Consider the following 136,539-nt stretch of genomic DNA (forward strand, 5'->3'; position numbering starts at 1 on the left):
AACCTTGCAAAATGTCAAAATTTATAAAAATCTTTTCTATTGCATAAAATATTACTAGGGGTGTCAAAGTGCAATTTTATATTGAGATTTGACTTCCCAGGTGTTCCAAAGAGCCATGAGCAAATAAAAACTCCAACTATGTGGGTGGGACGCTATCTGGTATACAACATTGTAAAGTCTAAATGCAATCCATATAGGAGAATATCAAAAATTTTATAGAGTTATGTGCATCTATGTACAGGTGTAATTTGAGCAATTTGCAAAGGTTATAGTAAAGGACTCCAACTTTGCTAGAATGGGTATTTTCTTATATTAACTCTTTTAAATAGTGTATCAAATTATAAAATCTATGGAGAATAAAATATATAATTTTATATGTGTCAAGTGCAATTTTGTTATTGGGATTTGAGAAATTTTCAAAGGCTATAGTAAGGAAAAAACTCCAACTTTTTGGATAGACATATTTCATATATAACCTTGCAAAAAGTCTAAATTATAAAAAAAATTTCAATTGGAGAATAAAAATAAAAATTTCATAGGAGTGTCAAGTGCACCTTTTGTTATTGAGATTTGAGGAATTTTCAAAGGCTATAGTAAGGACTCTAATTTTTGAGTGGAAATATTTCATATATAACCTCGACAAAAGTCTAAATTACAATAATCTTTATTTTTAAAGAATAAAAATGAAAATTTTATAGGGTGTCAAGTGCAATTTTGTATTGAGATTTGACTATAGGAGGTCAAGTGCAATTTTGTTATTGGGATTTGAGGAATTTTCAAAGGTTATAATAAGGAAAAAAAAACTCTAACTTTTTAGATGGACATATTTCATATATAACCTTGCAAAAAGTCTAAATTATATAAATTTTTTTTTTTTAGGGTGTCAAGTGCAATTTTATTATTGATATTTAAGAAATTTTCAAAGGCTATAGTAAGGAAAAAACTCCAATTTTTTGTAGTGGATATATTTCATATATAACCTTACAAAAAGTCTAAATTACAAAAATATTTATTGTTAGTTAATAAAAATGAAAATTTTATAGAGTGTCAAGTGTAATTTCGTTATTGAGATTTGTGAAATTTTCAAAGGTTATAGTAAGGAAAAAAACTCCAACTTTTTTTGTGGACATATTTCATATTAACTCTTTAAATAGTATAAATTATAAAAATCTTTTTTCTTGTGGAGAATTAAAATAAAAATTTTATGGGATGTCAAGTGTAATTTTGTTATTGTGATTTGAGAAATTTTCAAAGGCTATAGTAAAGAAAAAACTCAAACTTTTTTTTGATATATTTCATATATAACCTTGCAAAAATTATGAATTACAAAAACTTTTTTTAGAATAAAAAAAAAATTATATAGGAATTATGTGTAATTTTTAAAGGTTATCATAAGGCAAAAACTCTTAACTTTGTGAAAGGGTATTTTCATATTAACTCTTTAAACAGTATAAATTTTAAAAATATTTTTTTTCAAAAAAAAATAATAAAAATTTCATAGGGTGTAAAGTTTAATTTTGTAATTGTGATTTATGCAATTTTTAAAGGCTATAATAAGGCAAGAGTTTCAATGTTTTAAATGGATGTTTTTTACATATAAATTTGTAAAATGTATAAATTACAAAAATCTCTATTTCCGAGAATAAAAATAAAAGTTGTATAAAGGTTAAGTGTGATTTTGTAATTAGATTAAGAAAAATTGTAAATATTATAGTAGGGAAAAAACTCTAATTTTAGAATGAATACTTTTTATATATAACCCTAAAAAAAAATATAAACTACAAAAGAAGTTTTATGTTGGAGAATAAAAATTTTATAGGGGTTATGTGTAATTTTGTAATTGGGACATTCACAATTTTTAAAGGTTATAATAAGTAAAAATTTTTGTTTTTTGAATTGATATTTCACAAATATAACCTTATAAAAATATAAATTGCAAAAATTAGAGAAAAAAAATTTTTATAGGGGGTTAAATGTAATTTTGTAATTGAGATTTTTGAAAAACTCAAAGGCTATAGTAAGCAAAAATCCCAACTTTTTGAATGAGCACTTTTCATATATAAACTTATAAAAAATATAAATTACAAAATTGCTACTACTCTTATTAATTTTCATAACTGCTGGGGACCGGAGTAAAACTTATATTTCTGCATGGTTTTCGGCTAGTAAAAAAAATACTCTATCTCGAGTTTATACTTTTATAAAGTTTTGAATATCGTTAAATTTAATTTTTGAAAAAGTTTCAAAGATCACTAAGAAAAAAAAAACTATATTTTATTCTTCAAATATACATATATAGGAATTAATAATAACACAAGATAATTAGCAGCTTCTTCACTTCTTCTCATTCAAAAGATCAATAAAGTTTATCCAATTCCATCAACATAAATGTAAACATGAAGACAAGATGATGATCAGAATTTATTCAAAAGATGATGATCAGAAGATTATTTATTTCATTATTAAGAGCATGCAATTAAACTTCATAGTTAACATTATTATGGCAGAGCATTAAGGTGTGGTGATGGTGATGATGATGGTGATGGTGGTGGAGATGAAGATGAGGATGAGGATGAAGGTGAAGTTGAATTAGCATCACAAAAGCCACGAAGTGCATCACCTTCTTCAGGTGTAAATCCTAAAGCAGTAAGCATGGCTTCAGCTGCCCAACAATGGTGTTCAATGACTCTGATAGCTTTGCAACAACTGGGTCCAAGATAAGTCTCACCATTGAGAAAGAAGAGGATGACTTCACCAGTGCAAGACTTCAATGCTAATAGAGATTCCCAACACTTTGCCATTCCTTCTGACCCAACTCTTTCTGCAAGGCTTTCATTATGGACATGCAACGCCCTTGCTTCACTCAATGAGAATCTCATCACCATCACTGCCACAATGCAGAGGAAAAGCTTCTTCATTTCAGCCATGGACTTTGTTATGCGGTGATTATAATAATTCAGATTTACATCTCATGCTGTTATTATATATATGTATGAATAAATAGACAATATTGCATTAATCATTTAATCATGCATTAATCATGTATGCATGCATTGATCAGGGAAGGTGAAGAGGTTCATGTTAATGTGTTACAAATGGATATCTCTTCAGTTTCAAAGAAGATGAAGAGATATAGTCAAAAGAAGAAGAAGAAGAAGAAGAAGGAGAAGAAAAAATAAAGTTTGTGTACGTATGTGCATAGATAATATATATACCTTGGTGACAGGCCATGTGAGTCATGGAAAGGTTGCTTGAATGGAAGAGACATGATAATTGCAAGCTTTGTACTCTTTCTTCAGGGAAGATTATGTTTAATGTGGATTCATTATATCAAAGTGTATGTACTTGAGAAAAAGCTCTGGTCAAATGGAGATCTCTACCAAATCAAGACCTTTCCATATTGTTATAAATTTTTACTGCACATACTGAACTTATATATATATATATGAATAGCAGAGGAATATATATTGTTGGTTGGTTCCAAACTCCAAAGTGTAAGTAACTTCATTCACATGTAGCTAGCAAGTTAATTAGCAACATCTATTTGGGTGGACAAATTAAGGAATGGAACAGTTAAATAATAAAAGAAGATGACATCAAAAAAATCAATAAAGGTATAGGTACACTACATCATGAAGAAGAAGTTTTCTGCAGATGAATTCATTTATTGCAGGAAGACTTTAGTTGAGTATTTATTTTGGTATGCATACCCCATTATTTAAAAGACAGTTGGGGATGTTGGCTCACTTGTTGTAGGTCCTTCACACTCACATGCAACTCTTTATCATGCTTTCATAGTACAAAGATGTAGGGAGGAAAAGATAGAATGGACTAGTTTTGTGCCTTTCTCTTCATCATTCTATGCTGCTGCTCACCATGCATGCTCAACACTCAACCTTCTTCAAATCATGCCCAACAAAGACAGTGGTCAGTGGACCCAAAAAAGCATAGTGTACAATATATTGTATGTATATATATATATATAATGTAAAATGAAGTGTTGATGAGAATTTTGTGTTTTTTATTTGTGTAGAGTATTAGAGATTTACAAACTATTTCTTAAGTCATTGGATCCCAAAGCTGGAATCCAACTTTTCCAGTGACAGGCAGAGATCGTACTAGTTTTATTTTTCACGTCCTTTTTCCATCAAACTTGTCTCCTCCTTTACTGACCTTGCCTATATTGTATCTCAATCTACATCTCTTTTCTCTCTCTCTCTGTTTCCAAAGCCATTTTGTCATTTCTAACATAGTTTTTCTAACTGTATGCTTTGGTGGAAAAGAGAAGAGTTAAATTCACTCTAAAGGAATGATTTTCTTAAATTAATCTCTTTGAGAAGTGAACCATATATATATATGAGATATGTAACTATACATACAATGGACAAGATCTCAGTGGGCAATCTATTCCAGTTCCACATGATATGGAGATATCTCAATCACTTGACAAGTGGAGATGTGACACCATGTAGTTATTATCATTATTATTATTATTATTAGAGAACTCTAATTATCACTAAAACCATGCTTTATTTGTTGTCACCTGTCTTTCCAGGTGTTGTTTGAGCCCATTCTAGTCACTTTGTGAGAATAGAATCCAAATGTCACTTCAAACATTCTTAATACAAGTAATTATTTTCAACAACATGTAAATTTGACTGACCATGCACATTGCACACACACACACACACACACACTCTCTCTCTCTCTCTCTCTCTCTCTTCTTCACTGTCTACAGCAGAAAAACAAGACCCAGTTGTGCTTTTGTGTGTTTCTTTGGTTCTGTGGTTTTAAGGAGAAGGTGGCAGCTGAAGACAAAAGGTCATGGCCAAAAACTTGACTGTTTCTTCACTGGAATGCAGAAGGGGTCACTCTCATAATTTCTCTGCTTTCCTATGGTCTTCTTAGTGGTATGCAAAACAAAGGGCCAATCTAATCACTTGAGCTCTTCTTCCACCCCTCTTGGTGTTAGTGGTTTTGGTACATATCCCAATATATGGACCTTTTATTTTATTTTTTATTTTTATTTTTTGATTTATTATTGCTATTTGTTTTTAGTCCTCTCTTTTTAATATATGTGTTTGATTTCTCTTACCAAAGGAAATAGTTTGTTTTTGTTGAGGCTTCCCCTTCTGGTTCACTTGGGAGGTCAGATCTTGTTCTTATGAAGAGATCTGCAATTGTAAGTAGTACTCATTTTAGTTCTTGCTTTCCTTTTTTTTCTATTTCCATTTTCCTTTCAATTTTGTGGTCTGATCCTTGATGTTCATATGTTTTTAATGGGGAATTGCTAAAAATATTCTGTTTTGTTTCTGGTTCTTGATTTTACTTTCCACATTGTTTTGATAACTCACAAATTTGTTTCTCTTCATTTCATTTGTTAAATGCCAAATGATCTGAAGAGTTGAATCCAATTAGATATCTGGATGGATCCTTAGAACCAATACTATTGATAATTGTCACTTCTTGTTGTTCTTGTTCAGTGATCAAAATGTTCCCTTTCTTTTTTTTTGTTTTGATGAAAATTAAGTTGTTACTGATTTCTACATTCACATTCTCTTGTATTAATTAATGCAATTAAATTTTCCTTACAGTTCTTGAAAGTGCTACTGATTGTTGTTGCACTAATCTGTGGGGAATCATGGGCAACCACAGAGCACTTGCATTGCAAGAGAACCAGAAAAATAGTAACTCGACCTCATAGTGTCACAATAACTGAGTTCGGTGCTGTCGGAGATGGTGTCACACTAAATACTAAAGCATTTCAGAATGCCATCTTTTATCTTCACTCTTTTGCTGATAAAGGAGGTGCTCAGCTATTTGTTCCTGCCGGCCGGTGGCTGACAGGGAGTTTTAGTCTCATCAGCCACCTAACATTGTCTTTGGACCAGGATGCTGTGATCATTGGTTCTACGGTGAGATGAGCAAAATTCTTTCTTGTCAGAAAACAAAATCATATCTTGAATGCATTGGCTCTGTCTCTTTGTTGCTTGATTTGTGTATCTTGTCTAAAATTTGTGATAGTTAATTGTCATTGTTTACTCTTGTTCGATGTATTATGAATTGCGTGATTGATAGCATGCTTAGCATAACCGAAAAATGTCGAGGTTTAGCAAGTTAGAAGAAGTAATCTAATTTGCAACATTTGTCAGAGTTCCTCTGATTGGCCGATCATCGAATCATTACCTTCATATGGACGAGGCCGGGAACTACCTGGTAGAAGGCATCAGAGTCTTATTAATGGATCCAATCTCACAGATGTGATTATAACTGGTTAGTAAATCTTAGCATCACTTTGTTTTATCATCATTGAATTATTTATCTGATGAATCTTTTGAGGTTTTTTAGGTGGCAATGGGACCCTCGACGGCCAAGGTGGTGTTTGGTGGGCAATGGTTTAATAATCATACACTGAACTATACACGTCCACATCTTGTAGAACTGATAAATTCAACTGGAGTGGTTATTTCCAATTTAACTTTTATGAACTCTCCATTTTGGGCAATTCACCCTGTTTATTGCAGGTTTGTTCTTCCCTCCATTTGATATATGTTAACCTGTTCATCTTGAGAATGTCTTGTTCTTGACGAACAGCGAAGTCCTGATTCACGATGTCACAATCCTCGCCCCTCTGGATTCACCTAACACAGACGGTATCGATCCAGGTATTCCAATTAGTAATAACTAAATTCAGTTTATTGAAATGCGTTGATCATCATGAACAATGTCAGTAATTACATGCTATGATCGAGGTAATAAGAAATTGGTATGTATACATATATAGACTCATCAAGCAATGTATGCATTGAGGATTGCTACATCAGCACTGGTGATGATGTGATTGTGATCAAGAGTGGCTGGGATGAGTACGGGATCGCCTTTGCGCACCCAAGCACAAACATCAGCATTAGTCGAATCACAGGACAAACAAGATCAGGTGCAGGCATTGCCTTCGGAAGTGAGATGTCCGGCGGTATATCTGAAGTTCAGGTAGCCAACATACATTTGTTCAACTCAAAACATGGTATCAGAATCAAAACATCTCCGGGCCGAGGCGGGTATGTGAAGAACATACACATCTCGGGTGTGATCATGGAGGATGTCAATATAGCCATCAGAATCCAAGGCAACTACGGCGAGCATCCGGATGACAACTTTGACCCCAATGCTCTTCCATTGATTAGCCGAATCACCATGAAGGACATTGTAGGAACTAACATCAGTCTTGCAGGGCTCTTGGCGGGTATTCCAGGGGACAATTTCAGCAGCATTTGTATGTCTAATATAATCTTCACTGGGACATCATCATCATCTTCATCAAGTCCTGCATGGAAATGTTCAGACATTGAGGGGTATTCTGACATGGTGTCCCCAGAGTCTTGTGAGCAACTTCATAAGGACATTCCTGAGGACCCTTCAAAAGTTTGTTATGGTCTATATGATTCTTTGCAGCAGGAGGAACACTATGATAGTGAATTAATGGCATCAAAACCAGACCAGTTGGCCCCAGAATGAAAGAGTGTGTGTGATCATTTTATAAGTTGTAATTGGGCTGAAGAGTGTGTGGATGTCTCTTTGTGATGATATTGATTCATGTCATTTTTTCTATATATATATATATATAGCACAGCTGTGGGATTTTATTACTATGGGATTTGATGTTTTATTTGATTGTGAGATTAATATTTATTTTATTTTATTTTATTTTTTGCTGTAATCTTGGCTATAAAAAATCATTGTATTATTACCCACCAACAATGACAATAATCAGTAAAAACAATTGATGCCCTAACGAGATATATAACAAACAAGAATGAATTAGCTGAACTAATTCCCAAAGAAGCTTTTTTGTAAAAAACTCAACATCAATCATCATATTTATGCCTGTAAAAAGTGAACTTAAACCCAGCTTGTTCAAACTTGGTTTAAACTCGAAACAAATGCATATAAGTTCCACCGCACCGTCTTCCGGTAGTTATCCTTGTTTATATAAATAACAATAACATTACAGGCCATTTGGTAACTCATTGGTCAGTTTCTAGTATTACAAAAATATATATATATATATACAAACTGCCGTGATTCAATAACAGATTGATCAGCTGATCAGCTGTAGTGTTACAAGATTGTATGGGTTAGATCTAGGCTGAAATGATGAAGAGCAAACATGAAACTAGGTTTGGGGAGGGACAACAAAAAAGAAGATATGAATGACTTATTTAGGTTTTTTAGCTTCAGGAAAAGTATCAGCTCCACCTCGGCAACGTTTTAGGTATGTGTCCAGTGTTCCTTGCTTTGCAGGGCTGCTGCTGGTTTCACTTTTGGATACCTCCAACGTGTTTTCCTCACCGTCCAGAAACTAATAAATGAAAAATAAGGTTGATGATTGATTCAGTGAGTACTTAAATTTGAAAGACCTAAATATGCATCAAATCTTTCTATATAAACATTCATATCAGAGATTCTCCCTGAATCATGGTGTGAAATGGAAAAGGAAAAATGGAAAATTTTTACAGAAAAACCATACGGAGAATGAAGAGCATAGTAATGCACAGATTTTGTTGCAGACTATTTTATTTCTAGAAAAGAGAGGAATGACATATGATAATAGACCAAAAGAGAGGGTAAACCTGGCCCAAATTTTCCAGCTTGCTCTGAACAACATCCCTGTGTAGCAAAAGTTGTCATAAACATTTCAAGAGTTTGAGATTACCTTCCAAACAGCAAACTAAAAGACTGAGGACTTACCAGATAATGTCGTCAACTGTATCATTAGCCAGAAGGTAGTATATATTCACTGATGAAACCTGGGAAAAAAAAAATGAGCATTGTCCAATTCCTAGCAACAATAGTCGAGAGCGAAATTGCATAAAATTGTCACCCTAAAATTCATAGTACTTTGCATCTGTTGATTATACAAAGTAGTTGACAATGCAACTGGTAGCTTGATAATATTAAATATTGAATTGAGATCTTCACACACACACACACACAAATCAGTTGAAAACGTCCTATATACAATAAATGTCTGTCATAAGGGGAAAAAACAAACCATTCACAAAACAGTTTAAAAGAAATTGATGTTAGTAAGATTGCTTATTGCAAACATGAAGCAACATACATGGTGACGTATTACCTGACCAATTCGATGAGCACGATCTTCTGCTTGAATGATGTCACCAGGAGTCCATGACAACTCAGCAAATATGACAGTAGTTGCTGCAGTCAGTGTTAATCCTACACCAGCTGCTTTAATAGAAAGCTGAAAAATGAGCAAAGGCACATAAATTGAACAGATCACTTGAGCAAAAACAGATATTCTTTCTAAAGATATGGAATTAAAATTGCAACAGTCCAACCAAAGACAAAGCAATTATTGGTATTAAAAAAATAAAAAAATAAAAAATATAAAAAAAAACATGAAAACATGTTTCACCACTGCTGCTCTGATGCTATCCTTCTCCTGGAAGTCAGTTACTAAAGCTTGCCTTAATGAAGATGGTGTCCTGCCATCAATTCTAATGCAGGCAACTTTCTTTTTCTGCAAATAATGGGCACTTGCAAATTAGAATCATCCTTATTGCAAGAGTAAGAAAAATCAGGCCATCTTACAATAAGGAATTGGTGTATTGAGTCAATCATGGGCTGATGATGAGCAAATATTAAAAACTTGCAACCTGCCTACAAAATGAGGATAAAGAATATGGTCAATACATACCGAACAAGAAGCAAAATGGGTTACTATAACTATACATAAGCATGCTAAAATTACATATGTGGAAGAAACTTGAACTTCAGCTCCAGAATAGGTGAGCATACTGAAGCATTATTAAGTTTCAAATGGCGAGGGATGTTACATATAAAATGTTATATTACATTGCCCTAACCACCATGTACTTTAATGAAATTTATCATTGGAATAATCGGAATGTACACCCTGGTTCCATCATTATGTTGACATAACTTCACAATATATGTACAAAGAAAAGGATTTATGGTTTATAAATCATTCCATACCAGAACAGAGGGCAGTTACCTCAATGACAGTACCCAAGTAATCATGAACAGCTGGAATTTTGGCATGTGCTGAGTCATTATATATCTGGATTTTAAGGAAAGGCAGTCAGTCATCTTCAATGCCAAGGATACACTAATGATTAAAGTGCAAAAAGAATTCTATAGAAACATAGAACTACTTGCATAAATAGAAAATTAACATGTAATTCATATGAACCGATCAAAAAACATGATCTAATCTGAACAAGATAAGAAAAACCCAAGAAATGCGAAATAAAGCCTCTTGACATAAATTGAATTTTCACCAGTTCATGAGGAACTCAAACACGTGAAAATTAAATTCCTCCCATGTAGGAAGCACAAAGGAGAATGCTGCTTTTAGCAAGTGTTTAGATGAGGAATAAAAGAAATATGATCAATGATCAAGTAGTCTTATTCATGGCCTTCATACCAGAATAAACTAATACCAATGTGGAGTACAACAAGCTTATTCTGCAATAAGGCCCCTTTTACTTTGGTTTTGTAACCAAACATCTCTGGAACGATGAGGAATAGGAACATACATTTCTTTGGCCCTTAGTCCTACAATAAGGGAGCTTATTCCAACCCTTTTATTCCCTATGCATGCACACACTATGTATTTCTAGGATAGTCATGTGTGCCCCATTGTGCCCATAGGTCAACACCAATACAAGTCATCACTATCGCCTATGTATTTCTTAAAGCACCAATCCTTTTCTAGGTCCAACCAAAGAAGCTCCAAGATCAAGCCCAATAGCCCATTACTCACCTTTTGTTCCACACCCCCATAGTGCATAAGTGATATATGTGGCATAACCACATGCCATAACCAACACCCATGACACCTTGAGGCTCCCACATCTTGGCTTTCTACATGCATCAATGCCTCAACAAATTGCCCACCCAACACCTTATGTAATATTAGCATGCCTTGTGCACCGAGCCGAACAATTGACCATTCCTCACTCACGGCTTGTTCATGTGTCTTGCATTGCCACCACACCCTGCTTTGCATGATGACTTCATGTGGACCACTGACCAAAAAAGAACCCTTCGTAATCAATTTATGTTTTTCCCAAGGCATTGCTGTTTGCCATTTTGTTCCCACATTGATCGTTCATAAATGCACATCTGCCTCTATAAAACCAGCTCACATGGATCCTTGCACATATTGCTATACCATGCTATGTCCGACTGCGATATTTAATAGTAGAAACTGTAAACCCATTGCACCTTCATCATAGAGTAACAAGACACCCAATTGTATTAGAACACATGCTTTAGTAATTTGTCTTTAACCCAACTTCATGCAAATCCACACGACACCATCTCAGTGCTTAGTGCCTCAATTTACTTTAGGCCTTTTATCCCAAGTTTTTACAACATGTCACCATTTTGATATGTCTTCACTATATCACATCTATCCAAATGTTTTGTTCCTCTTCCTTTGGCTTTATTCACCTTTGCGCTCCTTTGAGCATACACTCATCTATCTTGTTTTTATCCTTGACATTCCCTAACTTTCCATAATTCGCACATATGACCTCACTCATTTGAGATGTCCAATACCTTGACTTGTATTGTGGCTTTCATCATCGGTTTCCACTATCTCAACTTGCAATATGCACTTCTCCATGACCTAAACAATTCTAGTTTCTTGATGCTTTATCATCATATTCTTTCATCCTGGCTTTGTCTTCAATCACTATTTGAAAACCCGATCTTGGACTTTCCTCTACTTGTGCTCCAAAGTTCCTCACCATCTATACAATAATTAGAGTCCATAGCATTTCGAATTCATAAGTTAACATAGTGATCCTATTAAGGATCTTAAATTTAGGACATCCCAATAAAGGTTCATATGATAAATTTCTCACAGTGGCCACTTGCATCGATACCATTTGAGCAAGCATTAGGCTCTAGATCACCTAGAATTGAATGTACTTTTAAGTTTAAAAATCAAAATGCATAAATAAAAGCTTCTATTTATCATATTGTGGTCTTATGGATGGTAATTATAGATGTACATTCAGGTCAACTCTGTGTTCAGTGTGGCTTATCATTTAAATAATAAAATGTTATCCATCACAAAGCACAAGACCTTCCTAGACAAGAATGGTATGCAAAGCACAAATGTAAAAAAGAAATGCTAGCTGAAGTATGTCTTGAAGCTTAAACATTTAAATAAAAGAATAGCATGGTAAGGTCTGATAGAAAAGGGACATGGTAGACAAAGCATGTATTTTTCAAGCATGAACATTTAAATAAAAGATAACATGCTAATAAATTCTACCCCTAAGAAGATTTGCTAATAATTGGTTAAATATTTCAAGAAACTATTATATAGCTTTAGAGTATGCATACCTTGTTAATAAGAGTTCTCTGAGAAATTTTCAGAGACTCAACTTCTTCACTTGATTGGCTAGCTTGGATCTTGCTCTTTATTACCTCCAACTATGAAAACAAAGAAAAACATTAGGAGCAGCACAATGAAACATAACAGAATAAACCCAGTTAATGATCCCCAACAACATCACTCTCCTTACATCATTTACCAACAAGCAAATCGTATTCAGATTGTAATGAGTTCATCATTAGCAATATACAAAGGCTGATGTACATAACAGGTTTGTCATCATCTAAAGATGCACTCTAGAGGGAAATGAATGTAGCTGTGCATTTGAGTTTCTACTGAGAAATGAGAAGAAAAAAAAATATTAATAAAAAAAAGGCACCCAGTGTTAATAAAAGTGCAAATACTATGCTTCTATCACAAAAACATATTCACAAAGTACAATAATTCTTCGCAACAAGAGGAATTACCTCACGAAGAAGAAACCGGATTTGTTTGATGTCCTTCTCATCCAAGTCTAGGAAGACCTGAGAGATGCCAAAAGGAACTCACAAATACAAGTTCAATTCATAATACCTGCACAAGTTTTGCATGACTAAAACCAAAATAAAAGGTAAAGAAATCCTGATGCAATGTACCAGAAGTGGCCAAATTTAAATTAAACAAATATAAGTTCATTCACAATCATAAACATGTGTTTCCTGTCTTTCGCCATTATATGAGAGGGATGATTTTTGGATGACCAATGATGTAAGGTGTTTTTGCTCTTTTTCTTTTTGGATGAAATGTAGACAAGCCACAAACCCTCAACCATTGTGTTGGAAGGATTCAAACTCTCAACCTTTCAATTGGGAGGGAAATGAAATACAACTCCCCTGTTGCAGGGGTTGTACCAATGATGTAAGAGAAAAACAAACATAAAACATAAAGATTAGGCTTAAGTCTTTTATCAAAAGTCAATTTTGCCAAGACAATCTGAACTTTTTTGCTTATAATGTGAGTGAGGGGTGCTAAAAGTAGATTATTCTACTACAATACATAACAAGTAAATGTTCATCTAAGAGACTTTGAGAATAGAATAATGGATAAGTGTGAGCATAATTATAACAAAGAACAGACTTCATATAAAAGACTTATAAATATCATTCTATTTTGAGGTCATTCCATAGCCTGCATAAATTGATAATAAATCAATATCTTGTAATAAAATATAACCCAATACCAAAACAATACCTGCTGCCTACGTTTTACAGGAAGCTCTGATAGGACATCTTTCTTAAGCCTGCGTATCATTACAGTGGCTTTCATTAGATTATGAAGCTCTTCATGGTTGCTTGCCCCTTGATACAATCCAAAGACACCCTATAAGATAAAGCTTAAATTAATTCAGTAATATTACACAAGAATTTTTCATCAGATTATGAAGCTCTTCATGGTTGCATGTCCCCTGTACAATCCAAAGGCACCCTCGAACATTAAGCCCAAATTAATTCATAATTATTACACATAAATTTGTATAATTGAACTATCAATGAATACATACACCTTTGCAATATCGATTTCCATACTCATGAACATTCTTGTACACATCAGGATACAATGCTGCTAGCTGAAATTGGACAATTGGGAAAGAATTTGTAAACAGGACAAACAACATAAGATGCACTTTAGGCCACAAGTGGTAAATTGTCTGCCAAATAAATTACAGAAGTACCTGTTTGAATAATTCGATAGGACGGGATAAGGCAGGAGTTCCACTCAACAAAATTGTATATCGAGCTCGCTGTCATTATGAATTCATATTTAAATCTTATAAGAGTAATATCTGAAACAAGTTTATCAAAAGTTCATCCTGCTTTCGTCATTAATAAAACACCACTGATTGTATGGTAGCAAGGCAGAGAAAAACTAACATTATTTAAACAATCAACCATATGATAGCATAACAATGCCGAATAAAATGCCTGGCAACTATGAAAAACCTTATGGTAGGGTAGCTAAGATTTAACAAAAAAAAAAAAAACAGTTATATGGATCTGCAAAATATCTTTCACTTACTAAGTTGATGTGGCACAAACAAAACACATTCTAACTTAAACGAAGACATAACACATCACAATATTGCATAATTGTTTGCCAACTAAAGGGCTACTTTCTGCAATTGTAGACTTAACACATCACACTATTGCATAATTGTCTGCCAACTGAAGGGCTATTTTCTACAATTGACTAAATCTGTATGTATGCACATCAAAAAAAATTTATCGAGCCAATCTGAAATTAGCACAGACCAAAATATTATGTCCAACATTCTATTCAACCACATGTTTGTTTCACATTATGAGGAAAATGCTAGAATTATAAAAACAAGATGCATATATCAAATACAAACTACATAACTGTGAAAAGTAAAGTATCATAAGACCTTCATCTTTAACTTAATTAACTTAAAATGGAAATACTTACATTTTGATCATCACTAAGTCAAGATGAACAAAAGATGTGCACAGAAAGACAAGAGAAAACCGATTATGAAATGTCTAACCTGCAAAATTGGCACAGATGCACTTGTTCTTTTAGCTTGAGCATTCTTCAGGAAATGTGATTCATCTGCAATCACAATCTGAGTAGAGATCATTACAACTATAAAGAAGGTAGTTATTCAAAGCCAATACCAAAGTAAGATAACTATCAGTACATCATGTATGAAAGTATGAGATGATACCAAATGCCTGCAACAATTTAGCAACAGAATTACAAATGTATGAATTACAACCGTCTGGATTGCAAACATGAATTCTCATGATAACCATGACACCAAATTCAAGGCAATTAAGCAAGGCTAGCTGGACAACAGTTTATTCTGGATGTGTTAAACACACACACACACCCAAAAAAGTTAAACACCGCTCACTTCAGAAGTTGAACTTTTGGATACAAGTACTGTTTCCAAATAATAATGTCATATGAGGTTTAAATGCCACTATCATGCAAATACTAATAGATAAACACGAACTTTACATCTGACGCACAGCACATGATGGCATGATGCTTCATCCTGAGTTCTACAACATAGGAAGCTTGATTAAATCAGTCAACTACACATGGGACCATATTATCCTAGTTTACAATTATTTCCTAATTTTGTGGCAGTCACATTTTACAGGTTAAGTCCAAGATTATCAAGAGCATAAAACATGTAAAATTTTGGAAATGATGAAGTCCAATTTAAATTGGAACCTAACATGGACAGGCAGGAACAAGCAACTCACACAGATGAGATATTTTGATGAATCAAAAAAGTGTAAAGAAGAAGAATACCTTAAACTCTGAAGATAAAAGTATATTTTGTAACTTAGGAACTGCATCATAAGAAAGTATGTTGAATACACCATCTAAATTAGTTGTTCCTGTTTTGTTTAAGTACACTGTATAGAATCCTGCCTTGTTTGATCCTCCATATTGAGACAAAACAACCTGCGAATATAAACAAAGATATACCTACTTTAAAAAAGAGGAGAAAACAAATTCTGTTGAATGACAAAGCATAATCAGTAATCAATGATAAGCACAAGATTTGGGCAGAATGCCCAGGTGTGTTTTATGTCTTAACTATGAGAAACCAAAATTTAAACATCAGAATATTCAGACAAAGTATGTGTGGTAAAGCAATTTCATCAAACAGAAGTATAACAAAAATTTAGCTAAACTGATCAAAAGTATACATAGACCTCAATAATCATGCTATGGAAACAAAATAATGACAGCCAAAGATCAACTGTGCTACAAAATAACAAGGATTGATTATAGAAATGCCAGTTAACAAGTAAATCTTGCTACAATATCAAAAATCAGGAAAGCAAGGAAAATGGTTAACATACCAGTATATCTGCTGCAGGTATGTTAAGCCATTGCTGAACCATCTGCATAAGGTATTCAATATCAGAAAATATTTATATTAAGAAGGAATAAAGAACCGAACGTGGACTTCAGGAGGAATGAGTGAGAAAAAAAATCTATATTTAGATGCTCACAGAAGCCCAATGCAGACGCAAGGAGGAAGGAGTGAGAATAAGAACCGGCCAGGAATCACGAATACAAGCAGTGAAAGCAATTGCCTGCAAGCACCAAAAAAGCAATTAGCTCCTTGTTAAGGAAATTACAAGGTTAAAATACTAGAAGCATCGATTCTTATAATTAGCAAACTTTAAATATGAGAAAACTGGGCATTTGTACATTTCTTGTTATTGAGATACTAAGTGCTAACTTTAGAAATGTTGCATAAAACCATGCTGAAATTATGAACTAAGAGTAGTTAATTACGTTGCATGAACTTCAGAACTCCAAGTGCAGACATGCACAAAAGGGTATTGTGGACAGAAATTTTAACCACCTCATCACAAAATTTAAGAAAATTCAAAAGAGACCTCACCCATAGAATGAAATCATTTTTAAAATATGACTGCACTTTTTCATAAATCTATATTCAACATTATGAAAATCCTATTCAAGAGGATAAAATATGGCATTAGCAATTTATTGCCTGTAATGTCTTCCCAAGACCCATCTCATCTGCTAAAAGTGCCCTTCCACCATGCTGCAACATAAACCTATAAAATTATAAGAGAACATCAAGGATCATTAACCGCACAATAACACTGTTATCAAGGCTATAGATTATCATGGCAATTGCATCAGAATAACATAGTTTAATGAGTAAATTTGGCCTGTCATGCGGGTTGAATTTGCTCTTTTCCTCAAAAATTAGGTTTGGTTCCAGAGATTAGGAAGGCCACTTTCTGTCACAAGTTTATTCTAAATACTTCACCTTCCCATCCATGATAAATAACGTGCCATAAATGAAAAGTGAAGTTAGTTTTTTACATACCTTACTCCATCCTTCTGAAATGGAAGAAGCTTTGACTCAAGATAGCTTGGCATTGTATCATATAGACCTTCTCAAAAGATAACAATATAAGTGGCCAACAAAAGTAAGCCAGATCAACCACATAGCATGAACAACTGATATGCCTGAAAAATTGAAAGTAAAAAGCATGCGACTATGACCAATGCTCCCGAAGTTGAATATTAGTTTTCCATGATTTGCATTTCTAACTCATTCACAAGTACAATATAAGAATCAGGTTCAGAACATCAACAACATTGTATGGAACAACACTTTTTAACTTGATAATCAAATATCAAATGGCTACCTCTCATGTAATACTTGTTCAACTACAAGCCTTTCCCTTCTTATAAATATTGTCACAAGCCATTTTCACATGCTGAGTTATGAATGAGCATCAATGGAATAACAATTATAAGATGCAACTTTGAAGCACAGAGATATCCATTGGACAGAATACAGGGAAGTTTCACTAATTCAAGTTGTTTACAATCAAACTATGAAACTGAGACATTCTTCTAAGGAATAAAGTAGCAGTTAGACCTGATAATTTGAATAAAGTAGTCTTAAAACATGGAGAAATGTGCTCTCATTTCTTGAATTTAATATAGCTCCAAGCGCCAAACTCCCAAACTGATAACATAAAAACTAATAAATCAGAGATGGAAAGAAGAAAGAAACATCATATCTACCTTGAAGGTCAGGAACAGCACTAGCGGCAATAACAGCACGGTGAACTAAAGGGTCTAGTCCATGTACCTGGTCAGCGGATGTCAACATGTGAACTTATGAAAAAATTTCAAGACAACCAACCCTGTTGATTTTGTGAAAGTCATAATGACAACTTGCAAATTCTAATTCAAAACAGTAAATAAAGGAATTCAGATCCTGAGGATGATTTCTGGAACATCCACATGAATAACACCAAAAAAAATTTGGACCGAAGGCAATCATGCAAAAAAAAATAAAAAATGTTACCTCAACAACTGCATGAGGTATTCGACTAAAAACTTCTTTAGCTGCTGTTAAAGAAGAAATTGGAAACACCCATAACCTATGATGAGACGTACAGAAAGAAAACTTCACTTACAAGAATATTAACAATGTCGGAAAAACTACACAAAATCCAAAGGACAAACAAAGAAAAAAGAGTGCAACCTTTCTTTACCCAGCCAACTAGCTCTCGGGACCTTCCGAATAGCATCTACCAGTAACTGTGTGTTAAGGCAAACTATCATGATTAACTGAAAAAGTTGGGTTAGAAATACTAAATAAAATAATCACATGTACCGTGTTGTATGAGAACTTTGCTGCAATAACACCAGTATGATGAAGATAAAGTCTGACAGAAAGTTTTGCCAGATCCGATGTGTTTTTGCTCTCTTGATAACATAAATCAGCATGAAAAAGTATCAAAAGTACAAAACTATGGAAAAATGAGGGAAATGAGATTGAAACTTCCAGTTTGTGGACATGGGTAGAGAAAATACCAGCTCCTTTTAATGTATCCGATGAACTAACACCGGTTGAAGGAACTCCATCTGACTACAATTTTATATTTCCACAATCAGCAAATTTTATTCTAAGAACTCAAGGGAAGTGTGCATTTAGAGGATAATCAGCTATACTTATATAATGTCATTAGGAAGAAACTAACCAAATAAAAGATCAAATTTTCCCAAGAACAAAGGTAAAATGTAAATTATAAAAAAATCAAATCTTGAAGAGACTGCTGATGGAGCCAAAAACAAACAAAAGAAATGAGAAGATAGAAATCTAAACATGAATTGAATACAAAGAGAAAACCCCAAAGAAATAATTCTTATCATGAATCGACTACAAAGAGAAAAGAAAAAGAAAACAAAAACAAAACTCACATTTTAGAGAGAGAGAGAGAAAAAAAACAATCAAAGAACAAAAAGCAAAAAGATTTAAAAATTTAAAAAGACAAAGGAAACAAATATCAAATCTTGAAGAGACTAAACTGAGCCTCAATACTTAAAAAAATTTCGAAAAACCCTAGCACTGAAAATTCTAAAAACCCTAGGCATTACCTTGCTACATTTAACTGGATTGATGATGGATGCCTTCTTCTCGGAGATCTTCCTGATTGCATCTTCTTCCAAGAAATCAAGCTGCTCGGCGCTCAACCCCCAGTCATCATCCTCCATTCTCTCCGCCGGTCCCTCTCTCTCTCTCCCAAGCTCTCTGACAAAGCGAGTTATATATAGACCACGGTGACTGAGAAGAAGCCGTTACAGAGAATGAGAGAGAGAGGCTATAAAAAGAAAAGAGTATAACTTTTTCATTATTATTTTTTATTTATTATTTTTTCATTTGTTTTAAGAGTATAACTTTTTTTATTTTTTCATTTGTTTTAATCTGAATTTTAGATTTTAAAATAATGGAAATATATATATATATATTTATTAATTTTGGTAAATAGTTTCAGTTTTTTTTTTTGTTTGTAAAATTTTTTACATAATAATCAGTAGGTATTAAAATTATCCCAATGGCTTTCGCTAATACTATTTTAGAGTTGTTGAACATTGTTTTTAAAAAAATTGAATAAACAATAATTTTGTTAATGATAAAAAAAAATGTAGAAAATGAAAGAGAAAATACAAAGAAAAATAAGGAGATGAAATAACATGAAACTAATAAATTAAAAATAATATAACCTATATAAACTACTGAGAGTACTTTGTACATTATTTGTGAGTTACAGGGAAAGAATTTAGATTAAATGAAATCTTGTATATATATATAACTCTTAATTTATCATGATAGAGAAATTCAGCAACAGGATTTATCTAATAATATCTCAATCAATTCTAATTCATAATTTTAAGTAATTTTTTTTTAAATCATGATAATGAGATGAAAACTTGTATTTAACTATTTATCACCCTTTAAAGAGATGTTGGGCTGGGCCAGGGAGGCAAAGCTTGCGGCCCACAATCACCCAACTTTGCATCTCGTCCGTTCAATTTTAATCAGAAAAGCTCTATTCTTTCCGAATCTTAAGAATTGCGCTCGAATCCTCCTCCCCCAAAGGACGAGCCACCAAACTTCGAACCCTAGAATTTTTATCTCGATCTCGATCTCGCCGGAGAAAAAGGCGGGATCTTTCGATGCCTTCACTCGACGACGAGGAGCGTGCGGTCTTCCCCGAGGTCGACGACGAAGAAGATGAAAGCGATGAGGTCGACGACAGCGAAGACGATGAAGACGAAGACGAAGACGGCGAGATCGAACCCTCGTCGGCGCCGCTTCCTCCCTCTGTTCCCGTCACCGACTTAGCTACCATGGATCCAAACCCTGGAATGATCCCTAACCCTAACCCTATTGCTGTCCATGCTGCGGTCTCCGCAGCCGAGAATGGTTCCGTTCAAGTGCAGCCCGTCTTATCCGACGTCGCCACCGAAGACCTCACCACTCCGACCGCCGACGAACGCCGCCTCGTCCCCTGTCAGACAGGAAGCAGCTGTGACGACTCGAGGCGGCTTTTCCAGCGGCTCTGGACGGACGAGGATGAACTGGTGATCCTCAAAGGGTTTCTCGAATTCGTCTCTCAGCGCGGCACAATTGAAGCTTCCCATCAGCATGATACTGGTCTGTTCTACGAGAAGATCAAGACCCTGCTCCAGCTTGAATTCACAAAGAATCAGTTGATCGAGAAGCTTCGGTGGATGAAGAAGAAGTTTCGCAACGTCGTCAGCCGGATCGCCAACGCCGGCAAAGATTTCTCCTTTAAGACCCCACACGAGCAGGCCACCTTCGAGATCGCTCGCCAGATCTGGAGCTCAGCGCTCAAGCGTTCGCGTGAGATCAGCGACGATGAGATACTCAATGTCCCTGCTCTCGGAGGAGGATCTGAGATCAAGTTGGAAGGTGGCACAGGGGAAGTCTCGAGGTCTCGTCGTCGTCGGAGAAGACACTCCTCCACAGTGAACGCAGGGCATACAGTTGGGGTGCCAGTAGAGGCGGCGATGAGTCACACGCCATTGGCACTATCATCGACGGGTGTGCCGGTGATCCCGAGCATGATCGAGGAGACAGTGAGGAGCTGCCTGTCGCCGCTGTTCAAGGAGCTGATTGGGTCGGCAGCGGGTGGGGTGGGGATGAACCTGATGATGCCGATGAGTTTGTGGGGTGGTGGTGAGTGTGTGGCGGTGGCGGGGGTGGAGGCGCCGGAGGATGAGAGGTGGAGGAACCAGAGGATTCTAGAGCTGGAGGTGTACCTGAAAAGAGTGGAGCTTGTGCAGGACCAAATCAAGAAGACACTGGAGGACCTCCGTTCTATTGGTGGTAACTGATCATAATCATCATCTGCGCCAGTTCATTAGTTTTTCTTCTTTTTTTTTTAATTTGGATAATCTTAGTTTGGTGGGGTAAGATGTGTTTTTTTACTAATGCTTCTGGATTGAATTATCTAATTACTTGTGGTCTTGGTTATTTTATAAACGAATTAATGGAAAAGAAAATAGTTAGTGGTTTGTATATATACATCAATGTGTTATTGTCTTTAGATTATAATGTGTTATTGTCTTTGGATTATAATCATTGTAAGTAAATAAGCGGCCTATTGAATTGGATTATAATCTTTGTCTTCTCCTTCTCTTCTCCTTCTCCTTCACATCAGCTTGGAAACCTCCTCTACTGTATCCTTTTCCACAACTATGCTCCTCTTTCCAGATATCTGTGTATCTTCTACTCAGTTCCTTAATTCATTTAGTTATTAGTTTATTGTGTGATGTTTAATGTTTTTTCATGTATTGAATTGGAGCAGAGCTGAGTATGCATGCCCATGCCCACATGATGATCAGGAGGATGGGGATGAGGCTCACTAATCAAAGAAATATTTTCAGATAATGTCGGATTATGACAGGTTGATTAATGCCTGATTATATATTCCCTTCAAAATATCTAAATTCTATCTACTTTAGTTAATGTATTATTACAAGTAGTGACTTTTCTAACTCTGCTCTTGTATTAGTTAGGACTAGTTCCTGTTTCCAGGGGAAAAAATATACTGTTACTGTTACTGAAGTTACTATTGTACTAGTAAAGATGTTTTGTAGTGTCCTCGAACTCTCTCAAAGAAAAGAATGATTCTTATTCTTGAATATTAACAATTTATGAAAATTTTCGTCCTTCAGCTGCCCAGAAAGATGAGCTTATTCCGATGTAAATTTTCAGCCAAAAAGGTATGCATGTATTATTTTCATTCCATCCATTAATCAAGTACATAACATGCTTGGAGGAATCATTTGATTTTGCTCAGTCAATTTGTTTGCATGATATATTATTGCAGTATATTGTTTGAAATCACTTGGGACATCATAAATCCTCTGAGATTTTACCATATTAATCATGACTAATACAAACAAGCTTCCAATACTAGGACTTGATCAACATTATATTGATTATGTTAATCACACTGAGACATTGATCCCAAACATTTATAAAGAGATACTAGACTACAGTATCTGTGATGAGCAACGTGGTTTCTGGGTGAGATCAAGCGTCAGAGTATTTGGGAATGTAAGTGTTGAGGCAATGTTGGGTATTATTGAGTGGAATAAATTAAGGTTAGAATTAATGGATGGTTTGTTTGCAGTAGTGATGGAGCCGGAGAGGAGCATGGTGGCGGCAGCCGTGGTGGTGTTTGCCATAGAAATGGCTGCTTGAGGCAGTGAGTGGTTGTGTTTACCTTCATAAGTTGTTATCAATATGCTCTTGTCTTCTGCACATCTCTGCACCTGTTGCAACATAATGTATACTTGATTTAGTTTCAACCAGAAGATTAGCTTAGCATCTTAATCACTCATCAGCTCATTAAGAAGTAAAAAAGTCATACTAATCAAAATTCACATTAATTTGCTTGAACTAACCTGTTTTCTAACTGGGCAGGTAGATCCCACAGTGCACTTGTAATAAGCTTTAGGACAAGGATTACCCTTTGCCAACTTCTGTCCATACTTCCTCCATTGACATCCATCACCAATCTATACACAATCCAAACATGTAAAATCTAAGCATGAATAAGAAATCTAAACTGCAAACATACATGCAGCAAATATGTGTTGCAGATACTGTAAACAAGAATCAATTGTACCATTGCAGCTTCAGACCGAGCCCGGACAGCCACTCTTACTTTCCGGCATGCCACAGATGAAGCTTGTTTACTGTAATACTTTATGTTCTTGCTAGTTCCCCATGGTCTCTTTTTTGTAAAGGTTTGTTCTTCATCTTCATCACCAGATGGCACAGGACTTGTATCTTCATTCATGTCATCCTTTTTCAATGAATTATAAAAAGTTAATCAACAGAAATATATAAAATCCATGCAGCGATTAATTGATTTTTTAATTAAATACCTGGTAGTCATCATGTTCTTCAACTTGAGACTTTTGCTGCTTAACAAGAAGCAACTTGTTTTGTAGAGAACTGTAATTCTTCAAGACTACATCCAACATACTCCTCAACTTCATGTTCTGATTGCTCACTCTTTCTAGTTCAGCTTGAAGTGATATTAACTGCAGCTAATTAATTAAGTTCCATTAAAATTAACAGTAACTTTGCAAATTATTATAATTTCCATAAAAATCTGCACCTTGTTACTGTTTTTCTCCTTCTTTTCTATTTCTGCATGTTTACTGTCACATGAGTTCATGGTCAAGAGTTGCAGTTCAGTCTGCACATCAGATAAAAAAAACCAAACTAAACAAAAAAAAAATTCATAGATATAATATAATGCTTGTAACTCAAATCACTTACATTGATGTTTGAGTCCCCATGAGCCATTAATAACACATCATCAGCTTCATCTTTCTGCTGGCACTGTGAGAAGAAGTCTAGCATCTCAATCTCTTCAACATCCCCGGAGTGCAAGAGTGACATTGTTTTTACTTAGTCTCTCTACTAAGCTAAGAGGAGATGGAGGATGTGTAAAAGAGTGTTCAGGACTTGAAGAAGGGTTGGTTACTATGATGATATAAATGGAAATGAGGTGGTGTTTTCTCTTGACTAACTAATGATGACAGTATGATTGACTAAGAGATGAAACTTGATTCAAAGTGATGGTGAAATCCAAGACTTTGATAGAGTAGATATTGAACTTGCTGCTCATTAATACTTTTCCATGTATAGCATCATACATGTTTTTCATTTGGTGAAACAGAACACCGGACTAGACTCTCAAAAAGAAGAACAAAATCAGACAATTAACAACTACACTTGAAGGGCTGCTTAATGATTCCGTGTATTATACTCTACAGTAAAAAAACAGTGACTTGTGACACTGACAAACATTCATTCATTCATTTTTGAATTTTCTTTTCTTTATATTACTCTTTTGTATTCTTCTAAGATGTTCAAAGATAAGTATGCCAAATATAGCTTCTAGAAAAACAAGAAGTCATTTGTGTTTGAAATGTCTTAGACCATGAAGAAAGTCCTTTGCATCCCTTAATAAAGATAAATCTAGAAAAGATAATAAAAGGTTTAAGTAATCAAAGATTTTATCAAAAGAAAAAAGGCAAGTTGGATTGGAAATGGTTAGGTGATGAAAATGAAACATTGAAAAAGAGAACTACAAGACAAGATTCTTCCTGAACTTTACAATCAAACAAGTGATGGGATACCAGACCAAAGCAATCCCTTCGTTACTAGTCTTTCTCTTGTTCTTATCCTTTCAACCCTGTCTCAATCATTCTCAGAATCAGCAAGAAATCCTTAAGTTACACACCTGACTCAATCTTTCTCAAGTCTTCATTTTCATTCAGAGAAGCATAACATAATTGAGAAACAATCTGGAAGATATCAATATTAGTTTTTTGTGATTCTCAATGGAATGTTATGTAATGTACTGTACTGTACTTATTATTAACAAAAGGATTAGACGCGAATAGAGTAGTTCATACAGAGTTTGTATGTCTTAATTCGTAGATTAGTACATTCGGAACTTCTCCTTAGTCTTCTCGAAGACTTGTTCCGCGATGATGGCTCCATTCCCGTCGGCACGTTTGATCTCCATGTGAGCCTTCTGGTAGGTGCCAGTTCCTCTTAGTGCATCAGCAATGAAATCATCGAATCCGATAGCTATTGCTGCCTCTGCCTTGGCTCCATACACCAACCTCTGCATCGTATATTGGACAATTTATATGAAGAACAAAGAAAAACAAGGGTTGAATCTAGAATGCATGTGAATTCCATTGAGAGAAAGGTTAAGATATATGTCACCTTAATTCGTGAAAGATGAATTGCACCGAAGCACATTGGGCAAGGCTCACAGGATGCATAAATCTCACAATCAGACAGCTCGATTTTCTTGAGCTTTTTACATGCCTGCAAGTATCAATAGTAAGTAACTAGAAAGATAAAATAAGAAGGTTAATCATCTTTGCATTGTCAGCAAAACACCAAGCATGTCATTGAGTCAGCGAATTTCAACAATATGAATGAAAGAGAATTTTAAAGAAAATCTAGATAATGAATGACGTGGCAATGATTTTGTAACTAGGAAAGTGATTTATCTGAGGAACTTTTATTTCTTGTTCAAAATATTCCATGATCACAAGTCTGTGCCCTGCAGACATGCGACAGGGATTATTTGCTTAGGTTAAGCAATACCACTGAAGAGTTTCATTTTTAATACTCAATGAAATTGAAAACTTACAAGACACCAGAAAAAGATATAAATGTTAATTTCATAAAAAAGATCACAAGCAAAAACATCGTTTACTTCCTAATCCCACAGATTGTGTATGCAAATGACAAACAAGAAGACCATGAAGAAAACAGAACTGCGAATTAAATTTATCAAGCAGCATAATACAATGGATGCCATTTCAAATTTCAAGAAGAAAACTATGAGACGTTTGGAAGAAAAGAGGAGAAAGAAAGGACACAAGTGCCATAAAAAACTGGTAGGAAAACTAAATTACAATCAGACATATTCAACAAGAAGCATCTTTGTGGTTGACAGTGTATATTAACAGATAAACAGCAAAAAACTAAAAAAACAATGAAAGAGTTACCTCTCGGATAGCAGTAACTTCAGCATGAGCAGTAGGATCAGTGTTCTTCAAAACCATATTATGACAGCTCACCACGACTTCATCATTGCGGACAACAACTGCACCAAACGGACCACCATCGCCGCATTCAACACCATGATAAGCTTTTTCAACTGCCTTTGACAGAAATTTGTGGTCTCTATCTTGGACAGCTGAGTAAACCGAAAACACACAAGATGAGAGAATAGGTAAACATCTCATGAGCAACTAAGTTACCATGTGAGAGAATATCAGACAAGAATTTAAGTATCAGTATTCATTACCTTCATGGTGACCAGAAAATGCAGATGCGACAGAAATAGTTCCATCCTTGGACTCCACAACTATAATAGGAATAAGATAAAGGCGAATCACACTTTCAGGAGGGGAGGGGAATAATAGATATATCTTTTTCTTTTCAAAGGAATAATAGATATCAAATCAAGCATATATCTTGAAAACAAAAGCAAGATATTCAGATTATATAATCATTGATAAACAAAAATATAAATCATATTCACGCAAAATTAATCCACCATGCACCACATCTTGATTCCAGCTTACCATTTCTTAAAAAGTAAGTAAAACAGTGTTTCTGGGATGAATGTAGAAGTCAATGGTTAATGAACTTAAGCAAGTGTTCCTTAAGCATTGAAATTCCACATACAAACATGTACTTGTAAGAGTGGTAGATGATATTTAAACATAAAAAAGTCAATTTATACAATAGATTACTTGCAGATGATATTTCAAAAACACATGAAAGTGGCACCTGCAATTAAGTGAATAATATGACAGACAGATTTATAAACATCAAAATAAAACAACAAAATATGCGGAAAATGGATCTAATTTTGAGGTGGGATAAAGATGGGCCACAATCTCAATTTCATAGGGTGAAATTATACAGGTCAACATCAAAATGCAGTGCATAGTCAATATCAACATATTTGATCAAGTGACAAGGGCATAGATAAACCTAGATCTCACTCTAATTTCAACAATTTCGTTAATGAGATTTAAAGCATAACATCCTCATCGACAGCATGCAAGTAAATAGAGCTGAAAAAAATTTTACTCTGCAAAACAGATAACCAAAACACAGCATAATTTTATGGTACACTGAGAATCAGATGAACGGACTAATAGATTCAAATAGATCATAATACACCATTACAGAGTACGCATTAGAATTCCAAACTCGATCAATCTATGGATTCCAACAAGATCTCATCTAGAGCCAAAACTACATTCCAAATAACCAGAATATATGTATAAAAGACCTAACTTTATAATTCCAAGCACCACAAAAGACAAAAAGAAGAAGAAGAAGAAGAAGAAGAAGAAGAAAAACATAAAAATTAGATCAGCATCAGCATCAATATACTGATCTAGATCTGAATATACAGCACGAGAAAAACAATCCTCCGAATTGATACTAAAATAACTCAAAGATGATACCTTTCCAACAAATCCTCACAGACACGCTTCCAAATAGATCAAAAGAAGACAAAAGATCAAATTTTGGATAGAAACAATCAATGCATAAGAATACCATCCCAAAAACTTCAAATAAAAATAAACACCAAAAAGAAAAAAAAAGAAAAGAAAAGAAAGAAAGAAAGAAAGAACGCATACCTTGAGCCTCTTCCATGATGAATTCTCAAACCCAAAGCCTCTGAAACGTCAAACAAAGACAACAAAAAGGTACAGGTCTATCCCAACGGTGAGTCCTGAGTATTTATAGAGATTGGGACTTGAACAAGATTCTCAACACATCCCATGGATAGGAAGGGAAATAAATAAATATAAATTAATTAATAAATAATAATTAATAAATAAATAAAATGCAAAAAATGAAAAAAAAGAAAAAAGGAAAAAGAAAAAATGAAGACGCTGAGTGATAAGTGGCAGGTGAACAAGGACCGACGCGGTGACAGAACACGGCCACGGGGAAAAGCGTCGGATGATGCTTCGATAGTGAACATTAACCGTCTATTTTTTAGGTTGTCTTTTTCTGAGAAAACGAATCTCCAGTAAAAGATCCAACGGTCATTAAGATGACACGTGTGAATAATGTATACATTGATCCTTTCTCTTGGATGAGAAATTTTTGGGTTTATCCTTATATATTTTCTCTATGTGTGTATATATATATATATGAATTTATTTGTTTTTTAAAATTATCTCACTTAAATCGTCGAAGAAGAAAGGAGTTCACCGGATTATTTATTAAAAAAAAGTGAAAAAAAAATCTAATTGAAGTACTTTGTTATAATTATTGAGCTAAATTTCATTTTTGGGAGCTTGTCCAATGAACCTAGCCCTAGGACACGTTTTTAAAATGTTTAACATAGTAGACAATTTAAAATTTTCTTTTATTTTTATAATGAAAGACACTGAAATAGGCTTAACATGTTTTTGCATAAATAGGCTTTCTTCAAATTTTAATTATATTTATTTATCTCTGTATAACAATTTATTTATTTATTTATTAAGATGAAAAAGATATTGTTGTTCTATTTTTGCCCATCCTAATCCTCAATTTCTAGATAACCACTGTCCTTGACAATCTATTATATATATATATTATATAATCTCATGGACACTAACATGCTAATTATTTATCCAATGAAAGGAAAATAATAATAAATAATAAATGGGCTTTACTTCATGTGATGCAAAAAAAAGATAAGAAGTAGGAATACAATATAATAACAACAACAATAATACAAACAGGCAGAGTCATGTGCTTTGTTAATTGCTGTTTAAGCATTTAAACAAAGGAACCAAACAATGCAATCCTGTCATGAATTCCATTTTCCTGCTTTCCAAACAATGCTTGCTTGGAGACACGCAGGCATGAGTATGAAATCAATGTACATCCAATTAAATAAGAACAAGAACACAAACAAGAAATAGACCACACACAAAAACAAATGGAGGATGACAAAGAGGCCAATATATTTCAATTCACATTGTTGCGTGCGGGGAACCTACCAAAAAAAGTGATGATAGTCTTGGATTATTTAATTTACAAATAAAATGGGAACAATAAACACTTTCTGATTATAACTTATAAGATATGGATTGAAAATTTTGAGAAGCAATACCACCTTTTGACTCTCTTCTTGTTGACTGAATGGATAACCTTCTGCATATATCAAAAAAAGTGAACCTTTTGCTATTTAGATTGAATCAAGAAAAAACATGCACCTTTCACGTGGCAATTTCATCCATTTTATCACTAGATTTGTACAAGAGAAGATCATATCTAAGACAATCCATTTGGGTGGAGAAACAAACGAAGTCTTGACAAATGGCACCACAATTCAGGCGGTCATCCTAATCATAATTATCCACAAACATATTGCTTTCTATAATGATTTAATTAAAAAATCAGTGACATGGTCGGTACATAAGTATTGCCAACTTGCTACTTGAAAGCAACAACAAAATAAATTCAAGATAATACTGACATGAAACACAGAGCTTGCGCATCTAAAAACTGAACTGCTTAGTGACAACTTTCTATACAATGATGAAATCACCATCTACAAAAGCAAAGAAATGGAACCAAAGTTGAAACCGGGGATCTACATATTAGATAACAGCAGCTAGTAGAAAAATACAGAAGCTGGGCGGTTCTGCTACTAAAGACAGTCTCCCATATTCTCCATAAATATAATTCTACATGAACAGTAATCCGCCTGTTATTATTGCTTACTTGTTTAATGGGCACTGATTTACAGAGGTGAGAATGTTCAGTAGCAACTTGTGTAAAGCAAGGAGATTATCAGTAAAAGCGCAGACATGGCAAAAAAAAAGGTCCAAATGTGAGAAGGATTTACATACTAGATTGCGGGAAACTGAAAATATAGGGAAGCAGAACAGACCTGCTAATAAAGACCTGCCAATAAAGAAATCCTCCAATGCTATCCAGAATTCTATGCATCTCCTGACCTTCAAACATGCCCGAGGTCTCGTCAAGAATCTGTTAATCATGTCTGAAGTGTGTAAAAAAGCATTGATTTACAGAAATGGAAATCCTACACCTAACAATTATATTACACACTTAAGGTATAAAAAAATAGAATGAGAAAAAGATTCACAGACTTGAACATAGATCACAGGCAGTTATAATGCCCAAAATTAAATAAATAAATAAATAAATAAATAAATATATCAACAAGATGCATTTCACCTGTTATTGGCTAGTAAGGTTTGATAATATCATGATTGGTAAAGTGTATCACATATGATAAGTACATAACTATCCTTATTCAATAGCCAGACATTTAAATTTCCCAGAACTCAATGAAAATTCAGCAAGCTCTATTTGGCGAAAAAAGAAAAAAGCAAAAGCAGAATCATGTTTGTCAAGTCAAATAACAGAAATAAAAAAAATGAACAATTCAATAGCTCAATGGAGTCAATAAAAATATCTGATGAATGAAGCACATTAAAACTCCAGGTGCCAAATCAACGAAAACAATTTAATTTTCTTATGAGAAATCTAGCAATGCATATATAATGTAAGAGTGTCAATTACCATTTGGAAATCACAATGTAGAACACCCAAGTTGATGATGATCCATGGCAAACAGCTTGGCAGAGGAGAGATCTCTCTGTAATGAATTATGATTATGAAGCACTAATTCTAATGGACAAACAATCGATTACTTCAACAAAATATAAAATTAACAAATAGCAGGAATAGAAATTCACATTATGAAACCTAGAAGGCCAACTGAGTATTGAAAACATCCAATAATAAGCAAAATTTAACATCCCCCATACATAGTTAACAGAAAAAGCAAAAGCAAACATGAAACAAAACCTTGGATCATAAACTTAACAAAGCACTTAAAACGCCATGACAGCCTGCTCGAAATGCAGAGTAACCTTGCATTAAGAAGTTTTACCAGAAAGAGCACAAGGCCGCAAGATCCGGAGGTAAGCAAAAGTTACAGGAGCCCATCAGTGATTTAATTGGATAACAAACCATCTGCAATCTGCCTAGTCTTCTAGTGGTGTGCCTTCAGCATCTCGGTGCTTCTTTTTCTTCTTATCCTTCTTTTTCTCACTTTTAGCAGCCGCTTCATTTTCCTCTTCAATGGGCTCGGGTAATTCAGTAACTCCATCCTCACCTTCTTTGCTCTTCTTCTTTTTCTTCTTTTTCTCCTTTGCGACCTTCTCATCATCAGATCCCTAAATCACTCTTATCCTTGCTGCTCTTCTTTTCCTTCCCTCCTTTATCCAGATCATTATCTTCTGTTTCACTCTTCTCTTTGTGTTTCTTCTTTTTCTTCTTTTCACTCATTCCCTCTTCAACCACCTCCTCACCTTCTTTCACCTTCTTGGCTTTATGCTTCTTCTCCTTTGCACCATCCACAGCTCCATCCACTTCATCAACCTTAACTTTTTTAGCAGCCACAGAAATAGGGCTGCCCATAGCCTGTTCCAATTTCCTCTTCTTGCCTTCCACATCCTCCTTCCCATCCTTACTCCCCTTTTCTTCTCCCACCACACCTTCTTTGGCAATGACAGTCTCTTGCGCAGCAGCAATGCCAGCAATCATGGCATCACCACCAGAAGGAAGAGGCAAATTTCTAAGCCACTCCCCTGGTGTCTTCTCATTCGGTTTCCCATGCTTATCCAGCAAACCTTCTGCAACCATTTTCTTCTTCATCGAAGCCCTCGGACCCAAGCCCCACTTTCTTGGGTATGTATCCCTATCCATCACCACTCTTTTAATCCTTGCCACCACTCCATGATCACAAGTCGCCATTACTGCTGTTGTCATCTCAGCAATTCCAAGAGCAATCGCCTCACCTTTTGTTGTCATCAACACAACCTCCTCCCCATTCTCAATATCATTTTCAAACCTCAAAAGCCCGGGAATCATAAGCTTGGCGCCATAACAGATAGCATTGACGGCCGAGTCTTTAACCACCAATCTCTTATAGCTAGTCAACAAAACCTCCAGTGGCATCACAACCCGCCTCAAATAGCTCTCATCCTTATAATTATCATACACCCACTGTGCATCCATGACATCGTGCATAGTGACCATGTTATCTTTCTCGCCAAGAATCCCAGACCGGACTCTCCGAAGCTCCTGCATATGACCTCCAACACCAAGAATAAGACCAAGATGAACGCAAAGAGTTCTAACATAAGTACCAGCTTCGCAGGAGATCCAGAAGACAACAAGATGCTTATCGGCATCATATTCAAGGAGCTTGCTTTCGTATATGGTGCGAATACGAAGCTGGCGCTTGACGGCAGAAATCAGAGGCGGGCGCTGGAAGACAGCACCGGTGAGGGTTTCGAGAGCTCGAGCGACCTTCGAGGTCTCGGGGACCGCAGAGTGGAGACGGGCAACGCAGACATACTCCTTGCCAGCGCCCTGCTGCGACTTGACCAAGCGCGTGGCACGATCAACACAGACGATGAGGTTGCCCGTGACCTTCGGGTCCAGTGTTCCGGAATGGCCGGTCTTCTCGGTGCGGAGGAGGCGCTTGATCCAAGCGACGACCTCGTGGGACGAAGGGTTGGAGGGTTTGTCAAGGTTGATGATACCATACCGGAGATACTCAGCGATGGGGCGCTTTAAGGGAGAGTGGCCGGCGGGGAGGGGAGTGTAGTGTCCGGTGCGGACGTTGAGGCGATCGTAGTTCTTGAGGAGGATCGGCCACTGCGAGGTATCAGCAGGGGGAGTGAAAGACTGTGGTTTGATAAAGAAGTCAGTCTGGCTCTGGTCGAGATCGGGGACGGAATCCATGGTTGGGACGGCATCGTGATCGTTGGCATGCTTCTTGTTCTTCTTCTTTTTCTTCTCGGAGGAAGGGGATGGCGGCGAGGAAGCCATTGATGGGTGAGTGGAGGATTAGGGTTAGGGTTTTAGGAATGGGGGAAGTGGGAGTGATGGAGATGGCGGCGAGGGGTTTGGGGTTTTATGAGGGTTTTTACCCGGGGCACGGGAGGGGGACGAAGGAGATGGGCTTGATTTGAGAACACGAATCTCGATGTTGTGGGACCCACCACAAATAAGTGGCACGTTATTATTGGTTTTCAATTTGCCAGCTCAGCAGTTCGGGTTGTGGATTTGCCTCTTCTACTTTATAAAACATAATAAATATTATATATTATTATTAAGTCGTGATGTAAATATGAGTTCTAAATTAGTTAAAATAATTTTTGTCTTCAACTTCTTATAATTTTGATTAATCAATTAATTTTATTAAAATTTAATTAAAATTTAAACTTAAGATTAGTTCAATTTACAATTTCACTTCGTCCCATAAAGTAAAATTATAAATTAATGATTTTACTTCTAAACTCAAAACTAAGTCTCAATACCTTTAAGTGTGATTCTCTCCGCACTTAGCCAGGTCTGTGTACTTACATTGTAACTCAATCGAACATGAATGAATAAATCATTACAAGTCTTTCTGATTATAATTACTATATTTATATAAATCTTTTGTTTTTGTATCTCAATTGAGTGAGTGCCATGGAGATCATCAAACTCACTAAACTCAATTATGCACAAATAATCATAGTAGAATAAAATTATTAAATTACTTTTTAAGTCTCATACGATTAGTTTGACTACTTCATCAAGTTATTCTAATTTACCTACTCATGATCGCATAAAAAATCTACCCGTTTAATTTCCGATTATTTCTAAAAGAACGATTCATGCTTAATGATCACTTACAACTACTACTTAGCTAGCATAGCTATACTTTGAATTTAGGCTCTAGCCCTACCAAAAAATAAACAAACCTAACTACTAGAAATATATTAAAGGACATAAACACATTGTGATCATAATACTGCTAGATCTAAAGTTTACTTATGTGATTATAATCAACGATTCCAATAATTAACAGTTACAGAGTAAAACCCATATGATTCCATAACAAGTAAAATGTTTTACTTAATACATAAAACCTATAATATTTAAAAATTATTAAAATACCAATACAAGATTTATATAAACAAAATACATAATACAAATGAGATGCATTAATATAAATATCCTTGTTGGCTTTGTAAAGCATCCTATTAATAGATACAACAAAACAATGAACCATGTTGTGTATATAATCATTTCTCTTCATTCATCCAGTGTGTTAGCACAGTATAACATTATTTCTGCAAAATGTATTGTTTCTGATAGGGAACAGTGTTAAAAGAGTTCAAGACTTTAAAGCTTAGCACACTTCTTGACCATCTGTTCATAGGCTTTGGTATCATTGTTTGCTTGTTGACTGCACAACAATGTAACTCTTGAACTTGATACCAATGTTTTCTTCTCTGGAGTTGAAGGGATTAATCTTCCAGATTTCCACTTCCCATACCTAATCAACAGATAAACTGAATGTTAGCACTTATTATGTAAAGACCTTAACAACTCACTTGGGTTAGTTTTAATCAGTAAATAGTAAATACAGCAGTTAATTATGAAATGTTTCTTTGGTCCAACAGAGAAAAGAATCTTTAAATAGGTGGAGATTATTCATGGTTGCTTGACAAATTAACTTCTTTTGTCATCAAAGATGGTGTGAATTGTCAAAGAAAGCCAAAGGATTGGCAGTGACTTTTCTAGAAAAACTCATGCTTTGTTGGGACATTTATGTTCAACAACTTTGCACATGTTGCAATACATCATTTTCATTGTAGAAATTAACAGTGATAAAGTAGGTGAGACTTGACAATTTTGTGAACCAAGTCTGTCAAACACCAAAATTAGCATATTCCTCTACTAAATTTTTCTAAAGGAAATGAACCATAAAAGGATTGGTGATCCTATTTATACCATCACATGAAGAAAAACATGAGCAATAATGCATTATTATAGAACACAAGTTGTTTATCTTGCATTGAGAAGAAGGTGGAATGGCAGATGGCACTCATCCACCAAACACACAGTTGTCTGATCACATTTATTTATCTATATTTACAGAATCAATTCATAATTTAGACATTCATGTTTATGCAGTAACAAATTGATCAGAATTTAAAGTAAAAAATTTATCTATGTACATCTTGATAAGGGTATGTACCTGGATGGATCTGCCACGTTGGATAGGCCTGGCTTCAGCTTCCACAAGTTCACCAAGCAAAGTTGGCCTGAAATGGTTGATGGCAAGCTGAACACCAGCAACACGTTTATAACCGGAAGCTATATATGCTCCTAAACTTGCCATGGCCTCTGCCAGCAGAGCTGAAACTCCTCCACTCAACACATTGAATGGCTAAAACCAAAAAAAATTCCCATATAATTCAAGAATATCTTCATATATATATGGACAACAGGTAGAGATAATATATAGCTGTATATGTTTACCTGACAACAAGTCTCAGTGACCTTAAGCTTTCCGGTGACTTTCTCCGGCGAGAGGAACTCATAGTTAAAGCCAAGAGCATGGAGTGCCCTGTCTAGTTTTGCTGTATCAGGAGGTGTTTGAGCCATGTTTTCTTCTGAGGAGTTGGATTGGAGGAGGATGCCAGGATGGGATGGCTAGCCTTTCAGCCTTTGTTGATGTCTATCTTAAGAATTCTTTATAGGGAGGAGAGGCCAAGTTGAATTTTTTGGCAGCTATTGTTTGAATTCAATCTTCTTGACATCACACATGAAACTTTTTTCTTTATTTTATTTTATTTTATTCTATTCACCATCATGTGGGGTATGGTCATTATTATTATTATTAAAATTAATCAATTTATTGTGCGTGTCTCATCTCATGCCAGAATCTCAATCTTCTTGGTAATCTCTTGATATTAATAATCATTTAACAATAGTTAATGATAAAAGGAAAAGCTAATTCATGAGTTTATAAAACAAAGAAACCACGAGAATAAAACAAGATAAATGTGAAGACCGACAAGAACATAAACACTAAACAACTCTAATCCTAATCCTAATGCTAATTAATCCAGTTTATTGTTTAGACCCAATAAGGTGGATCTATGTTAAGGTTGGTGATGCTCATCATATAAGGTTGCATAGCCTCCTCTCCTCCATAATAAACATTAGGATCATTGACAGGGTTTATGACATCAGTAAACCATGTTTGCTGTTTCTGCATGGTTTCCATGGTTGCCAACTCCCACTGGTGGTTGTTGTTGTTGTTGTTGTTCTGCTGAACAACAATGGCACCATCATTGCTAGTCATTTGAACACTAATGAGTTCAATCCTGTCATGCACTGCCTTGAGCTTAGCCTCAACCATGATGGCCAAGTTTGTGAGCTCCTCCATGTTCATGTATTCAAGACTTTGTTCTCCAGATAGACACTTGTGCATGACTATGGCTGTTTCAAGCTCTTGGTTCTCACGTTCATGCTTTCTCAATTGGTCTTGAAGTTTCATGACTTGGTGGCGTGTGAACCCTTCTTGGTCCATCATCTTCTTGCTCTGTTCCATCACTGGCATGCTTTTGAATCTCTCTAAGACTCTTCTTGTCCCTGCCTTGCTTGGCCAAACCTCCGGTTGAGGCTCATCGGGACCGTAGATGATACCGCAAGCTTCGACGTCACAGAGGATGCTCAACTCTTCCAACTTCTTCATCAAACCTTTCCTTCTCTTCCTGAATGTGGCTCTTCTAGCAGAGTCATTTGGTATCCATGCTAGCTTCACCTTCTTCCTTGCCATAGTCTGTTTGTACACTTGTTGCTAAGGCTTTGTGAGAATACTACTATTTATAATAATGTATGTTCAATAGGGAGGAGGGGTAGAAGAGTTTTTGGTGTTTTTATGGTATGTTGAAATTATTGATTGGATTGATACTTGGTGTATATTTAGGAATGAAATCTTGATTACAGGGATCTTATTGCATGTAATATGGGATTCACTTTTGGCTAATTTTAGTAAGTGGGGAAATTTCTTGATTTTCCTTTTGATTCAGCAAATCTGCTGTTTCATGAATGAAAAATTTTGTGCTGTTTGCTAAAAAAGGAATACTCTCTCTCTCTCCCTAATGATATCCCAATTAACTTAATTTGGTTGCTTAACATAGCCTACTTGATTCAATGGAATTATATTTATACATATATAATAGAAACATTATTTTATAAATGGCACAAAAACCCAATTCATTTCTGAAAATTTGATGCATATATGGTTTCCAATTTCCATCATATGATATTACTGAAATTTCTCCTGTTGTTCTAATTAAATCATGTAATTAAAAGCAAAGTGCTATCTCTTCTTTTTAAGATCACATATTATAAAGAGAATGCTTGATTTTGGAAACATGAAAGCCAATATTAGAGAATTATATCATGTTTAGGAACTATGATTAGTTCATGGAAATGAAAAATACTTTATGGAAAATCAACTTGTTTCACTTAATAGCAGAGAAGATACTCAGCAGGTCTTATTAGCATGAACTCAAATTAAAAACCACAGCATGATGCAATGACTTGATCACCCACTAGAGTGATCATCAGATGGAGACTCAGTGTCCTCTTCAGAGGAAGACAGGTTACTATCTTCATCCGGAGAATCGTTCAGAAACTTCTCTCTTTCGATGATGGACATTCTCTCATTGACTTGCGCGATTTTTTTTTCAACCATAGAACTCAGTTTTTTAGCTGTTTCGAGAGATATATCGTCAAGATTTGCTTCTCCACGTAAGGCCTTACATAGCAACAACTTCAACTCGCTCTCACTGTTTTCAAGTTCGATCTTTTGGAATTGATCTTCAAGTTTTTTTATTTGGAGTTCGAGGAAGTCAGCTTGGTTGAGCATGTTTTCAGACTTTTCCGTCTCCGGCAGACTTATGAAATGCCGGAGTACTTGATGAGGATCAGGTGTTGAAGACCACATCTGTGGCTGAGCAAAATCATGGCAGAAGATGATAAGGAATGCCGGCACATCACACAAGATGGACAGTTCACGCAGCTTCTTGATCAACCCTTGCTTCCTCTGCTTGAACGCGGCTTTCCTCGCCGATGCTTTGGCAATGAATGAGGGATAGAGCTTGCCCTTCGTCATGGCTTCCAATGTCTTTCTTCTTCTTTGACTTTGTATGAATTTATAGGCAAGGCTATGCCGTCGCATTTACTTTGTAATAATTTTAGTAATTTATTCACCATAATGTCGAATTAATTGCTTCATAAAACCAGTTATTCATACTTGCCTGACCTGGATGATGCCTTCCTATTAGTAAAATCATTGGTTCATGCATTTTCACATGAGTAGTAATAGTAGTAATTTGAATTATTATCAATGGGCGGGAAATTTCTTTTTGTTTTTGTAGATGGTGAGACAATATATACTGATTTAGGATGGAGAGATCACAAACAAAATGGCTTCAAACTGAACAAAGAAGATCACTCATAGATAGATTAGAATGTGCAATTTGTGTGGCTTTATTTTGAATGGATTACTGCAGTTTTCCAAAGATGTGGTCTTAAGTTTGATGTATTTGTGACAATTATTTTTGTTTTCTATACATTTTGACAGGAAAGTTATCAATGTGTACATTAAGTTCATGATTGATTCTTCATCTAAATTTTGAGTTTCAAATTTTCACCACCTGAATGCTCTCAAAAGATTGCTAACCTGTGCTTCAAAAACAATTATAAATCACAATTAACTTGAAAAGTGATACCTTTGAATGTGATCAGGAGGTTTCAATTGTTAGCAGAAAACACATAGAAGTACTCATGAGAAAGAATACTAAGAATAATATATCATGAAACAAACCCTGAGACTTGACACCAATCTGAATTACATTATTAAGCTCCACACACAGAAAAATTCTTGGAAATCTACCTTGATGAACAGCAAAAACAACAGTACTTTCACTGTAAATTCAGTTTTAATTTAGAGTCACATATAAGAGTGATTAAAGCATACAAAAAGGGAATCAAAAGAAGATGTGCACATACCTTAGAATCACTTGAAGAGGCTATATGCAAGACATAGAAAGCATAAATCGCTCCAGGAAAATAGCCAAGCAATGTCAGAAACAAGCAGATCCAAAACTTCATCTACACAAGAAACATAAACTAGTCAAGAGTCTCTGTGACAAAGAAATTAATGAATCAATAAGATTTATAAGATTAGTAAACCACCCCAAGTTTGTGCTTCTTGAAAACTAACAGAGGCGGAAACTGGTATGCGAGTTTGACTGCCTGAAGAATTGAGATGCTGCTATCCCCATCATCTTGCAACTGCATGCAAGTATAGCATGCGCAAACTTGTCGCCAAGCTGACGGTTTACAACAAACAGAGCATGTTTTAATGCAGCAAGTGCTCATGCATTTACAGAGATACAAGCAACAACCCGCCATTTTACAACAAACAGAGCATGTTTTAATGCAGCAAGTGCTCATGCATTCGCAGAGATACAAGCAACAACCCACCATTTTACAACAAACAGAGCATGTTTTAATGCAGCAAGTGCTCATGCATTCGCAGAGAGACAAGCAACAACCCACCATTTTTGCACACATGGTGAATGGACATGCCAAGCAAGAACACAAACACTTGCAGCACATCTTGTTTCCCACTGGTATGATCTTGTTAAGATAAGACATGCATGACTCCTCTTTTCATAGAGTGATCCTGTGAAGAAACAACAGAAAAAGCAAGGGGTTCCTTCCTTAAGTCTCTGCATGGAGTTTAAGTATCACAAGTTTAGAATAGTGTTTGTTATAGACTTCACAAAGCTGTAAAGCTCCCCAAAGTTGGGAGGTTTTTCGTTAAAATCAGCGGCTCGCATACAACCACTATTTATACTCCTAGAAATGTATCTTCACTCATGATTCGAATTCTCATCATTTGTGAAGGGTTCTAATGAAAACCCGACTACCAATAGATCACTTGATCGGTCGTCTCGAAGTTGAGAGTTGGTTTAAAAGCTTTATCCTCCAATAGAAATATAGATAGATAGGAATATATAAAGTTATTGCAAATAAAGCAACTTGGTAACTTGATGCTCACATTCTTCTCAATAAGCCAACCCCATGAGGACCACAGTGCTTAGCAGAGCCATAAGCCAAACACAAGCAACCCAAATCCATGCCTACTTAACTACAACTAACCAGCTCCAAAACCCTCTCCTTCACACCCAACTCATCAACATCTACGCTCGTTGTGATCTCTTCTCTCAAGCTATTCTTGTATTCAAATCCATTAACGAACACTCAAACATCATCACATGGACTTCGCTCATAACTCATTTGTCTCATAACCATCAACCTTTGCATGCAATCCAACTCTTGATCAAATTATTTGGCTCTGAGTTCTCTCTTAGACCCAACCACTTCACTCTATCCGCAGTCTTCCCGGCCTGCGCACAAACCGGGTCGGTCGCGCATGGCGAGCAAGTGCACACGCTCGCGCGCAAGCTCGGTCTCGAGTGCGACGTCTTCGTCGCCAGCTCTTTGCTCGACATGTACGCCAAGTGCGGCGACATGGACTCGTCGCGGAAGGTGTTCGACGAAATGCCTCTGAGAAACCTTGTTTCGTGGAACTCGTTAATCGTGGGATTCACGCGGAATAAAAGCTGTGACATGGCGATGGAAACGTTCAAGGAGATGCATGCTGAGTGTTCCTCGGTTTGCTTTGGTGAAGTGAATGTTTCCAGTGTTCTCAGTGCCTGCGCCGGTGGAGGGTTGAGTTTTGGCCGAGGAGTGCATGGGAGTGTGGTTAAGGTTGGAATGGAGAGCTTGGTGTACGTGAACAACTCGCTCATTGATATGTATGGTAAATGTGGTTGCTTTCAGTATGCAGTTGAGGTGTTTGATAGAATGCGTGAACGAGATGTTGTGACTTGGAATGTGCTGATGATGGGTTTAGTTCATAGTGATCGAATGGAAGAGGCTTGCAAGTATTTTTGGGCAATGAGAAGAGATGGCATTGTCCCGGATGAGGCTTCGTTCTCCGCTGCTTTGCATGCTTGTGCAAACATGGCAGCATGGTGCTATGGCGCTGCAGTTCACAACCAAATAATCAAAGCTGGGTTTGAGAGTAATCAATGTGTTGCAAGCTCTCTGATCACAATGTACGCCAAATGTGGTTGCTTGATTGACGCCCATCGCGTGTTTGAGGAGTCCAGGGAGTATGTGAATGTGGTCTCTTGGACGGCAATCATTGCGGCATTCCAGCAACACGGGCAAGGTGATATTGTCATCAGGTTGTTTGATGAAATGCTTGAACGAGGGATTAAGCCGGATTACGTCACCTATGTTTGTGTTCTATCAGCTTGTAGCCACAATGGACTGATAGAACAAGGATTCAAGTACTTTCGATTCAATGTCCAGAGTTCATGGGATGGCACCAGGAAATGAACATTATGCTTGTATGGTGGATATGCTTGGCCGAGCAGGACGATTAGATGAAGCGAAGCAATTCATTGATAGAATGCCGGTAAAGCCAGATGTGTCGGTTTGGGGTGCTTTACTTGGTGCTTGTAGGAACTGCAGGGACTTGGAGATGGGGAGAGAAGTTGCGCAGAGGTTGTTTGAGATTGAACCTGATAATCCTGGTAACTATGTCTTGCTTGCAAACATGTATGCATTACATGGAAGGTCGGAGGAGGCCAAGGGCGTTCGGAGATTGATGAAGATCAAAGGGGTGAGGAAGGAGACAGGATGCAGCTGGATTGATATTAAGAACAAGTCTATTGTGTTCACTGCTCATGATCGATCGCATGACCAGACGAAAGAGATTTACAAGATGCTCGCAAAGTTGCAAGAACTTGTGAAGCAAAAGGGATATATTGCTGATACACGGTATGCAGTTAATGACGTGGGAGACAAATACAAGGAGCAAGGATTGTGGTACCACAGTGAGAGATTGGCACTTGCTTTCGGGCTTATAAGCTTGCCGGAGAATGCACCAATCAGGATTAAAAAGAACCTGAGGACTTGCGGAGATTGTCATGCAGTTATGAAGCTCGTTTCAGGGATCGTCCAGCGAGAGATTGTTTTGAGAGATACCAACCGGTTTCATCACTTCTTTGATGGGTCCTGTTCTTGTAGAGATTACTGGTGATCAAATGAATCCTAGTCATTTGGAAAATTCAAGCGGAACATTCATCTTGGATGATCAGTAACAACAACATGCAAACACTATGTATTAATAACTTCCTCGTAGTTCTTTATAAAGAGCATATTTGATCATACATATAGCAAACATCTTTGATCATACAAAACCTTAGCATGTTCTTGTTTGCCAATCAGCGGGAGTAAGGGAGTGTGGAAACTATCATCCTGATCATCAAGCTTTTTTTTCAAGCTGTGCAAGAATTTAAAATTCTCATTTTTTAGAATTCATAATTTGTCAACTTTATAACTGGTATAAAGAAAATGAACTCTAGACAGTGAGATCGGATAACCTTGTTTTATCTCCGAATTTTCTACTTATCATGTCATACACTTACCGTGCGGTTCGCTCTTCCCTTGCATCAAGAGCTTCTACTTCTTCATTTGACAAGAGATCAACAATTGGTTCATACAAGTACCACTCCTTTCTTTTCCTGATTCACAAAAACAAATGTCACTTATTGACAAAGAGTTACTTGAATCGACAAGGTTTCTAAAGGTACGAAATATCTGTACATCATCCCGAACAAAGTAAAATGATACTAAAACTATATAAACAATTGACCCTTAAATCGGTGAAAAATCTAGCAAATTATATTAGGCAGTAGTTAAAAGAAAAACATGACAAGTTTTCTTTCAAATGGTCCTGAGTTCATGCATCAGTATTTATGCGCAGCAAAAAGGCCATAAACTCAGATCTCATTCAACCAAGTGAAGCCCATAAAAACATGAATGAAACTTAGTATTTCTTTGAAAAATTTAGGCAAGATCTCCAGGAGGAGATTATTTATAAAGTAAACAGAGCAAGATAATCGTTACAAAGAGCAATCCCTAATCTACATAACTACCATGTAAAAGCATAAGTGACCCTTATCATGCTGACAAATATTAAAGATTTAGCAGGTTAAGAAATGGTGTTGCCAACAAAATAGAGCTTCAGAAGGGTAATGTTACCGTAGAACGGTTCCTTTGCTTCCAAAAACCTTCATCAAGTCTAATGCTCCATTCGCCACTTTACTGCAGAAAGCAAAACAAGTGTTTTAATAATTTCCTTCATAGAATGAAGGCACACAATTGGGGATCAAAGGTTCTGTTCTTAATAAATGAAATAAATGCATTGAGTTGTCTTGTTTTGTCACACAGAAATGAGAATGGTATACAAGCACTTGAAAACATACTTATTTGAAATACTTTCAACCCCACGTCGCCCCTTTTTCGCCAATCTGGATTCCCTTGCAGAGGAAACACTTTGTGTTGCAATCTAGAGCATCCAATAATTACTATTATCAGTTAACAACAAAATCTATGCTATAAAATGATTGTTCTCATCAGATCACAACAATATCTAGGATACAAAATCATTGTTTTCATCAGAATCTCAGATCATGACAAAATGGAAATTTAACAATTGTCATTCAACTATCTCAGATGAAATAAACGATTGCTGGATATTCTTTCTTATTTATTGGAAAAACATATTTCCATAAAGATACTTGGGATTGTAGAAAAAGGTTATAGATAAGGTTATAACTAAATAACAGTCATCAAACATAGTTGTCATGATAGTTGGTTTTCTTCAAAAGCTAGTATTTGCAAGTGACTATATGCTATATACTAATTATACTTCTCTACAATTATTCATATTCCCTTCAAATAAAATACAATGGTACATGATCTGAAATTTTTTGAATTAATTTTCTACTTTTCTTCAAAAGCTTGTATTTGAAAGCGACTATATCATATTTGAAAGTATTATACCAATTATACTTCTCTACGATCATTTATATTCCTTTCAAATAAAGTACAATGGTACAGCATCAGGATTTTTTTTTTTTCTTAGTAAGAATATAATTTTTAGTGCAAAATAATTTACATTCATCACATATGATATATAACAGCTGGTATAATAAGAAAACCAATGTTTTTATCATGAGTTCACAAGTTGTAAGATCCTCCTATAAAACAAAGCAAGGTCCAAGGCAACTCCTCGAGCTATGAACGAACACAAAAGCATGCCGAGGAAGTATGATATCATATATGACTTGAGAATTAACAATATTGATAGTCATCCTTGAGAAACAAAGTTTAAAGACTTCTAACCTCATATAGTTGCTCCCTGATAGCAACTGCTATTGCTGGCTGTATACACAATTCAAAAACATTACTTCAAGTTTGTGTAAGACAAATGAAATTAAATAGTACTGATGTTTCCAAGACAACTACTAGAAGCAAACTATGCATGGTTAATTAGATGCTTACTCCAACTTCTGGATCAATAATATCCAAATCAGCGCAAAGTGTTCTAGCAAATTCTTCAGGATCACTTTCAAAGTTGCTTACATCCTGAAACCATTGAAACATAAAAGCAATTCTCATGAGGGCTACACACAGCAAAATCTGGTCCAAGCTTATGACGCAAATTCAGAAATCAAATTACCCACAAAAATTGATCCCTTATTACTGTATTGTTCACTCGAAGGTCAAGCTGCAGCACAAGTAGAATGCAAGTAATAAATGAATGTGGAGAAACCAATAACAACACTAATTGGGGAACTTATAGGACACAAATTCAAAGTAAAAGATGAGAAACTTGATGAACCTTGAGAGGAACAATCTTCTCCTTAGTTTGCATTTCCTGCCCTTCGAAGGACCGAAATTCTGCCAGCTGAGTCTGGCAAGCAAATGGCAGAAAAAGGCAAGATATGTAAAGGGGTAAGCTTTCTCAATAAAAAAATAAAGGAAAGATCAGCATGCTAAAGGAAGCAAAACTTATATAGTCCCTACATATCATCAAGCAAGCCATGAGAGAACTTTTGATCAATCAACAATTAAAAGACGCAAAATATCCGAAGAGTACCTAAGTTTGAAAAGATAATTACCGTTTATACACCACTAGAAAAGCAAGCAAGCATACAATCACTTCCTTGAAAAGAGAAACAAAGAAACTGAACAACACTTTACCTGTAGAGACTGGGCAATCTGTGTCATGAATGAAGGAGGGAGTTTCAAATCCTTAACCGTCCTTCTCGCAAAATTGGCAATTTCAGAATCTGGATCTACTTTCAAAAGATGAGCCACATGTGAAAATTATTGAAGATGATTAAACACTGGATGTGAATGAAAACTACAGCTAGATTTTCCAAAGACATAAAAGAATGCTGACAATTATTGAAAAGTTCACTTTATAATTATGTTAAACTGCTCAGATATAAGCATCGGTAGGGTGTACTCTTAAAAAAATCATTTTGTAGAATGATTGGTGAGTATTTCAACTGATCAGCTCATCAGAATTACTACAAGAACAGCTAATTACTTATTGGATAAAGCAAAGAATTGAAAGATGAACAAATTCAAGTATCTTATAAAATACCATCAAGGTTCCATGTAAAAGCGTCTCTAAATCTTTGTCCATCAATCTCAATATCCAACCGAATAGGAACAAGATTTTCAGCAGTTGGCCTGCAACCAAGCAAAATAATAAACACCAGTGATTCAATCATGAACAACAAAAAAACAATCCACAGTTGTCCTGATACCAAATACATTCCTTGTGTCCTAAATTATGCCTGCAACCTTAAAATTAGAGCATGGCGTATCAAAGTTGAATGAAATATTCCTAATCTGATCAAAAGCCATCAACTTCCCAAATCTAGTTCAGAAAATATAGTAGATAGAAAACTATAAAATCACAAGAAATCAGTCAAAACAATCAACGACAACAGAAGGCGAAGCAAATCACTGCAAGACCAAAAAGAAACTCAACTTAAGAAGAACAATTCAGACATCCAATCGAAAGAAGAAAAAAAAAAATCCAATTTTTTCACCGTATAAGCATAAAAAAACTACACAATTCCCAAAAAAAAGCCAAATTGAGAGGAAAATAGCACGAGATCACAAGATTTATCCGACAAATCGAAAGAGAAAGAGGAGCTCTTACATCCTAAACTTCACGGGGCCTTTGGAAGCGCTTGGCGGGAGAGATTTCATGAATCTCTAATGATTCAAATTTCCCTTTTTTTTATTTTTTTTTTATTTTAAATTTTCTCCTCTTTTTCCCTCTTTTAAAAGTAACACACCCACCAAACCCTAAAACACACAGTCTTTCTCTCTCCGTTAAACATGATAACACTTTTTATAGTCTATTTTTCAAAGCCCAAATTATAAGCCCATGTTTCCCAGGCCTTTAACAAGCTCATACTTGCCCAAATTATAAGCCCAAATTAATATTATTTAAAATAAAAATTAAAAAAATATATTCTTCAAGTTAATTGATAAATTATTTGTTCAAAATTCTTCTTGACTACTATATATATTTTTCACTAAAACTAAAAATGCATGAACCGAAGTAAGGAATTTGTTCCTACTAGAATATATGCTCCATTGTAATTTTTTTTTTTTTAAACATACAAATCACTCTTATTTAAACATAGAAATTAATTTTTTTGGCAAAGTTAATACTTTGTTGAAGAATCAAGAACTCAAGAAAGTAAAACTCTTTTCCTTGCTTTGCATAGAGCATCAAAAGCAGGAGACAAGGAGAGTGACCATTATAGAAGTTTGATACCAATAGATAAAATGGGCTAAGAAAAGGATTGATTAATTAATAGCAACATGATTCTTAAATCTTGTAAACATCATAACATTCTCTCTTTTTTTCTTTTTTGAAGAGTATATGTATATGTATATGTATATGTATATATATATATAATATTAAGTTCAGAAGCACAAATTAAGCTTTTAATTAACTAATGTTGAATTGTCCCTTTTAATGTTGCTTGATTGTTCGAAGTCAACTTTATTCTCATTTCTGGAAATCCAAATCCCCAAGCAAAATCACTTTATTCTGCTGGTTGGTCAGAGAAAACAAAATTCTTACTCTTGACAATCTATTCAAAAAAGGTCGTAATCCTAATGCCATCGACACATGCATTCTTTGTCATAATGACTCGGAAACGATGGAACATCTTTTCTTGAATGCAAATATGCGGAGCGTATTTGGTCCTTCTTCAAACAAAACCTTGATATTGAGTCTTCCCCATCCTCGATGATCTCAATATTTGGACCATTTTGGATCCCCTCATTAATTTCCTCTCGTCCGAACACGGGGACCTCGCTACTGAGCCATAATCCTGGAATATTTGGGACGAACGAAAAGCAATCGCATTTTAACCTTACTTGCCTACCTATTATTTCAATTTTATACAAGTCTCGCTAATATCCTTTGCTTTCTTGGCTTTCAACGATTTAGAAAGCCTTCATCAGGATACCACGGAGCCACTCGGAGGATCAAGCGCTCTCTCCACTTCCGGCACTAGACCCACCGATTTCACTCGGCGATTCGATTGCACCCTAGCGATCGAGGGAGTAGTCCTCCTATCTCATCACTGTGAGGCGGGCACTGTGTCTCCAGACGGTTGACTTCGGCCGTCCCACTTTGTCTCATTTTATCTTTCTTCCCGTATTGATTTTTGCTTTTCACTGCTTTTTCCCTCATCCCCGGTGAGGATTTTCGAGTTTATTATTTTTATTTTTAGACTTTTCTCGTTCATGACCTTTTCTCTATCAGTCACTGCATTTCTAATAAATTAGTGGTTTTATCCACTTTATTCATGTTGTATGATTTTGGTCTACTAACATTTGGACATGTTGGTACACTCATTGGTTAAGTTTTAGAAGCACTTGTGCATCATCTAGTGATAAGCGAATGGTTCAAGGGCAGCAAAATCAAGATCCATGGCTGATGGCCCCCTCCACCATTCACTTAACAAAGTGAAGCATTTAATTTGGAGGACCACTTCCATTTCTTAAAGCAAAAGCATTATTTGAGCAAAAAAGGTGGCAGCATGAAAAGAGAACAATTATAAACAAGCTCCTTAATATTTCCCCCCACATTATTAAAATTTTTCACAAACTTCAACCTTAATGTCTACTAGCTAGTAGTACTCTAGCTCTCATCATCATCATCATTATAAACTATTATATATATATATATATATATATTAATATATCTGAAACTCATCATTCTCTATACATGCATTAATATTTACATATATGATCGATGTCTGTACATGCAACTGGTTTAATTAGTTCTATGCTATTTTAATTAACCATTAAGCTACAAAGCAAAACTCTCATGAACTAGCAGTTATCAGCTCTTGTGATCTTCACCCTCTTCACAGTCGCTAGAAACATCCTGACAAACAGAAAAAGCAAAAGAAAGCAAGTCAAAACTACATATATTGTATTATACATATATAGTTAAATTTAATACCAATAACATTAATGCTAATATAATTAATTATGATGTATATATTAAGCATAAGCATACTCCCAAGGGACATCTCCAACCATCATCCAGTCTCCTTCTTTGTCTTCATAAATAAGTACATGACTGTTCTTTGAAGGTACTTGTGCAAGATCAGGACCTGCACCAAGTTCACATGCATATTATAAATATACAGACATGCATGATGAATTATATGTAATTAATTATATAAAATGCAGATATATATATATATATATATATTTAGATAGTACTATATATATATATATATAATAAAGACATACGAAGAATGGAAGTTCTGAACATCTTGCTAAGAGTTTTGGTAAGGGCTTCATAGCTGTTAAGAGTGAACAAATCAAGCTTGCGGCCAATTGGAATGCCATCCATGTTAACCTTGACAAAGAAAGTGGTAGGATGGCGATGATGGCTTCTTTTATCTTCCAAAGTGCTCCTAAGAAGTTGTTTGATTGGTGGCCAATCAGATCCTTGATCCCTAATTATATATGAACAACACATCATATAAAATATATTTGCTACATTTGATGATCAATGAGACTTGCAAGTCTATCTCAAGCATGTATAAGACTATATATATATGTGAAATTAATTAAAGGTGGCAGCTGGAATTTAACTTGATGAAAAAAAACACACACACACACACACAAGCATGAAAATGCAAGTTTTCAGTTAATGGGCACAAGAAGAACAAAGTGCATATATATATATATGTATACCTTGCAATGGAAGAAGATGATGATATGCTGAGGCCTAGTCTTAAATCAGTGCTTAAGTCTCTGGCTGGTCTGGAGAAGGATGAAGCAGTGGAGAGAGCAGGGTGGCTACTGCTATCTGTTGAAGATGATGGAGAGCTACCTCTTTCTCCCATTAATTTGAGCTAGCTAGCTGATAGAATAGGAGATCAACTCTTAATTTCTAGCTTTCTCTCTCTCTCTCTCACTCTCTCTTTTTGTATAAATATAAAAACATATATAGATATATATATAAGTGTAGATATATATCTTAAAGAATTGAGAAAGAGAGAGAGAGAATAAGAGACTTTTTTCCTTTCAAGTTTCAACTACTAGTGCTTAATGCAAAATATATACTAATTAATTAACAAGGTGGTAGCTAGCTAGACATAATTAAGGAAGAGAAGACAAAACACCTAGTCATCATGAGGATCAGAAGCTTGGTTTGTTTAATTACTTACTTCTAAGGTAATTAACTAATTAATTAATTAATTAATTAATCATCTTGTAACCCCCACTCTTTTAATATATAAAAATAGAAAAAGGAGAATATGAGAAGCAGCACTTTGATGAACATGTTGGGTGGTTAGGGAGTGCTTAACTTGAGAAGGGAAGAGTTCAAGTAATTAATTAAAAATAATAATAATAATTATTATTATATATATATATATAGATAGATGATGATATTCACAAGAGCTTGCATGCATGGTCTTTAATTCTCTGTTATAATTATTTGTTGTGAATTGTGATAATTTGGCATGAAATCTGGTGATGATCATCTGGTGGTACATGCATGGCCTCCCAAACTAGGCACAGCAATAGCTCAAAAGGCCAAACATTGATAACATGCTTACCAACCAAGATGTAAGGGAAAAATAGCAAGTCACTGTTTTTATAGGCAGACAAACTCCCCACCTCCTTTGTTCTATGCCTCCTCCTTGCTACTTAAAATATAATTAATTAATTTGCATGACTTATTATTATTAGTCTTCTCAAGTCTTTATTTTAATTAACTAGACATACACTATTATTAATTTAAATAAACAAAACCTCCATTAATTATATATATATATATACCTTTCAATATCACGTGCTACTTTTAACAACTTGTGTGCATGCATGTTTCTTTCAGAATCATTTTAAAACTAAGCAAGATCTTTTAAGCATGAAACTTGATGTTAATTAATTAATTATGGGAATTAACCAATGAGATAGAGATGGCTTCTAGCTAATAAGTATATTATATATATATATATGTATATCTAAAAGAGAGACTGAGAAAAGGAGAGGGATATATATATATATATATATATATATATTAGAGAGGAGAGACAAGGTGGGGGATGGGGTTTGAAGTACATAATTAAAAAAAAGGAAGAAGGTTTAGAAAGGAGTTTGATATATATATATTGTGGAAGGTTGGAAGGTTTTAAGTAATGGAGGACCCTTAAAAAGGAAGACATGAAGGCGACTCCAAGGAGACATGCAATCAACTATATCCCCACACACTTCAAAAGTGAAGGCAACCAACTTCTATCTATGACCAACCTTAACTCCTATTATTTCATTCTATATATGTATATATATATATATACATATAAACAAAGAAAAGCACACCTATATGTACTCTTGTCCAAGCTTGAACAAGGATTAGAAACTCATGCTGTATAGCTAGTTAATAATTACTTGTATAAATTAAATAATAATTAAAAAAAAAAAGTGTGAAAGTTGGAGAGGGATGTTGACTGAGTTTGGTAAAGAGATCATGAAGAAAGATATATGGTCAATCTTGTTCCTAAAGAAAAGGGAAAATGAAGGGAAGGAGTAGTAACAAGGCAAAGAAACAGTGGAAGTTTGTTCCCCCAATGTTGCTTCATTTGCTGCCCTTTCTCTCGGACCTATGTTCCCTTCCTTTAGTGCATGCATATATATGCATGAACAACTCCAAGGACACGTTACAATATTGCTCCTAGGATCTCTACAAATTAACTTTTTTTTTTAATTAATCTTTACTGCTTGTAAGACATGCTTGACAGAGAACACTAATCCCCATGTCTTACAACTCATCACAATGCCTCTATTGTCCCCTCCATACATTACTCTTTTTACCATGCCTTTGTTATTGATTTCATCATGTTGTCTAATGTAATCTCTTTTTTATTTTTTATTATTATTATTTTTTTTAAGGCTTTGGCTTTTGAGCTGCCTGGACAATTAAGCATGTCTCCTATGAGAAGGGTGGTCCTTGAAAGGCAGAATGAATACTATTTCATGGCATCTGCTTTTGTGGACTTTGCTCAGCATATCTCCTCCTTTAAGAATGTCTGGTGTGTTTTTTTGTTCATGCGCCAGAGCTACTACACTCATCTTTTATGATTGAATGTTTGATTGTATTTATGACATAATGCTTTTTTAAATATGTTTTCAGATCTAAAACTATATAATGAATGACAAGTTAATTTCACTAAATAATAATAATAATAATAAAAGTGGAGCTTGCAGCTGAAGATAAAGGTAAATGGAAAGTGGAAGGCAAGCATGATAAGGGAATAATAAGTTGGGGACTCTGCCCCTATCTTGATAGTGTAACATCCTGGACCATTTTTTTTTGTACCTTTATCATTGCAACAAATTAAGGGATATAAACTGCACAAAAGAGAATTTCTCATATTATGTTGGCCGGTGGTTTAGAAAGATAATAAAACACAAGAACAATCTACAGATTGAGATGCTGTTCAAAAAGATCTGGTCCCAAGAAGTAGAGCATTTGCTCCGGAACAATACTACAAGGGGTCACCTAAATACAAATTGATGACTTTAATTTTATTTGTAAGCATACTTGGCTAGAAAATCAGATACCACTGATGCACTTTCATAAGCTCCTTCCACACACCTACCCAATGCAACACCGGCTACGTAATTGCCTCCGAGAAATAGTCCCTCGTAACCGGCTTTGCTAAGGGCAGTTTTTGCAGATTCTAGGTGGTCAAGATGTCCGATCAGGAACTGGGGTATGGCTTGTGGCCAGACTCTCACACCAAGTGGTAGAGGGTCTTCAGCCTTTGGATTGATAAGCATCTTCCTCAGGTCACGGTCGACCGCTTCCACAAGTTCATCCTCAGTCTGCAAAGTCATTTTGTAATGTCATAGTAAGAGAATTGGCCAAATGATCAAATCATTAACCTGGATATGATAAGTAATAATCAGTATTCACCAAAATGAAATACCTTGGATACAATTCCAGTGTTGGTAGCACCTCCTATGTAGTTAAGAAGCAGTACTCTTCCCGAGGGAGCTCGATTTGGAAATAGCGATGAGCTATAAATTGTTCCTGGTAGCAATTTAAGGTGGTTAACAACTTGGATAATATCTTCTTCTAAAAAAGATGTTAGATATAGCACAGCTCATGTGGTTCTGCATCCATGCATGTATAAAATATATGGAAAGTGATATGTCATTGTGCATCACAAAAGTTGAATACAGTGGCAGTGTAACATGTCAAATAAGAAAAGAAAGAGTAATAGCAGTTCGTCGATTATGACATTGCATAGTTAAAACAGTAACAGAAGATATTAAAAGGGGGAAGATGAGAATGCTAAACTCAACACGTGAAACAATATAATGAAAAAAATAGTGCAGTAGACAGATGGAAGCCAATAGGCTTCCAGAGAATATAAATTGATGGCATTGAAATGAAACAAGCCCATGCAAAACAAAAGACTAAAATTCTCTGCATTTAACAAGCATAGAAGTTCATTAGATTGGTATGTGCAGAAGGTCAATTGGTTGGGAAGAAGCAAATCCACATAGAAACTGGATAGAAACTGTAAAGCAAATAGAAATTATGGAAAACGTAATCCCTTTACAAGATTTGTTAAGTTGATGAATTTATTAACCATCAGGAGTATGTGTGCAACAAATAAGAAGCATATCAAGCCACAAAATTTAACAATGCAGTATCCCAATTACACACATGGAAGATTTAGAATCATGAAGGAAAAACAGTCACCTAAAGTTTCCACCCCTTGACTTCGTGGATGTAATTGGCCAAAACCCTTAAGCTCACCATCAATTAAACATTCCTTCCGGATTGCTTCTTTAGGGTATGAAATAGTAACAGCAGCAACTGGTGGGTAATAGAACTTTGACAAAGCATCTGCAGCATCAACCTGAATGGGAAAAAAACACAATCTCACAATTTCCGATAGTATTCCACACTGGAAAAGAATTATACAATAATATTAAATTTACAAGTAGATGAAGGGGCATGTGAGATTAGTCTCCTGATTTTGCTGTCATGCAACTTCTGAACATCATCAGACTAGCGAGAATATAAGCATGGCTCACCCGCTTGGATTCCTTTTTGCCTTTGCTGAACATATGATATTTGTCGCTAACCTCAACAATCCAATAGCAACAATTATGACTACACAGGAAAAATGGAAAAGGAAGCCTCATTTCATTAGCAATTTAGCATTGTTTGTCTTGTCATTTGTATTACAAAGCTGTGAACTGTCACAATGACTTGAGAGGGGTGGGTTCACCAACAGGAAAGTGTACAGTAGAGCTTTCTTCCCCAAGAAAACAATATAGCATGGCATGTTAATTGAAGTATAATAGTTCCACTCAACATTCAAGCCATCAATGTGGATTCTACCCTTAAAATTTGACACATTTTTATTACACATAAGGTGCATGATGTCCTAGTAAAGCAGAAGAGAGATTGCATCTTAAATCAGCAAAAGAGTATATTTGCAGAAATTTCATTCAAAATCTACTTGGAAAGCCTTGGCACTATAGCATACCGAAAGAGGATGTAACAAACTTGCAGCAACATAGGATGGAATGGTCATGACAACACTTCGGGTTTGGACAGACATTAGCCCTTCTGGTGTTTCATATGTTAATGTATACCCTTGACTGTCCATTTTTTTAATGCTGGTCAGTTTCCATGATAGTTTAATTCTGCTGCCCAACCTGCCAATTTAAGAGAAGAAAATTGAGGGGCAAACTTGGTTATTACAGATAAAGCACAAAACTAAACACCAAATTTAATGGGTGTACATAAGCAGTAACTAGACTGTCAAAACTTATTTTAACAAGGTTTATTATATATTTGGTACAAACAAGGTTTGAAATGAGTACATACCTTGAACAAATTGCCTCAGGTAGCATGCCAAGTCCTTTCCTAAAGGATCCCACTGTCTGTCCCTTGGGTTTAGGCAACCGCCTGCATTTTACACGATTTGGGAAATGGGAAAAGGATGAAGAGTAAGAAAACCAGTAACAAAAAAATCAGAGGATATGAATTGCTATACGGATCTCTGGGTGTCTTAGGACTTTTGCTCTTCTCCCGAATTGCTTTGAATGTCCCACCAATAATACTTCCACCATTCTGTTCCAATTTCCACACTCTTCCAAAGGCAGCTTTCATGCTAAGCTTAGCAGGATCACCAGCATAAACACCTGTATTACTGCAAAATTAAACATCCATGGAACTAAAAAAATTTAAAAAGGCATATGCCCTTCCTAAAAGACTTATAGTCACTAGAAATCAGGTTTAATCATAGATAAAAGCTGGCACTCCAATCGGTTGACTCCACTGGACAAAGGTGGTGAAATGAAAAGTTTGGTAACTTCATTATGAGTACAAAAAGGCTAGAGAATTTCTAAGCCTCACCAAACAGCACTGAATAAATTAACAAACTTACAACATGCACAGACAAAGAAAACACAATAAAGATGCAGACAACCTGAACAGAATGGCTCTATCAATCGCTCGAAAACCTCATCTCCAAGATTTCGCCTCACAAACTCCTCAACCGTCTCCTCATGCCCCTAAAACCTTGTCCACAAGAACAAGTCCATTAAAATAATCACCAACAATTACTCAAGGGAGAACACAAAGACAAAAATGGAAGAACAAAATCGGATTTTTCCGTGACATACTGGGGGAGGAGGGCGGATACCAATGGCACCGAATCCAGCCCTGATTTTACCTCCAAGACTCATCAAGTCAAAGAAGGGCAAATCTGTGGGCTTTCCCGGCACCGGCCTCAGCTTTCCATCCCACAAAACGAAACGCGGAGCTTCAGGATCCCCGAGAACCAAATCATCCTTCAATCCACTGTCCACCTGCGCACAATTCCCATCATTTCTGACAACAAAATCAAACAAATGCGCGAACCTAAAACCAGAGGACAATGGAAGCATACCGCCATGGAGAGCACGGGGTCGGATGGCTGAAAACTATTGGGACCCTCTTCCCACAAATACCCATCCCTCTCCACGGTAGTGATATTCCCGCCAACACGACCCCGTGCCTCAGTGACGAGGACCTCCCCCACAGCGCTGGAGTGTCTAGTGATCAGCGCCTGGGCAGTGCACAGCCCGCTAATCCCTCCACCAACCACGACACAATCCACTGAAATTCTCCCCGCCGGTTCACCGGCGCCTTGGGAGGGGGAAATCGTCGACTCGCTCGCTATAGAACACCGGATCCACCTCCGGCGCGTCATCGAGCGGCTCCGGGCATTGCTGAATGGCTTCAGGGAGAAGGACGCTGTGGAGATCGACGTCGCCGAGGCCGCCATCGTAGCGAGAAGCGAGAGAGCGCAGCGAGCGACGTCCCTCACTGTCGATAAATCTGATCCTTTTCGGAGATCCAAAATACCTAAAACACCCCTACATTTCTTAAATAATAAAGAAAAATATTAAAAGCACTAACCTTTCTTTGTTACAGACAGTGATGATGAATTGATGATGAGTAACAAACCATACAACAATTGCTTAAAATTTCTTCTTAGTTTCATTACAAACACACTCCCAAAATTATTATATCATCTTGGTTTGGTTTCCAAGCAAATCACTTGACATACAATAAATACATAAGACTGACAAAATTTGCAGAGGCTAATTGTGCATCTTTAAACAAAAACATTTCTTTATAAATAATTTAAGAGAAAAATTGTTACCAAAGACACTATACAAAAAAAATCACCGTGTGACACAAACATTGTAATGTTGTCTACATTTTTACATGAACAACAAACTAGACACCTTCATCCACGCATGATAGTGCAATCAATCCAATAGCGTTCATCGATCCAGGGATCGGCGTTAATGCCATTGACGAAATATGACTTGATACAACACCACACCCATGGTGGATCTCTTGTGGAATCCGAAGGCCCTGCTTCATCATTGTCCCTGGTTCCAAGTAGCTTTTTCAGTTTTGAAGATATAATCTCAGCATTTTGGCAATGTCCAAAAAACTTCTCCTGCCATTAATATAATGTAAATCGCAAGCATAATATGGTCAGATTCAAAGATTCAAAGACATTCGCGAGCATAATATTATCAGCTAGTATTACCTTTCTTCATTAATTTCCAATTTCATCAGTTTGGTTGGTTTTCACAGATATTCTCACGGCATTGCGAAATTAATAATCCTGTTATCTTCACCGGTTTGTAATTTTATTTGTATAATTTCTGATGATACTCATATCATATTCATCAATTATACTGCTGATGGATAAGATCATGCATGTTAAGAGTAACAAAAATGCCAAAAATCGAATGTTTTTCAAAGATCTGCATAACACATGCATAAGATAATGCACGACATTGAAGAATATTCTTGTCTCAAAATAAGAGGGAAATAATCATCTTTTAAAAGCGTTTCTTAAAGTTCACATTAGACAACACGACATCAACTAGAATATCTAGATTTCAATTGAATGGCTTTATAGTTCAACCAACAGGAAATCTAAATATAACTCAGAGAAAGAAATTGAACATTTTACCGCATCTTTAACATATGCACGTATTCTTGCAGTAGGATCTTCTAGGGTCAAACTAATTTGACAACAATCTTGATCAAGTTGCAGTTCATGCGTTCTCCAAGGATGTGCAGCTAGTACTCGAACAATTGATTTGAATCTTTGAGATCTCTGTGCCCAAAAGAACAGAAGAGAAAAGCCTTTATTTATCCCAAAAAAGATAGACAAGAAATTGTTCTTTTAGTTGCTATAAGGATAGTGCAATTTCTAACCAGAATTTGTTTTGAAACATAATACTATAGAAATTGTAATAAATGTGTAATCCAAAAATAACTTTTATAAATGACTGCAATTAAACTCTACATATGTCCTAAAAAAATGTAATAAAGATATAAAAAAAAAATATATCCAACCTAGCTTCTAAAATAAAAATTAACGAAGTATGTTCTCGAAGTATAAAAGTAAATAGACCTCTGAACATAGAAGAGACTCTCTCAATGAAAAATATGGCACATCATCATAATCCTCAAAATCAAGCTCTGCAAAATAACAAAATATAAAGGACAAAGCAAATATTTTGAATTACAACCAACGAATTTAATTTAATAATACTTTTACACATTTATTCAAACTTAAACTCAATTCATCACCTGTAATATTAGAAGGCTGATGAGAGCATGCCAAAGGTTGTCGCACTCGGGACGTAACTCGATTTTCATACTCACTAATTCAATACAAAAATTGATAATATAAAATATAAAGCAAAAAATTAAAACAATTCACAAAAAAAGTCCAATGAAAAGCAAAGAAGGATTCACACCGTATGTTCAATTTAACATTTGCATCCGCTTCTCCCAGAAAACGAATCTTACAAATGTTCTGCAGCAATCCTTTCCAAAATCCACACTCTGTTATAAAAGTCATGTTGCATAATTTTATCCACTGACTACCACTTTGTAGCTGAACAACCTCCTTAAAATGTTTGCCAACAACAACTCTGAGAATAGATCCAACAGGAGGTATGGTCATATTATATGGCATGATTTCAAAATGTAATGGTAATGGGCTTTCTCCTTCTGCATCCAATCTGTTAGATAAGAACATATATCATTCAGTAAATTCAGAACCTATAAAAGCAATCAACACTGGGGATTTATATTTTTCATAAATGTAAACAAGCTGTAAAATTGTTCTAAATTTCCTTATTATCAATATTTTGAATCTTATACTCATCCTTAGTAATGATGAATATTGAGTAAAATCACCAAACCAAAATCTAATAGATTAGACCATCAATCATGTTGATCTACATGCAAGGATCAACTAAATGATACCCAAAATTACATTGTTTTATGTGGTACCAATTTAATTTCAATTCATGCTTTTATTAATAAACCCATATACTAGTCTAACCAACAATGAACTATTTTTTTCCACCAAGATGCATCCTACATTTTAGACTGCTCCCATAATGAGTATCAAGTAAAACATTGAACCCAATCGCCACCAAGTTAGAATATACATACTCTTGAGTAAAAGTCACAGGAGGAGCGTCTGTTCCATCCCACACAAACAGCATCCATTCATTGGTAGATAGCTCAACAACATAGAGAACCTTCATCAACACAAGAATAATTTTTCACCAGTTACTAGTAAACATATATTTAAACAAAAAGGTGACTTACCTTACAAACTAAATCAATCTCAACGCCAATCTTGATGTCCTTCATCCGACACAAACAAGACACCGTAGCTACGGATTAAATTAATAAAATAAAATATTATTAGAGCTAGAAGAATTTAAACAAAGTAACCAAAGAATGTTGTCAACTTGTGCTGGTAAGTTGATCATAAGAGGCGCTAGACATCAAGGTTGTAGAATAATAATTTCTGATAGAACATATATTAATCACAACTAGTAATTATTAAAAATATTATGATATGATAAAAAAATCATAACATAACATTTGCTCAAAAACTTTAACATTGAGTATTCTATAAACAAAAAATGAAAAAAAAAAAATGTTTCAACATAAAAAATAAGAAATGTCTACCAAAAAATAAAAGTTTAAAACTAAAATGTTGCATGCATGAATAAACGTTGTTTAGTACATGAGAAGATTATAAAACAAATAAGTACTATATATATATATATAAACATATATGATTAATGGTGCTTGATAGTAGAATATTACATGTGTGTGAAGGATCCAACAACCAACTCCTGAGTTGTTGTAAAAGATTTTTGCCCTGACTTGAGAGAACATAATCAGCAGAAGCTTGATAAGGATGAGCATCACCCCCATTTTTCCCTTCAAATAATCCAAATGAAGAGCGGCGCTTTTTGATATTGGATATAGTAATCACCTTTATAAATTTTCATCTATTCAAAAGATATTTGAGTTTCAAAGTTTAGTATATGAGACTCAAGTAAAATATCACACTGAATTTTATTTTAATTTCAAATATTTTAGCATGAAGGAATAAAAACTGACAATTGTTGTTCATGAATATCACATAAGTTCAAAATCAACAAAGAAAAATGAAGAAATTTTACTAGCAAAACTAAATCATACAAGTTGATGTGTATTAAGCAATCACTTGTTACAGTACACAGTTGCAGTACATGTTAGGCTATCCAAACCACGCAAATTTTCAAAACCTAACATATGAATAAATAAAAAGAAAAAATGAAGATCATAATAAGATCAATGAAAGCACTTGCGTAATATTCGAGTTTCAACAGGAGATCAAAGTTTGGGAAATAATCATAATAATTATATTATTATACACACACACACACGCACACACACACACACACACACACACACACAAGTCATAGAACAAATGTATATCCAAAAGACATGATGATATATGCATATAAAAAAATAGTCCAAACAAATTTAATTTATAATCAATAAATACAGCAATTACCTTAACGCATTGCAGACAAATAATGTCTTCATGAGACTTAACCTGCGGAAATTTCGTTGGATCCAGTGAAAAAAAATTGACTGAAAGCGCAGGAGAGGATTGATCCATTATCTTTAGATTGAGATAATAATCTGAAGAGCAAGTAAAAGTTCATTAAAAAAAAATGTATCCTCAAAGTAAGTTTCTCCATCAAATGCTACATAAAATGTAGAACAATTGTACATAGTATCAAAATTCTTCATACTCAGATGTTGAGAAAAACCTAACCTCACTCTGGCCAAACTCCCTGTTTGTAAAGATTAAAGAGCATATGTTAGGGGCTAGAGTAACACTCAATCTTCTAATTAAGGTAGAATAAACTAAAAGAACTTCAAATTCTCTCTGCCTTTCATTAGCTAAGGAAATCAGGTCTGTTGCACTCTTTCAATGAGATAGGTCTCTGGCCCTGCAGTTATAACTGACTTTTTTTTTATGAACCAAAAAGTTCATAAAATTATCCTCTTTAAAGGCCCAATCTGTTGAGCAACACCTAAATCATACTACAGCCTACTGAAAACCATAAACAACAAAAAGGAATGAAATTTAACATCACAATCGTAACAATCAAAGAAACCCTAAATGATGAACAGAAAACCAGCAAGAAAATATTGAAGAGAAATGCATGAAGAGAGTGAAACAGACGGAAATTAAAAGGTTTTTCAGGAAAGGAATGCAAACCAGATCCCCGGCTCTTTTTAGGGCTTCCAATTTCAGTGATCACCGCCAATAGATTGATGTTGATATCAATGGCTTTCTTGGCATCAAGAAGTGAAAGATATTCATAGTTGGTCGACGACGACGACGAAGTTGCCATTGATAGCGCTCCGGTGCTCGCTCTCTCTCTCTCTCTCTCTCAATCCTCACTCTGTTTCCTCACTCTGTTTTGAAGTTCACTTTCCGAATTCCAAATTTCCAATTGAAGTTATCAAAAACGAGGAAACAATGATGACAAAGAGATGTAGGTGGAGGCTATATAGGTTTCCCGGGTCCCAAGGTTAGGGTTTACCTAAATATTTATTTACTTTTTATAAATACTTGGACAATTTCTATATTTCTATTTCTATGTTGTATAATGTAAGAATTTGATGCTTGCGTAAATTTATTTGTTTTTTTTTTAACGTGGAAATATGTAAGTATAACTCTACATTACATGAAAAATAAAATAATCAAATTCTTGTAGTTAATACAGGAAAATAAATTTATGACAATAAAAACTAACTAAAAATAAATAAATAAATCACTTATTTATTAAAAAAAAAGAAAATCACAGCCAACAGAAACATTGAAAAAAATACAAATAAATACTAAAATAAATAAGCTCACGGAGAGAGACAAGGAAAGAACACAAACTAACTAAAAAGCGGGAAGATGAGAAAGCAAGAAAAAAATAAAATAAAAATACCAACTTTTTATTATATAAGTAACTATAAATATGGTTGTAATTGAGCTGAGCGAAGTTAAGTTTTGCTATATTCAAACTTAGCTAAACATAATTTTAAGTCGATCCCAACCTCAAATTAAACCTATTTTAAACTTCATTTATCAGAGGGCTTGGCTAATTAAGAAAATATAGAGTTCGCAAATAGCACAATTTTAATTGGGCCCAAGCTCAAGTTTTTTTTTATAAATCTACCTTAACCTTTATTTATCATGCTTGAGCTTGCTTCGTTAAAAAATTATAGAACTCTAGCGTAGCTTATTTGACTATAGGATTTGTTCCTGCACTATACCTCTATAATAGATAATGAGATCTTTAAATTATTATAATAACCAATGTATTACACGAGTTGTTCACAAACCTTAAAGTTCAAGTTGGGCTTATTTCTGTTACAAGCTTAGAAATTAGATTCAAGAATCACTTGTTTAGTTTACCAAACAAAGCCAAGCCTCCAAATTTTTAATAAACACATTGATTGGTTCGTTTATCTCCCTAGCTATAAATCTAATGTTTTTTTAAAAAAATTTATCATCATTAAATTACACATATAAATGAAAAGAGAAGTATGTAATATGTTATATTGTGATTGTCAATTGTCTTGATTTTTTTCCCAAGTTCTTGTTCTCAATGTATTTTCTTAATTAGCTATACTTTTCCATTTCATTTTCAAAATAATAATAATAATAATATTAACTTAACAATTTTTTTTTTTTTGATAAAAGTGGATAAACCACTACTTTATTGAAAAAGAAAAGCAGAAGCTCGAAAGTACAACTCACAAGGTAAACAAAGTAAAGAGTTCTCACCAGCAGTGAAGAACTCAGAAAAGAAAATACAAGTAAACAAATAAGGCAGCTGGGAAAGCGAAGAGATCCGTCTGGAGTCACAGGACAGTCCGAGCTGCAGGAAGGAGTAGATTACTCCTGAATCAATGGAGTGTCAAGATTGCCGGTGTTATCTGCGGTCCGTGCGCTCAGAAAGTCGAGGGAGCGCTTTATCTTCTTGGAGGCTTCATTCAGCGTTTGCTGGTGGGGTAAAGAAGCTGTAGAAAACCAAGCAAGCAACATATTAATGATTTTGAATAATACTTTAGGAAAAGGTAATGCAGTGTTTTGAAAGATGCGGTTGTTCCGTTCCAGCCAAATATTCCAGATAATTGCTCTAGAGAGTAAGTCCCACAACAATCTAATGGTTGAATGTAATGAAGGTAACCATAAGGTCCAGATGCTTGAAAACTGTGGGAGGTAGAGATTGAAGATCAAGAGTGTTGGAGAAGTAGGACCAAAAACGGGAAGAATAGACACAGTCTAAAAAGAGATGATCCACAGTTTCAGAATTCTTGTGGCAAAGAGTGCAAGTATCTGTGGCGTTTGGGTTACATCCCTTCTTAAAGAGATTAGTGAGTGTGTGAATTTTATTATCCCAAACAAGGCAGCAAAAAAGAATAATTTTACTTGGACAATGAGTTTTCCAAAAATTAGAATATAGTGGACTGCGCATTCCACCATCAATTAAAAAATTATAGAATGATTTAACAGTGAAAATACCATTCTTTTCCAAGGTCCAAGTAATGGAATCATCCTGATCATGAGAACAAACTGGAATTAAGTTTAAGATAGTAGACAAATCATCACGTGTTGCGGAATGAAAAACTTTCATAGAGTTGCTAAGGAGCGAGAATTGTCTAAAGGGAAATCCATGGTTGGGAACAGTCATTGAATAGTGTTGGCCAGAGATCCTTAAGTACTTGTCCCCCCGTCCATCGATCATGCCAAAGAAGAGTATCCTTTCCATTTCTAACAGTTTTGGAAATACATGATCTAAAAAGATATTAGGGTAGTGATGACACGGCCCAAAAAAATGATTTGTTTCTAGGGAGGGTGTGAAACAAAGTTCCAGGTAAAATGATGGAGTAGTTGGATCTGATGATTTTAGCCCAACACAAGTTAGGGTTAGAAATAAACTTCCACCACCATTTTCCAAGGAGAGCTTTGTTGAATTTGGCAAGATTAAGAATTCCCCAACCTCCCAAGAGGCGAGGCCGCAGATTCGATTCCAAGCGACCCGGTCCTAGCTTCTTTAGAGTTCAAGTCGGTCCTTTCCAAAGGAAGTCCCTACGAGTCTTATCAATTTCCTTAATTACCCAAGCGGGTAGTTTGAAGACGTCATCCACGTAAACATGTGTTGTGGATAAGGCGAATTGATAAGGGTTAGACGACCACCAATGGAGAGATAAGTAGATTTCCAAGTGGGGAGTCTCGCTCGGACAGTCTGGATAAGTTTGGTCCAATCTCGTCTCTGGGTCGATCTACGCGAAAGAAGTACTCCCAAGTAGGTAATAGGGAGGCGGTTTCTATTGCAATTGAGAATTGCTGCAGATGAAAAGTTTGGTTGGAAACCAAAGTTTGTTGAGTATAAACAGTTTTTGGAAAAATTGATTGATAACCCAGAAGAGCCTTGAAAAGGTAAAGAATAAGTTTGATGATGTGAAGGTCTTCATGTCCACTGTAGCGGAGAGATGATAAGATCATCCGCATATTGAAGATGACAGATTCGTTCATCTTGAGAGATTTGAACTCCAATTAAGATTTTGGAACTGAGGGCGTGGTGGAACATAGCACTAAGAGCGTCGGACTAAGGCGAAAAAGGAGGGAGAGGCGGGTCTCCTTGTCGAGACCTTTTGCGTCGGATGTAACCATGGGTGGTGCCATTGATTAGGATCCGGGCCTTGGCAGGGTCTTTTAGGATGGTATGAATCCACGATAACCATTTGTTACCGAAGCCTCTAGCAGTAAGGATTTCAAGAAGGAAGTCCCAGTCTAAAGAGTCAAAAGCCTTAGCGAAGTCTACTTTGAAAGCGTAACCAAGAGATTTCCCTTTTTGGAGATGGAAAATTGGTTCTTGGGCGCAATGATGTTATCGATGATACATGCGCTTTGATAAATCCAGATTGAGATTCATCGACCAAGTCGCTGATCACCAAACTTAGTCTAGTAGCAAGAATCTTGGGGATAATTTTGCAAGTGGAATTGATTAGACTAATAGGTCGAAAGTCAGATACATCAGTCGGGGCCTTCTTTTTGCGATAAGTGCTATATATGAACCCAATTAATCTTTTCAATGTTAATTGAGCCATCATAGAAGTCTTAGCAAAGGTTGACAACTGAATCTTGTAGTAAGGTCCAATGATTTTGAAAGAAGAAAATTGGGAAACCATCTGGCCCGGGGGCTTTGTCGGTGTTCAGATCAAAAACAGCATTTTTGATCTCATCCAAGGTAAACGGTCGTTCAAGGGAAGATAGTTCAACATGCGTCTTGTAGTTGAAAAGGCTTTGCCAATCAAGAAGGAATCTTTGATTGGAAGGTGTTCCCAAAAGAAGTTGAAAGTGTTTGGAAAATAACTTCCCAATTTCACGATCCCCTTCCACCCAATGTCCATTATTACAAATTCGGGGTATGAAGTTCTTGTTACATCTTCCGTTAGCAATATTATGGAAGAATTTGGTATTTGAATCTCCTTCCTTAAGCCAAGTAATTCTAGATCTCTGCTTCCAATAAATTTCCTCTTGTTTTTGTAAAGTGTGTAGTTCAAGGCGAATCTGAGAAAGATGGGTGGTTTCAACTTCTGTAAGAGGTCTAAGTTCACTTATGGAATCAAGTGAGGCTAAAATAGAGATAAGATTTTTCTTGTGAAGATTAGTCACGCCAAAGTTTAACTTAGCCCAGTTTCTAAGTTTAGCTTTCAAAAAGGCTAATTTTTTGGAGATGATGAAGGCTCCGCAACCATCGAAATTAGTTTCGGTCCACCAGTCTTTAATTAGGTTATTAAGTTGGTCATTGGTATACCACGCTTTTTCCAACCTAAAAATTCTGGGGCGAGGGCATGTGTCCCAAAATCAAGACAAATAGGAGAGTGATCTGATCCAATTCTAGGTAAAGCAAACTGGATGGAACGAGGAAAAACAATAAATTGGGATTATGATTATTGATTATTGCACTTGGATCATCCATTTATTTACAAGTATAAATTGTTTGATGACATAGTAAATGCTAAAATAAATAAATAAATAAAGTTAATAAAATATAAAATCAAATTTAAAAATTTATTAAAATAAATTAAATATAAAAATCTCTCTTGTACTTTTTCTTATTTTAATAAATTTATGGTTTGTTTATTTTATTAAAAAAAATTAAACATAAAACAAAATGACTAATTATAAACATAAAAAAAAATACATTTAAAGAACAAGAAACCATAAACATTCAAGAATCATCACCAAGCTTCTTCATGCGCAACAAAGCACCACCAACCAATACCAGCGTTGTGGAGAGGTGCTCAGGAATGGAGCTTTTGAAATTTATCAATGGCAATGGCGATGGCGATGGTGAGAAACTGCTCTGAATATACTTTGATTTATTCTTTGTTGTTATGATTTCAATCAAGTCTATGAGGATTCATTCTCAATTGAAAATTTTCTGTAAAAATTTGCTCTTTTTTCATGAAATCGAGAAGACCTAATCCAATTAATGTTTGTCTTAGATTTGCTTACTCATGAATTGGCTCTCAGAAACAAAATTAGACATTTAGAGATGTGTTGCCAAGAGATAGGAAAGATATGGCACAATTAGTTGTTGAAGTTGAGATTGGGCCTATCAAATTAAAACAAGCAATGGACTTAGAAGACCAAATCCATGGATTGGAAATCAATCACAGTTCCGATAGATGAAGGACATTCTACTAAGATTTTCTTATCTTTGATTTCCACAAGATAACTAATTGCCTTCTATTTCTATAATTATATGCTCATCTTCTTTAACTACATGAATATGATGATGAATCTCAGGCATTTTTGTCATGTCTTATTTCTATACAAAAATCGAGTTCACACTAGTGCTTGTCGATCTAAGTGCGGTGAAGAATGGAAGAGTTAATTACCTACACCAGCTAAACAATGAAAGGCTGAAGGCTGTGAAAATGGAGTTTGAAGGAGGGCCTGCTATAGACATCACACATGCATGATAAGTAGGAAAATTTAAAGCCAACAGACAAGTCTAGCTACAAATTTTAGATTTTTAAGGAGGCCACTGACCACACAAAACCAGCCATTGCCCACATGAATGAGACAGAACTTGATTGGCCTAATCAGTTAGCAATAACCATGGAACTCTTAATTAGTGACAGGTGACAAGAACCCGGCCTTAGCAGTACCACATATTCCTGATTATCTCAATTTCCAATTTCATCAGTGTCCACAATATTCACAATTTTCCTACTCCACAATCTGAATTAGCAGGCCATTAATTATGATTGCTATAGCATGGTGGACTTCTTAAAGCATTCTATGATTTGAAGTTTATCGTGATCAATCAACCAGGTAAAAATAAGCACTTCTGATGTTTGACAACCAAGTATTCAAGTGTATAACATATAATTCTAGTTAATAATCAGGACATTTTACTTTCACTTATAATGTTGGGAGAATTATATTGTGCATATTATTTAAGAGTGAAATCTTCTTTTCCTTAAAAGACCTTCAAACATTACAAGCTTCCAGAAATTCTAGTCACCCCTTTGGTTATAGGTTGAAGCTTTATTTGTATATTTTCTGATAAATACATCTCCTCTCATCATTTATGATGCTGGTATATCATATGTGGCGTATCTCTTACACTGATCTGCTGACATATGTTGAAGTTGGTAGAATGCAGAAAATGGAATGCTTCTCAGTTATCTATGTAAAACATAAACAAGATAATATTTGACATCAAGACAAATGGCTCCTTGTTTGCTTTTTTGTCAAAAGTAGTAAAGCTCATCTTCTCAGGAGCTTATATTGAAGGTTCATGTTATTTGAAAGCCATTTCAGCAGTAAATTCTAGATTTCAAGTGATTGACTTTATATGTTTGGGTGTTTCACACTTCTAAGTCTGAATAGGAATCTTTATAATTAAAAGAAAATCATTGGTAAAGCTTAACTACATAGCAACTCAAACGAATTACTTAGATAAAGTTTGCTTAATTTTCTAAAATGGCTTAGCTTTTCTGTAGAAGCTAATAATATCTAAAATTATTATTGCTAAATCAAATGCTGTTTGTACCTTAAGGCTAGAACACTGCATGTTATTTTCATATGTACATGATGCTGTTATGTCGGTTTTTCTTCATTTGCCAATAAGAGTTTGTGGAAAGTTAATCATTCAGATGCATTCATTCTGATGTTAAATGGTTGGCAATGAGGATCCCCGGTAACATAAAAAATGTTTCTCCGTAAGCAACCAAATCATCACTGTTTGAGATTGATATTCTATTGCCAGTTGTCAACATAAAAAATGCATCTCCTTTCAATATATTGGCTTGTTAAATATTAAATAACTCCATGATGCTCATGTGTTTGCCATTTAGCAATTTAAAATTCTGATGCTCTGCACCACCTGCTGATTGTTGTCTCAAGATAACATAAGAGTTCAATCATGGTTGTCATTGCTGCAATTTTCATGTCCTTTAACAGATTGATGGGCTCATGAATTCTGGCTCCCATGAGGAGATAAAAGCAGCTGTTCTTATTTTAATGCTATTTTTGTACTTGTGCTTTAAAACTTCCAAATTTGTGGGGTTACATTTCATGGATTTCTAGTTGAAAGTAAAATTTGACATATATCAGACTGCCATTTGCAGTACCACGTGCTGCCTTGCAGATGAGCAGTAATCTTAATCAGATACTGGAACTCCTGTAATAATATGTTGGTTCTCTTCAAAAACAAACTCATTACTTTTCTCTTGTTATCAACCGACAACCAGACTAAATCATGTTCTACTACTATTGCTTGACAGGGTCACAACAAATTATAGTCACATGGAGATTCAGATGTGGACCTAGAGAGAGGCTGCAGGTTGTGTTTATCCATTTAGCCTTGGTAAATTGAATTTGATTGGCATTCTTCAGTTCTTTCAGTTTCAGCTGATAGCTGATGTAGTGATAATCCTGAAGATTCAAAGCTAAGATAAAGTCATATACAAACAATAAAAGCGCTGGCATACCCATATCTGATTCCCACAATGTACAGCTGCATCTCCAGGATGTGAAAGCCTGACAGTATTGCACAACTCAATCAATGTCTCTATAACTTTCAGCTATAACTGGTTTAACAGTACACCATACAGCCACCTTAAATCATGGTTCTGGTCAAGCAAGTGAAGATGAGTTTTATAGTTTGGAATTTACGATTATTTGTTTATCTGAAGCCAGTGATATGTTGTTTGGAGTTTATTTTCTTGATTAGACGTTGGACAAGGATGGGCCAACAGTCTTGCAGAGTTAAAGATTGTCTAAATGTACAGGAAGGCTTGGATGTTGTTGATGGCTTGAGCCTTAGAAATCATCACAAGTAGGGACAGGATTATGGATCCACTGTGCATGGGTGCTGCTCCATAACTGTACCACTTATGGCATGTTCCAAGCCTTGTATGGGAACATAGAGCAAGGGTAGATAGCCAAATATCTATAATGAGAACTGGGAAGTATTCGTAGACTAAGAAGGAAGGAACTTATTATAATCTTATGGGAGAAAAAGAAAAAGAAAGAGAGGCCAGGGGCTGATGAGTGCCAGTAGTGGTCCTTTGCATTTATGAGAATATTGAGGTTTGGATTTTGGTTTCCAGTCAGGAGGCGCCCTGTCCTTGAGGACTAAACTTTGCTGAGGTTGTTCATGAATGCATGCATGTCTTAAAAATTCTCCATGGGAGTGAAATTAAAGAATTACAAACTGTCTCCATATGTGCCGCTGCAACGTCTTGGTTGATTGGATGGTTTGAGTAATTGATTCATCCTTAGTCCCTCGTCTTTCTGAGAACAAAAGTGACATATTTCTGCATGAACAAAAGGAAATGCTGGGCAGCCCAGTTTTTTGGCAACATTGTGGGGCTTGTTTTGATTGAACTTTTGACCTCACTCATCCGGCATCTAATTGCATCTTTCATTTGTTTGAAGATTCATAAGCTCTGGTGTCTGGCACTCAACAAACTTACTTTAGTACTGAAATCCTCAAAGTACTTACTTAATCATGCATACGTGCTACCTTTCTGTCACGTAACCTCAGAAACAACTCGTATTTTAGAGCAGATAGAGAGAGAAAGAGAGAGACATTGACCGGAAGCTTCTGCAAGTTGAAATATTAGCTTTTGAGTGGTGCCAGAATAAGCATGAAAGGAATCATCGACACAAGTAGCTCCGGTATATTATTAATGGAGAATCCAAGCTAAGAGTAGCCATCAGCAAGTCTTGAAGATGATGCCTTCCATCTTTTGCCATCTTTTTAGATAATTCAGTTGGATAGGCATCAATGTCATGCACCATAACTTTAAATGATACCCAATGACATTTACATGCTGATTTGATGAATCCCTTAATGCAGGCATGTGCTGTTTGGCACCACTAAGAGGTAGAAGACTAGCACGAGATTTACGATCTGTGCTGCAATTTTCAAGGTCCTATGGGTGGGAAGGTATCACTTTCAATGTAACCATTGGTTTAATTGTCCCTTCTCCACTCTCCCGGTGCACCATTGAGGCCACTATTGAAGAGGACAAATCAATAAAAGAGTGGTCAATTTTTATGTGAGCCCATTCTACAGTACCTAGGTCCACTTGTCACTGTGCAGTGGACCACCTGTACTACCATCAATCCCAATTCACCATTGGCTCTTGTTGGTAAAGCTTTGCAAAACATGAGAGGATGATGATGATAGCGGTGCTGTTTCAATTGGCTACGGACCTCCTTTCTCTTAGTTACTTCAAACTTACAAGTAAGTAAAACTGCCTCCTTAGATTTAACTTGAATTTTTTTACCAAAAGACATGTTTAGCAGACGCAATCTTTCAGTTATATGGTACCCAGATATTATTTTTTAAGGCATGTCTGTGGATTACAACCCATCTGCAATCCAATGCAGTGTGGCTGGCAATGTTCTCATGGAGCCAAAACAAACATAAGTTAGCTCCACATTCATCCTCTTGATCAAAAGAATATGCCAATCACATCATTGATTAGAGAAAACCCCCAAACAATGGACCCTGACCACCCTTTGACTCCCTGGACATGTCCTTAAGACAGGCTCCATATGACCACCCACCTGACCTACCTCTCTGCCTTTGTTTTTCATAATAAACTTATGTGGCGGTAGAAACCATTAATAACTTCTTCGTTCTTAGAATAATATATATGAACAGAAGGATCACCTTTGTCAATCAATATAATTATTTAGATTAGTGAAGACAAACATTCCATGAGATGCATATTTTATCTCAAACAACGACTAGTTGCCGCAGATCCTTCTATTCTACTTTTTTTTTTCACTAGTGCGGCACTGTCATGTGTGAGTTGATTAATAAATAATATGTTTGTTTAAGTCCCATAAAAAAAATATTGCTTTTATGAAGGGGATTAGGAGGGACTGGGAGGGTTTAAATATTGCTTTATTTAAATGAGAGTCAAATATTTTAATAATGGCTAAATTATATGGGGATTAGCTAATCTCCACCACATACTTCACAGCTCAAAAAGTGGGATCCAGATTGAGAATCAAAGAGAACAAGAAAAATCATCTTTTTAGGATAGACTTCTCATATATGGCTGTTATAAAGAGTATCAAAGAGAATATGGACACTGTACCTTTTTTCCATTTACTCTACAAACTTGGAGGCTGTTGCAGCAACAGCAGCTGAAAATCCTGGCCATTGGATAGCAACCTTTGGTTGGCTAGCCACAAAGTCATTTCTGGCAAGTCATGAGTGGGTAATAAGCTTGGGATCTTTTTAACCATGGCTGCTGCTGCTTCAGGCTTTACTGAGATTTTATATGGATGGCCTTTCTCTGCTTTTCTGTTTCACTGGCTCCTTGGAGATAGGTACTGAAAGGCTTAAAGATCAAGCCTTTGAGGGGAAGTTTGAAGTTTTTTCTGCTTTGAGTGCAGAGGCAGCACTTGAGTTTTAAGATCAAAATGGGATTTTGACTTTTTTTAATTGATTTAGTGACGTGTTTTAGAGAAAACTGAAAGGATAGCTAGATTAGATGTTTTCTCGGCGCCTTTTTTTGGTGAAGTGTGAGTTTTGAGGGAGAGAAGGTTGGATTGTTGCTGGAAACCCTCGGTTCAGGTTCAAATCCTTGTGGGCAGCTTTAAGGAGGAAGGTTTGGTGGTCCAAGACCTGGGTTTTTCGCTGATCTGTCAAAGAGGATAGGGATTCGATTGATTTCTTGATGATTTATTGGTTTCTTGGTTTTCAAGTGAAGGAAAAGTTGGCACCTTTTTTACTTCCACCTATTTGATTCTCCCTCAAAGCTTCATGCTGGTTTTGATTTGGTGGTGCTGGAACTGGAAATGATTCTCTGGTGGTTATATGCAAGCTCTAATCATTTTTTTGGCCTTTATTTTGTTCTTTTCGTGATGAGAATGAGGAAAAGGAGGCACGTTGCTTTTAGTAGTAGCATCCCCAAGGTTCAATCTTGCAGTGCCATCACTTCAAGTCCCTGCAATGTGGTGCTCTCCTGATGGAAAATTAATTTGAGGAGTGAGTTGTGTGTGTGTTTTCGTGGCAGCCGAGAATCCAATCCATTCCATACGACTATTTGCTCAAGTTTTTGATTCTTCTCATTGAGAGCTACAGTCACTTTTGTGTCTCCCTATCTTTTACGCCACTGTCCAAAGCACATAAAACAGCAAGCAAGGGGAAACTCAAAAGCACTCAATCCAAGATGACTAATTACTCTTCAGATCTATTTTCATTCATGTAAGTGTGTTCATTTTGTCAAGTTTGTCAATTTCCATCCTTGTTCATTGAACTGAATGCTTTTGTTTATCATGTTCTTGTTTTTGACTTTGTGTTGAAAAAAAGGCCTGATAATGAATTCGTTGAGCTACTATGGGAGAATGGGCAGATAGTATTGCAAGGCCAGTCCAATAGACATAGGAAGAGCTTGTTCGCCAACACTGCATCCACCCAATTGAGCAAAGCTCAGGAGAAGGATGGCAGTCCGAGAGTTGGGAGGTTTGAAGCTTTCGATTCAGTGGTTAATGACTTATCTCCCTGCCGTGCCGTCAGGCAATGGGCTGAATGTGCAAGATGATGACATGACCCCATGGATGAACTACGCCCTTGAGGATTCATTCCAGAATGATTACTGTGCAGAATTCTTATCTGAATTCTCAGGGGTTGATTTGAATTCTTTGAATGCTAATAACACTGGTATGCCTGCTGATAGGAGAAGCGGCTTTGGCCTTGGTAGGGATTTTCAGCATGTTGATCACGCACCTGTTTCAAGAGGGCTTGCAGGAGGAGTTTTGGAGCCCGGCAAGATCAGGACCAGCCAGTCACTTCATTCACCACAACAATGTCAGAGTTCAGTTCCAGTTAGCAAGTCGAGAGTTGCTGAATTCAGTGATTTTGGTAGCACCAGTACACAACAGGGCCACTGCAGTGATGTCTTGCGTACAAGGCCTCAAAAGCAAGATTTCTCAAGCTCAGAACCACCAAGAGTTAACAGTGGTTTGATGAATTTTTCCCATTTTCTCAAGACCGGTTTCAATCTTGAAGCCGAATATCCATAGTGCGGATAGATTGAGGAGCAATGAGAAGGCATCAACTGCTGGTGGCAGTGGTCCTGTGGAATCCACTCTGATCAACTCTAGTAGTGGTCTAAGGAATGTTTCTGTGACTCGAGGGAAATCTGCTGCTACTTCACATGATGTGTGTTTAAGGTCCTCCAAAAAAGCTTCCCATGAAGATGGGGCCTCTGTTCAACAATCCATAGGCAACCACCAGGAAGAGGCACTGGAGAATAACAAGGATAATACCAATCCTAGCAATATTGACAGACCACTTGATCACAATAGTCACCGATCAACAAGCACGGCCTTGGGCAAGCATGCAACTGAGAAGTTCCCTGAAGTAGTTGTTGCATCTTCTGTGTGTTCGGGCAACAGTGCAGGTGCTCTATCCAATGACCACAAGCATGGAGCAAAGAGGAAAAGCCGAGAAGGAGAAGAAACTGAGTACCAGAGCGATGTAAGTATGGTAAAAGCTTGTGTGGGCTTTTCTAGGCTTCCAGATCCTTGGTTGTGCATGCCTGTGGTTTTCTTTCTTTCTTTCTTTTCTCTTGCTAGGTATTAGCATACTCATGTTATATTCAGGATGTTGAAGATGAATCAGTCAGCTTAAAGAAACCTCCTCCTGCACGTGGCTCTAGTGCAAAGAGAAGTCGAGCTGCAGAAGTGCATAATCTGTCTGAAAGAGTAAGTATTGGAACCGATTTGTGAGCTTTTGATTGTTTCATTTATTTAGTCCAGTAAGTTCAAAAGAAAGTACTTAACTTTGCACTGATCAACAGAGGCGAAGAGATAGGATCAATGAGAGAATGCGTACGCTGCAAGAACTTATACCCAATTGTAACAAGGTACGTGTTGATATCATTCTCAGTTCATTGGATGTAACCAAACATTTGGCTTAATTTGAGATCATTCTCTTTCAAGGTGGACAAAGCATCAATGCTTGATGAGGCCATTGAGTATCTTAAAACTCTTCAGCTTCAAGTGCAGGTGAAAACTTTGCACCTCAGTAATCTTTATTGATTGTGCTTCTCATTAGTTTCAATTCTTTATAGAGTCTTATTCCTGGTCTTGCATCAGATAATGTCTATGGGAAATGGATTTTGTATGCCTCCAATGATGTTACCTCCTGGAATGCAACACATTCGTGCACCTCCCATGGGTCCTTACTCAACAATGGGCTTAGGAATGGGGATGGGAATGGGTTACGGGATGGGAATGCTCGACATGAATGGTTCCCCCCTAATTCCACAATTTCCTTGCCCTTCACTTCCTGGAGCTCCAGGATTGCATGGGATGCCTGGATCTGCCGCTCTTCAGATGTTTGGAATTCCTGGACAGGGTTTCCCTGTGCCAATGCCACGACCGGCACAATCTTCATCTTTCTCGATGCTTCCTACAAAACCAAACTCAGTGCCTGAAGGATCAGAAGCAGACATAAATCCAGTACCACAATCAGCTGCAGAGACAGTTCCATCTTCAAGTTCAAAGGATCAGCATCACCAGAGTATAAACTCAGAGCTGCCACCAAAAACAAGTGTTCACAACTCACAGATTCAGGCATCGATGAAGGTTATAAGCTTTATCCCTGAACTGTATTTTCTCTTCCAATCACATATTTTTGGGCATGTGACAACTCATCATGTTTTCACGTGCACCATTTTTGTGTGCTGCACCAAATTAGGTGATGCTTCCTGTTTGTTTGTCTCGTGCTTTTGATTCATCCATCCTTGTATTCCAGGCAAATAATGAATGTGCAGAACACTCTACCTTAGTGCAAATGAGTGATCAAAATGTGCGTATAGGTGGAAATGGCTCCATCAATTGTCAGAGGAAAAATGGTATATATCCTTCGTGAGTAATTAGTAAGTAAAGTTCAATCAAATTTTGGTCTGTAATGTATGATCTCTTCCCTGATACAACTTTGTTTCCTGCAGGATAGATAATTCATGAGAAATTAAGTTATTGGCTGATCGAGGTCGGTGGTGCACAGAGACTTCTACCCTGCCACAACTGGATTATAGACAGACATCCACTTTGTGAAAGTCATGCTAGACATCATATGATACAGAAACAACTGTCTGCATTCTAGCTGGGTGAGTATAAGAATATGCAGAAAGTCATCAGAAGGAAGTTTGGATGGGAATCTACTCAATTGTACATTAGAAGGGATACAGATTCAGAGTAGTGGAATCAATGCAGTTAATGTGAATGTCAGAGAGGATGAGTTTTGACATTGTAGCTGAAGATAAGATTGGGTTACACCTTTCTTGCATTTATTTTCATTAATGGGACTATATTTTTCTATTAGTTTGATTATCTACTGGGATTTTGCCAGATTGTATGATTGTAGAAATCACTGGTTACTGTGCAGATGTATGTACTATATCATACTGCAACTAACAATTGTATTCTAATTGAACTAAACTGTTGCAGAAATTGTTTTGAACTCTTACTGCTGATGAATAATAGCATTAGTTTCTATTACTCGAATCACGATAACGAAACGACAGGGCATCATGTGTTTAATTTTGAATCAGAATCTTAGTATCACTATACATCAGTTTGTATCAGTCTAAATTGTTCCTCACTGTGATAATTTGGATAATTTTTTATACAATTTACAAAATTATTTCAAATGAAATATTATACTTATAATACAAGAGTTGGTGTTTATATTTGTTTTTCACTCAAAGCTCGAGGGTTTCATTTGTGACTTACCAATATTTCTTAAAAAGAGGGGAAAAAAAAAAGAAAAAAAGAAGAAAAAAGACAGATGTATATATACAGCATGACAAAACAAGAAACGAATTTTTTTCAAAAAAAAAAAAAAAAATCAGCATCTTACAAATAATTTATATTTTGCATGTTATGAAAGACTCTTGAACCTGCAGCCTATTGCATTGCTGCACCATGAACAACTCCCAATAGCAATGCATACAATAAAACGTTACTGTGATCTTCCATCAAGACCAACTCATTCACTTCCAGACAATAACCTTCAGGCTCAAGTTTCATCACCCAGGCAAGAAACAAGACAGTATAAGGGCTTCTCTTTAGCTTCTCCTCCCCTTGCTATGGCAAGTGGGGGGCTCCCCCACTCTTCTCAACCTTCCTGGGCGGATGTCGCTGGGAAGACTCGTGCTTTTCTCTCACCTCTGCAGGACCAATCCGTGTTGAACAAGCTCAAAGCCAATTCTAATGATTTTATTCATTTGGATAGTGATACTATGACCAAAGCTTGTCGTCGTTTCCAAAACTCGTTGTTTGGAAAAATTTTTGGAAAGCCTCCGGCCTTCGATCAAGTCAAGAAGATACTGCTGAATATGTGGAGTAACTTGGGTGAAACTATGATTTCTGATCTACCGAATGGCTACCTTCTAATTAGGTGTGCCTCCCATGAGTCTATGCAGAAGATACTATTTGAGGGTCCATGGGCTGTGAATGGTATTGTCTTACAGCTTGCTCAGTGGCAACCTTTCTTTGAGCCGGCCTTCACCAAGCTTACTACTGCTGCTGTCTGGGTGCAACTCCACAACTTACATGTGGAGTTTTTGGGATGGCGAAACCCCTCGAAACTATACCTTCTTGTTTAGGGTCGGTTGCTTAAAAATTGACGAGTTTACTTGTTCTCTTTCTAGGTCAAATTTTTGCGCGGGTGTGTGTGGAAATTGATCTGGCCAAGCCACTCAAACAAGGTTTTTTTGGATTGGAGATGATAGCCATCAGGGTGTTTGTGGTTGTCCTCTATGAAAGATTGCCAACATTTTGTTACTCGTGTGATGTCATAGGTCATGGAACTAACACCTGCAGCCGCCGGAACTTGGAAAAACCAGAGCTTGTCATCTCCACCCCTTTGTCCCGACCCGGTGTCGGACAAAGGATGGCGGTTATGGAAGCTCAAGGTTTACAAGGCACTGGCATGGAGGTAGGTGCTGGATCTAAATCGATTGACCTAGAATTGGCTCCGAAAAAGCAGGATAATTTTTATTGATTCTGATTATGGTCCGTGGATGCTCGGTAACTCGACGACGGGGTCGCGGTGGTGGGCGCGGTGGTGCCGGTGGCTCCAGGCCCGGAGTCACATGAGCAGCGATGCGAGATCACGTGCCCCGGTTAGCGAGATTACCAAGGCAGCTACCGCTCGCTCTGATGCGTGCAGGGGCGCCTCGTGGTGGTCTCGCTCGGAGGGAGAGGTGGGCACGCTTTCGCTCTAGGGCCTCGGATCTCTCTTGAACAGTGCTCTATTGCCCCACTTGTAGCTTCCGAATCAAATCAGCGATTCTGCTCAAGCTCCTCTTTCAACGGTCCTGCCTCCCACTGAAGCTTTGGAAACAGATAGGGGGTGATATGATCGCTCCTTTCTCTAGTCCCAAGGGTTCACTCGGGTCTCAAAGGCAAAAGGGAAAACTGGTAATTATGATGTCAATATTTCTCCGCTTCTAAGATCTTCTTTAGATCCGGGTATGGGGTTGGAGTCCCGGTGAGCCCTCCGATAATCATATTATGGTTGTTGATCGTCTCGCCGACATTCTTCAACCCTCGGCTCCCTCTCAAGATAACACTTACGTTGAGATGAATGACTCGAAGATTCTTCGGGCTCGGAATCGACTATGAGGAAGACGATGATGAGAACGATGCAATGTCGGATGATGTAGAAAAATGATGAACCCTGATGACAATATGACTCGGATCAATTCCGAATGGTATTCGAAAAGAAAAATCTTGTCCGACGGGCTTCTCTTGAGGCTCCGCCTTCTCTCAAGAAAGGGCGGCTTGACATGGGTGTTGAGGATGCTTGATTTGTATCCTTTTCTTCTTCTTGCGTTAGACTCTTCGCTTGTTAGTTTACAAATATTTTGTTCTTGGTGTTCTTATTATCATGTCTTATTATATGATGACCCGAAATTACTAATATTGTTTGTTGGAATTGTAGAGGTGTGTCGGGCCGGGACACTACTTCGTGATTTTTGCAAAATGGTCGGGAAGATAAGCCCTTTGATTTTTCTCGCTTGGTTGAAACCAGAGCGGATTCGTCCCCGCTTTGGAGAGATTCTGTCAAATTCTTGGTACTAGTTGGCACTGGGCTGCGCTTCTTTCGCAAGGCTATTCCGGTGGTATTATCGTTTCTCGGAGGATTAACATTGGTTCCGTGACTCAGCTGGCCAAATCACGGTTTGCTCTTCATCTTGTTATTACCATCGCTCAACAACACTCTTGGGTTCTCTCCATCATTTATAACTCTAATCATATTCATGGCCAACGTATTTTGTGGAAAGAACTCTCCGATATTGCTTCAGCTAACTTACCTTGGCTTGGTATAGGGATTTTTAATGCAGCTTTGTACTCGTGAAGAGATAAGAGGGGATCTTTCAGAACTATCGCCGCTAAAGCGCGTGAGTTTTCCAATTTTATCACTATTAATAATCTATTGGATGTTAGATATCATCGGTTCCGATTATACTTGGTGCAATAACCAATTAGGGTTAGCTAGGCGATGGGCCCGTCTCGGATCGTTGTCCGGGTTAACACTAATTGGGTCGCTCACTTTAATAATTATGTCATCAAGCACCTTCCTAGAACCTGCTCGGATCATGCCCCTCTTCTCTTGACCATTATTCCCGGATCTAACTATTACTACAAGAAAACTTTTTTAAATTTGAGAATTTCGGTTAGATTATTTGGGTTGTCACTCTGCAGTTAGAGAGCCTTGGCGATTTTGGCCCCATTCTAATCCTTTACATGCATTTTCTCATCTTTTTAGCTCGTACTGCATATCTAATTTGTTGAGATGGAAAAAGACAGTATTAACTCATCTGGATTTTGAAATCAAAAAAAGACCGAACAAGAGATTGTCTGAGGTGGAGGTAATTGAGGATCTCAATAGCTTTTTATACTTTTACTCATAGCAATTTAAATGCTCTTTATAATAAGTTTCATCGCTTCTTCAGAGACAAAAACTCTTTGAAATGGGCCCAATGGGCTAGACTTCTTTTGGGTTCAAAGTGGTGATTATAATACTTCCTTCTTTCATAATTCGCTCAGTATTAGAAATCATGTTAATTCTATTATGCATATTGTTGATTATAATGATAACTGCTTTCACCGATCGGGTTTGGGATTGAGAGTACTTTTATCAATTTCTTTTCTGAATTATGGAAGGATCCTAATGATATGTCTTTTAATGATGTCCTTCTTGCTCTTCCTAATGATTTACCTTTTGTTGAATCCATAGACGGAGATATGCTTATCAAAGAGGTTACTAAACGTGAAGTATTTCAAGCTTTGAAATCACTTCCTTCGGTAAAAGCCCTCGGACCCGATGGTATGAATGCTGAATTTTATCTTTTTTTCTCGGGATGACATTGGTGATTCTTTATTTATGGCTATTAAATATTTTTTGAGAATGCTTTTTTTGCCTATGTCTTGGGGCTGGACTTATATTGTCTTAATCCCTAAAAAAGCCAATCCTAAGTAAGTTTCTGATTATCGTCCAATTTCTTTATGTAATGTGTGCTATAAGGACATCTCTAAAATTCTCGCCAATCGTCTTAAAAGCATTTTACCTAGTTTAATTGGCATTGAGCAAAGTGGCTTTGTTTTTGGTCGCAGTCCCTTCGATAATATCATTGCTCTGCAAGAGGTAGTGCATTCGATGGATAATGACAATTCCTCCCTCCCTAGGATGATTATTAAATTGGACATTGAAAAAGCCTATGACACTTTGAGTTGGAATGCAATTCTTGCCACTCTTCACCGAATGAAGTTTCCTAGTATTTGGATTTCTTGGATCAATGCTTGTCTTAGATCCACTACTTACTCTCTTCTAATTAATAAGCATCCTTCTAGGTGGATTAATGCTTCTAGGGGCCTTCGACAGGGAGATCCTATCTCTCCTTACCTCTTCATTTTGACTGCTCAAAATTTGACGGCAATCCTTAATTTTGCTTTGCAACATAACATGGTTCCTGGTTTTAGCCATTCCCTCTCAAAAAACTTTAACCACCTTATGTATGCTCGATGATTTAATTGTTGTTACCCAGGGCTTCTAGGAAGTCAGCCCGTAATATCAAGCTTTTGTCTTTCTTTTTATCAATGTCTTACGGGTCAACGGGCTAATAGTATTAAATCGAAAATTTACTTTTCCCACTAGATTCAATAAGAGGTTGCAAAAAGAGTATTTCTGCTATTCTTCAATTTAAAATTGCAACTTTTCCTTTAAAATATCTTGGTATCTTAGTTGCCCCTAAAAGACTAGCTTTAAGTCATTTTAACAACATGTTAGACAAAATTAAAAGGACTATTGCGTTATGGAATCATTCTAAACTCTCTGCAGCTGGTAAAACTATTTTGATTAATTCCTCTTTATTATCTACTCCTCTTTACTATCTCTCTGCTCTATCCTGCTCTCGATACTATCTTAGATGGCATTGCTAAGTATGCTAGATTCTTCTTTTGGTCTAAGAGTGGCAATCGAAAGGGCATGAACTCGGTAAGTTGGACTCGATACTATGCTTGATAAAAGTCGAGGGGGTTATCCATCCCGGAACTTGCACTTTTCTAAAAATCTCTTTGATGGCCGTAAATGTTTTTCAGCTATTTGAATAAACAAAAATGCTATTTGGGTTGATCTACTTTACCTTAAGTATGGGTCTTTTAATCCATGGACTGATGCTATTAAATCCAACTGTTCCTGGTTTTTTCGTGGGTTATGCCGCATCGCCAAGATTATCAAACCCTAACTGCTGGCTCCTTTATGTGAATCCTTTGCGGGCTTCTTTTCTTTTAGATCCATGGTACTTTGAGATTCCGCTTGCTTTTAAACCTACCTATCTCAACATGGAGGCTAATTTTCGACAATCTTCAAATTTCGATTTTTCTTGTGGATACTCATTGGAACCTTCATGCTTTTACATAATGTTGGAGAAAGAGCTCAGAGAGCTGAATTTATTGAATAAAAAGGAAAAACAAAGCGCTTTAGGGATTACAAAACCAAGAAGCAAAACAAGACAAACAAACACACTAACAAACCCAGAAGTAAGACAATACAAATAATCAAAAACAGAGAAAAAAATAGAAATAAAAACCAAAATCTGAAAATAATTTCATGATCCAACGGGGCAGGTCTCGGCCAGAGAGGAAAAGGCAGAGAAGATGATTGTTGCTGCCATGAGAAGCAAGACCAGCTGCAGGAGCATTCCAGGAGGGAGGGATGAAGACCAATGGAGGATTTCCAGCAAGGTGAAGAAAATGGTTGAGGACAAAGATATCATGATCAACACGCCAACCAGCAGGATTCCGGCCAAGCAGCAGTGAGCTGGAGAGAGCAGGACAACAATGTAAGATGCGCTTGATGTCAAATTGCCGGTGAAGAGAAGATCTGATGGCAAGTTGGAGAGCTTTGATGGTTGCTTCAAGGCAGGATTCAGCAGAGAAAGTGCAACAACCTGCACAAAAAATGGAATAAGTATAGTTGGAGACGAAGAAGCCCAACCTACCTGTTTTGGAGTTGGCTGCCCAACTGAAAGCAAAGAAGTAAATAAGTCCATTGATGTGAGAGAAGTTATTTAGGAGGAGCTTCCGGCCAATGTGAGAAGAATTCTCCTGAGAAAACTCTTGAACATGGGCAGCAGCTTTAGAAGCAATAAGATTAAAGCTTGGAGTCACATTGCTAAAAATAGCATCACAACGAACTTTCCAAATAAGCCAAATACAAGCCGCAATGACAGACTTAGTATAGATAGAATAATTATACTCAGTAAGCCAACATGACAGTAAATAGGATCCGGGAATGATATATGAGTACAATGGTGTTGATTAAGCATATTCCACACAACTGGGTCCAACGACAATCAAGGAAAATATGATCAATAGATTCATACTCGATTTTTGCAAAAACACACACGTAGTTCTAGGGCCGATATTGATGTTGTTCAGGAAATCGAGAGTAGAGATTTTACCATGCAACATGAGCCAAATAAAATGTTTCACCCTTGGAGCAACACTTAGCTTCCAAAAGTTTTTGTCCAACCATACCACCTCGGAGGTTCCAAAGTAGAATGAAGGTTCAAGTGATGGTAGATAGTAGAAGAGAGATTCACATTAGATGACCGAGGAAACCGGACCCAAAAAAATTATCACTAGAATAATCGGGGTACAAGAAGTTGGGATCAAAGGACCGAGGAGATCACCAAAGATTAAAAGCAAGAAGACTTTTGATTCCAATGGTCATTAACAATAAGCTCAGTAAACCCAACATCATTAGATACAATGTCCATATTCAAGAAAGTAGGTTTGGAAGCTAGAGGAACATCAAATAACCAAGGATCAAGCATAAATGAAGTTTGGATTGGATTAAAAATTTTAATCCAAAGGTTATGTTTCGTAATCATGGCCGCATCTGACAGATGCCACGAAAAGATCCAGGAGCAAGCTATTAGGAATAGCATCACCCGTAGATTCAAGCAACCATACTTATGTCGGACAATGTTAACCCAAAAAAAATGCTATCCGAATTAAGATACTTGAAAACATTTTTTTCGCCATAAGAGAAGTCTTAGCATGAATGAGGTTGCGAAGACCCTAAGCCCCTCGATTTATTATCGCTGATACAACTCCAATTCACAAAGATGGATGCCCCTTTCCATTGCCCCTTTGAACCAAAAAAATCCCCGATGCTTTAGTGATTTCGTGAAGGATCGAATCAGGAACAGAATAGGCAGAAAGAATATAGTTTGGGATTGAAAGAATAGTGGAATTAATAAGAATGGATTTGGCAGCAGAGGATAATTTATAAGTTTTCCAACGAGAGCATAGAGTCTTGATTTTATCAATCAAAGGTTTGTAAGAAAGGACACTAATCTTCTTAGGAGAAATGAGAAAACCTAAATAAGAGAAGGGAAAGTGGGCTTGAGAGAAGCCAGTAATGGAACAAATACTACACACAACCCTTTTATTAAACCAAGAAGGAAGATAGATATGAGTTTTGGAATTGTTGGGACGTTGGCCAGTTAATCGGTTGTAAATAGAAAGGCAAAGATTGATATTACGAGCTACGCACCTAGTAGCTCGAAAGTAACCAATATGATATCATCTCGCGAACATCAAATGGTTGAAATTGGGGTGAAGATTCCGTCAAAAACCGTAGATCAAGTTGATAGAAAGGGCACGATTCAAAAATAGCAGTAGAAATTTTTGGGCAACTAGAATAAAAAAAGATAAGAAGATAGGGGATCTCCTTGACGAATTCCCCCTAGAAGAGGAAAACCAAGGAGAGGGAGTTCCATTCACAAGAATAGAGAAAGAAGAAGAAGTAAAAAGTATCTCGAATCCAAGAAATCCAATCGATCGTGGAAATTCATTTTTAGTGAGGGTAGCAAGAATTGCACTCCAGCTTAATAGTATCATAGGCTTTTTTTCGATATCAAGTTTAACTATCATCCTAGGGGGACTAGAAAGGTCGGGCCTCAAGAGAATGAACCACCTCCCCGGACAGCTTTATAGCATTATCAAAGGCACCTCTCGTCCGAGATAAACCCAGACTTTGCTCTCTACTTATAAGCATAGGGAGAACAGAGCTTGAGTCTATTCGAGAGGACCTTTGAAATGATTTTTATAACAAACATTGCAAAGCGAGATGGGACGATAATCCCGAAACCGACCTAGGATTGGAGTGTTTAGGGACAAGAGTGATATAGGTTCTACCCCAAGAGGGAGGGAGACTGAAGTATGGAAAAAAAGTGTTTGATAGCATCAACGATGTAATCACCCACATCATCCCAAAAAAACCGAAAAAATTCAATATTGAAACCATCAGGACCAGGGGACTTACCTGAGGGGAGATCGAGAAGAGCGAGAAAGATTTCTTCTTTAGATACTTCCCGAATAAGGTGAATACCAGCCCTCGATAGAAACCGAAGGGAGATCATCAGCAAAGCATGGATGATATTATGTAAATTGTCATTGGTGCATGAATCGCTGCATCCCAAAGGTTAGAATAAAAAGTCACAAAGGCTCGCTCAATACTCGAATGGTCAGAATAAACGTTACCAGAAGAGTCCATAATCTGAGAGATATAGTTGTGGTGAGAGTGAATGCGGCGCAGCTATGGAAAAAAAGTGCGTATTTTTTTATCACCATCGCTAACCCGTAGAAGACGAGCACGCTGGGCCCACTTAATAGACATTTGGCGCTGAATCGCTGCAAGTCTAGCATACTAGCTTGACGAATGAGATTGGGAAACAAGATTGTCATCCAAGCTTTCTAAAATGGAAATATTAGTCTCAGTCTGATGGAGATCCTGCTCAAGAGAATTAACGCCAGTTTTCTTCCAAATATTAAGTTTAAATCTGATACAGGATAAAAGATGTGTCAGAACATGGAGGGGGTTACCATGAGAAGGAGATAGAAGGGCATCGCTGAATGCATTTATGGCGACCCAACAAAAATCCAAACCAATAGTTTTCAAATCTGAATAAATAGCGTTTAGAAGAGTCATGAGAAGAAATAGATAAGGCAAGAGGAGAATGATCCGAAAAACTGCGAGAAAGATGACGAAGAGAATAGTTTTTAAAATAGGAAATCCAATCGAGGTTAACAATGCAACGATCAAGTCGTGCCCACCGACGAGGCGAGACCTTGCCGATTGTTACACCAAGTAAAAAGGGGATCCGGAGCTATTGAGATCGAATAAATTATTATTATTGATAAAAACCACGAAAAAAAGAAGCTTTTACGAGAATAATAATGGAAACGATCGCCTTTTATGCTCACACGGGAGCAAAAATAGTGTTGAAAATCTCCAATAATAAGCCAAGGGAGACGAAGAGAAGAGATTTTAGAAAGCTCATACCAAACGGAGCACTGGGAAGACGCCCGGTTAGAATTATAAACAACTGAGATAATAACATTAGATAAAAAAAGTTGGAGGATATCACCGGATGAAGGACTCGACGAGAATAGGCGATAGGAGTAACTAGACTCCAAACCTTTTTCCGAAAGAAACAACTATACCACCAGAGAACCCTTCAGAGAGGATGGCGGCCCACTCCCAAGATTTGGAGAGTCTAGAGCAAAACTTACCAACACGAACAGAGTTTGCTCTGGTTTCCACAAGACAAAGGATAGCTAGGTCATTTTGACGAAGAAATCTAAAAGTGTGGGCGAGGGTTTCCCGGGAAGAGAGACCCCTCGCAATTCCAAAGAAAGTATTTTTTTAGTACTCATCAAAAAAACTAGGAAATAGAAGACAACTTCCTGAAGGAAAGGATAAGAGGAAATCAATGGATACCGGAACCACCCAGGGCCCAAATGCCCCTTTCTTTTGGGATTCTAGATCAAGGAGAGGGCCCTTGCGAACAAGAGCAACACGTCGGGCTTCTTCCTGGTACTGGTCCAAGGTCATGTGGTCGTCAGGCTCATCTTCTTCCGACATCTGGTCATCAGAAGCATCAGAAGACACAAAGATCCCTGCTCGTAGTCTTCATCCATAGAACCGCCATCAAGAGCAACAAACCGAGAAACTAGTTTCGAGTGCTCTGGATTAGGACTAGGAGGGTTGATGGAAGGGTTTGCAGAGGAAGAGGTCAAAAGAACAGGGGGAGGAGAGGGATGCCGACGAGTCAACATCTCTTTAGCAGTGTGAGTGGGAGTTCTTGGTAGAGTGTCATGGGGTGGGTTCTCCAAAGTGGAATGTGAGATGACAGGAGAGGGCAGCACAGTGGAAGTAGAAGGGTCCCGAGGAGCCTCGGGATGGAGCGTGTTAGGGTCCCAAGGCGTAATTGATAAAGCAACGGAGGGATCAACGATGTCAGGGGTGTAAGGGTTGGCAGAGAGAACAGTGTTCTGCAGACTTGGGGAGTCGTGCAACGTGGGGCGGGTAGAGGGACGCCGCCCACTCAAACCGCCTCGCAAGCCGCCACGTGTACCACGAACAGGAACTCCTCGGGACGAGCGGTCATCGTTACTCGGAGCGGCTGCCGTTCCAACGTTCGCGTTAGGGGTGCAAGCACCACTGCCACGGGAACGGGGTTGGCCTCGCCGGCGAGAAACGAGAAGCCAAGGACCAAAGTCAGAATCACTCACAGAATTATCAGGAACAAACAAAGCACCGTCACTGCTAACCGAAGAAGGGGGGATAGGATCTCGGACGGAAGTTCCAGCATCCATGGGAAGGGGATCAAGACTAACCTCCTTCTCTCGAAGATTTCGAGAGGGCTGAGAGACTTTGGCCTTCCCGGTTACTGGATTCCGACTGCAGGAGCTAGAGCCATGGCCAATCACTCCACAGGAGTAGCAAAAGGTTGGAAGACGCTCATATTGAACCACAACAAAGACACGATGGATATCATCTCCAAGCCAAAAACCCTTGCTGAGTGGTTTGGAAAGATCCAGTTCAAGGCAAATTCTAGCGTATTTGGTTCGGGTAAGAGAGAGAGTGAGTTCATCGATTTTCAGAAGCCTTCCAAGATGACTGGAAACGGTTTCAAGGGTATCACCACTCCAGAATTCAATTGGAAGATTATGAAGTTGGATCCAGATTGCTGCAGTAGTCAGCTTGGTGAAAGAAGGTTCGAAGTAAGGGCGCCAAGGAGATAGCTGCAAGATAATACCATTGATGGTCCAGGGACCTTCAGAGAGAAGGCGCTGTAAGACATTATCATTAGCACAACGAATAAGGATGAAGCCATTGGGTAAATCCGAGATCAGAACTTCCCTAATGTTCTCCCATTTCTTCAAAAGAAAGGTCTTCACTTGTTCAAACAGAGGAGGTTTACCAAAAAACTTGCCAAAGAGTGAGTGTTGGAAACGAAGGCGAGCTCGATTCAAGGTATCATTGTCCAGTTTAATGAAATCTGAAGTAGATTCTTTGAGTTTGTTGAGAATCGCAGGATTGTGCAGGGGAGAGGTTTCTTGGGTGGAGGTAACCTTGGAGGCAATTTGAGCCCAAGATGGAGGGGAGGGATGGGATGGAGGAGGCTGGGGATTATGGCCCCCGCTTGCCATGGCAAGAGGGGAAACAAAGAACCAGGGAGAAACTCAGAGAAGCTCAGAGAAGCTCAGAGATCCCTTGGAGGCCGGGCAGCACATTATAAATTCTGATACTCTCAGTCTTGGCAAAATCAGCTTTGACTTTGACAATTGCTTAGTGTGGTTTCCTAAAACTAAGAAATTCAAACTTGCTTCCATTATTTACTCTCATCTTAACAACTCTCATGTTCAGCAGGATTTTTGGGATGGGTGGGGTAACATTTGGAAGCTTCGTGTGGCCCCTAGAACTAAACATTTCATCTGGCTTGTGTTTCATAACGGGGTCAAAACATATGATTATCTTTATCGTCTCAATCTGGGACCTCAAAACTCTTGTGTCTTTTGCAGATTGGAGAATGTAAACATTGAACACCTTTTATGTCTTTGCCCCAAAGCTTTGCTTATTTGGTCCTATATTAAGCTTCTTACTGGTAAATCTTTCTCTTTTGAGGGAGGTTTCATGTCTGGGAATTGGCTTAGCCCCTCTGTGGCTGGCAACGACTCATTCATTCGTTCTACAATTGCTACAACCGCTTGGTATATTTGGAAAGCGAGGTGCAACATGATCTTTAAAAATGTAAATTTGGATTGCTGGTTATTGGCATCTAAGGCTGTTGCTCACACAAGTGAATATTTTTCTGTGCCTGATACTTTAACAGGGAGGAACCTTTTCTTGAACAATTTCACTGTTCTTGACAGTCCTTTTCTTGTAATTTCTGCTGTTTGGAACAATGAGACTTCTTGTTCGGGGGCTGGTTTCTATATATGTGATTATAATGCAAAAATTTCTATTGCAAGTTGCTTTGGTCTACATGCTGACTCTTTATTTGAAGCCGAGGCTGTGGCGTTGAAATCAGTTCTTCAATATCTATATCAAAACAAGTTGAAGCCTAAGCAATTGTTCATCACCCATGAGGAGTTAGCAAGAACTATTAAGTATGGGGTGCTTCTTCCATGTTGGAGAACCACAACTTTGATGGAGAATATTGGTGCCATGATGACTATTCTGGGAGACATTCAGCTGCATACCATTCCAAAATGCTGGGCCAAGGCTTCTTCTGGTTTAGCTGTTCTTGGCCGTAATTTACATGAGTTGACTCTTTTTCATCATGGCCATGAGCTACCAAATTGGATCATGAAGATATTTCAAAATTTGGGTCTTCACTACATTTAGTTTCTAGTCTCTTTTGTGTCTAGTTTTTTGTGATTAGCCTGTTTCTCTTCTCTAATTCCTTCTCTTGTAGCTTTTGTTTGTTTAGATCTTTGCTTTCAGTTTTTTGTTGGTTTGTTTTTCTTTGCTATGTTGTTTTCTCTGTTCTTTTAGTTTTCTGCTAATAAAAAGCTTTTGAGCTCCTTCTTATCAAAACTCCCAATACTGGCATTAATAATAAAGAGCTTATATGACTCATATTATACGGTAAAAATGAAAAAGTCAATTACGTTCACATATTATCAAGTATGCCACACAGAGGGGTATATCAACAGGGACTAGGTAGCCTCAAGACTGAGATTTGACATGGCTTTGCTCAATGATGTAGGTGATTCTTGTGATTTCACTTCCTTCGGCACACCGTCTTCTACTGGTTCGGCATTTTGAAGATGTGGTGTTTGAGATTTAGGGGTGTCTCCTGCAAGCTCTTCTTCCAATTTCTTGAACTCCTCTTCAACATCTTCATCTTCAATATCTACATATTGAAGTGTAGCTGATGCTACCAGAGCCAAGATTGAACAATGGTGAAAAGCATGTCGCAATTAATTGAAAGAGCACATTACCACATACAGCGTTGTGCACACACGCAATGCATGAATGATAGACCTCGATGATAAGCTAATATTACATTTCAATAATGCGATCGATACCTTTTGAAGCTTGCTCAGGATGGTTAAATATCATGTTTGAAAGAAGTTGATGGAAAGAAAAAAGTAACAACATACCTAGAGCATCATCAACTTGCTTCTGTGAAGCAACATTCTCCTCAAGATCTTGTAGATGGGTGTAAACTTCCTCGACAGTAACGTTGTTCTCCTTGATTGCTTGAGCACCAATTTGGATGGCTTCAGAAACCTTGGGCATTAGAATCATGCAAATGAAAAATAAGAAGAGGAAAATTATACTGGTGATGCTTCTATGAAGTGATGGAAAAGAGTTATGCTAAGAACTCTAACTATGAAATCATTGGTAAAAACATTTTATCCAAAAGACGGACCTTCTTTGTAGATTCAGCATTAGCAATTAAACCGAGAACTTCTTCCACTCTCTCCAAAAATGAGATGCATTTAGCCCTGCTTTCTGAGAACAACTTTACCTGCCTGATGTATCTGTAAGCAACTTGTTTATTACCAGATTTATGGGATGACAGTGCCATTTTTCTTGAACTGTCAAACAAGGAGACTGACATGAGCATGTTCATCATTTTCAAGAATTACTTTGAAGATGAAAATCACTTCAAGCATAGTCATAAAGTAAAGCTTATAATAAAAAATTTGAAATCACGCAGCCTACCATCTACCAGCAGCTGTTAAATAAGTACCTCTCCCATCTTTTGTCAATCACATCAAGTTGTTGTTGCAACTTCTCTGTTGTGCAAATAAGGTGCAAAACATCACAGTCAAGACTTGAGATATTGAGGACTGAAGCTGAAACAAGAGAAACTTTCACACCCTGAAGACATCAACCAAACTGAGCACTTCGATGAAATAGCCAATAACAATATGCAGTAGACATCATAATCAGCTGTATTACAAAGCAAAAGTCAGCATGTTATACCTCAATGAAGTCTTTCTTTTTTATGGAAAAGTATCGTGCTTTTCCACATTCACATAAATGGCTCAAAATTGCAAAAGCTTCATCAGGGGACTTACAAATGCTCTGGAAGCTCCCCATTGTAACGATGCAAGTTGAAGTCCAGTGGCTCTCAGCCAATATTTTAATGACATCGGCACATCTTTCCTGCAGATAGAAAAAACAGCTAAAAAATTGTCAAAATCAACTTAAAGTTCCATAGAGTATGAATGTAAATAATCTTTCAAGGCTGTCACAGGTAGTTTACCTGAAGACGTGTCTTCAAAATTAGATGATTTTGAAGGTTACCTTGTAAATCCCATGATTTTGAAATGCCTATAAGGTGTCCTACTCTTCTAAGCACCATATATAACCGCCCACTGGTTGGATCTAGTAGATCCTCTTTTAACAGAATATCACCATCTGTGTGCATTTCCCGCTGAGATGAGAAACACAAGTCAAACAGATCACAATGAAGGCTATATCTGGAAGCTATAGTCTCAGGTTAACAACTTTATAATAGTCTTAGATACCTAAGTTCACCAAAATTTTACATGATGCTTTAACTAAACTTTAAAGGAAGCAAGTAAAGGTTCAGGCCAAAATCTAAGATAACCCTCAAAGGGCAGCAGAACAAACTAGACTACTTAAATACATCTACAGTTTGGCAGTAACACTTGTACATGATGCAAAAAGTTTCTGACATAAATATTATTTATTATAGTGATCTTCAATGGTAAACTGATAGTTAAGTAAAAAGTGGAGGCATCAAGAGAAGCATTGGTCAACCAATAAAAAAATATATATATATATTTGCCAGCATAAAATGTGATGATAATCAAGGCTGCAGCAACTTTCACATGCAGTTATCTATAATTAGCAACACGAAAAATACAAAGCATACCAACCAGTACATGATCGATGCACAAAGGAGTTAAGCCTCCACGAGAAAACCAAACATTTTTCACCTAAAAGATAAAAAGGTCAGTATTAGATGTCATACAATGATATAACAGTATCAATAGAAGAAGGAAAATGAAAGAAGGCAAATTGATTTGTTCATGAAACACTCAACTCCTATCAAACTGTCACTTGACTGAAAAATCATTGTTCATTTAGTCTTCAGTAATTTATTCACATAGCAAATGGTCAAGCACTTAAAAAGATGCTATCACAAATGAACACTCAACTTGGAAAAAGGATTAAATATGATATGTAAGAGTAACTAAAAAAAAAACATCAAAGCAATGCCTATAATACTGTTCTACAATTATTGAAACTCAGAAAGCACATATTGCAGCACCTCTATATCCCTAAGTCACAAACTAAAGAGTGAATATTCTCACGCCAAAGATCAAAACATGCCAAAGTTATATCCTTGTACAAACGTGGAAGCAAACTCGTTCTGTATCATGTTTTTTTCGCGCCATAAATGAGTGTCACAGTAGATTAAATGACAAATTAAAACTAAGAATTTTTTTTTTCGTTTTTTTGAAAAAACCAAAAAAGGATAAGGTGATAACCTACATGTAATTAACAAATTAAAAGTTAGAACTTAAATCAACTACGAAACTCACCAAAACTCCATGAATTAACTACCGAAAGGCACTCAGATGATTCCAAATCCGCAACTCAAATAACACAGCAATAAACATAAATGAAAGGGAGAACAAAATCAAATTCCAGAACACCTCTATTCTTTTGAATTGCAAATGAAAACCATAATTTGATAAGAAAAAAAACCTCAAATAGGGAACTTGCACATATTCAAAAGAAATGTTCATTTTTTAAAATATATTTTCACTGATTGCACTGCCTAAACACAGGGAAAAAAAAACACAAAGAAACAGAAAAGAGAACGAAATGGCGAGGAATATGAAAGGTAAAGACCTCGGAGGCGTCAATGATGCAGACTCCGAGATGCCGAGCGATCTTAATGATGAGATCCCTCCAAAATAAGAAACTCGGTTCCCAATCCGATCTTTGCCCGCTGAACGCCTTGAACCGCGCGTTGCACACCACCTCGTCATCCCAATCGGCCACTTCTCTCCTCACCAGCTCCTCCACCGACGACGAGGCCGCCGCTGGAAAAGAAGAATCCATCGAAGAAGAAGAAGAAACACGAGACTCTTGACACTCTGAAACTCTGAGTATGCAAACGGGTCGGTTAACACCGAAAGGGATCCGAAAACAAAAGATCCGGCCCACTTCCTTTTTGGATCGGGCCATCATGTGTTGGAGAGAGACAAGGCCCAAGGGTTGTCTGATTCCTAAAGAGTATTTGGCCCAAATCCAGTTCTGAGCATCAGTGACCCACAAATGGTGAAACTAGACATGAGACCTAATGATCTCAATGCTAGCTCTATTTATCTTGGGTTTTTCACCATTGACATGCTTGGGACATTAATTAAATTGGTGTGACTGTTTTAGCAATAATTTTCCTTCCATAGTCACTATAAATGTATTATCTGTGATAAGTCTGTATTTTTAGCAATAATTACCTGAAAATGATTATTCTGGAAGCACTGAGCCTGTACAATCCTGTAAACATGCTGCTGTGAAAAACTAACAAAGAGATGGAGTGATTTTGCAGTGGCCATCATTCTCTTTGTCACCAAATTACAAGCATGCATGCTCTTTTTTTATATATTAAAAAAAGACGACAAACACTGTCTTTTACATGGGCGTGAATTAATTGCGACATTCACCCGTGAGTTAATTCCTCCAACGAGAATTCGAACCCTCACCATTTTACACACCGTATTACTAACCATTTGAACCAAGTGATTTCGGCAATTTCCTCTTGGTCCCCTGTTTGGCCTCTCTGTTCAGCTGCTCTGGTTAAACCATTGCAAGATAGCCCATTTGTTGTTGGATACAATGAATAGTAAAGTGATAGTGATGCAAATGAGAAGTAGTAAGTACAAAATTAATACAAAGAATGAAGAAGGCGTGGCGTGTGTTACTATTTAAGAAAGTGACTGGAAATCTCAAGTTACATATGATTAATTAATTATAAAAAATTTACAGTTACGTGAATCATAAAAAGCTTAATAAATTATGAGTTTTGAAGGCGTGAGATTGAAAGAAGGCTTCAACATCAGGAGATTGGAAGAAGTGCTTGGCTGCAGCTGTGGTGGCAGGGTAGTGGTCTTTCCTCTGTTTCCTTGGTGGTGGTGGTGGTGCTGTGGCTTGTGGGATTCTGTTCTCATCTCGCTTTGGTGTGTGGCACGTCTCATTCTCATCTTCTTCATTGGCAATAATGGCCACCTGATCTCTCCCCATCAATGGATGAATTAAGTATATAGTTGAAATGAAAAGAGAGACACTGTGACAGATAAGAGAGGAAGAATGAGGGGAATAAAAAGAGGAGATGAATAACAAGCACGGCAGGCATGAAGGGGAATTTCGGTTGGGTTTCTTTGTTTGCCGGGTCTTGTTTATTGTTGTTGAATTTGACTTTGGCTTGATGTGTTTACTTTGACTAGCTTTTGTATTGTGATAGCCAATGGGATGCAAGAGACAGAGACGTGTTTCTTTGACTTGTTGACTCCATTGGAGATGGGTTGACTGAACTGCCTCACAATGTAATTTGTTTATTTATTTATTTTTGGAAAAAATAGATTAAACTAGAAGAGAAACAAGATAAGTATAAGAGAGTACAATAACAAAATGAATATCTGACAATGGAAGTAGAAACAAAATAGAAAACAACAATTTGAGCAACACAGAGGACCAATAGCCCTGTCTTACATTCTCATCAAACCCATTACTCTTTATTTATTTATTTATTTATTTTATTATTTTTAAAAAATATTTAAACCATTTCAATTAAAACAAGGTAAGTACGCAATAACCCTCCACTAACCAAGAGTGAAGAAAACAAACGGTAAACAAAGAATAAAACGTTAGACTACCAAATGTGATACCACACTTAGAGTCCAAAACAAACAACAAATAATAAAAACCAAACACGAGAAACACACATGCTACCACAAAATCCCAACATCAAAAACTTCATCGTGATTTGGTCCTACACCTCCTCACCTATTGTAGTACCACTAATCTCCTTCGAGCGATGGCCTAAAAACTTTAAACTATGTCTAATGGTAGAAATGGATTCTTTAAACTTCGCTCTAAAACCCTTTGCAACTACTGAGAATCAAAAAATAAAATAAAATAAAATATCATGCAAAATATTATTATTAAAAATACCACCATTTCTAACAAGTATAATATTCCAAACAAAAGTTTTCACAATTAATTCCCCCACCCATTACTATTTTATGTTTTTAACTAAATGGTTTAAATAACAAGAAAATCAAAAGGAGTTTGTTGAAATAGTAAAGGCTTGGATCATTATGGTTTTAAGCTTTGAATTCTTACGTATATTAAAAAAAACCCTACTAAGGTCAACTCATAAGACTCCTAGAGCCTTGGGTCAATCACTCGAAAAGAAATAAAAATGAAAAAAATAAAATAAAATTTGTTTATAAAAAAATGAATACCTAATGTCTAATTAATTATAGATTTTGGACATTTTTATATGATTTTTGTCAGTATTTTATATTTAATTAATTATTTAATTTATGACAGATTAATTGATGATATTTTATTTTCATTTATATTTTGACAAAGTATCATAGCATAATTAAGTATCGTTCACTCATTACTTTTTATATCTGATCATGCATCATACTCTTTTGTTGCACTAGTCTAGTGTTTCATTACAATCTTGCATTAGCGTTTCTTATATCCATAGCGGATAAGAAAATGGTTAGAAAAGATAGTATTTACAGTGTTCACACATCATCATATTAAAAGTTTTTCTTTACGATGGAATTCAAGATATTTTTGACTTTTATTTATATTTTAATACTATTATTGAGAGGAATATTAGTGAGCAATGGGTCCAATTTTGTTTGTCTCTAAATAGTGCTTGTTCGTTGTGTTGATTGACGCCATAATGCCTGAATGTCTCTTCATCTTTTCCATGGTTTGCTGTGCTTTAATTGACATCTCTATTATCATCAACACAATGTAGAGTCTTCAAGAATGTCAAAGAAGGTATATCTTGCAATACTAGTTGTTATATACTAGTATTATATATGTTGCTCAAAATGTCATAGACTAATTGATTTTCATTTCTGTTATAATGAAATCTAATCATAAACATACACAATTAATATACAAGAAGTTTTCACTGTTGGGAAATAGTTCATTCTTTATTCATTCAAAAGATGTATATATATACATGTATGCCATATGGATTATTAAATTTTCCCATGACCATGAAACATATCTATATAACTGTGGCTTATTAATTAAGAGTGAATTAAGGCTGCCTAATTAATCAGGCTGAGATTGATGGCACACAGAGAGTGATTGTGATATGGGTTTGTTCATAAGATTGGCATGCTGGCTCTCTATCAATTCAAACATCAAAGGCTCCCAACTGTCCTAGAGCACAAATGAAGCATTCTTTGACTCTGGGACCCATCAAATGTCTTATCTCTCAACATCTATCTCCTTATATATATATATATATATACATACATAGCTGATAAATTAATAGTGTTGAGAATTATATAGGAGATAACAATAGTACTAAATAAGCATAATTAATTAGCGGTTGTGAATTAAGTTTTGATTAGAATGATGCTTAACTTGATCTGCTTTTGATAGTGATTAGACGTGTATGGTAGCTTTAGCAAAAAAATAATGATCAAGCATGAGTGATTGTCATTTTGATTGGAATCACTTAATTAATTGGGTGAGAAAGAGGAGGAACATGCAATGGAATCTTTTCTTTCTTTCTTTCTTTCTTTTTTTCCATCCTTAACTTTTAAGTATTGCAATATTGCATGTACTAATTTATATAGCCAAATCTAGTGATGTAAGCTGTGATGGAAGATGAATGTCATCTTCCACTACACTAATCAAGTAACTTAGTAGAACTTTCAATTTGAGGTGGCGTGGGGGACAAACACACACTTTTACCCAGACAATACTCTATGATTGATGTCTTAAAGGTTCTTTCCTTTTTTTGATCTGAATCTTTCTTTCTTCCTCTTCTTCTTGGAGTCCATTGCATGCCATTGATTCCTATCTATGGATATTTTAATTTTATGCAGAAAACACAAGAATAATAAACTATAGTCTATATATATATATATATGACACTAATTATTTAATAGAGAAGTAGAACATGATGCATGAGAAGATGACATTATAATATATAAAGCTGTAGATTAGATGATAAAGCTGCCGACATTGATTAGAGAACTTTTACTTACTCTCTTGTCTGTTGTTATGCTTAATCAATGAAGATTTTTCCGTATATTACTTGTCTGAAGGAGAGAAATTAAGTTATATGACTGATTAAATTAGATTAAATTAAATTAAATTAAGACTTCAGAGAACATCATCATCATTAATAGTAAGTAGATGCATGGTTGATATTTCTTGTCAAATGGTGGTCGTTGTTTTCCTAAATGCAAACTAAAGAAAAATCGGAAAAACCAATTAGATTAACAAAGAGAACAGCGCTGACTTTTTACAGCGGTGAGTTTTCTAGATCATTATTTTTGGAGTTTCACGGCGGCGACCGACAAAGATCACATGAGATGTGGGGTCCACCAAAGGACGTTTAGATGGGCCTAGTGGACCCCACTAAGAAGGGTATTGTAAGCACACGTGTTGGGCCGTGGGTAATGTCGCTATCCGAGGCCCAGAAGTCGCCCGTAAAAGCCGAGGGGCCGGGTTGGGAAAAAGAAACCATCCAATGATTAAAGGCCGTTAGCAGCCTCTTGGACTAGACCCCACTCTATCCTGGCCCACAACCCATTATTTATTTATTTATTTATTTTTAATAATAATTATTATTATTATGTTTTGGAAAATTTCAGAGAGACAAACAGATTAGGCAACACTGTTTTCAATTATTTGTATCCTTTATTGTGTCTTTTATGTTTTAGCACTTGATTGGTTTCCTCTGTGATGCTTGTTGATTAGTTTTTAGTTGAGTGGTCAGTAAAGTAGCTATAGTTAATAAAAGTGGATATATATGAAGAATTAGATGCATGCATTGCATTCGGTCTAATTATGCTACAGAGAAAACAGCGCTAGCTAGTGTTCCATGTGGCAGCTTGTTAATTAAGGAGTGAGTGAGTATTCACGTAGCTAGAGTTAATGACTAAGCATTTGTTTTCCCACAGTACCCTGGGTCTATTCATATGAAAGGTTCATCTTATAAATGTTAAGAATGCCCCTAGCTAGCTAGCTTCATATATATATACCATATGATATGATCCCTCATGTACTTTGATTAGATTGGTGACATAACATAAGAGTGATGAACTAATGAGGTCATCCTTCATTTTCTTCTCTCTTTATCATTCTCTTTTAATTAAGGTAATGTAATACGTACATATATATATATCATTTATGCATGCTTTAGTTTTCACCACGTAGCTGTAGTAGCTAGCAGTGATTATATATATATATATATATAATGATATTGGTTCAAATGGACTTGTTGGCATGGGCTGTTAATTAGTAGCTAGCGTAAGCAAGTAAGCTAATTACATTGGCGACATATATAATATCTCAGAGGGCCCTTGTGGGTGATTGCGTTCAAGGACAGAGAACCTAGACGTTTAATTTATATGCTTTTCTGATTCAACTTTGGCCCGCCCATGCATGCACACACATATATACGTGCATGCATGCATGCCTATTGTCTGACTTCATTTTTCAAGCTATGATCATCAAGGAATAATCAACCCTTTGTCATCATGCCAAATTATTGCCTTTAAAAATTTTAAATTTAAGTATATATATGTATACGTGAGAGCTATATATACTGATAGATTAATCTAGAGTACTTCCTGATATGACTTAAATTTATGGATGAACTTTATATGGTTGACATGGAGGGCATACCATGTGCCTACCTAATGGACGGACCAATGAATGGAGACTGTGCGGAATACTTTTCAATTAGGTTCTTTAAAACTTTATTATCATCTGTGTGTTCATCAAGAATTAATTAAGAACAGTGCTAAAGTCATGAGATGCTGGTCCTTTAAAAGTTCTGTTGCAAAGAGACAAATCAGGATTAATTAAAAGTATGAATGGAATTTAAAATCACACACACACACACACACACATATATATATATATAAGACTTGTTTTGGCTCATAAAGCAAGATGCTTTGAAGGACAATGATCTTTAATGCAACTTGCATGTTAAATAACAATCAAAGGACACGTTAAAGTCTTGCTTGACTTGATTAAATAAGTAATGCAATTAATATACAATGTGTTATATATCTCGTCGTCTCCACAACCTCAATAATTAAATTACTCTTTAATTAATTTCGTCTTTGAGGAAAATAGCAAGCATGTAGCAGTATTAAAAAGATCAAACAAGGGACAATAACAATATTAAAAAAAAAAAAACCGAAATAAGTGTTTCATTCCATGTGTGCCTCCAATATATATGGAGCAATTTTTTTATTTATTATTATTATTATTATTATTTATAAAAATGAAGAAACCACAATTTATTAAAAAAGAAAACAACACAAAAGTAACACAGAAAGAAGATAACAAAATATCAGTCTAAAACTAAAAAAAGACAACAAAACAGATAAGAAGACTACACATCCACCAATAACAGATGACTATATATTGGTGGATGAGGAGACTGTAAAAATCACTGAGAAGCATTAAGTGGCGGAATCAGTCACATCGCTTTATGAGATGCTAAAATATGCTAAAATTATCTGTAGCAGCTACCAAGGATTTCACGAAATTGAGGCTTCTTTGAAAAGTTACTAAAATAATGCATGCCGCACTCTGCAAAGTTGCTATCATCCCACATATGGAAAGTTTTGGTGCCACCATCCTTATCCTGTGATACACTTGAATGGAAAATGACATTGTCTTCAATGGTTACTGTTTTTGCATTGGAGCTAGATGGAAATCTTAAAGAGCATAGTACAATGATTTAAAAACAATATCAACCTTGAATGATGTTGTTTCTTTTATGTTTGTGTATGAATATATATATAAATATATATATAGATATTGTGTTTGTGTGTGAGTGTGTGTGTGTGTGTGTGTGTGTGAGTGTGTGTATCAAATGATGAATGGTTTGATTCCATAGAACTAATTAATTAGCTTATGGCAAAACTATAAGGACTACAAATGAAATGATGGTTTTCTTTGAAAGTCCTTCATTTATAATTAACAAGGAAAGGGACATGCATGGTGATTAATCGCATTAAGTTAGTGGGGACTTTTGATTTCCTCTTTGTTCTTTGTCGGTGGAGAAGTACCAGGAAAAAAAAACAGAATATAATATTCCAGCAGTTACCAAGGGCCATCTTTTGTAAGTTGTAATGTTGAGACTTAAAAATTAATCTTCACTGCAAGTGCAACACCTTCTAAATTAATATATACACATGCATATTTAATTACTTCAATCAATTTCATCGATCGTATGTCATTGTATAAGTATTAATTCTTCATTTGTGACAGCTTTTAAACAATAACATACACCCCATGCAAGATGAACGTAACAGATATTTTGATATATCTGTTAATCTATATATGTGTGTGTATATGCATGTATATTTCAAGTTAGTCCAAAAAAAATGATTAGCTTTCATAATAATTGGTCCTTTTAATTTCATGACTAAGTTTTGACGTCAACCTAGCTATATATATATATATATGTATATATATACTGGCTCATATATAAACCATGCTAGTTAAAGCTTTGAATGAATACGGAGAAATAGAGTGGTTTTATCAAAAATAAATAAATAAATAAAACAAAATAAAACTCTTTTTGTATATCATGAGCTATCTTACAAAAAGTTTAATTTTTTTTTCTTTTGTTATGTCCCATGGAGCCAAAAAGGCAAAGGGACCAATCTGATCTAAACTAAAAGATAATATTGACAAAAGGAATTTCTGACAAAAAAAATACAAATTTATATTTAATTAATTACTTATATAATTTGCTTTGGAAGTGGTTCTTTTCTCAAAGGTAGCAGCGCATACTTGAAAAAAAAAATGTATACCTTTGTTGGATAGTTTTTTGTAATCAATAATTGATTTGGTGGTTTATGGTGAAATTAAGAACTTAATTAGAAATTTTGTCATGGTTTAGGGACAATGAATGAAGAGTTGAAAAGGGGCCCTCCTCAAAGCTGGAAACAGCATGGATTTGAGGTGCTTTTAGAAATCAAGTATTGTTTATGAGCATATATAGACTACTACTCTTATTATTTGGTTTCACACTTTTGATTTAATCTAAAATTAATCAGGATCACATGAACTCAATCAAGCTTTTGTATAAATATATATACCCCTCCAATCATTCATTCATCTAAATGGAATTAACTACTATTTGATTTTTTTTATAATTCATATGTATATCATTGTTATTTATATAAAATTGGATAAATTATGTTTACCCAAAAAAACAAGCTTCTTGATTTATATCAATCATTCATCTAAGTGGAATCAACTACTATTTGATTATTTTATAATGCACATGTATATTGTTGTTAATTATATAAAAAAAAAAACAAGTTTCATGATTTATATTATTACCTAAAAAGCAAGCTTCAAACCTAATTCTTCCTCTGAAGAATGGTTGTTCTCATAGTTTATATAATAAAAATTCTTTTGATAGTTTGGATAATAACACAATTTTTTCGGATCATAAAAAAAATTATTTGAAAAACTTAAAATCTTACTTTAGATATCACATTTGTTTTAACATAACTATAAACTTTTTTGCGATTTGATGCATGTTATAAAGAACAACAATAAGGATGATAAACAACATGTATATTATGTTACCTATCATTATATTTATTAAGACCATATTCAAGCTACTATTTTTAAGATTCATTAAAATAAAATAGCAAGTAAAGAAGTAACATATTAGTAGAAATGATAACAATATAAGAGAAAATATCTAAATATCCACTATTAACAGAGGAAGACTGACACCGTAGTGACATCAAAAATTTGTCAAAAATGAACCATATCTTGTTTTTATCCACTGTTTAAAATATTTTAAGAAAAAAAAACACAAGATTTCCCACAACAATCAAGCTTCCTTAAAAAAAAATAAAAATGAAATTAAAAAATAAAGTGAAAGAGTAACTGTCCCAACAGACATTAATTCCCCCAAAGTGAGAGAGAGCATGGTGAAGAAAAGGCACATGCAAGAGAAACCAAAGATATATATATATATATATATATTATATTTAATAAACTACTGCCCCCCCTTGAACTCCAATCAGAATTCACACCTACTAGACTTTTGATTGATGGTTTGAGGCCCCCTCCCTTCCTTCCCATCCCTTTATCTGCTGCTTTTTGTAGCTCATCCCTCATCTTCATTCTCCATGCTCCATTCCCTCAGCTGAGTGTGCTCTTCTCACACCATCCTCAGCAATTGTTTCACTGCTCTGCTCTATTTCCTGATCATCTGTCTTCCTCCACTAATCCACTGTACTACTACTGCCCAATCTTTTTCTCCTACATTCTCTATTATCTTGTCCAAAGCCTAGTATTAAGACTAATTAATACTAGCTAGCTAGTTAAAATAACTAATTAGGCCCACTTCTTCTTATTTGTTATATAACATCTTCTTCTTATCTTCTTCTTCTTCTTCTTCTTCTTCTTTTCTTGGGAGCAGTACTATTATTGAAATGGGAAGACACTCCTGCTGTTACAAGCAAAAGCTAAGGAAAGGACTTTGGTCTCCAGAAGAGGATGAGAAGCTCTTGAGGCATATATCCAAATATGGTCATGGCTGCTGGAGCTCTGTTCCCAAACTAGCTGGTACACCTATCTCTCTTTACACTTAGTCTACAACAACAACAACAACAACAACAACAATAATGCTAATAATTGCTTAAAAATATTCACATGAAAACTATTTCTTATTTTTAATTTGCAGGTCTTCAGCGTTGTGGGAAGAGCTGCAGATTGAGGTGGATAAACTACTTGAGACCTGATTTGAAAAGAGGTGCATTCTCACAGCAGGAGGAGAACCTCATTATCGAACTCCATGCAGTCTTGGGCAACAGGTATCATTAAATTTATATATAACAATTCTGATTCACCCCAAACTTCTCTGCTGATAATAAACCTCTTTTTTTTTAAAAAAAAATATATATATATATTTTTATTGTCTTTCAATTCACAGGTGGTCTCAGATTGCTGCACAGTTGCCAGGAAGAACTGACAACGAAATAAAAAACTTATGGAACTCATGCATAAAGAAAAAATTGAGGCAGAGAGGCATTGATCCCAATACACATAAACCACTCACTGAGGTGCATGAGGCTGGAGAAGATAAGGCCCCCCCTGACAACGTTGACCACCTTTCACCCAAGACAGCAGTTGAATCAGCTTCTAGTTTGATGCCAGTTATGAACTCAACAAGTACTTCAATGGGATATATTCCCATTGCTGCTGATTGTGGAAGCAGCAGCAATAGCAGCAGCAACAACAACAACAACAACAGTCAGACACTTATCTGGTTCAACCCAGAGTTGAACAGCAACTGCAACACAATGCTCTCCTCTACTTCCATGGGTCTGAAGCCAATCATTGACCTCCATCTAGAGAACACTAGCAGCAGTGGCAGCACCCTTCCTTACTGGGAGGCTGGTAATCCAAGTAACAGCAGTGGAAGTACAGTAACTAATACAAATGGAATTGAGTTGCAGAGCAATGGGAATGGTTCCTTCTTTGACAACAGTTTCTGCCAGTGGGCTGACTTAGCACCTGCTAAACAAGTTCAGATCCAAATTGAAGCTGAACCCGAGGACCTCAAATGGTCAGAGTACCTCCAAGGTTCCTTTTCAGTACCAGGAGCAACCATTCATCGCCAACAACCACCTTTGTACAGTGACATTAAGTCTGAGAACCACCAGCTTTGAGATTGATGGCTTCAATACTTGGCACCAAAACCAGCTTTTGAACAGATTCAGACATATTTAGATACATCAACTCTTGATTGAACATATCTTCTCTGATTCTTGAAGGTGTGATGTGTCATAGAATTTTATTTTATTTTTTCTCTCTTTTCTTTACTATGTTGTTGTTATTATTATTATTATGATGTAAATAGGATTCTTATGCACTGTTGAAGCTCCATCAACCTTTTACTTATCTTCTTGAGAATTGAAGGGATGAGAAGCGCAGAATAAAGCTTGTTTACAATATCATCATGTTGGATTATTACCATTACGAGTACAACACCTTTATTTTCTGAAGGCATATGCATGAATGAAGTCTGTCCATTTTTCTCTGGTTCACTCACTCATCTTTGACAACTGCATTAATTAATCTTCAGTCTGCATATTTTGTGCCAAAGTCATGAAATGGATAGAATTGAATTGAATTGGCTCTATGATATAGAAAAATCACATAAAAGAATAGCAACAGATAAATAAAAGGACCATCAAATCAAGTTCAAGTCATCCACAGAGAGTTGTAGCCAGCTACAGCTCTAGGGAAAGTGACCCGGCGTAAATTAATGGAAAAGCATATCAGTTTGTCTCTTCTAAGCAAAAGTAGAAGAACAGATGCGTGAGACACATGTCTATATGCATGTTTGTAACTTGTTAAGTGGTTTCAATTATGTAAGTCTTTGATATTTTAGAAGAGTCTGACAATGAAGTGCTTGCTCTGCTCTTTGTGTCATCATCCTCTAGAGTACATATACAGTAGTGGTGCCAAAAACTACAAGGTACGAGCTATGAACACTCGAGAAGATAGAGGTCTTGTAGGACTCTAGGACCATCATCTATCAAGTCTATAACCTTGTATGTTGATTTTGTGTACTTTTGTCATGTTCATTCGTTGATTAATTCTTATCCTTTCACAAGAAACTGTGGGCGATGGTGCTTTTGTGGGCACACACACACACACATTAGTCTACACAGACACAGAGAGAAAGAGGCCATTAATTTGGAGTTCATAGCTAGCTATAAAACCATGTCATCATGAAAGCAATGACTTTAACTTGTTAGGAGACAAAGTGATTATAAAAGAAATTCATGAGACTTCATTTAAACTTTTCAAGTGCACCGACTAATTGATGATATATCTAGTTGAAATTATTAGGAAGGGGTGAGACAATATCTTAAAGAGGACTTAAGTGAGCTTGTTGAGTCCTTGTAGGTTTATAATGAACATTGAAGAAAAAGGGATGCTAAAAACAAATGGGGTGGTCTGTGATCGAGTGCATATTTATGATCAAAATGGTTCTTAATTATGATCCATAATCATCAGTAAACAAAATACCATATAAATCAGAGGTTATGCCAGTACCTTTGGATGTTAAGAGAACCAAAATACTGATTTTTTTTTTAATTAGGAAAAACTATATGATACTTATTAATTGAAGATAATTTAACTGCTATTGACTTTTGATCAATTGCCACCCAATATCATGTGTATAGTGTTTGTATATTTATTAAAGAGACGGGTTCAAGACTCAATTCAAGCATAATAGAGGTTATTGAGGTAATAATTCAACATACATTAATGTTTTGTCTATTTTGTCAAAAGAAAAAAAGAATTTAATTACAAAACAGACAAACAAACTATAGATTTCAAACATCATATAATTGGGTCGATATAAGAATCCAAATAAACTAATTCCAATTGGTCAAGTTAAGGACTTTCCATCTCACACCCCCGTAAGTAGGTCCTCACAAATAATTTGATCTCAACAATTATAGTGTTGATCTATTTGTGTGCTTGAGTAGCTTCAAGCTTGAAAAATATTAAAATTTATTTTATAAAATTAAAAATCATTGAATCTTATGTAAGTGTTTTTAAAGTAAGTTGGGAACAAATTTTAAGCTTCTTCCAATGCCAAATAGATTTGAGATAAATTTATTTATTTATTTATTTATTTTTTAATAAAACTGGATAAAAATACAAATTTATTATTTAAAAAGTACAACAACATGAAACCATACTATACATGAAAAGATAAAAAAATAATAAAAAAAAAGAACAAAAGGGGTTGGGATAGATTATTAGGAGAGAATAATATGCTTACAAACATCAAAACAAACTAAATAAATAAAAAAGAGAAATCAAAGATGCATCGGTGTTATGTTAAAAGTCCAAATTTTAGTACTAGAAGGGTGGGGCCTCACTAGTAGTGAGGGCACTGTTTTTAGCACTAGAAGAGTTGTAACGGAAGTCAAATGAGCACCTAACAGTAGAAACAAAATTACTAGTAAAACCTCTTTGTGAATCTTGAAATGAACATATGATTGATTTTAGTAATAATAGAAATAGGGGCAAGAGAATACTAGTTGAAAATATGCTTATTTTTTTCGAACTAAATGTTCAGAGAATAGCTCTCACAATGAGGACTCCAGCCATCGCGATGTTGAGATTTCAAGTTGGCAAGCAAAGAGGCCCATGTATTCGATATAGATTGAGGAAAAGTTTACTAGCCCAAAAATTTGGCCAAAAATGCCAATGAGTATTCTGAGCTCACATCTCATGAAGAAGTGATAAGTGGTACCCACAAATCTATGTCTAAGAACACATGTAAATGGTATTACATTTCCGCTTAGCCAATATTTTAAGGTAAAGATTTTATTATCTCATAACAACAGATTGAATATTACCGGTTTATGTGGTAAGCCACTCTCCAAACAGAATTATAGAAAAGACATTTGAGACTACTATCGATGAGGAATTTTATAAAAAGATATATCTAAAAAAAGATAATTACTTGTTAAGGAGGCTGATTAATTTTTTATAAAGGATCAATTAATTTATAACATTATAAATTTGTCAAAAAAAAAATTTTTTTTTAAGTAAATAAACCCAATTCATTTAAACTAAAACTTTAGAGGATACCAAGGAACACAAAGTAGAGAAACACAAATAGAGTCCAATGAGATTGAAGACACTTAACAAACTTAACAAAAACAAACAACAATTATTACCTACTAACCAAAACACACAAAACCCTGATAGGAGCAAAACACAGAGGTATGTTAATATGAATAACTTAATCCCATCCTCCTTTGTTCTTTAATATCCATTAAAATCTATCCGCCATCCAAAAACCTCATGCATATATTGACCAGGATGAGAACGGCCTGGAGGATATATGATTCAATAGTCATGGGCCAAGCCCAACTCTAGTTTTTTTATACCAGAAACAATATCGCTTCCTATTTCATTATTTACATGTTTCTACATAATAATAAATTTCTCATGTTACAAACGTTTTCATATATACCGAGACAATCAAGATCAAGTGGTGATCATTTTGATTGAATTTTGATCCTTTGCTAGGCGTATCAAATAATAACAATACTAAAAATTCATCAATATATATAGTCATAATAAACTAAGTCCAAACATTGGTCCCCCTTCTGAATTTTTGATTCTCACATACATCATTCATACAAGCGCTAATAGACAATAATGACTTGATCATACAACTGACACAAAGGACATTTTATGCACATGGACCCATCTTTGATTGATGTATTTTAAGTGATCCATACCCAATTACACGTCTAAGATAGGGACACCAAGATTCTTAGAAATCCTAAAGTCATACAATATATCAATAAAGGCCATATATAAAAAATGCTCTTTTGTAGAGAGACATGAGTGGATGTTAACCTATGATCAAGCTGCACCATTTATTAGTTTTAGAAGAGCTCAACCAATTGAGTCTGCCATCATATGAATTTGTTTTATTGACTTTATTAATTATTCATCACATAAAATCTCTATATGTAAGTCCAAACCAATCCTCTCCACTAAACTGATCCAAATTTCACACTCTCCACATCCATTCACTATCCCATGTAGGTCCTGCAATTAAATTGACCATTCAACAACCATAATCACTAGTGCATGATGTAGGTCCATGTGTAATTTGGAAAATATAATATATAACTTAATCATGGTGATAAGGTTATCTATCTCATCTAATTAAAACGTTTAACCAAGAATATACATCCACGGATAATTAATGAGTTAAAGCTTGATACATAACTTTGCCATCCCGTGCCATAAAATTCCAAAGAATACATAACGCTTGGTTAGTCATTTTCCTCCGCACTCCTAATTAATACTCAAATGTACGGATGCATTATTCATTTATTTGGTGGCCTAATTGAATTCTTAATCTATATATTATTATTATTAATAGAATATAAGTGTTTCAACATGAAAGTTTATTAAAAGACATATAGACACACACCAATTACAATGGTTTATTTTATCCTCGACGAGGATCTATTAACTTAAATAAGCATCACATAAAATAATAAAAAAATTTATTTACAGACTCATAAAATTTATAAAAATTAAATAAAAATAATAAATTCTCTTACCAGGAAATTGATATAATTTCTCCTACGTACAAAAAAATCCACTTAAGAGTGATTTAAGTAGTGTTGATTTTTTTTTTAAATAAAGTGGATAAACCACAATTTATTGAAAAAGAGGAACAAAATAGTACAAACTCAAAGCAGAACAAACTCAAACAACGACAACTAAACAAGAAAGACTGGGTTGAAACCTCACCAGTAGTAAGGTTAACATCAAATAACCAAGAAAAAAAAACAGAGATAAGAAAGGAAAACTAGGTCGTGAAAAACAACTATCCTGAGTCAGCGCAGACTTTGGGCCAGCGAGAAAGATAAAGTGGACTACTCCTGATTCAAGTTAAGCCCAGTGTCGCCGGAGAGGCTTGCAACTCTTGTGCTCAAGAAGCTGAGTGAGCGTTTGATTCTCTGAAAGACTTCGGTGTTTACCTCCAGTCGATTTTGAACAACCTTATTAACAACTAACAACATCAATAATTATTATTCAAATTAATTATAACACCTAAATTTTAAACTCACTAGTTCGCAAACCTAGACACCTCAAATATTCTCCGTTTTATTTTTTGTTTGGCTTGCATGACACTTTCACATGAAAACATTAATAAGTCATTCATGCCATCATTTTCACTTTTAGTCCACTTGTAACACTGAATAAATTGTAACACTTTTTCTCTCCTCATAATCTTAATATAATATTAATTATCCAAGTAACTAAAATCCAATTTGAGTATGAGATTGGTCAATTACAGTCAACAAGTTTAAGTCTTTAATTAACCTCACAGAATTAGGGTGACTTTTTACCTTTTAAGTGGACCCCACACGTGGGTGCTCAGTGCTCTTATGAGGTGCTAAATGAGGATAAGAACCAAAGTACATGGCCCACCGTGGCAACCCAAAAAGGACACGTTTTCTCTAGAAGTGGGCCCAAAGTGACATGGCCACACCCGTGTGTCGTTTCTATGTCTGGCTGTTCTGTTCCTCTCTTTATCCACCGTTTATTTTACCTCGAGATGAACAAAACAATATATCAGTTTTTTTCTGCTAAAATTGGTAAATTGGAAGGGTATATTCGTCATTTTAAAACATTTTTATATAATTAAATAAGAGTAGTGAGAGAGGCCAACCAGAGTCACAGACACTGTGCTGTGCCTTTTCGGATTTCCGAGAGATAATTAAGATGGCAACGGAGGAGGAGGAGACGATCCTGGCCGTCCATTCACCCACCGACGACTCCGACGGCGAGGATGACCACCTCTCAGCCAGACGGATGTCACAGCTCTCCATCGAGACTTCAGAGGGGGAGGTTGCTGACGGGGAGCTCTCCGACAATGATGATGTTCATGAGTCACCGTCGCCGGTCGTAGTGTTTGGGTCGCTCCCAGTGACTCCGGTGAGGAGGAGGAGAGGGAGGCGAGGGAAAGGGAGAGATGGGTGGGTGGAGAGGCAGTGGGAGAGACGGCGGAAGAGAGAGGAGGGAGAGTGTCGGCTGCTCGTCCGACGAAACGGACGGCCAGGATGCATTACCATGGATATTGATGAAGTGAAGGCTTGTCGGGAACTTGGGATCGAACTCCAGCCGTTGGATTGGACTGTCGGCTTCTCGGGATCTGCGCTGGATACAAGCAGCGGTGGAGATTCTCCTGTTCCTAACTGGAGGATCTCCAATCCAGGTACTCACTTGACTTACTAGTAATATGTTACGAGATGTAATCATACGATAGTATTATTATTATTATTATTATTATTATTATTATTATATTTATATTTATCTTATCGTCGTAGTCATGGTACCTTGTCATGCATATATATATATATATATGAAATAATTATGCAGATCAAATATATTATTATGGGTGAATGAGGAGGACCAGAGCAGGCACACAAGTACGCATCAGTGGCTGGTGCTTTTAAACTTTTGATTTAATTTTTAGGCAACTAATTAAACCAGGAAGTTAATTTGTTGATGTAATGATGCATGATCAGTTTGTGATATATAGTATGTATGCTTTGATGCAGGTGATAATCCGGAGGACGTGAAGGCCAGGCTGAAGATGTGGGCACATGCTGTGGCACTGGCTTCATCAACCAGCTTCAGCGGATGAGAACCATTTCCATTTATCCCTTAATTTTGTACATTATATATATATATATATATATATATGGTTAATTAGGTTGAGACTGTTGTAATTACAGTTTGAATTTTTTGAGTAAGCATTTTGGTTGTCTTGTAACCTGTGCATCTTTTGTTCTAATCAATGTTTTCGTAATCGGACCGGAAAATGAACCGGCCAAACAACTAGTCATGGATCAATCGGTTAAACCGAATAACCCGGTTTAGTTGAACCGGATGACGTAATATATATATTAATACAAGTATCAATTATCCAAGCTCACATGTATTTCATTATTTCAAGGGTAATTCAAACAAATGAAAATAACTACAACATGATATCAAATAAATAAAAACAAAATGGTAAAACAATAGACCAGGTGTTCCCATGATGTGTTACAATCGGCGGCATGGATCAGTTCTCCGAGTGCCAAGTACCCGTGCTCGCTCGGTGACTCCAGCAGCATGTCCAGCGCCGTCAAACCTGTATGGTTTCTTGCATTCACTTCTATCCCTTCTTTGTTTAATAGACTCTGTAAGAAAGCCATGAATCCATGAACCAATTAAGCATCAATATAATTATATATATATACATAGAGTTGTCTTCTGGCTATAGCATGGTGTAAGATGGTGTTGCCTTTGTCATCTTGGAGATTCAAAAGCTCATTAAAATCATCATCAACCTCTAGCTTCTTCATTAAGAACTCAAGTGTCTCAAAGGAGTTGGACTGAACGGCGAGGTGGAGGATGCTTTAATTTTGGTATGTGAGTGCTGTTGTTGACTCTAGACATACCTTGAGAGTTCTTCCAAAATGTCAATCCTGGCTTCCATGGCTATGGTGTGGATTGGTAACTTCCATCTTTGTCTTTCAGAAAACAAAGATGAGAGCCAATCTTTATGATCAAAAGCTTAACTATTTCGAGGTGGCCATTAGATGAAGCCAAGTGCAGTGCTGAAAGACCTCTGGGGTTGAGCTCTAAAGCAAGATGAGGGTTCCTAATGATGAGCTCATTTGTTAAGTCAGTATATCCAAGTGAAGCTGTAATATGGAGTGGGTTGTGATCACTAGATGCAGGGATGCTGCTCAGGCTGTGAAGGAGGAGCTCTGAGGAGGCTGTGTCAAAACTCAAAAGAATCAAAAAGAACTTAAACTTAAAAGTTTAAAAATAAAAAAAATTAGAACCGGGGTCAACCCGGCCGGTTCGGCGGGTTTGACCGAGTTTGACCGGGTCAACACCCGGTCAATGATTTATATTGAACCAGACCGTGTTAGGTAGCAAGCTGCTACTAGGTCCAACCCATGGTCAGATGGTTTTGTTGACTTGTCCAAGTCATTGTGCGTATTTTTGGGTTTTCACTAGAGGGCTCTTTAACACCCACTTCCCTTTCGTTTTTACCAAGGGGTGAAAGGAAAAGAAGAGGATCAGTTGGGCTGAAAAAGGGAGAACAAAAGAAAACAAGGAGAAGAAGAAGATTGACTCCTTGGAATGATGTTTTGATTGATTCATCTTCAAGGAGATTTGGTAAGCTCTTGCTAGAGTGTTCACCTGAGCATGTTTGCTCGCTTTGTTTTGTTTTTTTCTTCTTGTAATTGTGATCTTAAGTTAGGGCATCAACTTGAGATTGATTGTGTAATTTGTTCTCCCCTGCTTTTCAGTGAAAAATTGCTTGCCGATGCCCCGTGGTTTTTCCCTCGCTTTTGTAGGGGTTTCCACGTAAAAATCGAGTGTGTTTTCTTTTGCTTGTTTACTTGGTTGTGAGTGTGTAACTTTCATTTTTCTCTAAGTGTGATCCGATCAGAATTGTTTTCTCCCCGTCAGTGGTATCAGAGCTTTGGGTTCGAATAGAGGAAATGGAAGGAAGTTCAGGCACCATGGTGAAGCTCAACAACTCTAACTGGATGTTGTGGAAGCCCAAAATGGAAGACATCTTGTATTGCAAGGAGATCTTTGACCCAATTGAGTATAAGGGAGAAAAGCCGGATGATGTAGAAGAGAAGGCATGGAAGAAGATGAACCGAGTTGCTATCGGCACTATTAGACAATGGTTTGATGATTCAGTATTTCATCATGTTTCCAGTGAAACTTGTGCCTATGCTTTGTGGACCAAATTGGAATCTTTATATGAAAGGAAGACAGCAGGGAACAAAGCCTTCTTGATTAGGAAATTGGTGAATTTGAAATATCAAGAAGGAGGTTCTATTGCAGAGCATTTGAATGAAGTTCAAAGCATTGTGAATCAGTTGGCCTCTATGAAGATGACTTTGGATGATGAGCTTCAAGCTCTCTTGCTCTTGAGTTCACTACCGGATAGTTGGGAGACATTGGTGGTCTCCCTCAGTAATTCTGCACCTAATGGGGTGCTCACCATGACTCTTGTGACATCAAGCCTCCTAAATGAAGAAACTAGGAGACAGTCCACTAGTTCAGAGAGATCGGCTGCTTTTATCACTGAACAAAGGGGAAGGCGCAAGAGTCGTGGACCTCAAACCCGTGGGAACTCAAAGGGAAGATCCAAGTCAAGAGGGAAGAAGAAAATTGAATGCTACTATTGTCATCAGTTTGGGCACATGAAGTATCAATGCCCAAAGCTCAAGAAAGTGGAGAAAGACAAGACTCAATCCAAGGATGACGAGAATGCCGCAGCTGCTGTCTCGAGTGATGTGGTGATCTTATCTGTAGAAGAATGTCTTCATGTATCCTCCTCAAGCATTGAGTGGGTGGTAGATAGCGGTGCCTCATATCACGCTACTCCAAGAAAAGAATATTTCTCATCCTACAAGGAAGGTGACTTTGGCACAGTCAAGATGGGCAACTCTAGCCACTCATAGATTATAGGAAGTGGTGACATATGTCTTGTCAGTGATATGGGTTGTTCCATTACTTTGAAGGATGTGAGGCATGTCCCGGATCTCAGGTTGAATTTGATGTCTACTTTGGCCTTAGACAGACAAGGTTATGAAAGCTATTTCGGAAAAGGATGTTGGAAGCTCTCCAAGGGTTCACTGGTTGTTGCAAGAGGAGAAGTTTGTTGCACATTGTATAAAACTCAGCTGAAGATGAACAAGGATGGCTTGTTTGCAATGGAGAACGAAACTTCTCCAAACCTATGGCACAAGAGGTTGGCTCATATGAGTGAAAGAGGTCTCCAAATTCTTACAAAGAAGGAGCTGATCCCCTGCAACACTGGTACATCTTTAGACCCATGTGATTTTTGTGTAATTGCTAAACATCACAAAGTATCTTTTCAGAGCTCTTTCAATAAGAAAACTGAGGTGCTCTCAGTTGTCTATTCTGATGTGTGTGGCCATTTGAAGTGAAGACTTTGGGTGGTAACATGTACTTTGTTACGTTCATTGACAATGCATCAAGGAAGCTTTGGGTATATTTGCTGAAATCCAAGGCTCAAGTATTTCAAATGTTCCAAGAGTTTCATGCTAAAGTTGAAAGAGAGACAAGCAAGCTGTTGAAGTGCATTCACACCGATAACGGTGGTGAATATGTTTCCAAGGAATTTGAAGGATATTGTAGAGCTCATGGAATTCGTCATGTCAAGACAACACCGGGAACACCTCAACACAATGGAGTAGCCGAGAGAATGAATCGTACCATTGTAGAGAAAGTGAGGAGTTTATTGAAGATGGCTAGACTGCCGAAGGTTTTCTGGGGAGAAGCAGTGTTGACAGCTGCTTACTTGATCAATAGGTCACCATCAACTCCTTTGGAAAGTGATATTCCAGAAAGGGTGTGGACAAGGAGAAATCCCTCCTATGCACACTTGAAGGTTTTCGGGTGTAGAGCATTTGTTCATGTCCCCAAAGAGCAAAGGTCCAAGTTAGATGACAAAGCAATCCCATGTGTGTTTTTGGGCTATGGAGATGAAGAGCTGGGATACAGGCTGTGGAATCCTGAAAAAAGGACAATTGTGAGAAGTAGAGATGTAGTCTTTTATGAAGATCAAAATGGAATAAGTGATGTGCAAGTCAAGCCAATCACTCAGGCAGAACCATTTGTTCAAGGTAAACAAACCATTCAGACCGAACCAACTGGGCAGTCAGGGCAAACTATTCAGACCGAGCATAATGTACAGTTTGACTCTGATATGCATGTAGAACCGATCGTGCAGAGCCAAGATGTTTCAAGCCAACCTCAAACTTGTAGATTTGAAAATGTCAGAGGAATGCAAGATGCACCTTTGGGAAGAAACATTGAGCAAGATGAGAGCTCAAACATACAAGTCAGGAGGACAGCTAGAGAACACAAACCATCTCAAAAATATCCATCCTCAGATTATATCCTTCTTACTGATATGGGGGAGCCCGAGACACTTCAAGAGGTGAGTAATCTTGAAGATAAAGGTAAGTGAATGGAAGCTATGCAAGAAGAGATGGTTTCCCTACAAAAGAATGACACCTATGAGCTTATAGAGCCCCCAAAAGGAAAGAAAGTTCTAAGAAACAAATGGGTGTTCAAGTTGAAGAATGACAACCAAAATCAAGTTAAGTACAAAGCTCGGCTAGTAGTGAAAGGTTTTGGTCAGGTGAAGGGGGTAGATTTTGATGAAGTGTTCTCCCCTGTTGTGAAGTTATCATCCATAAGAGTTATTCTTGGACTTGCAGCAAGCCTAGGACTGCACATAGAACAAATGGATGTTAAAACGGCTTTTCTTCATGGCGATCTTCAAGAAGAAGTGTACATGGCACAACCGGAAGGTTTTGTGAAAAAGGGACATGAACACTTAGTTTGCAAATTGAAGAAAAGTTTGTATGGGCTAAAGCAAGCTCCTCGACAGTGGTATTTGAAGTTTGACTCGTTTATGAAGAGTCAGGAGTACACAAGAACAACTGCAGATCATTGTGTATATGTGAAGAAGTTTGGCAAAGACAACTTCATCATCTTACTACTTTATGTTGATGATATGCTTATAGTTGGGAAGGATAATGCATTGATATGTAAGCTAAAGGTAGACTTATCTAGATCTTTTGACATGAAGGATCTTGGTGAAGCAAACCAAATCCTTGGAATGAGAATTCTGCGTGACAAGAAGGCTAAGAAGATATGGTTGTCACAGGAGAAATATGTTGAACGAGTGCTTGAAAGATTCAACATGAAGACTTGCAAGGCTGTAAGTTCTCCTTTTGCTTCTCATTTCAAGTTGAGTAAAAGCATGTGCCCAACCACAGAAGAAGATAAGGAGAAGATGGGTTTCATTCCTTATTCTTCAGCAGTAGGGAGTTTAATGTATCTAATGGTATGCACAAGACCCGATATCGCTCACGCAGTTGGTGTTGTGAGCAGGTATCTCTCAAATCCAGGAAAAGAACATTGGGAAGCTGTTAAATGGATATTTAGGTATTTGAGAGGGACATCAAAGATGTGTTTGAGTTTTGGAAGCTCAAAACCAATTTTGAAGGGTTTTACTGATGCTGACATGGCTGGTGATGCTGATGGAAGAAGATCCCTGTCAGGTTATGTTTTCACTTTCGCAGGGGGAGGAGCTGTGTCATGGCAATCAAAGCTGCAAAAATGTGTAGCTTTATCCACAACAGAAGCCGAATATATTGCTGCAATAGAGGCAGGAAAAGAGATGGTGTGGATGAAGAGTTTTCTCCAAGAATTGGGAAGAATACAAGAGGAATATGTAGTGTTCTGTGACAGTCAAAGTGCCATTGATCTAAGTAAGAATGCTACATATCATTGCAGAACCAAGCACATCGATGTTCGTTACCATTGGATCCGAGATGCACTTGAAGAGCATATGTTCAAAATAGAGAAGATCCATACTGAAGACAATCCCTCAGATATGTTGACCAAAGGGGTCCCTAAAGCAAAGCTGAAGATGTGCTCAAAGGTAATTGGCATGGACTCTAAGTAAGGAGTCATGTTGGTAAATCTCTCCCATTAGTTTTAGAGGAAGAGATTTCTGTTAAGAAAATAAAAGTTCAAGACAATGTCCAAGCTCATTGAGAGTGATGGACCAGTTGGAGAAGTGTAAGCCAGAATGTACACATTGTATGCAATCTGTGAGCAGGTTGTGTGGTTGATCTTATTCTCTTGGTTTGGAGGGGGAGATTGTTAGGTAGCAAGCTGCTACTAGGTCCAACCCATGGTCAGATGGTTTTGTTGACTTGTCCAAGTCATTGGGGGTATTTTTGGGTTTTCACTAGAGGGCTCTTTAACACCCACTTCCCTTTCGTTTTTACCAAGGGGTGAAAGGAAAAGAAGAGGATCAGTTGGCTGAAAAGGGAGAACAAAAGAAAACAAGGAGAAGAAGAAGATTGACTCCTTGGAATGATGTTTTGATTGATTCATCTTCAAGGAGATTTGGTAAGCTCTTGCTAGAGTGTTCACTGAGCATGTTTGCTCAGTTTGTTTTGTTTTTCTTCTTGTAATTGTGATCTTAAGTTAGGGCATCAACTTGAGATTGATTGTGTAATTTGTTCTCCCTGTTTTCTAGTGAAAATTGCTTGCCGATGCCCCGTGGTTTTTCCCTCGTTTTGTAGGGTTTCCACGTAAAATTGAGTGTGTTTTCTTTTGCTTGTTTACTTGGTTGTGAGTGTGTAACTTTCATTTTCCTCTAAGTGTGATCCGATCAGAATTGTTTTCTCCCCGTCAGACCGGACTGCTGGCCGATTCCCGGTTCTACCGGTCCGACCGGCCGATCTGGTCCGGGTTTCAAAACATTGGTTCTAATAGCCGGCGGAGCAAACATTCCTGGAAATACTGATCTTCTGTTCTAATAACCGGTGGAGCAAACTGTTGTTATTTGACTAAGTCCGGCAAAGTCATGCATTTGTTGGTAACCATATATATATCTATGTTGGGAATGATGGATAGGATAATATATAGTCCCACATCGAATATCTAACTAGTAAGGGACCGAAGCTACATATGAAATTGTGGGGGCAAAAAATATCACGAAAAAACTTAAAAATAAATAGAATTTAGAGATGTCTTTACCGCAGTTATTAAAATTATGGTGTCTCTACACTATTGATTATGGTGACCAATTCTGAATTCTTCATTTTCTGATATTTTTTATTTTGCACATATATAATAACCTTGCTATTATTAAATAAACCAATCACTTGAGGAAAGTGGTGGTGATCATTAATACATCCAGTAGTAGTACCCACCAAAATCAACATTTTATCTAGCTCATATATATGCCTTTATTTTTTTATCATTCTGAGAAAGAGGATCGACACCTTTATCTATAGCATACTAGTGAGTTCATCTTTGGTTCGAGAGGTAGCTAGCCTGACTACTAGCGCCCTTATTACTATCAAGAGTCAAGACACAACCTAATAATTAAATACATGCCCAAATATATAGTGGTGAACAGTAATCATGGCCTGATGAGTTCTCTAGTCTCCAAGGTCATGGGTGAGTACATACTAACAGAAGAAGGTGCCGGAGATGGATAGATAGCCACTGTTGAATGCGTGGCGCTCAGTTCTATCTTAGTACCATGTTCATCACAACGATCATATCCACCAACAATAATAGTACTAGTATCCATGTCCTTCCTGTACTTGTACCATTTGGCACACAACAAGTAGAGCACAAAATTAAGACAACTAAGTATAGCTAAGAACCAATAGAAGAGGTCCAACCGATTCTTATTAAGGTCTATCCCATATAGCCATCCATGGCCGGTGGTTGTCCCTTTGGCCGTGACCGAGTTCACCACTCGCACGAGGACTGTGCTGAGGAAGTAGCCCAAAGGAAAGAGAGAGCCAAGAGAATGAAGTGGAGAGCGAGCGCAAACCCGATGGTGCCTCGCTGTAGAAGAAGTCCATGAGCCCAACCAACGTGAACATGTCAGCGATGCCGAACACCCCGTACTGGAATGACAACCAAAATAGGCTGATGCGCTTGCCGGTGTTGTTAAACGCGTCTCTTCGCTTCACCTCTATCAGAGCACCAATGGCCATGGAGATGGCCGAGAGGACAAGCCCAACACCCACCCTTTGCAGGGTCGTGATCCCATTTGGATGCCGTGTGAAGCGACGGGCGAATGGGATGAAGATGAACTCATAGACAGGGACTAGAGCTGACATGAAGATGAGAGGTATAACTGGAATGGAGGCAGCTGGGACTTTAAAAGAACCCAGATGGAGGTCCATTATGTTCCCTTGTTGCACCGTGAAGGTTTGTAGCTGGGCCAAGCATGTGTTCATGAGGATGGTGCTGCCCAGGATGGGCAGCATCCTTATTATAATCTTTCAGTTCTTCAACCTGACTCACTGTGCATACTCTCCATGGGTCTAATTGCAATGTTGAGCTTCTTGGCAGGATTATTGCCGCCTTGTCTAAGCATCTGAATTGTGTTGAATGAAGGATGATCTCTTCATCTTCAGCTTTGTTGTTGTTGTTGTTGTTGCTGCTAATGCTGCTGCTGCTGATATATTGCTGGTGCAGCTCATCTGGGTTCTCCGGCAAACTCAACTTCCTGTTCCTGATGGCAGCCACCATAACCTACACCATGCAATCCAAATATTATGGACATGATGATGTTTCATTAATTTTTATTTGCATATATATATATATATATGTGTGCGTATGTATACCTGAAAAAGTCTGATTAGGGGGCTGTCTTTGACTATCCTGACTCTGTAGAATGGTTTGCCTGCAGTGATGATGCAGAAGCCAAGGAAGGCGCATATCATGCCAATGAGGAAACCAAGAGCCCAGCTTCTCTCTGTGCTGACCCAAACGATGACCGTGACTCCAAGCGTCGCACCCAGTGTGATGCTCATCAGTAACCAGTTGAAGAAGCTGGCCACGGCCTTTCTTTCCTTTGGGTTGTTCTTATCAAACTGATCACCTCCCAGTGCAGGATAAGACCCTCTAATCCCTCCAAAACCCAACGCTAATAGAGACAAACTCAAGTAGAATATGGCAGCTTTTTTCCCCTCTAGTTTGCACGTAAGGCACTGTCCAGGTGGTCGGAGACTTGGCCTGTGAGCTTGGATTATAGCCAGTATATAGCCCTGTTTAATTATAAGATAATTTGTTTATAATTCATTCTGGATGATCATGATCTGAATTTTTTTATTATTTAGTACCAATATCTCGAAGCATGCAAAGAGTAGCACAGTGTTGAGCCTGGTAAGGTATGTGTCGGCGATGAAACCTCCAACAAGGGTGAGCAAGAAGGTTGATCCCAAAAAGTTAGTGAGTGTTGTTGCAGAGTCTGCAAGATTGAAGTGCATTACCAGCAAGAAGTAGAGCACCATGCTGACCATGTTTGCCACGAAGCCTATGTTCTCAAGCCCCGTCATAACTGCAAATCATATTCAACATGCATGCATTAGCGCATAATGAAATGGAACATAATATATTGTCATTTGTTGCTTAATTAAAGTCTCTAAATATGGTACTCTGCTTACAAAATATGAACATGGTGGCTCTGAATCCTCCTTTTCTCAAGCCTTGCTTGGTCTCATTGGTTAAGTTGGCTACCCCCTCCACTTCAGCCATTAACGGGTGTGTGTATATATATTTATATATGTGTGTGTGTGTGTTCCCGTGCTTAGGAACGTAGCGGAGTTACAGACACAGTTGATGAGAGAAAGAGAACATGAAAAGCATTCAGCAAGAGCATGTGTGTATCTTAGTTGCAGAAACAGGGATAATTGAGTGTACTGTGGAGGATGGGAAGGTTGGAAGTTTTGTATATATAATGCTCACTGGCTGAGTTCAGCCGGCAGAATGAATTTTCTATTTGTTTTATTCTATTAATTCACTCATCCAGGCCAAAACTTTAAGTTAAATAATATGTGCAAAATAAACAATGAATGGGAGTAGGTATTTTAATTCCCACCGCGCCACCCATGAAAGATACCAATAAATTGATAAATGGACTCACTGTGGAGCTCTCATAAAATTCAAACTGAACTATAACGCTTCTTCATTGGAAGAATAGATTGACAATAACAGAGCATGAAATAAGAAAACAGAGTTATTTGATAAACAGATTGATGGACTCATCTTTGTATAAAACTATAACCAGAAGAACAAGTCATTAGCAGGCGACAATAAATCAACATATACAAACAACCAGAAAAGATAAACTTCGCTCCGAAACTAAAGTTTAGGAATGATATTTAATGCAACAAACCAGAACATAGACTTTTCCATTGCAGCCATTTTTATTCAAGTAGCCATTTTTTTGAAAGTTTTTTCTTTTTGTTTTTTGGTTTTCTGCTGCATGCGATGCCTGCTAAAATAGAATCTCTTGATGCCAATATTATTCTCTAGTCCAATGGTGTTAGGCATCCAAAACCTTCAAAAATAATTAATTAGTAATTTTACACTAAAATGTCTAAGATTAGTGCCAAAAGTTAGAGTACTAATGAAAAGGAACTGATGGAATGATGGGCAAATACTGATTTGATGCAACGAAAACAAATGAAACTTAAAACTATGGATTAAGACATATTAATTTTTGAGAGAAATTTATTAGTTGTGCATGTGTCATCCGTAACAAATATGGAGTCAAACACTACAATTCCAAACCAATTATATTTAGCTCAGAAGAACATTTCATCAGCCTGAAACCAGACAAACAATCTCCACATCATCATCCCACACATTCTTGGAAAGATTCTTAATTGAGTTCAATCAATTTGACAATGTCTTCGAATCAATCACATGTTTAAGTTCTATGCACAGTGAATATCTATAATTGTAAAAGTTTAAGTGTAAATACCAGCTATAATGTCAAGATAATATCCTATTTGCCCATTTATTTATCTTTTCTGTGCCTCTTCTGTTGCGTCTTTTCTCAAGCTTCTTCTTCTTTGACTTTGGCTTATTCCTCATCTGTTCACAAGCAATGCTGACACCTTTTTCCACTGAATATACTTTTAATGGAGAGTCAAGGCTTTCATTGACAAAACAAGTGGCCGGACTAGTTCAATGTGTGAAGAATGACTCAAACAAATAACATAACTTTGAAGCTTACATTCCAGCAAATCAAACAAAATTCAGGTCAACATAGAATTGAATTGACAGCAACTATTCAATTACTAAAGTAGCAGAGTAGACTATAGAGTTCTTCTGATTGTAGTCCAACATCCATCTTCCAATGTTGGCAATGCCTTGGCATTTGTCCCTAACTTCATTTTATGCAGACAAGGTCAGGCTAGTTCTCAACTTGCACAACACTGCACGCTTTGGTAAGTGCAGTGCTGCATGAGACTTGTTTTCATAGGGAACTAATATTCAAAAGAATATAGATCTGTGTATTTGCAATGGGATATGCATGACAAGATAAGCATGAATGTATCCATGAGTTACTGATTGAGTAGACTCACAAAATTATTTCCAAAAAAAAAAAGGTTGTGCTATATTCTGGTAGTTCTAACATCTGAGAAGAAGATACGTGTGTGTACCCGCTTATTCTATGCATGCAAACCATGCATGCTATCCCTTTGATAGACTCGTCTGGATCTCTCACATCTATCTACTTACACATATATAAAGCCTTGCTTTGTTTTTAGGACTGCTACAATCCTAATTAGCAGAAAAAAACGAAAATGTCTGTGTCATTCTTTGTGCTTCAGTTGATATCTCTGGTGGTGATTGTGCTAGCAGACTTCAACACAGAGATGAACATAACATGGGGTGATGGCCGTGCAACCATCTCCAACGATGGCCTCAATTTGCACCTGTCCATGGACCAAACCTCTGGCTCTGGTTGCAATTCCAAAGCTACTTATCTCTATGGAAGGTTTGATGTGCAGATGCAACTCATCAAGGGTGACTCTGCTGGCACTGTCACAACATTCTATGTCTCTATTTCAACCTTCTTTCATTCTCTAGTTCTTTCAGATTTCTCAGAAAACAAAAGCTGAAAATACATGCATATAAATATATGGTTATGCAGCTTTCTTCAGACCAAGCAGCTCATGATGAAGTGGACATGGAGTTCCTGGGCAATCTTGATGGAAAGCCTTACACATTGAGCACCAATGTCTACACCAAAGGGAAGGGACGCAGAGAACAAAAGTTCCACCTCTGGTTTGATCCAACTGCAGACTTTCACCACTACGCCATTCTCTGGACCCCTACACAGATCATGTATGCATGTTTTGAGAGTCTTCATCGGTCATAGCGGCATCAGTATTAATACTTCAATTCTCTAATATTATCTGTTTCTGGTTTTTAGATTATTCGTTGATGGAATACCAGTTAGAGGTTTTGCAAGAGGCACAGCACAGCTGCCTTATGTCGACAAGGCCATGACACTGCACACGACCCTGTGGGATGGATCAAGCTGGGCAACCGATGGCGGGAAAGAGAAAAGTTGACTGGGAGCAAAGCTCCATTCAATGCGTATTATCGGAACCTGAAAATACAAGCTTGTTTCCCCACTGCCAATGGTAGTTTTACTTGTGGAAATGATGCAGCTTCATGGATAGCTCAAAATCTCACAGCTGCGGAGGTGGCCTTCATGGATAAAGCTCGTGGCACATTCATGACATACAACTACTGCACCGACCCCACGAACAAGGGCAACAGTACTGTACAAAATGAATGCTCAAGGGAACTCTAATAACATCCTGCCTGACAATATTGCTCTATTGCTCTTCTACTAACTGCAGAATAAGCGCAAGGAGATCTTGTTATATGTATATATATATACATGCTCTTGTACATCCTCATTACTGAAATCAAAGAACAATTGATGATTATTAATGAATGGCACTCTGCAAAAGAGAAACTGTATTTGAGAATCAACTGTCACTTGTTTAATCAGAATCCAATACAACCGCGTCATCTGATGAGAGTCAACATTCCACGTGATAAAACCACTTCTCCAGGACAACCAGGAATAAAGGCAAATTTGAATATGAATAACAGAAATCACAAAGAGGATCACGCCAGTCAGCAATCCAGAGGCAATTCACCACAATTGATGATCCGACAGGGCAAACGCGGTACATCTGATCTACTTGTTTCTTGCTGCTCGAGCTTCTGGACCACATCCATCCCTTCGACAACATGTCCAAACACTACATGGCGATTATTTAACCATGGGGTCTGTTTGTAGACATTCAACATTAGCACAAAGAACAGAGTTGAGTGCATAAAATTATATAGGAACAGAGGATATACATAACCATAGTTTTATTTAGGGGTAAAAGAAAATTAACAAAAAAGTTCATTTATCATAAAGCAATTTTCTGAATGCTGGGAGAATGGCATCATAATAAATTTGCAACTAGTCAAGGAATATATTATGTTATTATGTATCACACACAAAAACATACTTCACGCATCCATATTAGGTCTCATGACTCAAAAGTTAAGGGGGAAAATTTACCTTCACAGTGCAGATGAAGAACTGGCTTCCATTGGTGTCAGGTCCAGCATTTGCCATGCTCAGGACTCCTGGGCTGACATGCTTCACTGTAAGATTAAATTCCAAGAGTTGGTTTTGCAGGAAAAAAAATTTCAAATTACGACACAAACAGTCCAATAATTTTGAATATTCAAGGGAGATGGCTAATTGATCAACAATCCTTACAAGTGAAATTTTGTAGCTCTGATGAGGAAGCAAAGGAAAAGACTGCAATAGACAATCCTCACTGTAATTACATGGTGTGGATTATATAATCCTCCCAACATGCCATTTCATTTTAGAAGAGAATTCACATTCTACTAGTTCTCCATAAATCTAAACATGCACAGGGCATAAACGAGATGCAAAGGCTTTTTGAAAGAGGCATTCATAGAGCACGAAAGAACTATAAATAATGAGAAGAAACAGAGTTTCGTGAGACAAAGTATAAAGCCTTTGAAGAGAAAAAAGCAGCCTGCTATTTACTACTGTAAGTAAGTATGCACAAGAACAAATCTAATGCCACTGATAGAAGAAGACATTTTTGGCCAGAGCATTTGCAGCCAACAAGATTGTGACCTGAAGTACTTACAACTGAAATCTTCATCTGCAAATTTAGAGCCATAAATACTCCTTCCTCCAGTTCCCTGTAACCAGCTAGAAATATTTATTCTAAGGCAAAAGTAACCTTTCAAGTTTTCTTTTGGAACATTTGAGTTTATGATAAAAAGGCCTTGCCTAATAAAATTTTATTGTCTCAAAATTTCCATACCATGATGAGAACTTGACTTGAAAGAGTCAAAGTGAGTTGCTGTGTAATTCTCATGAACAAGTAATTAATATTATACTTTTCAGATCACATGAAAGCAGATTGAGAATGATAAACTAACATAAGTAATGATGATTGAGCAGCATTCCCTTTCATTTCTTCACACAACACGACCTCAAACAACAGCATGGTAAATGTGATAAAGCACAGGAATGAGACTGTAGGTTTCAGGACAGATTTATCACTCATAAATATTTTGCTAAAGGGCTATGGCATTAAAGACCAGCAAAAAGGAAATAAAATCTCACATTTCCTCGTTCAAAATCTCCACCTTGGATCATGAAATCCTTTATTATGCGGTGAAAAGAGGATCCTTTATAGCCAAACCCCTTCTCACCTATGAGTGTAGAAGCATGCAGATGAAAAAAGATGAGACTTTCGCAACAATCAAATATGAATATCAAGCTAGTCCCCGAAATGGCATACCAGTGCACAGGGCCCGGAAGTTCTCAACAGTGAGAGGAACGACCTCTCCAAAGAGGCCCAATACAATTCTTCCGACGGGCTCTCCCCCAATTTCCACATCAAAGAAGCATCTGTTGGTCACCTTTGCTTGCAGCTCGAGAACCTGAGGCCAGCAGAAATTAGTTTATTGGAATGAAACAAATGATCATGATAAACAGAAAACACGGCAATCAGGCCATCAGCATTGGCAACTAGATGAAAATAATCAAGATGAAAAGGTGATGTAGGAGTCCCTCTTCTAAGCATAGACGGCCTAAAGACAACAAAATGTAGATAAAACAGAGAGAAAGATGCCACCTTTATTGATTCATGAGGTGTTGAATCCAAATTTGGATTATAAATCTTGAAAATTGCCACTAGAAAAGAATAGTCATGATGGCAAGGTGCAGTGCCAATCAAAACAGACAGAATGCTTGTCGTAAAAACTGAAAAAGCCAGTATAGAATGGGCCACGGACAACTTACTTGCTTCTCGGCGGCCGAACAGACAACCCTGCAGGGTTTAACAGAAGGGATTCCGGAGGGCAAGCGCGTGCGAAAGCACAATGACTTAGTCCGTCCGCTGAGACTTCCAAGAGATGCCGGGGCTCTCAAAGGAGCAGCGAGACATGAAGATGGGGTCTTGCCGGCTTTGCGGAGTCCCAAGCTACTACCCTACAGAGAGGAAACACTGCTAATAATGTTATATATATATATATATATAGAGAGAGAGAGAGAGAGAGAGAGAGAGAGCCATTATCATTAGTCCCACTGAGGTGAAGGTGAGAGACTGGCCTGAATAGCCGCTATCGCCGTCGAAAGAGAGGAAGCCATTGTTTGGTGAACTTTTGTGGAGCGACAGTAATCCTATTCTAGATAAATAGTAAAACTAATACAATTTATACATTAATTATAAATATCATCCATTGGTTTTTCCGTCAGCTCTTCAAAATCTCAGCCTTTTATTATTTTATTTCTTTTTTTCTGTTTGTAAAACTATATATAAGTATTTAAAATGAAATTTTTATTAATTGAGAAAATGAAATAGAATCCAATGAGTGAAGAAGTAGGCTGGGTCGGATTGGGTCGGGTTCAATGAAGACGGGTTGAACCAGGAAAGCTGAAGAAAAATCAAAACAAATGGGCAAAAACGAAGGCGATGGAGGAGCTGTAGAAGATGCGAATGCAGTCGTTAGCACCAGTCCAGTTCTATCAGCCTTTGCTCGCCATCCATGGCGTCCCCCGCCCCTTCTTCTTCTTCTTCTTCTCTACATCTCCCGTCACCACCAAGCTTCACCTAATCTCTCCCCCTCCTCTTCTAACTCCCTTAAGATTCTCGCTCTCGGACTCGCAAGACCAGGTCGAGCAGCAGCGGCAGGAGGAGGAGGAGAGTATCTCTAGCTGTGAAGATGATGGGGCTGGATTCCAGATTGAGATTGAGAAGCCCGGGAAGAAGAACCGACGAAGAATCAAAGCTTGTGTCCGGGTGAATGCGGATCTGGAGACATTGTGGAGTGTCCTCACGGATTATGAGGGCCTGGCCGACTTCATCTCCAGCCTTGCCGTCAGCCAGTTGGTCGACAAAAGAGATAAATTTGCCCGGCTTTATCAGGTTGCCTTCATGCCTTCAACTTCTCGCTAAAGTATGCTTCTTTCTTGTTGCTTGGATGATATAGGACCCTATATCATCAGGTAGGCCAGCAGGACCTGCCGTTTGGGCTCAAATTCAATGCTAAAGGAGTACTGGATTGCTACGAGGGGGACCTTGAGACGAGCTCCGGTGGGAGGAGAAGAGATATCCAGTTCAATATGGTTGAAGGCGACTTCCAGACTTTCCAGGGCAGCTGGTCCATTGAGCAGGTGCGACCTTTTCATTTTTTTCTTGCTACTACTGCGTTTATTTTTCAGTAATTCATAAATTGTTTTCGCTCATTGAGAATTGAGACTGGAGATTCGCAACAAGTATGCTGAGATTGATCAGCGGATTGCATGTTTAGAGCCAAACACTTCTAATGAACAAAATTGGATCTTGAACCTCATTGCAAAGGTTCAGCCCTGATCTAGATGGAATTCTTAGATTCTCCAAACTTAAGCCTTTGCGTGTTATGAGGGCTTACTTGGAATGGTTATGTAGTGTCAAATGACTGGGTAGCTGTAAGGCATTAATCAACAACCACCGTAAGTTGCATACTTGACTGAGGTTCTTTTATCACAAGCCTTTCATTTGTCACCACCATAAGTGGGCATACTTGACTGAGGTTCTTTTATGTAGTTGACTATTATTAACAAAGCCTAACCTCTTCCGGAACTTATCTGAACCTTGATTTTGATCCTTGACTGTAATTAATAGTCTTTTATTCTAATCGAAGGCTACTCTCGAACTCTTGAACTCCCACACAGAAATTATCTATCACTGAATCCCTTTTACAACTTGGTTGATGATTATCCACTGTTCTCATTTTGGTTGAGAAGAACTGATTACTCAGTTTGCCTTCTTCTTGCTTTCACATCATAGAGTAAAGTGAGCTGAATATCTTTCTTTCAGAACTCTTTATCACTTTTGAAATTTATCTCTAGTAATTTGAATTGGGTTTGCATTCATGGTAAGCACTTTTCTGATGTAGAAACAGTTATGAGATGGTGATTCCTTCAAGTATGGGGACAATTGCATTCCAGGGCAGTGTACTTTTTAGGGAAGAGCTCAGAGAGCTGATAGGGCAGTGTACTTTTGACAAAGTGGAAGCTTGACACTTATGTGGTTCAGTTTGAGCCACACTTGTCTTTGTGCGTCTTGCTGTTCTAGTGAATCCATCTCGAGTTTCATTGATTTATCATCTGGCACTTGGCGTAGGCCAAGTGCAAACTTTCACCAATTGCTAAAGTTTCAAGAGGAAAACTTTTTCATATAACTTGCTTCCAACTGTATGGTACTGATAGAGATGGAAATGCTTAGGGGTGGGATGCCTAATGGAGTAACTGTTATTTATGCATTCCTCACCTCGCTGCCAATACTGCTTCGCATCCTTATTTGGTGGGTCAGCATGTTCCAGTACTATCCATTCACTTCTGTATGGGCAATTATGACATACTCGTCAGAGACGCTGTAGTTGCTTTTGAAACACATGACATCTTTGTCCTACTCTTTTTACTGTGCTACTTGGTTGGAATCTTCAATGGCTATTTGCCTTTTATCTTGGACCAAATAAAGCGCATGTTACATTTCTTACTCTTTCTATGCTTCCAGTTTATGGGTTGAACTAATTAGGAGACCATTCTTGTTGTCATATCCTTTTTTTAAATTGAGAGATAAGTGATGAGTTGAGAGATGCAACAAGCAAATGGCTTGATCAAGTCAGATTCCTTTTTGAATGATTGACTCAAATAGAAAATGCATCACTGCCTTCTATTGATTCTCAAATATAAGTTTATACACCTTGCTATATCAGGTCTGATAGTTGTAGTCATGAATTTATGTCATTTTCCATAGGAGATACCAATACTTACTAAACGTGTTATTGATTAAGAATTTATTTATTATGATTATATTTTTGAAACATTATTATATTCAATCAAGATCCAATTGCATAGGATCAGCTGTATTGGAGAAGAAGTAAAATGGAGAATGTAACTAGGAAGATTTCATTGAATAGGGCATTAGAAATGTGAGGTTTGCTTGCAGGATTAAGCAGTTGATCCTGCCTCTATTGATCCCTTCTACATTATTGCAGAATAGTTGGATTTCATGGGGCTTTAAGAAGGATTCAGGTTGAGACTGTGGATCTGTTCTAAGTAATCTTCAAGTATAGAAAAAAGTAGAAATGCCTTGCTTATGAAGTGGGAATCCCATTGTTTTTATATTTTAAAACCTGTGGGTATCATATTCTGAATTTTGACTATATTTGATTCCACTTGTTACTTGCATTCTGCGCGCGCCTATGTTCTATTCTTGTGAGAATAGAGAAACGAATATCCTTGTTTTGTCTGTGAAAAAGAAAAAAGTAAACAATATACATACTTACTCTGATTTTGTTGATTTTGTACATGAAAAAAAAAACAATAGAAACTGATTAGATTGTATGTTCAACATGCAGATGTCTAATGATATGGATGAAGATGAAACCAGTTTAGCACAACGAGAGTACAAGACCACCCTGTCATATATTGTGGAATTAGAACCAAAACTGTGGCTACCTGTGCGCCTAATTGAAGGAATGTTGAGCACTGAAATCAAAGTCAACCTTCTGTGTATTCGAGAAGAAGCTGAAAGAGTCCAGAGAACAGAGAAACGCACTTCATAAATAGTTGACTAATCGCCCATTGTTTTATGTATGTGATCTGTCACATTTGTCACAAAATTCCCAAGCTAAGTGAGGTAAGGATAAGAAAGCAACAAAACATGATTACAAGACAAAGTTGGCTGGCTTATTGTGGTAGTTGTAGCCATGGCGGTGATTTTGTGAATATTTTATTGTAGCACAAAAATGGTTAATGGGTCTTGATTGCCTGAATCCAAATTTCCAAGTTCTTTATATTAGATGAGTAGAGCACTAGTTCCACTGATTAATTAATATGGTTCTTGGTACATGGCATGGGTTTGCCTTGCCTGTTGATTTTTGTTGAATGGGTTTACATGGGAATTGGGAGGACATGTGTTGCTTTCATGATGAATGTCATAAATTGTGTGTGTTTGAACTGATAAGTAGCCAATCAGAGAGACGTTGGCAAGTCTATGTATGACAAAAGGCAACAGTGGATTCCTTTCTTTCTGTTGAGTTAGGCCCCATTCCCTTCTCATTATCCTCAAGCTTGATTTTCCCCCTTTGTCTGATTGAGAATGGTGGTCACCACTGATTGGGTGGTAGGTCCGGTCAAAATCTTTGATTTGATCTGACAATTGCCTGCCACTTTGCTATCTTTTTACTTGAAGTCTCCATTTGTATGTATGTATGATTCTATGAATGAATTGAGTGAGTGAATGAATGAATTTCAACTCTAATTAGTATTTTGTGTTCTTTTTACTTTGCAGAAAGGCAAGAAGCTTCTTTATGTCCTGTCTATCCTACTCAGAAGCTCATACAACTCATATATTTAAATAGTTAAATTCATTGTTTTATTTATAATGTCTCTTAATTTGTGCAAACTGCAAAGCTTGTCCTTGTCATCAAATTGATAAATTGATCCCAGGCCTTTATAATTCAAACATGTTGATAAGTGATTATGGGCTCTAATCACTAATTATTCTCTTTGGATGGGGAATTGACAGAGTAGCAGTTTGCTTTGATTTTGTTATATCTAAAAGCTCTGTTTCATTTCTGAAAAAGAAAACAAAAGAAAAACAAAGAAAAAAGAGAGAGAAGAAAAAAGAAGAGAAAGGAACAAAGCCTTGTATTTCATGTTTCTAATCCATCATTAATCTCTTGTGGGAAAAAGGAAAGAAAGAAGCTGAAACCTGCTGGTTTTATGGCATGATCTGATGGTCCCCTCCCCTTTCAATGGGATTCTAATTTAATGACTCTGTTAATAGAGCTGGAAAGCCACAAAAATAGTCATCACCTGTCAACCATGATGATGATGATGATGATAAATAAGAGTGTGTTATTTTATCCTATTCAAATTGGTTGAATTGAAATGAAGAATTGGGTGATGGATTGGTTTTTGGTTTTACAAGATCTTCTACTACTAAAATAGTCTAATAATACTATTACTACTTTTTCTTCTCATCCATGATCCATCTTTAACAAATTGAATTGATTTCAATGGTGGGGACTTGAGACAAGATGACAAGTGCACCTGCTCTGACTCAACCCTCAACTATTACAAACATATATATTCAATCCTCCAACCAACCAACCAATATCACAAAGATTAAATTGAATAATTAAACTGTTGCAGTTGAGTTTTCCACCTAATCCATCTCCCCAATTTCTTCACAATTGCACACATTGATAAAAATCAACCTCTCAAAGTCCAAACTTTATTTATTTTATTTTCTCAAAGGTGTTTGATGGATTGAGAGTGATGTGTCCAGACCAGAGATAAGCTTTGACAAAATGGTATAATAAAAACAATTCCAGATCAAAATTAATCTTAATCTTAATAATAATAATAAATCATGTAATTAATTAATTAATTAGCAGCATGAAAGAATGAGCCGGCTCTCTCTTTCAACGTTGACATTTTGAAGTCCCTGCCTGACAGAGTCCCAAAACATCAACGCATAGGGCCCCCCAACCTCAAATACATTTATTACTTATTAGTCTTTATTGCCTTACGTGGCTGCATGTGTTTCCATCAACCATTTAATTTTGTGATATAATTATTAATTACCACTCTCCTCAATTCAGATTCCAGACTGCTTGCTTGCTAGTGGTTCTTATTATTTCTTCTTCTCTATGTTCTGTTTTTTTCAATGAAGAAAATTAATATCATACCAATAAGGCAAAACAAATACAAATCATCATTGATTGCCTTGTATGTGTGTGCATGGTCCCATTATTATGAATTGAGTTGAGTTGAAGATGAGTAATAACACCAGCACAAGCTCTCATATGAGTTAAGTTAATAATGATATGATAGAGTTTTTCATAAATTCTTTTGATTAATAATAACACTAAAAAAATTCCTGATTCTCTTCTAATTTGAATCACAAAAATTTGTAAAATATGAGTTCTAAAACACTCAAAATACATATGCCAGCGCATATGTGTCTTGATGGTTAGTAACAAAGGCATTTATAATTTTCTTTTTTAAAGAAGTTGATAAACTATTGCTTCATTAAAAATTAAGAGAACAGGTACAAAAAGACCAATCAACAATCACATGAAAAATAAATAAATAATAGAGTATAATAATTCAAACAAACGATAAGGTTCACTAAAAGTGGAAAAAAAGATCTGAATACAGAGAAAGCATTTTCTTAAGGTGCGACTGAATAAAAAGAGTCCACTACTACAAGAGATATATCTATCTATCACAATTGATAAGTCACACAATATCTTTTTATGGTTCTTTAAGATGGAAAGTATGATCATGATTTGTGCTAATATACAAATTATCTAGTTAGGAGAAGTTGGTAGATTTTCTTGGAAAGAATTACAATATTTTAAAATTAATAATTAAAAATCAATAATTGTTTCATAAATCATTATGAATATTCTTCAAATAGTATATTTTTATTATAATTTTTTTAATGAATTATTGCATCCTTTTCATTCTTGTTTTTAAATAATTTAAAAAGTATATAATTTTGTCAAATACATAATCCTCATTACAATGAGTCATGTGATAGTTATAAAGTTATTATGCAGAGAATATATGTTTGTTGAAAACCAAGGCCGTCTAGAAATTTCAAGTAAAACGTTGGTAGGTAAGTTGTAAGGTCATGTGGCCACGAGGCAAGCTCTTGTCTCCATGTAACTGTGCACGTGATTTGAGTCCATTGAGTTCCAAGAGTCCAAACTCCAAACTCCAAACTCCAAACTCCAAACTAGGCTGGCCAGGCCAGCCACCATTATATATATATATATATATATCAATAAAGAGAAATGAAAAAGAAGAAGCAGGTGAAAAGATAGAGATGAGAGAAAAAGAGAGTAATAAAAAGAGTTTCTCTGGACTGGTGTAAACTTTGAGCCTGGTTATTTCTCATCACTCAACCAACAGGGCCTCTTGTTACTACTGATTGAAATGAAAGGCAAAGGCAAAGGCAAAGGCAAAGGCAAACCAAATGGCAAATGGCAAGTGGCATGGAATCAAATTAACTTCTTTTTACAGACATTGAGGTTCTCTTCTCAGCTCAGTCAGTCTGGCTCTTCTTTTAAATTGAACTTGGTGTACTGCTGTTCTTCTGCTCTTTGGGTTTCAGTGTCAAAAGTATTAACAATTAAAACCCTCACAAAAGTCTCATCTCACACTTATCCTGACAAGAATTATTAGATTCAAAGCAACTTAATTAAACCAAACCCTCCCTTATCTAATTACATTCTTTGCTTTGCTTCCAAGTTATTGTACTATAGCTACAGTACTCTGTTGAGACTTGAGAGGAAAAAGCACACACTTTGATCATTAATTAGCACCATACAAATTTTAATTTCTTAATTAAGATTTAAGACCGGCTAGTTGGGCGGGCGACTTCTGTTCTGATCATGCATGTTGTTGTTAAATTAGATGGTAGTATGTGTGTGACGTTAGTCTCTAAATTAACAAATATAAATATACATGTGTGTATGGATATTAAATAAATGGCATGGTGTTTTGTCTTGGCGCCTTTGGAAATTTGCTCCTTGATGCAAGAAAATTAATAATAATTAAAGATTGGGGTTGTCTTGGGGACTGAGAAGATGACCTTGCCAGTCAAACTGTGAGTTGGGAGCTTGTGGAGTTGGTCTTTGCATGAGGGCCCCCCACTACCCCTCAATTTTCATATTTCATGCATGCCTATGTATGCATCAATTTCATGCATGTGTGTATATATGTGTTCATATATCATCCATACAATATTTAACAATAAACACACAACAGCAGAATTCACATTAGAAATTTAGAATAGAATTGGAAAGCATTGCACTGTTAACAATCAATCAATCTATCTATCTATCTATCTATATAACTGCATGCACATGTGAACCATGAAACAAATTTATTAGCAAAGAATCAACATTGTTGAATATTGAGTCCAAGCAAGTGGCCGGGTGGCATTAATTTCTTGAGGTCTTCCTTGTGTGTTCTCACTTCTCTCACTTCACCATCCACATGTTTTCTGTGCGTCATAACAAAAAAAACCGCATCTTCTCCGACATTCATGGACACTATCACAGTGCAATTTACCTACTTAATTAATTAATTAATTACTGTACATTTGATTTCATTCTTACACACACACCACACAGATATATAATATATATACATATATAGTTAGATAGATGGAAACATAAGAAACTTATTGCTCTTTTTTCTTCATGTCTGCATGGTTGATAAGAATCCAGAAAGGAAGGACCCATTGCCAGCTTTCCAGGTCTCACATATGGGTAGAGAGTCAGAGACAGTGTCCACAGTACACGGCATTTGCACTTTGAGGCTAGCTATCTATCTATCTATCTATCTCTAGCTATCTTTGGCCATGCAAGCCACAGAGAGAGAGAGACACACACACACACACACACACACACAGAGTTAGTGAGTGAGTGAGGAGTGAGTGAGTGAGTGAGAGAGAGAGAAAAAGAGTGAATGTGTGGTAGTACTAGTGAAGGATGTATCTATCAGCCATCCATATCCATCAAACAGAGCAGTTTCCAGGCTACATTTGGTGAGGGAATCTCAACTCTACAAACAGAGCCAGGCTCGAGATTCAATGTGGACTTAACTTGCGGAGATTCGTTGCTACTTCTCAACCAGACTCACACTTCACATGCTGCCATTTTCAAGTTTTAACTCAAAAATACAGTATATAATATATATAGATACATGCATATGCATATATGTGGTGTTCTAACTATGCACATACGTACGTAGAACCAGGTCATGTTTCCTTCCTATTGGGGTTCACTGTTTTTGTCTCTTGTGAGACAAATGTAAGTGAGTGGACAATATTCCAATGTGAGAGAGGTTTAGATGGAACATAAATGGATGAATGAACAGAAGAAGGATGTTTTTAATGGCTACTTGAAAGTTGCTCACTAACGTACAAAAAGTTTGAATATTTTTCTTTATTATCTTCCTATCTATATGTATATTATTAATTTATTATTATGTGTTATCCTAACATTAATTGGGGGAAAAGAGGAACTAATAATGTTTCATCTCTTTGTGGGCATTATGATGATGATGATGATGATGATGATAGTATTGGCATGATGATATATATGATGATGGTGATGGATGGGTGCATTAGGAGGGCAGCTACTTTGTTTTGGTCTTTAGTTTTGGTTTTTTTTTTCCCCTCACTAGTTCAAATAAATATATTAATAAAAAAAATATTAAAATAAAACAAATAAATTTGACCATTGGAAGGGGGTTGATGCCCAAGTAGCACCACCAAATCCAATCATTCAAAAATAAAGAAAAGGAGGAGTAGCAGCAAAGAAGTCCTCCATTGTAATTATTTTAATCAATTTAATAAAAAATAATAATAATAAATAGAACTTTCAACTCTTTCTCTTTCTTTCTTTCTTTCTTTCTCACACAGAGCACAACACAGCACAACACAGCACAACACACAACACCAAACACATAGCAAAGCTAAACACACAGATTTTAATAGTTTCTTTTTACCCTCCCAAACCATTTGAAAACCCCAAGAAAGAAAGAGACCCTCCTCCCCCACAGTCCCACAAGGCCATCCATCATCAACCCAAACAACAAACCAAGCCTCTCTTCATCTCCACCAGTCACTGCTGTTCATCCCTCAGATCATAACAAAACAACAAGAAACCCAAAAAAAAAACCTCTCCATTTCATAAATCCATACATCCTTTCATACATAAATCCATTCATTCCTCAGCTTTCACTTTCCCTCCTTCAATCAACATCCCACTTCTCCTACTCCTCATCTGGCCAACACAGCCCAGCCTTCTCATCTTTCCTTATTTATTTATTTTTTTGTATATGTTTTGGGTTTAAATTTATTTTCATGCATCTCTTGTTTGTCCTTGCTGGATGTAATTTTCTCATCTTCCCATCTGTGTTGTGTTGTGTTGTGTTGTGTTGGTCCTATTATTGTCATTGATTTTATTCCCATGCCTAGTCAAACTCCTGCATGCTTCCTCCCTCTCACTCTTCTTCCTCTTCTTCTTATTAGGGCTTTTTTTAGATCTGTTCTTCTCTTTTGCTTGATCCACTTGTTCATATGCTTCTTTGCTGCTTTGCCTCTTCTCAAGCTTTGAGACCTTGCTTGCCTGACTGCCCTCTTCTCTCCACAACTCTTTTATATATATATATATATATATATATTTTCACTTGTATGTTGTTTATATGTTAGACTGAATTAAATTGTGTTGTTGTTGTTGTTGTTGTTACTGTTGTTGTTACTGTTGTTGCTGCTGCCGCTGCTTAGATGATGCAAAGGATTTATAAGGTTGAGGGGTGGTTGTTGATTGGGGGTTGGGAAGTTTCTACTTGTGCTTGTGATTGTGACGAGGCTGTTCCTTGTGAGGTTGATGCTGCTACGGCTGCTGCCTATGATACAGTGCAGCAGGGTTCATCCATTGTGGTAAAGCTGTGATTTTGCCGGCGCTGCAATGCTTTTCTTTCTGGTTGTGTGGTGAACGGAGGGGGTATGGGCAACAGCACTTCTCGAGTCGTGGGGTGCTTCGCCCCCTTTGGCAATGGCAAGGATGGGGTCAATCTTGAGTTTTTGGAGCCCCTGGATGAAGGTCTCGGCCATTCCTTCTGTTATGTCAGGCCTGTTATCTTTGATTCTCCGGCCATCACCCCTTCCAACTCCGAAAGGTTCACACTTGATTCCAGTACCTTTGATTCCGAGACGCATAGTGGTGGTTCCTTCAGGCACGACTTTGCCGTAGCCGAAGACTCTTCGTCTGCTTGCTTGCAGTTGCAGAGACCCAATAAGAACTTCTCTGAGACCACCTTCAAGACTATCTCGGGGGCATCCGTCAGTGCTAATGCATCCACTGCTCGCACCGTCAACCCAAGTGTGCTTTCCTCCGGTGACGCTCAGGAACCTGCCGCTTCGTTTGAGAGCACGTCTTCATTTGCCGCCATTCCCTTGCAGCCGGTGCCGCGCGGGTCTGGACCTCTCAATAGTTTCATGTCTGGTCCCCTGGAGAGAGGGTTTGCTTCGGGTCCTCTGGAAAGAGGTGGTGTGGGATTCATGTCAGGGCCTTTGGATAAGGGGGTTTTCATGTCTGGACCTCTGGATAGCACAGACAGAAGTAACTTCTCTGCTCCGCTCGCTTACAGCCGGCGAGCTGGTGGTCTTGGACGTCTTGTCCGGAGCATGAGCAGACCCATGAGAAATGCATTGACTCGGACGTTCACCAGGCGCTTACCAGGTCCTGGCTGGGTGCAGCGCTTCTTCCTGCATCCTATGACAAAGTTTGTTTGGCACCCCAAGGAAGCAAAATTTCGGGCTGAAGCTCCCCGGAATTGTGCTGAGGTTGGGCCTTCTGAGCCTGAGTACAGTAATACCCGCAACTTGCAATGGGCTCATGGCAAGGCTGGGGAAGACAGAGTTCATGTTGTTCTCTCTGAGGAGCAAGGCTGGCTTTTCGTGGGGATATATGATGGTTTCAGTGGCCCTGACGCACCGGATTTCCTTATGGCTAATCTTTACAAGGCTATTGATAAAGAATTACAAGG

General features: G+C 36.8%; 25 protein-coding genes and 1 pseudogene across 41 annotated transcripts in view; 10 read left to right on the forward strand and 16 right to left on the reverse strand.

Moving 5' to 3' along the window:
* Positions 1-4,706: 4,706 nt before the first annotated feature.
* On the forward strand, positions 4,707-7,671 carry LOC120265881 (probable polygalacturonase). Its single transcript, XM_039273843.1, is given in 8 exon segments — positions 4,707-4,910; positions 5,108-5,182; positions 5,595-5,915; positions 6,153-6,273; positions 6,349-6,389; positions 6,391-6,524; positions 6,595-6,665; positions 6,785-7,671. Coding segments are annotated over 8 exon segments (1,509 nt in total). The 5' UTR covers positions 4,707-4,895; the 3' UTR covers positions 7,516-7,671.
* A 276-nt stretch (positions 7,672-7,947) lies between these two features.
* LOC120264550 (SWI/SNF-related matrix-associated actin-dependent regulator of chromatin subfamily A-like protein 1) lies at positions 7,948-20,286 on the reverse strand. Of its 2 annotated transcripts, XM_039272372.1 has the most exons (25): positions 20,207-20,286; positions 19,352-19,538; positions 18,788-18,842; positions 18,588-18,679; positions 18,456-18,511; positions 18,276-18,351; positions 17,990-18,056; positions 17,280-17,346; positions 16,935-17,001; positions 16,426-16,509; positions 16,273-16,314; positions 15,713-15,868; positions 14,937-15,014; positions 14,106-14,174; positions 13,935-14,000; positions 13,625-13,753; positions 12,862-12,918; positions 12,403-12,492; positions 10,037-10,102; positions 9,613-9,681; positions 9,437-9,541; positions 9,137-9,262; positions 8,749-8,807; positions 8,631-8,667; positions 7,948-8,359 (listed from the first exon to the last, which is right to left on the reverse strand). In XM_039272372.1, exons 1-25 carry the CDS (start codon positions 20,272-20,274, stop codon positions 8,216-8,218), a joined length of 2,112 nt encoding a protein of 703 aa, XP_039128306.1. In that variant the 5' UTR covers positions 20,275-20,286; the 3' UTR covers positions 7,948-8,215. The 2 variants fall into 2 exon arrangements, with proteins under 2 accessions (XP_039128306.1, XP_039128307.1); XM_039272373.1 differs by lacking the exon at positions 7,948-8,359 and having other exon boundaries at positions 8,636-8,667; positions 8,749-8,797.
* Positions 20,287-20,396: 110 nt separating this feature from the next.
* LOC120264551 (probable transcription factor At3g04930) lies at positions 20,397-21,705 on the forward strand. The gene has a single exon (XM_039272374.1). The coding sequence runs from the start codon at positions 20,432-20,434 to the stop codon at positions 21,614-21,616; it is 1,185 nt and encodes a 394-aa protein (XP_039128308.1). The 5' UTR covers positions 20,397-20,431; the 3' UTR covers positions 21,617-21,705.
* Positions 21,702-24,757, reverse strand: LOC120264553 (WRKY transcription factor 6-like). Of its 2 annotated transcripts, none has more exons than XM_039272376.1 (6): positions 24,081-24,757; positions 23,917-23,997; positions 23,681-23,839; positions 23,419-23,598; positions 23,195-23,308; positions 21,702-23,062 (listed from the first exon to the last, which is right to left on the reverse strand). In XM_039272376.1, the coding sequence occupies exons 1-6, from the start codon at positions 24,201-24,203 to the stop codon at positions 22,781-22,783; spliced, it is 939 nt and encodes a 312-aa protein (XP_039128310.1). In that variant the 5' UTR covers positions 24,204-24,757; the 3' UTR covers positions 21,702-22,780. The 2 variants fall into 2 exon arrangements, with proteins under 2 accessions (XP_039128310.1, XP_039128309.1); XM_039272375.1 differs by having other exon boundaries at positions 23,681-23,845.
* A 345-nt stretch (positions 24,758-25,102) lies between these two features.
* Positions 25,103-28,152, reverse strand: LOC120264282 (guanosine deaminase). Its single transcript, XM_039272080.1, has 5 exons — positions 27,998-28,152; positions 26,644-26,703; positions 26,342-26,532; positions 25,545-25,649; positions 25,103-25,440 (listed from the first exon to the last, which is right to left on the reverse strand). Exons 1-5 carry the CDS (start codon positions 28,011-28,013, stop codon positions 25,252-25,254), a joined length of 561 nt encoding a protein of 186 aa, XP_039128014.1. The 5' UTR covers positions 28,014-28,152; the 3' UTR covers positions 25,103-25,251.
* A 2,936-nt stretch (positions 28,153-31,088) lies between these two features.
* On the reverse strand, positions 31,089-33,319 carry LOC120264283 (H/ACA ribonucleoprotein complex subunit 4). The gene is made up of 2 exons (XM_039272081.1): positions 31,585-33,319; positions 31,089-31,547 (listed from the first exon to the last, which is right to left on the reverse strand). The coding sequence occupies exons 1-2, from the start codon at positions 33,231-33,233 to the stop codon at positions 31,379-31,381; spliced, it is 1,818 nt and encodes a 605-aa protein (XP_039128015.1). The 5' UTR covers positions 33,234-33,319; the 3' UTR covers positions 31,089-31,378.
* Positions 33,320-34,567: 1,248 nt separating this feature from the next.
* Positions 34,568-35,947, reverse strand: LOC120265635 (annotated as a pseudogene).
* A 374-nt stretch (positions 35,948-36,321) lies between these two features.
* On the reverse strand, positions 36,322-37,026 carry LOC120264676 (agamous-like MADS-box protein AGL80). Its single transcript, XM_039272500.1, has one exon. The coding sequence runs from the start codon at positions 37,024-37,026 to the stop codon at positions 36,322-36,324; it is 705 nt and encodes a 234-aa protein (XP_039128434.1).
* Positions 37,027-37,800: 774 nt separating this feature from the next.
* Positions 37,801-38,370, reverse strand: LOC120264677 (agamous-like MADS-box protein AGL80). Its single transcript, XM_039272501.1, has one exon. The coding sequence runs from the start codon at positions 38,368-38,370 to the stop codon at positions 37,801-37,803; it is 570 nt and encodes a 189-aa protein (XP_039128435.1).
* A 706-nt stretch (positions 38,371-39,076) lies between these two features.
* Positions 39,077-39,860, reverse strand: LOC120264289 (keratin-associated protein 4-7-like). Its single transcript, XM_039272088.1, has 3 exons — positions 39,456-39,860; positions 39,270-39,371; positions 39,077-39,185 (listed from the first exon to the last, which is right to left on the reverse strand). The coding sequence occupies exons 1-3, from the start codon at positions 39,834-39,836 to the stop codon at positions 39,183-39,185; spliced, it is 486 nt and encodes a 161-aa protein (XP_039128022.1). The 5' UTR covers positions 39,837-39,860; the 3' UTR covers positions 39,077-39,182.
* A 441-nt stretch (positions 39,861-40,301) lies between these two features.
* On the forward strand, positions 40,302-42,399 carry LOC120265620 (putative pentatricopeptide repeat-containing protein At5g52630). The gene is given in 2 exon segments (XM_039273566.1): positions 40,302-41,630; positions 41,632-42,399. Coding segments are annotated over 2 exon segments (2,031 nt in total). The 5' UTR covers positions 40,302-40,349; the 3' UTR covers positions 42,382-42,399.
* Positions 42,400-42,439: 40 nt separating this feature from the next.
* LOC120265621 (chromatin structure-remodeling complex protein BSH) lies at positions 42,440-46,518 on the reverse strand. Of its 3 annotated transcripts, none has more exons than XM_039273569.1 (11): positions 46,369-46,518; positions 45,802-45,890; positions 45,393-45,487; positions 45,031-45,102; positions 44,869-44,916; positions 44,691-44,774; positions 44,532-44,570; positions 43,610-43,692; positions 43,386-43,448; positions 42,770-42,865; positions 42,440-42,624 (listed from the first exon to the last, which is right to left on the reverse strand). In XM_039273569.1, exons 1-11 carry the CDS (start codon positions 46,416-46,418, stop codon positions 42,507-42,509), a joined length of 837 nt encoding a protein of 278 aa, XP_039129503.1. In that variant the 5' UTR covers positions 46,419-46,518; the 3' UTR covers positions 42,440-42,506. The 3 variants fall into 3 exon arrangements, with proteins under 3 accessions (XP_039129503.1, XP_039129502.1, XP_039129504.1); XM_039273568.1 differs by having other exon boundaries at positions 45,393-45,490; XM_039273570.1 differs by lacking the exon at positions 42,440-42,624 and having other exon boundaries at positions 42,728-42,865.
* Positions 46,519-48,326: 1,808 nt separating this feature from the next.
* LOC120265799 (auxin-responsive protein IAA4-like) lies at positions 48,327-49,673 on the reverse strand. 2 transcript variants are annotated; one of them, XM_039273766.1, is made up of 4 exons: positions 49,449-49,673; positions 48,999-49,165; positions 48,760-48,856; positions 48,327-48,624 (listed from the first exon to the last, which is right to left on the reverse strand). In XM_039273766.1, exons 1-4 carry the CDS (start codon positions 49,598-49,600, stop codon positions 48,570-48,572), a joined length of 471 nt encoding a protein of 156 aa, XP_039129700.1. In that variant the 5' UTR covers positions 49,601-49,673; the 3' UTR covers positions 48,327-48,569. The 2 variants fall into 2 exon arrangements, with proteins under 2 accessions (XP_039129700.1, XP_039129699.1); XM_039273765.1 differs by having other exon boundaries at positions 48,999-49,207.
* Positions 49,674-52,110: 2,437 nt separating this feature from the next.
* LOC120265478 (protoporphyrinogen oxidase, chloroplastic) lies at positions 52,111-56,111 on the reverse strand. The gene is made up of 9 exons (XM_039273408.1): positions 55,679-56,111; positions 55,413-55,598; positions 55,217-55,301; positions 54,782-54,929; positions 54,613-54,693; positions 54,269-54,440; positions 53,473-53,632; positions 52,691-52,794; positions 52,111-52,586 (listed from the first exon to the last, which is right to left on the reverse strand). Exons 1-9 carry the CDS (start codon positions 56,054-56,056, stop codon positions 52,287-52,289), a joined length of 1,614 nt encoding a protein of 537 aa, XP_039129342.1. The 5' UTR covers positions 56,057-56,111; the 3' UTR covers positions 52,111-52,286.
* A 296-nt stretch (positions 56,112-56,407) lies between these two features.
* On the reverse strand, positions 56,408-59,567 carry LOC120264330 (protection of telomeres protein 1a-like). Its single transcript, XM_039272137.1, has 8 exons — positions 59,440-59,567; positions 58,930-58,997; positions 58,771-58,859; positions 58,065-58,331; positions 57,895-57,968; positions 57,716-57,783; positions 57,269-57,415; positions 56,408-56,743 (listed from the first exon to the last, which is right to left on the reverse strand). Exons 2-8 carry the CDS (start codon positions 58,972-58,974, stop codon positions 56,525-56,527), a joined length of 909 nt encoding a protein of 302 aa, XP_039128071.1. The 5' UTR covers positions 58,975-58,997; positions 59,440-59,567; the 3' UTR covers positions 56,408-56,524.
* Positions 59,568-59,841: 274 nt separating this feature from the next.
* On the reverse strand, positions 59,842-61,258 carry LOC120264678. Its single transcript, XM_039272502.1, has 4 exons — positions 60,896-61,258; positions 60,446-60,464; positions 60,221-60,309; positions 59,842-59,906 (listed from the first exon to the last, which is right to left on the reverse strand). Exons 1-4 carry the CDS (start codon positions 61,029-61,031, stop codon positions 59,842-59,844), a joined length of 309 nt encoding a protein of 102 aa, XP_039128436.1. The 5' UTR covers positions 61,032-61,258.
* Positions 61,259-71,261: 10,003 nt separating this feature from the next.
* LOC120264360 lies at positions 71,262-73,292 on the forward strand. The gene is made up of 2 exons (XM_039272176.1): positions 71,262-72,437; positions 72,543-73,292. Exon 2 carries the CDS (start codon positions 72,674-72,676, stop codon positions 73,253-73,255), a length of 582 nt encoding a protein of 193 aa, XP_039128110.1. The 5' UTR covers positions 71,262-72,437; positions 72,543-72,673; the 3' UTR covers positions 73,256-73,292.
* Positions 73,293-73,332: 40 nt separating this feature from the next.
* Positions 73,333-75,608, forward strand: LOC120264358 (transcription factor PHYTOCHROME INTERACTING FACTOR-LIKE 15-like). 9 transcript variants are annotated; one of them, XM_039272170.1, is made up of 7 exons: positions 73,333-73,712; positions 73,811-73,939; positions 74,035-74,100; positions 74,177-74,242; positions 74,333-74,824; positions 74,994-75,117; positions 75,190-75,608. In XM_039272170.1, the coding sequence occupies exons 3-6, from the start codon at positions 74,062-74,064 to the stop codon at positions 75,108-75,110; spliced, it is 714 nt and encodes a 237-aa protein (XP_039128104.1). In that variant the 5' UTR covers positions 73,333-73,712; positions 73,811-73,939; positions 74,035-74,061; the 3' UTR covers positions 75,111-75,117; positions 75,190-75,608. The 9 variants fall into 9 exon arrangements, 8 of the variants coding, with proteins under 8 accessions (XP_039128104.1, XP_039128105.1, XP_039128102.1 ...); XM_039272171.1 differs by having other exon boundaries at positions 75,195-75,608; XM_039272168.1 differs by having other exon boundaries at positions 74,994-75,106.
* A 13,061-nt stretch (positions 75,609-88,669) lies between these two features.
* Positions 88,670-92,207, reverse strand: LOC120264867 (charged multivesicular body protein 7). 3 transcript variants are annotated; one of them, XM_039272743.1, is made up of 8 exons: positions 91,953-92,207; positions 90,971-91,030; positions 90,331-90,501; positions 90,048-90,230; positions 89,812-89,942; positions 89,488-89,656; positions 89,216-89,345; positions 88,670-88,983 (listed from the first exon to the last, which is right to left on the reverse strand). In XM_039272743.1, the coding sequence occupies exons 1-8, from the start codon at positions 92,163-92,165 to the stop codon at positions 88,769-88,771; spliced, it is 1,272 nt and encodes a 423-aa protein (XP_039128677.1). In that variant the 5' UTR covers positions 92,166-92,207; the 3' UTR covers positions 88,670-88,768. The 3 variants fall into 3 exon arrangements, with proteins under 3 accessions (XP_039128677.1, XP_039128676.1, XP_039128678.1); XM_039272742.1 differs by having other exon boundaries at positions 88,674-88,989; XM_039272744.1 differs by having other exon boundaries at positions 88,677-88,989; positions 90,967-91,030; positions 91,953-92,009.
* A 9,171-nt stretch (positions 92,208-101,378) lies between these two features.
* On the forward strand, positions 101,379-103,327 carry LOC120265835 (transcription factor MYB61-like). The gene is made up of 4 exons (XM_039273812.1): positions 101,379-101,603; positions 101,791-101,936; positions 102,055-102,184; positions 102,304-103,327. Exons 2-4 carry the CDS (start codon positions 101,804-101,806, stop codon positions 103,040-103,042), a joined length of 1,002 nt encoding a protein of 333 aa, XP_039129746.1. The 5' UTR covers positions 101,379-101,603; positions 101,791-101,803; the 3' UTR covers positions 103,043-103,327.
* A 5,290-nt stretch (positions 103,328-108,617) lies between these two features.
* LOC120264565 lies at positions 108,618-109,784 on the forward strand. The gene is made up of 2 exons (XM_039272387.1): positions 108,618-109,158; positions 109,505-109,784. Exons 1-2 carry the CDS (start codon positions 108,666-108,668, stop codon positions 109,588-109,590), a joined length of 579 nt encoding a protein of 192 aa, XP_039128321.1. The 5' UTR covers positions 108,618-108,665; the 3' UTR covers positions 109,591-109,784.
* Positions 109,785-116,664: 6,880 nt separating this feature from the next.
* On the reverse strand, positions 116,665-119,238 carry LOC120264558 (protein NRT1/ PTR FAMILY 4.5-like). Its single transcript, XM_039272381.1, is given in 6 exon segments — positions 116,665-117,324; positions 117,326-117,826; positions 117,828-118,079; positions 118,172-118,594; positions 118,670-118,887; positions 118,994-119,238. Coding segments are annotated over 6 exon segments (1,863 nt in total). The 5' UTR covers positions 119,085-119,238; the 3' UTR covers positions 116,665-116,946.
* A 1,866-nt stretch (positions 119,239-121,104) lies between these two features.
* Positions 121,105-122,344, forward strand: LOC120264860 (xyloglucan endotransglucosylase/hydrolase protein 24-like). The gene is made up of 3 exons (XM_039272733.1): positions 121,105-121,399; positions 121,495-121,688; positions 121,777-122,344. Exons 1-3 carry the CDS (start codon positions 121,145-121,147, stop codon positions 121,916-121,918), a joined length of 591 nt encoding a protein of 196 aa, XP_039128667.1. The 5' UTR covers positions 121,105-121,144; the 3' UTR covers positions 121,919-122,344.
* Positions 122,319-125,184, reverse strand: LOC120264859 (peptidyl-prolyl cis-trans isomerase). 2 transcript variants are annotated; one of them, XM_039272731.1, is made up of 7 exons: positions 125,020-125,184; positions 124,711-124,899; positions 124,208-124,349; positions 124,030-124,118; positions 123,545-123,599; positions 122,935-123,020; positions 122,319-122,651 (listed from the first exon to the last, which is right to left on the reverse strand). In XM_039272731.1, exons 1-7 carry the CDS (start codon positions 125,056-125,058, stop codon positions 122,496-122,498), a joined length of 756 nt encoding a protein of 251 aa, XP_039128665.1. In that variant the 5' UTR covers positions 125,059-125,184; the 3' UTR covers positions 122,319-122,495. The 2 variants fall into 2 exon arrangements, with proteins under 2 accessions (XP_039128665.1, XP_039128666.1); XM_039272732.1 differs by having other exon boundaries at positions 124,979-125,057.
* A 79-nt stretch (positions 125,185-125,263) lies between these two features.
* LOC120264858 lies at positions 125,264-128,760 on the forward strand. Its single transcript, XM_039272730.1, has 3 exons — positions 125,264-125,836; positions 125,917-126,084; positions 128,316-128,760. The coding sequence occupies exons 1-3, from the start codon at positions 125,402-125,404 to the stop codon at positions 128,520-128,522; spliced, it is 810 nt and encodes a 269-aa protein (XP_039128664.1). The 5' UTR covers positions 125,264-125,401; the 3' UTR covers positions 128,523-128,760.
* Positions 128,761-135,149: 6,389 nt separating this feature from the next.
* The window catches only part of LOC120264762 (protein phosphatase 2C 32), a 6,795-nt gene continuing 5,405 nt past the window's right edge, over positions 135,150-136,539 (forward strand). Inside the window, exon 1 of the mRNA XM_039272589.1 lies at positions 135,150-136,539. This exon is cut by the window's right edge and continues 1,384 nt beyond it. Coding sequence (XP_039128523.1) covers positions 135,497-136,539 — 1,043 coding nt within the window. The 5' untranslated portion in view covers positions 135,150-135,496.

This window comes from Dioscorea cayenensis, chromosome 7 (assembly GCF_009730915.1).
Source record: "Dioscorea cayenensis subsp. rotundata cultivar TDr96_F1 chromosome 7, TDr96_F1_v2_PseudoChromosome.rev07_lg8_w22 25.fasta, whole genome shotgun sequence".
Classification (NCBI taxonomy): Eukaryota; Viridiplantae; Streptophyta; class Magnoliopsida; order Dioscoreales; family Dioscoreaceae; genus Dioscorea; species Dioscorea cayenensis.

Bases quoted from the DNA above. Each gene is read 5' to 3' on its own strand.
- LOC120264550 (XM_039272372.1), bottom strand. From the start codon at position 20,274: ATGCAAAGTTGGGTGATTGTGGGCCGCAAGCTTTGCCTCCCTGGCCCA. The intron at 18,512-18,587 runs GTACATGTGATT...CTTAACACACAG, and splicing joins CAAAGTTCTCATACAACACG to TTACTGGTAGATGCTATTCG. The intron at 9,682-10,036 runs GTAACTGCCCTC...CTCATTTTGTAG, and splicing joins ACTTGGGTACTGTCATTGAG to GCAGGTTGCAAGTTTTTAAT.
- LOC120264551 (XM_039272374.1), top strand. From the start codon at position 20,432: ATGCCTTCACTCGACGACGAGGAGCGTGCGGTCTTCCCCGAGGTCGAC.
- LOC120264553 (XM_039272375.1), bottom strand. From the start codon at position 24,203: ATGTCACTCTTGCACTCCGGGGATGTTGAAGAGATTGAGATGCTAGAC. The intron at 23,998-24,080 runs GTAAGTGATTTG...TCTGATGTGCAG, and splicing joins ATGGGGACTCAAACATCAAT to ACTGAACTGCAACTCTTGAC. The intron at 23,309-23,418 runs GTACAATTGATT...GATTGTGTATAG, and splicing joins CTCGGTCTGAAGCTGCAATG to ATTGGTGATGGATGTCAATG.
- LOC120264282 (XM_039272080.1), bottom strand. The intron at 25,650-26,341 runs GTAACTCTTTCA...TGATACTTGCAG, and splicing joins AAGTTACTGCTATCCGAGAG to GCATGTAAAAAGCTCAAGAA. The intron at 25,441-25,544 runs GTGACATATATC...TATACGATGCAG, and splicing joins TTCATCTTTCACGAATTAAG to AGGTTGGTGTATGGAGCCAA.
- LOC120264283 (XM_039272081.1), bottom strand. From the start codon at position 33,233: ATGGCTTCCTCGCCGCCATCCCCTTCCTCCGAGAAGAAAAAGAAGAAG. The intron at 31,548-31,584 runs TAAGAGTGATTT...TGAGAAGGTCGC, and splicing joins GAAAAGAAGAGCAGCAAGGA to AAAGGAGAAAAAGAAGAAAA.
- LOC120264676 (XM_039272500.1), bottom strand. From the start codon at position 37,026: ATGGCAAGGAAGAAGGTGAAGCTAGCATGGATACCAAATGACTCTGCT.
- LOC120264677 (XM_039272501.1), bottom strand. From the start codon at position 38,370: ATGACGAAGGGCAAGCTCTATCCCTCATTCATTGCCAAAGCATCGGCG.
- LOC120264289 (XM_039272088.1), bottom strand. From the start codon at position 39,836: ATGTGTGCAAAAATGGTGGGTTGTTGCTTGTCTCTCTGCGAATGCATG. The intron at 39,372-39,455 runs GTGGTTTACTAA...TTTCTTGTGTAG, and splicing joins TCAAGAAGCACAAACTTGGG to ATGAAGTTTTGGATCTGCTT.
- LOC120265621 (XM_039273568.1), bottom strand. From the start codon at position 46,418: ATGAAATCTCTCCCGCCAAGCGCTTCCAAAGGCCCCGTGAAGTTTAGG. The intron at 44,917-45,030 runs GTTCATCAAGTT...CTTGTGCTGCAG, and splicing joins AGAAGATTGTTCCTCTCAAG to CTTGACCTTCGAGTGAACAA. The intron at 43,693-44,531 runs GTTAGAAGTCTT...TGGATGCTCTAG, and splicing joins TCAGGGAGCAACTATATGAG to ATTGCAACACAAAGTGTTTC.
- LOC120265799 (XM_039273765.1), bottom strand. From the start codon at position 49,600: ATGGGAGAAAGAGGTAGCTCTCCATCATCTTCAACAGATAGCAGTAGC. The intron at 48,857-48,998 runs GTATGTCTTTAT...AACTTGGTGCAG, and splicing joins GTTCAGAACTTCCATTCTTC to GTCCTGATCTTGCACAAGTA. The intron at 48,625-48,759 runs GTATGCTTATGC...TCTGTTTGTCAG, and splicing joins GTTGGAGATGTCCCTTGGGA to GATGTTTCTAGCGACTGTGA.
- LOC120265478 (XM_039273408.1), bottom strand. From the start codon at position 56,056: ATGGCGGCCTCGGCGACGTCGATCTCCACAGCGTCCTTCTCCCTGAAG. The intron at 54,441-54,612 runs GTATGTACTCAT...TTAAATTGGCAG, and splicing joins CCTGAGGCAATTTGTTCAAG to GTTGGGCAGCAGAATTAAAC. The intron at 52,795-53,472 runs GTGACTGTTTTT...AATTGCTACCAG, and splicing joins TCAAGGGGTGGAAACTTTAG to GAACAATTTATAGCTCATCG.
- LOC120264330 (XM_039272137.1), bottom strand. From the start codon at position 58,974: ATGAAGGACATCAAGATTGGCGTTGAGATTGATTTAGTTTGTAAG. The intron at 57,969-58,064 runs GTGTGAATCCTT...GTATTGAATTAG, and splicing joins AATGTTAAATTGAACATACG to TGAGTATGAAAATCGAGTTA. The intron at 57,784-57,894 runs GTGATGAATTGA...GTTATTTTGCAG, and splicing joins TCAGCCTTCTAATATTACAG to AGCTTGATTTTGAGGATTAT.
- LOC120264678 (XM_039272502.1), bottom strand. From the start codon at position 61,031: ATGGCAACTTCGTCGTCGTCGTCGACCAACTATGAATATCTTTCACTT. The intron at 59,907-60,220 runs GTTAAGTCTCAT...TTCATATGTTAG, and splicing joins ATCCAACGAAATTTCCGCAG to GTTTTGAAAATTTGCGTGGT.
- LOC120264360 (XM_039272176.1), top strand. From the start codon at position 72,674: ATGGCAGTCCGAGAGTTGGGAGGTTTGAAGCTTTCGATTCAGTGGTTA.
- LOC120264358 (XM_039272167.1), top strand. From the start codon at position 74,062: ATGCGTACGCTGCAAGAACTTATACCCAATTGTAACAAG. The intron at 74,101-74,176 runs GTACGTGTTGAT...TTCTCTTTCAAG, and splicing joins TTATACCCAATTGTAACAAG to GTGGACAAAGCATCAATGCT. The intron at 74,243-74,332 runs GTGAAAACTTTG...GTCTTGCATCAG, and splicing joins CTCTTCAGCTTCAAGTGCAG to ATAATGTCTATGGGAAATGG.
- LOC120264867 (XM_039272742.1), bottom strand. From the start codon at position 92,165: ATGGATTCTTCTTTTCCAGCGGCGGCCTCGTCGTCGGTGGAGGAGCTG. The intron at 89,657-89,811 runs GTACTTATTTAA...CTTGTTTGACAG, and splicing joins ATTGACAAAAGATGGGAGAG to TTCAAGAAAAATGGCACTGT. The intron at 88,990-89,215 runs GTATGTTGTTAC...TGGCTCTGGTAG, and splicing joins GCAAGTTGATGATGCTCTAG to CATCAGCTACACTTCAATAT.
- LOC120265835 (XM_039273812.1), top strand. From the start codon at position 101,804: ATGGGAAGACACTCCTGCTGTTACAAGCAAAAGCTAAGGAAAGGACTT. The intron at 101,937-102,054 runs GTACACCTATCT...TTTAATTTGCAG, and splicing joins CTCTGTTCCCAAACTAGCTG to GTCTTCAGCGTTGTGGGAAG. The intron at 102,185-102,303 runs GTATCATTAAAT...TTCAATTCACAG, and splicing joins CATGCAGTCTTGGGCAACAG to GTGGTCTCAGATTGCTGCAC.
- LOC120264565 (XM_039272387.1), top strand. From the start codon at position 108,666: ATGGCAACGGAGGAGGAGGAGACGATCCTGGCCGTCCATTCACCCACC. The intron at 109,159-109,504 runs GTACTCACTTGA...GCTTTGATGCAG, and splicing joins CTGGAGGATCTCCAATCCAG to GTGATAATCCGGAGGACGTG.
- LOC120264860 (XM_039272733.1), top strand. From the start codon at position 121,145: ATGTCTGTGTCATTCTTTGTGCTTCAGTTGATATCTCTGGTGGTGATT. The intron at 121,400-121,494 runs GTCTCTATTTCA...ATGGTTATGCAG, and splicing joins GCACTGTCACAACATTCTAT to CTTTCTTCAGACCAAGCAGC. The intron at 121,689-121,776 runs GTATGCATGTTT...TCTGGTTTTTAG, and splicing joins TGGACCCCTACACAGATCAT to ATTATTCGTTGATGGAATAC.
- LOC120264859 (XM_039272731.1), bottom strand. From the start codon at position 125,058: ATGGCTTCCTCTCTTTCGACGGCGATAGCGGCTATTCAG. The intron at 124,900-125,019 runs GCCAGTCTCTCA...TCCTCTCTGTAG, and splicing joins CGGCGATAGCGGCTATTCAG to GGTAGTAGCTTGGGACTCCG. The intron at 124,350-124,710 runs GTAAGTTGTCCG...TGCTGGCCTCAG, and splicing joins GTTCGGCCGCCGAGAAGCAA to GTTCTCGAGCTGCAAGCAAA.
- LOC120264858 (XM_039272730.1), top strand. From the start codon at position 125,402: ATGCGAATGCAGTCGTTAGCACCAGTCCAGTTCTATCAGCCTTTGCTC. The intron at 125,837-125,916 runs GTTGCCTTCATG...CTATATCATCAG, and splicing joins AATTTGCCCGGCTTTATCAG to GTAGGCCAGCAGGACCTGCC. The intron at 126,085-128,315 runs GTGCGACCTTTT...TTCAACATGCAG, and splicing joins GCAGCTGGTCCATTGAGCAG to ATGTCTAATGATATGGATGA.